Source organism: Schistocerca americana, chromosome X, assembly GCF_021461395.2.
Source record: "Schistocerca americana isolate TAMUIC-IGC-003095 chromosome X, iqSchAmer2.1, whole genome shotgun sequence".
NCBI classification, from domain to species: domain Eukaryota; kingdom Metazoa; phylum Arthropoda; class Insecta; order Orthoptera; family Acrididae; genus Schistocerca; species Schistocerca americana.
In genome coordinates this window covers 443,545,964-443,690,142 of record NC_060130.1, presented here as the reverse complement: position 1 = coordinate 443,690,142, position 144,179 = coordinate 443,545,964, and the positions used below count along the sequence as shown (strand labels likewise).

General features: G+C 42.6%; 1 protein-coding gene across 1 annotated transcript; it reads right to left on the bottom strand.

The window, feature by feature from the left end:
* Positions 1 to 41,104: 41,104 nt before the first annotated feature.
* On the bottom strand, positions 41,105 to 81,380 carry LOC124554982 (phosphatidylinositol 3-kinase regulatory subunit alpha). Its single transcript, XM_047128721.1, has 10 exons — positions 80,707 to 81,380; positions 77,837 to 77,971; positions 54,215 to 54,710; positions 47,273 to 47,401; positions 44,989 to 45,196; positions 44,650 to 44,880; positions 44,189 to 44,465; positions 43,656 to 44,080; positions 43,323 to 43,571; positions 41,105 to 43,235 (listed from the first exon to the last, which is right to left on the bottom strand). The coding sequence occupies exons 1-10, from the start codon at positions 81,289 to 81,291 to the stop codon at positions 42,980 to 42,982; spliced, it is 2,991 nt and encodes a 996-aa protein (XP_046984677.1). The 5' UTR covers positions 81,292 to 81,380; the 3' UTR covers positions 41,105 to 42,979.
* Between the last annotated feature and the right edge of the window lie 62,799 nt (positions 81,381 to 144,179).

The following is a 144,179-nucleotide window of genomic DNA, read 5'->3' as shown; positions in this document are numbered from 1 at the left end:
AACTGGCTGACACTGACGGCGGCGGTGCACAAATGCTGCGCAGCTAGCGCCATTCGACGGCCAACACCGCGGTTCCTGGTGTATCCGCTGTGCCGTGCGTGTGATCATTGCTTGTACAGCCCTCTCGCAGTGTCCGGAGCAAGTATGGTGGGTCTGACACACCGGTGTCAATGTGTTCTTTTTTCCATTTCCAGGAGTGTACAAAGGTCCCGAGTTCGAGTCTCGGTCCAGCACACAGTTTTAACCTGCCACGAAGTTTCATATCAGTGCACACTCTGCTGCAGAATCTAAATCGTATTCTGGGAACAGAAAAGTAAATTATCAGGAAAAGTTAGCTGCAAAGGAACTAGGGCCTCTGAGAACAGATCCTGTGTTGAGACAGTGGCGACATTAAATAAGCGTTTTAAAACCGAACATTTAACAAGGAAGTGTACAGTTAGCACAAGTTGTTGTGTGGCTGCAGCTTAAGAATATCTGATTTTCAGCCCGGACGTAAATTCGTGAACTAATACATCTATTAGGGATCTTAAACACCTGTCCGAAATAATGCAAAAGCATGAAAACTTCTACTTACACAAAAATTCGAAGCAGAGAGTTAGGAAAGCTTGCACATTATTTCGTAACTACTTAATTATGTACAAAACAACAGAATTCCACAAAAACAAGTCTTTCTTTTGTCAGATAAGCTATGCATCAGTAGTGGAACAAACTTCACTTTAGAACAATTTCTTAGTGAGGTTTGTCTACATTCAGGAGCAAGTATACATTCAGTGGCAAACCTATTGTTATCGTTTGTTTGACAGGTCCTTAACCTATTGTTGTGCTAAGAGGATTAAGACCCCCTGGGGATAATCCATTCTTTTAATTGACATGTTATGACCCCCTGGGGCTACTCCTCCCCATCCCTCAGGGAACTCTCCCTTGATACAGGCACACTTTTGATATCAGTTTGATTGACTAATTAATTAAATCCACAGTCTGGAAAATACCCCAGCCCTCCACCTCCCCTCCCCTTCTCCCCTGGAAAAAGACTCAGTTGATTGGTCATTTGAAGGGAAATCGACTACAGTGTATGCATATTGTTTAAAAATTTAGACAATGTGCAGAATATGGTTTATTTAAACAATTTATGGGATTCAAGGTGGTGTGTGGAATATAGTTTATTTATTCATTTAAAGAAGTTGTCAGGAAATCGATTGCAGTGTTTGGAATATAGCTTATTTATTCAGTTAAATATTTTGTTGGGAAACTGACTGCAGTGTATGGAATACTGTTTATTTACACAATTTACAGGATACAAGATGGTGTACAGAATATAGTTTGTTTGAAGAATTTGTCAGGAAATCTATCACAGTATGGAATATTTGAACAATTGCGAGGCATTTTTTTATTCTGATTGCAGTTGGAAACGCTGAGTAGGCTTAGTTTATGCATGCTGCTAGAGTCAGGGATGTTAAGGCTCTTATTATTTATTTTCCTCACTTTTCGAAGCACAGTGGTGTCCAATCACAGATGGGAAAATCAGAGCAATAATACATCTAAATGTTCATGACATATTTCGTGACCCACCATCATTTTCTGCAGATGGACAAATTACTAGAATCTCAGCAGCAAACTATTTTGTACAGATCGCGAAACATACGGCACCATATTCTACTGACAGTTAAACCCTGCAAAAGTGGTCGACAGATCATGACTGGAATGAAGTGCGGTATACTAGCCGCTATTTGGGGTCTCCCGTGCGTGCCTCTATTGACAGGGCACCCCCATGCAGTTCAAAACCGTCCAAAGTCCTAATTAAAGATCACATTTGTTAAGTCCCATAGTACTCAGAGCCATTTTAACCATTTGAACAGATCACATTACTAAATACCACTGACCACAGAGCACATGTCGACCTGCTTTGATCTCATGGCCCCCAAACAAAGTGTGAAGTAGCGGCATTCTGTTGATCGGGAAATTCCAGACTCGCTTCCTGTCTCTGTCGCACCCAAGAAGCCACTCCAAGCTTGTGTGTGTGAACCAACGTCTCCAAACACGAAGATGGAGGTTTTCATCTCTCCTCAGAGTATTTCTATTGGCTAATGCTAGACACAAAAGGAGAGCTGATACAATTTAGAGTGAAATAACCCATTTGCACTATCCTTTCAAATTAATTATTTAACAATTTACATGATTCAAATGGATCGCTTAAAACCCTCACCTCCACCTTATGATGATCCTTCTTCGCAATAAAACATATTTTTAATGTTTGAGTATCATACACAAACATTACACAAATCAAGTAATGAAATTTCCACCACAAATACAGGGCTATTACAAATGATTGAAGCGATTTCATAAATTCACTGTAGCTCCATTCATTGACATATGGTCCCGACACACTACAGATACATAGAAAAACTCATAAAGTTTTGTTCGGCTGAAGCCGCACTTCAGGTTTCTGCCGCCAGAGCGCTCGAGAGCGCAGTGAGACAAAATGGCGACAGGAGCCGAGAAAGCGTATGTCGTGCTTGAAATGCACTCACATCAGTCAGTCATAACAGTGCAATGACACTTCAGGACGAAGTTCAACAAAGATCCACCAACTGCTAACTCCATTCGGCGATGGTATGCGCAGTTTAAAGCTTCTGGATGCCTCTGTACGGGGAAATCAACGGGTCGGCCTGCAGTGAGTGAAGTAACGGTTGAACGCGTGCGGGCAAGTTTCACGCGTAGCCCGCGGAAGTCGACGAATAAAGCAAGCAGGGAGCTAAACGTACCACAGCCGACGGTTTGGAAAATCTTACGGAAAAGGCTAAAGCAGAAGCCTTACCATTTACAATTGCTACAAGCCCTGACACCCGATGACAAAGTCAAACGCTTTGAATCTTCGGCGCGGTTGCAACAGCTCATGGAAGAGGATGCATTCAGTGCGAAACTTGTTTTCAGTGATGAAGCAACATTTTTTCTTAATGGTGAAGTGAACAGACACAATGTGCGAATCTGGGCGGTAGAGAATCCTCACGCATTCGTGCAGCAAAATCGCAATTCACCAAAAGTTAACATGTTTTGTGCAATCTCACGGTTTAAAGTTTACGGCCCCTTTTTCTTCTGCGAAAAAAACGTTACAGGACACATTTATCTGGACATGCTGGAAAATTGGCTCATGCCACAACTGGAGACCGACAGCGCCGACTTCATCTTTCAACAGGATGGTGCTCCATAGCACTTCCATCATGATGTTCGGCATTTCTTAAACAGGAGATTGGAAAACCGATGGATCGGTCGTGGTGGAGATCATGATCAGCAATTCATGTCATGGCCTCCACGCTCTCCCGACTTAACCCCATGCGCTTTCTTTCTGTGGGGTTATGTGAAAGATTCAGTGTTTAAACCTCCTCTACCAAGGAACGTGCCAGAACTGCGAGCTCGCATCAACGATGCTTTCGAACTCATTGATGGGGACATGCTGTTCCGAGTGTGGGAGGAACTTGATTATCGGCTTGATGTCTGCCGAATCACTAAAGGGGCACATATCGAACATTTGTGAATGCCTAAAAAAACTTTTTGAGTTTTTGTATGTGTGTGCAAAGCATTGTGAAAATATCTCAAACTATAAAGTTATTGTAGAGCTATGAAATCGCTTCAATCATTTGTAATAACCCTGTACATCGTAGCAGTAAATATATCCGATTTCTTGTACACACCAATGTTTCAGGGCGCAAACACTCCCCTCCCTCACAATGTTCCACTAAACATACCTGATGAAAATAAAAATCCTACCGATCACACAAACTAGTGATCGCGAGGTGCGCATCATTCGCCGTCTGTAGCATAGCCCCTGTTCGCACCGGCCAGGAGAGGGACCCACACCTGAACACATGTGTGCACGCACTACAACTATCAGAAACAATAAACTCATCAATCGGGAATTTGACGTCGCGACTGGGTATTTAAAACTACTGCAGAGCTCCTAAATTGGTTCTCTTCACTACATTCGGAAGGAGATTGAAGAATCATATCTGTGATGCCCTAGCCAGCGCCTACACCCACAAGGTGGCATGTCACTGATCTCAGATTGATAGTTTAATTGATTAAATTGATCATGAGAGTCACTGTGGATGGCTAGTAATTTTTCTTTTTCAGTAGTTGCATTACACTCACAATATAGTTCAAATGGGAATCTCTGGAGGGAAGACGATGTTCTTTTTGAGGACCACTATTGAGAACCGACATTTGAAGCTGTCTACAGAAGGACTCTACCACCTGCAACATGCATTACACCTAAGGACCGTCTATTAAAAACACGACCACACTATGTTACCATCACTATGCATAAAAAGCAGTATTGGTTCTATAGGTACACAGAAGAGTCGCTGATAGTTTTGTGCTTTCTGGTAGAAATGCTGTATGCGATTTGGAGTCAAGTCTTTCCATTCAACCACATACCTGCGTTGGATCCTATGGAGATGTCTCTTCATGATTACAGCCACTAGTGAGTCTAATGTGGTTTTAAACAGTCCCAATGCATCCTGTAAGTGCTCTTCAGTCTCCCCTCACCCCCCACCCCTGCAGCTTTGCACATGTGATCACTCCAATTTCAGTCAGAACTGAGCAGAAGTCAGAAAATGCTGTATCTCCGACCTTCTGCAACCTGTGCAGAAACAGGGTAAGCTGAGTTAGTCCAATGGACAGTGTTTTGGCCACTCAATGGAAATGGGAACATGTTGTCGTGGCCCTGCCAGCAGTGTACATTGTGCAAGATCAGCGAAAATAACAAAGCTTTCTTCTGCAACACGAGGTAGTATAAAATACAGTACAAACAGTTACAGTGGTGTTTCTTATCGGGAAAATTAGGAAGACTCCACATCATACAGGAACTGGAAGGAGGACAAAGATTTTGCTACTCTATTCCAATGCGTTTTCAGAAAACTATACACAGCTACTACAGTCTGAAGGATATCTGCGTTCCTCAGGGTGTATTCACGTCTGTCACCCAAACATTCTATCATCGTTATTTTGTACCATCCAACAGAAAAAAACTGCGAACTATAAAAGCTCTGCTAACTTCATCTGACAGAGAACTCGATAAGATATTTACCACATCTCTCTCTTTCGATATATCGAAAACAAATACCGTCTGCATGCCGGCATACAGCATATGAGGCGATCCTATTAAATATGAATGTATTGGTCCATTCGGAGCAGCTGGCCAATGTAAAGTTTCATCGACTGTACAGTAGGAGAATCATATCCCACAGACTATCAGTCGCAAGAGAGAGTCCCTGTTTTGTTGTTTGATACATTGTTTCTTTTGTTGTAACACGCTTTGTACTCCACCATACATTTTGTTTTTTCCACCACGACTTCGAGGTCTGTGTCATGTTCTAAACTGACATTAACAAGTTTAGATCCATTGGCTCTCACAGAAATCTGGACATCGCATGTTGCTGCTGCTCCCACAACACAAACACTGGGTGACTGAAATAAAAGACAGTCACAACAGAAGGAAACTGGAAGAATTTTGCGGCACTGTGTAGCGTTTTCAAAACGCTGTCTGAAGGTGATTGATGACCTCTACATTTAAAATAATCTTTCACAATGACGAGACAGCTGCTGGTTCGATGTTCTGGATTGATTCCTCATATTGCAATCACGTATGCAGTCAATGTTTCGGTGCTAGCCATCCCTGGAAGGTGTTGCCCCTCCACCAAGACTCTTCCTCCGCCTCAAACAAGCGATGTCAGTCAGTCAATCATTATGTGGTAATCAACAGCATACCAGTGGACAGATGGCATGGAAAAGACACCACTGATGTACTGTCATAAGCATCACAGTTGATAGTGCGATCAGTTTTACCATTTTTACCAGTTTTTTTACAACGGCGACCAGTGACACGGCAGAATGCTTCCCAATTTCTGTATCATCGCTAAACCACCCCTCCTCTACTTTACAAGCACCATTGCAAATGTAGATAGATGACTGTGCAGTAGGTCATTCACTGTTAATTCTCTAACATACAAACCAAAGTATAACAGTCAGCGATCTACATGTTTCTAGTACTTCAATCATAGAGCGTAATTTATGGTTATGATTGCCCATCTTTCCCCATGTGGATGAGAGTCACAGAGCATTCTCGCATTCTTAGGATAAAGTTAGAGACTGTGTGATCTCCTCACATTGTCGTTGACCAACGCTTCCTGCAACACTGTCACCGATTGAATCTGCAACTGACCGGAAGTAGACTGTTACAATCCACATTTCGTGTAGGAAGTAGGAACAGTGCGAACTGAGTCTGTACTGGTGTCCCAGTCCCATCCAAGAGCACAAGATTTCTCCAGATGCGTGAATGTCGAGGAGGTTAGCACCCCTTATCGGTGTGTAGTAGATATGAAAGTGCTGTGCTCATATAACAGACGGTTAAAAACGAGCAACGGGTGGTTTTAATGCATGATGGAGCTACAGATGGGCGGAGTTCGAAGCATTGTACGTAAATCAACTGCTCTATCAAATCTTAAGTGTGGTTCTGGAGTCTGGGGTCAGTACAAAGAAGGTATTGGTAGGAGAGAACATAAACACTTGCACTTCTAAGCCTACATGGTTCTTCACTTAAAACATGCTATAATGTTAGATAGTTGTGTTTTCCAATCTATCAGTCGTATGGAATGCAACACTGCTACTATCCCAGTGTAAGCAGTATATTTCCAGCGCACGATATACATTCAAAAATGGTTCAAATGGCTCTGAGCACTATGGGACTCAACTGCTGTGGTCATAAGTCCCCTAGAACTTAGAACTACTTAAACCTAACTAACCTAAGGACAGCACACAACACCCAGCCATCACGAGGCAGAGAAAATCCCTGACCCCGCCGGGAATCGAACCCGGGAACCCGGGCGTGGGAAGCGAGAACGCTACCGCACGACCACGAGATGCGGGCACACGATATACATTCTCCTTGCAGGTTCCTCTACGATACACTATTGTGACAAACTGTAAAATGAAAAAAACTACTTCCTTAAAACATCGATTCTTTGTGATACACGCACAATATAGCTTTCTACAGATGTATAGCGCCCACTGTTCACATGCGAATACGGTTCAGAAATTATACTATGCTCGCATTAGTCCTACATAAATTAATCGTTAGCAATGGAGAATGCCTCTTACACAAAAAAAAAGAGACAAACGCATAGCAGCGGTGTTTGAAATGTGAAATTACACGTCATGCAGCCAGTGACTCCGTAAACAGGACATCTGCAAGCAGAAGCATACATGGGGACTGCAGTACCTCACAAACACCTGTCGCTAACTTACAATCACTTAGTTATGAAACTGAAGACTCGATTTTATGCCCAAAATGCAGCAAGGGAATAGAGTGCGTCGCATAAATCTTCGTTCGTTTAGAGGAATGTGCCGAAACAGGATAGTCACATTTAATCACACATGAGATGGAAGCGCTTGATGACGGAGAGGTTTGCTGTTAACAAGCGCAAGTATACAGTGCTCTAAGTCAAACACAAAACACGCAGTTGTATACGAGTTGAACGCAGGTTATGTCACATACATCCTGACAGAGCAACAGAAAAAAATGGTCAAATGGCCTGCAGCAACATCTTCCTCCCTCTCTCGAGAGTGTATTATCAGTCTACCATTAAATCATACCTCGTTACAACTCCATCTCAATCTATCACTCCACACACACTCTATCATCCTTTAACGTGGGTGCAAGTAAATTTAGAGGCAGGTGGTTCTCTTTTTCCCAGGAAAGCATCAGAGACAGCAGTCAACTCGCGTCTATCACTATTACCTCAACAGAAATACAGTAGAATGTCGTCTCGACGAAAAAAAAGACTGATTCGCTGGTTTCCAGTGCTTCCATCTCAACGTTTTTCTCGTATTCCTCTTGCTATTGCATACTCTTTCCCATATGCAAGAATTGTTCCGTCACCAAGCAGAAGATATGCAAGTACTCCCTCAATTTCCTCGCATTTCGACGTATTTTCCCTCAATTTATGTATTTCTCATAATGTTTCGCAATTTTATCGATTTTATGTCATTTCTACTCATGCGATCGTGACATCACTTCTCGTTCCATACTCTGAAATTGCTTGTAAATGTATTACAGCTGCCAACACCTAGCGCAAATGCACTATTTTTCTGGTTGCGCGCCATAGTATAGCACTGTACTCGAATGCATCCGCCTCCAACCACATAGTCTACAGTTGCAGTACGTTTGCTCTGTTTTCTGTATGTCTGGGTCTGTTGGTTTGTGATGATGTTGGTTTGTGGGCGCTCAACATCAAGGTCATCAGCACCCGTACAAGTTCCCAATCTTTCCAGTTACAATCTCGCCACACCCCAAATGATGATGAGAACAACACAACCACCCAGTCCCCCTGCAGAGAAAATGCCCGACCCAGTCGGGAATCTAACTCGGGACCCATGACCCAGAGGTAACTACACTAGCCACTAGACTATGAGCTTCGGACTGTCTATGTCTGTGTCTTTGCATGTGGCACAGATGGCTTCCATGACCCACAGATGATCCAAGTTAGCATCTGTAGCGCATTATATCCAGAGCGATGTTAGGACGCAGATCCACAGTATGCCACATCTGGGATAGGGTTTGAGGGTGCATCCACCATGCATTATATCTATGGCGATGTTCAGAGGTGGACCCACAACATGTCTTATTTGGGATAGGGCTCAATGGTGGACCAACCATACATTACATCCAGAGATATGTTCAATGTTCAGAGTTGGAGGCACCAGCTGGATGACCAGGTGGATTTCCCTCTAATGGGATATATTATAACACCAGTATCGTCTGCAAAAAGCGCTAATTATGCTTATTGAATATATTACATATATAAAGAATTGCAATGGACCTAAAACTGAACCCTGTGGAACTTCCTTTTGCGATTACTCCCCAGTCACTATTATTTTCAACCCTTCCAACATTGTTTGAATTATTCAGCATAAATTTTTGTATTATGTTAGTTAAGTATGATTCACACCAGTTGTGTGTAGCTATCAATTCAACAATACGTTCTAAATAATGTGCTCTGAAAAACTTGTGCATCTACTAGCATTGTACTCTGTCATCAGATTAGGGAAGGGAAAAACTGACTGGTTTAAACTTATACTGGTATTTTAATTCTGAGTAACCAGTACTTTTTGGTATTTGTTACATCTTGGTTAACAGGTTTTTTCCGCTTTTTACTAACAACCAGGTAAAGAACTGGCATATCAAATAGTCGCAGTGGTAAAATTTGTAGTTTTTAAATAAAACTTTTTTAAATGCATTTAGTCATAAAGTTCCCATTGCTTTGAAATATTGGATTATTATAGAAATTGGGAAAACTGATTAGCACTATTTTAACAATGATGACTACAGTCAGAAACTGGCAACAAATACATGGCATAATAATTGGTACAGCAGTGCAGAGACAATAATGTATTTCTTGCAGTGTGGCATGAGCTATTAGATGGTACGGTAGTTTCTCGCTGTCATCGGAAAGCAGAATGGTACCATCCCCAGCTTGGAAGAATTTTACAAACTGCGGTAGCAATGAAGTACAATGCTCCATTTACTTCAATGTATTGAAAACGGCAGGAGCCACAACGAATTTGTGATATCGTATAAGGAGAAGGAACAACCACAGTGTTCCTTCGAAGGGAAGGTAAATTTGATATACCTATACTTTTATTGACTTGCTATGAAGTTGTGATAATAGCTGAACCCTTAATTTTGTGGTTGCTTCAGGGTGAAAAGTTGACGCATTCCAAAAGTCGTAATGCAGGTAAGTCCTTAGCTTGTGACCTTTTCCTCTTGATGTCACAACGCTCATCTCTTTCGCCATTTTTCAGTATTTGTTTTCGAGGTCTATGTTTATTACAGGAAATAATAACAATTTCTTCAGAATCCGTTTTTTGAGTGGTTTTAACAGTCAGGTTAAACTGGAGACGAAAAAACCAGTGTAACTGAAAACTGGTTGCTTCAGAGATAACTTCCATCCCTACGTTACATCTACCAAAGATCGCTGCCTATTGTTTACAGATTGAGAAATTCTCCAACCTCCATGCTCTGTCATGAGGAATGCAAGTCCAGCACCTTGTCACTTACTCACCGTCCTTCAACCAATTTCCATATAAACTCACAACAACAGCAACTGAACAGCTAACCAGCTTCACTATTTCCAAAATTCTCATCCCTAGACACAAGATCATAAAAAATCTGCCACTAATTAGTCACTTATGTCAGTGGATTTCTCCATTCGAGGACTATCACCACTAGAATACTTTTATACTTTCCTCACCACACTACGTGCCCCCAACACCAACAAGTAGCATTCAGTCTCAAAGTAGACAACACTCACAATGTTTTAGCTCATCAGTATACATACCACATCAGCATTACATATGAGTAGTAGTCAAAGTTTAAATTATCACGTCAAAAAATTAAGATACATCATTAACTTTTTGTTTCTTTACAGGTACATGTCTGCAGTCCTTGTACAGGTTTAAAGTCCCTACACACTTCTGTAGAGCAGCGAAACAAACTGCTGCAGCATTTTGATAAAGTGGAGTATTGTGTGGCTTTTTTTTTTTTTTTTTTTTTTTTTTTTTTTTTTTTTTTTTTTTTTTTTTTTTTTTTTTTTGCAGCAGTGGGAATGTTGTAGCTGTGTCAGGCCAATCCAAATAGCTAAAGAAGTCACAGCTGCAACATTTCTGCCACTGCCAAAAATTAATTACCATACAGTACTCCACTTTATCAATGGGCTGCGGCATTCTGTTTTGGATCTTCTAGAAGCGTTTTATGATATTGTGGCATTGTGATTTTAACATGTCCCAGGTTTGCAGCGATGTACCTGCAAATAAACAAAACGTTAATTGAAAAATCCTCCGCAGATGGGGATGAAACGTCGGGTTTTAAGGTTAAATCCATTCAACCACAGCATAAGCGCCTGGAACATTAACTGAAAGCATTCAGTATTTTGAGGGGATAATTGAAAATGTTACTGTAACTTATACAACCATTGTGCGCCGACTCCTGCTGAAACTCTAACTACACTTCCAACTGCAAAGTGACCACCACTTGTCTGGCAAATAGTCAACTGTATCACTGATTTTTTTTGTTATGGTTTTAGGGTTCAAAACTGCTACAGTCATAAGCGCCCATTCTGTGACTTCGGGAAGAGTAAAAACCGAATGTTAAATGAGCAGCAATGGGAGCGAAACTCAAGAAGGAGGGAAATTAAAAACGGAAGGAAATCTTAGAAAACTACTATTGAAAAGGGGGGGGGGTTAATCCAAAAAAAAAACCTCAAATGACCGATGTCATCTCACTGGCACTCATAAACTCATGGACGCGATCGGCTGAAGGCGTGTCATCTGCTAAAAGGGAAGATATATCAGGCGACAACTGTAAACGGGCGCGTAGCGGATTACAGTAGGGGCAGTGAAGTAAAAGGTGTCTCACCGTCCACTGTTGAGAGCAGTGGGGACAAAGCGGAGGAGGATCAGCACTTAGAAGATGTCGATGGCTGAAAAGACAGTGCCCTATCTGGAGTCTAGTTAAAATTATCTCCTCTCGACGACGAGGTCGGGAGGAAGAGGTCCAAGACCAGGGAAGAGGTTTTACGTCCCATAATTTATCATCGGGAAGTATAGACCAATGTGCATGCCATAAAAGAGCAACACGACGACATAAAACGCTCTGTAGATCAGCAAACGGAACCATGCGAACAGCGGGCCGAGGAAGAGAGACTGCAGCCTTGGTCGCTATATCGGCTGCCTCGTTTCCGCGGATACTAATGTGCCGTGGGATCCAGAGGAATCCCACAGAGACGCCCCCCAGATGGAGCAGGTGGAGGCTGTCCTGAATCCAGTGGACCAGAGGGTGGACGGGATAAAGAGCTTGGAGGCTGAGAAGAGAGCTGAGGGAATCCGACCATATAATATACTGTAGCCGCTCATGGCGACGGATGTATTGGACAGGCTGGAGAACAGCGTAAAGCTTCTCAATAAAAACCAAACACTGGTCGGGAAGCCGAAACCTATTCTACATCTACATTTATACTCCGCAAGCCACCCAACGGTGTGTGGCGGAGGGCACTTTACGTGCCACTGTCATTACCTCCCTTTCCTGTTCCAGTCGCGTATGGTTCGCGGGAAGAACGACTGTCCGAAAGCCTCCGTGCGCGCTCTAATCTCTCTAATTTTACATTCGTGATCTCCTCGGGAGGTATAAGTAAGTAAGTAAGTAAGTAAGTATTAGGGGTGTTGCCAACAATATGAACACCAAATGTTGTCTTTGCGCTGTCAGTGTAAATAAATGTGGCATCCTCCATTTGTGCACATGGAGCAGCAAATGCCTGATTGTAAACTATAGTGGGGGTACTATCCTTGGGAAGCTGACAAAGGTCACGAAGAAGGCAGCTCCAGGGATGAAGCTAATGTGGCGCCATACCCCCATTTGTCAAGAAAGTGTTAGGAAAGTGGAGGGAAAGAGAACGTAGCAGTTGATGGAAGTGGACTCCTGGTGGTAGTAGAGAGGAAGGGCGGCCTGCATACCCTAAATGTAAGGAAGCATGGAAAAAAAGGGCATGGGTTGGATGGGTGGGCATGGAAGACAGATGACTAGCGTAACGACTCAGAAGGACAGCTCGCCGATTGGACAGTGGAGATACAGCAGTCTCAGCATAAAGGCTAGTGTAAGAAGCTCCAGACACGAAACGCAGTCCGCGGTGGTGGACAGAGTCGAGACGCTGAAGAACAGACGGCCATGCAGAGGAGTAAACAATGCTTCCATAGGCCAATTTCGAGGTGGTGGTGGTGGTTAGTGTTTAACGTCCCGTCGACAACGAGGTCATTAGAGACGGAGCGCAAGCTCGGGTGAGGGAAGGATGGGGAAGGAAATCGGCCGTGCCCTTTCAAAGGAACCATCCCGGCATTTGCCTGAAGCGATTTAGGGAAATCACGGAAAACCTAAATCAGGATGGCCGGAGACGGGATTGAACCGTCGTCCTCCCGAATGCGAGTCCAGTGTGCTAACCACTGCGCCACCTCGCTCGGTGCCAATTTCGAACGCACTAGGGCGCGATACAGGCAGAGGAGTACCACTCGGTCCGCTCCCCAGGAGGTATACCACTCAGAACACGGCGAGTGCTGAGGGATTGCAGACAGCGCGCCAAAAGATATGAAATGAGGGGAAACCAGCACAGTTTTCTGTCAAACATAAGTCCCAAGAATTTGGCGACGTCCGCGAACAGAAGGTCGACAGGGCCTAGGTGTAGGGAAGGTGGAGGAAACTCTGTACGGCGTCAAAAATTTACACGGGAGGTCTTACTGGGAGAAAATTGGAAGCCAGTTTCGATGCTCCATGAATGAAGGCGATGGAGACATCCTTCAAGACGTCGTTCAAGAAGGTTGGTCCATTTAGAGCAGTAGTAAACTGTAAAATCGTCGACAAAGAGGGAGCCCGAGACATCGGGAAGGAGACAATCCATAATTGGATTTATGGCGATGGCAAACAGTAAAACACTTAGCACAGAACCCTGCGGCATCCCGTTTCCTTGGGAGAAAGTATAGGAGAGAGTAGTGTTCACACCCACTTAAATGTTCCCTCTTTCATAAATTCACAAAAGCCCGAAGAGAACAGTGTGCAGAGGATACCTGTCCTCCAACAGGTATCGTATGTTCTCTACAGATCAAAAAATATTGCAACCATTTGGCGTTTCCTGAGAAAATTGTTCACGACGTAAGTGGAGAGAGCAACAAGATGGTCAACTGCAGAACGATGCTTTCGGAAACCGCATAGGGCAGGTGTTAAAAGGTTTCGGGACTCCAGCCACCAGCCTAAATGGCAATTTACCATATACTCCAAAATCTTACATACTCTACTCGTGAGGGATATGGGGCGATAGCTAGAGGGGAGATGTTTGTCCATTCCAGGTTTCGGAACAGGAATGACAATAGCTTCCCGCCATCTTCTGGGAGAGGTACTGTCAGTCCAAATTCGATTATAAAGGCGAAGGAGGTAACGCAGACAACAGTATGATAAATGCAGCAACATTTGGACGTGGATGCCATCTGGTCGTGGGGTGGAAGAGCGAAAGGAAGAGAGTGCGTGTTGGAGTTTTTTAGCTTTCACGATTTTGAGAGGAGAAAGCAAGAGGTTGCACTTCCTCTGCTCGTTATTCGGGAGAAAGGCTGTGGGTAATTGGAAGAGCTCCAAATCTCAGCAAAGTGTTGACCCAATGAGTTAGAAAATGCGACTAGGTCCATTAAGGTATCATGTGGGACAGTGAGCCCAGAGATAGAGGAGAAAGTAGACATGCCATATAACCATCGAATTCGCCTCCATTCAATAGATGAGGTGGTGAAGGTGTTAAAGGAGCTGGTAAAGGAGTCCCAGCTTGCCTTCTTGCTATTGCGGATGATCCGACAGCATCGTGCACGTAATTGCTTATAGTGGATACAGTTCGCCAACGTAGGATGGTGGCAGAAAACGCGAAGAACACATCTCCACTCGCGTAACTTCCAGCGCCTTGGGTGCATAGATGGCAGTTGTGGCTGTAATCGAAGGACACATGGAAAATGGTCACTCGAGTGTGTATCAGCAAGAGCGAACCATTCAAAGCGCCGACCTATCTGAACAGTACCGACCAAAAGGTCCAAATGAGAGAAGTTTGACGTGGAGGCAGACAAAAATGTAGGTTCCCCAGTGTTTAGGCAAACAAGATCCGCTTGGTAGAAGAGGTCAACCAATAGGGAGCCTCGTGGACAAGGACACACAGATCCCCAAAGCGGGTGGTGAGCATTGAAGTCTCCAACCAGCAAATAGGGGGTGGGAGCTGACCAATGAGATGAAGGAGATCAGCTGTTGCCATTGGTGTGGACAGTGGAATGTATACGGTACAAAGAGAGGAGGTGTATCCAGAAAGGGAAAGACGTACAGTGACAGCTTGGAAGGAACTGTTTATGGGGATTGAGTGATAATGGACACTATCATGGAGAAGAAACGTAAGTCCCCCATGTGCCGAAGTGCCATCAACAGAGTGGAGATCAAACCAAAGCGATTGGCAATGAGGGAAGACAAAGTAATCATGGGGATGTAGCTTTGTTTCCTGAAGACAGAAGACGACCGGGGAGTAGGATCGTAAGAGGATCGACAATTCATCCCGATTGGAGCGAATTCCGCAGATATTCCAATGGATAATTGACATAGAGCGGACAGAAAAGGGAAAAATCTCGCCACAGGTGCCGTCAACTCGACGACCGCTGAGAGCTGGCGGCCGATGGAACAGCATTCAGCCAAAGGCAGAAGATCCTGATCCATAGGTTGCTCGGGGGCAGCTCCAGCCACCAGTGATCGGCTGGTTGATTGGCTGCCAGCAGTGCATCTCAGCAACACGATAGATGGCCGAGGGTGGCTACTGCTGGGCGGCGCTATAGGTGAGACATGCCGTGGTGGAGAAGGAGAAGAACTTTGTTTCTTTTGAACCTTCTAGGAAGCAGGATGTTGAGGGAACAATCGACGGGTGGGAGGTTGGGGTATGTAAAATATCTTCGTGAGTAGGCTCTTTTTTGGAAAGCCGGGTGTCCAATTTTAGGGCCTGTCATTTAGCAGGAGCTGATGAAGGGTGAGCCTTAAAGTGAGCAGGTGATAGTGGGAAGGTTGAACGGGCGATCTTTGGGCTGGCCGATCTGATGACCATGGCGCAAAAGGTGAGATCACAAGTCTGTGTGACTACCTCCTTAGTACACCAGCCCGCAGCTCGTGGTCGTGCGGTAGCGTTCTCGCTTCCTGCGCCCGGGTTCCCGGGTTCGATTCCCGGCGGGGTCAGGGATTTTCTCTGCCTCGTGATGGCTGGGTGTTGTGTGGTGTCCTTAGGTTAGTTAGGTTTAAGTAGTTCTAAGTTCTAGGGGACTGATGACCATGGATGTTAAGTCCCATAGTGCTCAGAGCCATTTGAACCATTTTTTTAGTACGCCAAGGAGATGCAAGGACAGTGCTATATTTACCCGCTGGGAGCACAGTGGGCTTTCTACTGGCTAATAACTGACAGGCCGGCCGGAGCGGCCGAGCGGTTCTAGGCGCTACAGTCTGGAACCGCGCGACTGCTACAGTCGCAGGTTCGAATCCTGCCTTGGGCATGCATGTGTGTGATGTCCTTAGGTTAGTTAGGTTTAAGTAGTTCTAAGTTCTATGGGACTGATGACCTCAGAAGTTAAGTCCCATAGTGCTCAGAGCCATTTTTAATAACTTACAAGTAGCAAATGCAAACACGTTTTCCTTCACTTGGATTTCCTGAATAACACGTTCATCTTTGAAAATAGGACAATCTCTAGAGTCTAGAGGAAGCAGCATGGTCGTCCATACAGTTGATGCAATGGGGAGTTGGAGGTGGACAATCACCCTCATGCGCATCCCTGCCACACGTAACACATTTGGCTGGATAGGAGCACAAGTGGCTGGTATGATTAAACCACTGACACCGATAGCAACACGTAGTAGGGTTGGGGGGGGGGGGGGGGGGGGATGTAAGGGCAAACTGAAATGATCTCACATCTCGCTTTAATGTTCGATGGAAGCTGAACTCTGTCAAATGTCAGGAAGAGAGTATGGGTCAGTACCAAGTCCTTTCAACCCTTTTCATGACTCAATGTATGGCTATTATGTCCTGGTCAGACAGATAGTTTTGAATGTCCTCATTGGAAAATCCATTGAGTGAACAGGTATAAACCACCCCGCGTGGTGAATTTAAAGGACAGTGAGCTTCCATCTGGACAGGGATAGTGTGTAGTAGTGTAGTTTGCAGCAATTTTTGTGCCTGGAGGGCACCGATTGTTTCTAACAACAAGGTGCCATTTCGTAATCGGGAACAAGACTTTACAGGACCTGCAATTGCATCAACGCCTTTCTGAATAATGAAAGGGTTGACTGTAAAGAACTCTGGGACCTTCGTCAGACCGAGAAACAACTAGGAACGTTGGCAATGATGGATGAAATGTCCTTGGCTGAGACTCATCGAGTTTTCTCTTGTGGGCAGAAGTTGTAAAAGTAGAGGAAATCATTGCGAAAGTATCCCCCATGATTATTGACGTCTCCGATGGCGCGCCCCTTCCTCATGGGGGCCCTCTCAAAGGGCACTCCTGCCTTAGGTGACTGTCCAAACCTCAGGTCACACCTCCCGAGCAACAGATGGAGGGACCAATTGGTATGTTCAGAGGGTACCAGCTCAGCCTTTACCTGGGGGTACGTACGTTTCCTACTTGTCTACCTGGGGACAGGGAGTTACGTGTTACCCCATCACCGGCTGTGTGTGGGAACATGGCGGTTGGCCTTCAGACATGCACAGGGAAGAAAGAAAGAAAGAAAGGGAGGAATGAAGAAAGGGAAAGAAGAGAGGTCCCAAACGCCGCAGTGGAGAAGAGGGAAAAGAGAAGAGGGGAAAAGAGAAGAGGCAATGAAAAGAGAAGTACAGAGGGAGGACAGAGACTTTCCAGCATAGAGAGCAAAGAAGAGAAACTACGTCTTACAGTCACAAGTGTCCATCTCTTGACGTAGGCACAAGACATACTCTCAAAGAGAGGGAGAAGGGGAAGGGAAGGACTGCGGAAAGGGGAGGGGGGAGGGATGGGGGCCGGGGAGGGACGTGGAAAAGGAAGGTATGCAGCCTGGAAAGGAAAAAGAGCTGTACTAGCTCGGGGTCCCATGAGCGCCATGCACATATCCACAAAAGAGTTGTGGACCCCCTGGTGGGAACTATATGACTGATGAATTCCAGCATTACATCTCTATTCTTACAGCACTAAAGAGGAATATGCAGTCATGTGTACTGCAGTGGTACATGGATCTCCTAAATGCACACAGTTCTGGCTTTCATGTTAATTGGACAGGCCTATTATTCAGTGGATATTAAGATCTACTTTAACTGCATATACCAAGTCACAGAAACACTTCCATAATATAACATTCTGCTACTGTCACATTACACAACTTTCGTTTTATTGCAGGGCTGTCTTGTTACAAAGTTGTAAATTCCATATCCAAGAGAGCATATTGTTGTGCTTACTAATAATTCAAGACTACCCCATATCGTGAACACAATGCAACTTACCGATTGTTTCTGTTGATGTGGATTTTTTTTTTCCAGTGAATCTAATATAACTGAAGAGAGGCCTTTGGGTGTCACATTTGTTTTACAAGACTTCCATTTCACCAACATTCTCTTCTTTTTCTTCTTCCGTTTTGGTCAGCTATGTCATTCTTTAAATTTGTGCCCACTATTCACTCTTTTTGTCTTCCTTGTGACTTTCTGCAGTCCGTGTCTAGCTTTTGTTGGAAACGCTCATGTAACTCAAGTTTTTTCTTGAATATGTTATGCTTTTGGATGTCAATTTGTGATCAACAGATTTTTTAATATCCCACTCTACCTCAGTGAATGAGAACCCCTTAATGTTTGATTGCAAAACAGATTAAATCTACAATGTCAGTCTACACTAGATCATTTGTGTTGTGCACATAGAAAAAATATCCTCTTTTTCACATGGTGTCACCTTCTCCACAAGAGAATTTTGTTGTTATGCTGTCTTCTAAACTTGCCAGTATCCTCTCTTATTGGGGCACAAATATTCCTTAACATATTTCTTTCTTTGGCTAATCACTTTGAGACATTTCAGTGTGTACCGCCCATCTGGGCAGATGCACAATAGTGACTGAGCTCATTGTTGAATTATGTGGATCATTTGTAGTAATCTTGTCAAGTTAACTGACACACCACTTCTACCCTGTTGATTCTAAATTTGAAGATATTTTTCTCTTGGTGTACAGTTCTCTATCGACTCTCTCTCTCCTAGATACATGAAGTTTTCTGCTCATCTGATTTATCCTTTACTTACATCTAGGTCTCTGGACGTTTCATTTATTAGTTTTTAGGCTATACCTTGGAAAAATCAGAGGACCATCCCCAAAGGTTGGACAACTAACTAACTGTCAGGTTTAAAATCCTGTATCCAGTTCTGACCACCTTTCTTGTTAGCTCTTCATATTACTTGCCAATGATTTTCTCCAGTGCACAGTTGAAATGTAAAGTTGAGAAGCCTGTCTCTTTTCCTGACATCTGTCCTAATCTTGAAGCCACCTGAAATCTCTTTTCGGAGTTTTGCTTTGAGATGTTTTGGATACTGGACACCCGCTCTTGTTTTGTTGTGTAAGAAAATTCATTTCAGATTTTGGAATATTGTGTTTTGATTAATAATCATACGCTTTCTTGAAATCATCAAAATTCAAATTGGACTTCAGATTTAAGGGGGGATGTAATGGATTTTGTTCCAAAAAATCGATTTTTCAAAAATATTATTTTCTTGATCTACGCAGTTTAATCTACGTTGTGTGTGAATTTTATCTTGATAACAGCTTGAGAAATGCCTTTAAACTGTTGAACTGATTAACTCTACATTGACGGGCAGTCCCACCTTTTCCGACATTTGGGAAACTGCTTGCTTCTGCGGAATTTTTGTTAGTGTGAAGGCTATTTTCTTTCGATATTTTTGGCTGACATCTGTATCTCTGGCTGAAAACTTTCTTGCATGTGATTTATTAACGTTTAGGTAATACTAACAAGTATTGGTAGGCGGAAGATTGAATTCGCAAACCTTTATGTAGAAGTCAAGATTGATGCAAAATGGGTGGTAGAAAAACTGTTTAGGAAACGGAGGGTTTCATGGAAATCAGTTTACCAACAAAAGAGAGGAAGCAGCTTGAAATGAAGAACATGAACTCTCAGCTGCAGCATCGAAACTTGGGACAGGAGAATTGTACAGCTGCGTGAATAATGTTGATATGGATTCCATTTGATTCAGACTTACTGATTAAGAGCTTCTCTGCCAGGCTGTAAAGTTTTCATGCTCGTGTGTTACGGAATGCATGATTGTTGTTGAAGAAATAAGAGTGAGAGTAGCTTGTGACTTTAAATTAATTTGTAATTGGTGTGGCTATGAATTTTCATTTTTCTCCTCCAAAAAAAATTGACAATGGTACCAGTGAAAGCAATTTTACATTAGCATATGCTCCGAGATGCCTTGGACAGGGCAGGGAAGGATATAATTTATTGTGTGGTTTTCTGAACATGCCTCCACCTTGTGCAAGGTTTGAAAAAAAAATAAAGAAATGTCTGATGCTGTATGCGATATTGCCAAAGTTTCTATAAAGAAAGCAGTGGAAGAATTGGTGGAAATAAACCAAAAAGAAATAGGTCCTGGGGTAGAAATTGATGACAGTTAATCTCCTACAAATGTTACTGACTTCTGTGTGTCTGTAGATGGTACTTGGATGAAAAGGGATCACACATCCCTGTATGGAGTTGTATCTGTTCTTCGTATTGACTCAGGTAAAGTTTTTGGTGTAGAAATTATGTCTAAATACTGCCACCAGTGTGCAACAAGGAAAATGTCCAACAATGAAGAAAGTGAGAAACTGTGGCAAGAAAAGCATGAAGTAGCATGCTTTAAAAATTATAGTGGCTCAAGTGCGGGCATGGAGGCTGCTGCAGTTCTGAGGATGTTTCCAGATCTGAGGACTAGTATGGTGGTAGGTATACTAAATACGTTGGTGATGGGGACGATTCTTCCTTGAAAGCTGTAACAGATAAAAAATCTGTACAATACAACAATAGGAAAGTTGGAATGTGTTGGCCACATCCAAAAGATGCTTGGTGGTAGGTGTCGTCGTTGCTGAAAGAGAAGGTGAAGTACTTGAGGATGGAAAACCACTAGGAGGAAAAGACAGGCTTACTCTGCAAGAAATTGATTCCCTTCAGTTATTTGATGGGAGAGCTGTCAGGAGAAACACACACAATTTAGATGCACTGAGGCTTGCTGTGTGGGCAGTTTTTTTCCGCAAACTATCCACTGACCAAACATCAATGCACTATCTGTGTCTGAAAGACTATTGTCGTAAGTTTCAACAACAGAAATGAGACGTATTCACATAAACACTCATTACCAGAACCTGTTATGAATGCAATTAAGCCCACATTCAGGTTTCTCACAAACCCTGATTTATTGAGGAAGTGTCTTCACAGAAAGAGACAAAATACAAATGAAAGCCTCAATAATTTAATTTGGATTAGATGCTCAAAAAGGATATTCTGTGGACTTTAAGTACTCAAAATAGGTGTCTATGATGCAGTTTTATGCTACAATAATGGAAATAATGGCAGAATTGAAGTGGTGAAGAGAGTTGGTATCTATTCTGGTGTGTTTACAACAAAAGCATTTTACACCATTGACAAGAGCAAGGTCAAGAAAGCTAACAGATCAATGTCTTACATGCAAATACAGGCCAAGCTGATTCGAAGAGGAGAGGAGAGGAGAGGAGAGGAGAGGAGAGAAGAGAAAGCTGCAGGATGAAGAGTATCAGTATGGAGGATTTTAAAATTTAAGTAAGCTTATTACATGTAGAAGTATGAGAAGAAAATCTTTGAACCTCATTTTCTCTGTTTTATATTCTTTACATTATTTAAACCTTTTCTCAAAAAGCTTATGTGCTAATGCTATTAAATTTTCAGGAACTTTTCGCAACGTGTTGCTGTCTCCCTGGAACTAAAAAATACGATATCCTGCTATTGCATTCTGATTTTTAGATGATTGTTTGTAGAAAAAAAAGTTAATTTTGGATGTGCAAAATTAAAAACTCTGTTAATGTCACAATTTGTACCATTCATTTAATAACTGTAGTTCATTGGTCTTATAACCTTCTCAGGGCACTACAAAAAAATTTCAGTTTAATTGCATGTATAGAATTTGAGTTATGGCTTTTTATAAAAAAAGACAATACAAAAATTGAAAATTCAAATTTCTTGAAAAATATTAATCCTGCATATTTTACTATATTTTTCTGCTAAAACACAGCTCTCTTGCTTTACACGTGCAAAATTTTAGATTTGTAGATTAATAAATATGGGTGTAACGATTTTATAAATAAATGTTTACGTTTTACGTTACATCCCCCCCCCTTAAGGTCAAAAACCTACTCAACACAACACTGTTTTTACCTAAATTCTCCTTGATATTCTCCTTGATATTCTCCCAATTGTGAGCGAAGTTGTTCCTCTGCCAGGGTCTGAAGGGCTTGTGAGAGCGTCTTCGATGCTTTTAAGATGAATGAAATTCCATTATAATTGTTGACGTCAGATATGTTGTCTTTTTTGTGAAGATGGTAAATTATGGCCGACTTCACAGTTTTTCTCCACCCAAAATCTCATAGATAATATCTATTGCCTTGTCAGTAGCTTTGCCACCTGCCTGAGGTTAGAACTCAACAGTTATTGTTGCTTTCCCCAGTTCTTTCTAGTTCTTTAGGGACTGAATAATCTGCTTAATTTTCTCTCACAGAAAACTTATTTGTCTTTGCCAGTTTGAATTCTCTTAACAGCTACAGTTAATTCTTCTTAAGCGTAACAGATTGGAAGCTAACAATAGTCAACCACTTCTCATTACTACTTTATGGAGAACAGCTGAACCTGCAGTTTTATGAACTTTATAAGTAACTTTGTGTGTTTCTCAGCCATTTGACGGGAAGCAAAGGTGTACTGAGATTTAGCTTATGGTACATTCTAAAATCAATGTACGATGTTGCCACAGCGCCTACCTTATTTTCTTAAAGAACAAATAAACATTTACTGTCCAATAGTTTTAAATTGCATTGTTAAATGTGTAAGGACAAAGCTCAATACTTCATGCAACTTTATTTTGGAGCAAATTATTGTTACTTTTTATAGAGTTAATGCTGAAAAAGTTAATATAGTGTGACAACGACTATGATGTTCAAGATGCTTGGCCATAAATAACATGGGACAAAAAATTAGAAAGCATTGGCAGACAAGCATGAGAATGTGACAGGAAAGGTGTGGTGGTTCATCCTAATGGGCAAGGAAACAATGAACCCCAATAGAAATATTTGTGTCTGAGAAAATTTTAGAGTGCATAACAGTTTTAAACTTAAAATAATCCATTTTCCAGCCCCTGTGACACACAGTTATTTAGTTATATACACTGCTCAAAGGAATTAGGGGAACAGGTATATCAATGTCTAGAATGTTGACTATTTTGATACAATTGATACCTGTGGTCTTGTTGTATGGCTTGAGATCTACACTTTCAATGTAGTCGACTATTAAAATTTGTTGTGTTTTGCGTTAATTGTGTCAGCTGATCTTTTAGAAGGAAGTGAGTACTGGTGTCTTAGGGTTTTATAGTGACATACATGTATGGCAGTTGTCATTTGTGGATGTTGTCTTCAGCCAAGCACATGCAATGTGACACCTTAATGCAGCAAAAGTTGCAAAGGTGGTCTGTTTGATACAAAAAGGATGGACTTTCAGTGGCGTTGCTGCAGATGCCAATGACTCTCCATTAGTTCGGGGACACACTACAGCGAGACAGGTCAGTACACAAGGTGAGTTGGACAAGGTCACCAAACCCCATGTGAAGACTGATATCTGCCCACCTGTGTTGCACCAGAGCACTGAAAGATGATCTCAGAAGGGCCACTGTAGCATAATGAACCTTATGACCCAGATGTCTTGTTTGAGTAGCCCACAGACATGACATCTTGCAGTTCACCTTCAGTTCTGCTGTTCTCATGTCAACTAACAACTTTGTCACTGGCAAAACGTGTTATTCACAGATGAGTCCAAATATTCTCTGATGCAAGGTAATGGCTGTGTTCATCTGCAGAGATCCATAGTGACCAGTACCTGCCAAATGTTGTTCAGAAAATCGGAGATTTAAGAGGTTCTGTGATGATACGAGGTGCATTCGAGTTCTAAGGCCTCAGATTTTTTTTTCTCCGGACTGGAAAGAGATAGAAACATGCGCATTGTTTTAAAATGAGGCCGCGTTCATTGTCAATACGTCCCAGAGATGGCGGCACCATACGGCAGATGGAATTTTACCGCCAGCGGCGAGAATGACAACTGTTTTAAATACTTTAAATGGCGACATTTTCCTTACTTGAACAGCGTGCAATCATTTGTTTTCTGAATTTGCGTGGTGAGAAACCAATTGAAATTCATCGACAGTTGAAGGAGACATGTGGTGATGGAGTTATGGATGTGTCGAAAGTGCGTTCGTGGGTGCGACAGTTTAATGAAGGCAGAACATCATGTGACAACAAACCGAAACAACCTTGAGCTCGCACAAGCCGGTCTGCCGACATGATCGAGAAAGTGGAGAGAATTGTTTTGGGGGATTGCCGAATGACTGTTGAACAGATCGCCTCCAGAGTTAGCATTTCTGTGGGTTCTGTGCACACAATCCTGCATGACGACCTGAAAATGCGAAAAGTGTCATCCAGGTGGGTGCCACGAATGCAGATGGACGACCACATGGCTGCCCGTGTGGCATGTTGCCAAGCAATGTTGACGCGAAACGACAGCATTAATGGGACTTTCTTTTCGTCGGTTGTGACAATGGATGAGACGTGGATGCCATTTTTCAATCCAGAAACAAAGTGCCAGTCAGCTCAATGGAAGCACACAGATTCACTGCCACCAAAAAAATTTCGGGTAACCGCCAGTGCTGAAAAAATGATGTCCATGTTCTGCGACAGCGAGGGCGCAATCCTTACCCGTTGCGTTCCAAAGGGCACTACGGGAACAGGTGCATCCTACGAAAATGTTTTGAAGAACAAATTCCTTCCTGCACTGCAACAAAAACGTCCGGGAAGGGCTGGCGTGTGCTGTTTCACCAAGACAACGCACCCACACATCGAGCTAACGTTACGCAACAGTTTCTTCGTGATAACAACTTTCAAGTGATTCCTCATGCTCTCTACTCACCTGACCTGGATCCTAGTGACTTTTGGCTTTTTCCAACAGTGAAAGACACTCTCCGTGGCCGCACATTCACCAGCCGTGCTGCTATTGCCTCAGCAATTTTCCAGTGGTCAAAACAGACTCCTAAAGAAGCCTTCGCCGCTGCCATGGAATCATGGCGTCAGCGTTGTGAAAAATGTGTACGTCTGCAGGGCGATTACGTCGAGAAGTAACGCCAGTTTCATCGATTTTGGGTGAGTAGTTAATTAGAAAAAAAATCGGAGGCCTTAGAACTTTAATACACCTCGTATGGGGGTGCTTCAGTGTTGACAGCCATATAGACCCTACCATTATCCATGGTCACCATACTGCCAGGCAGTACATCACATGGATCCTGTTGGCTCATGTGGTGGCTGCTGCATATGGTGGTCCCTCTGAATTCCTTCTAATGCCAGAACCCATGTGACAGGTGTCAGCAGGGATGTCTTGTGAAGCCTGGACATTGATGTAATGGAATAGTCAATGTGAGTCGTGACCTAAATCCCATCATGCATATGACATGCTTGAAAGGCATAATTGTGGTCATCCAGTTCCATCACAGGCACTCCAAGAACTCGCACGGGCTCTCGCTGAAAAATGGGAATGGATACCACAGGGCCGTAGACTTATAAGGAGTATGCTATGTAGGTGTCAGTCGGCAACAAGACTCATGGAGGGCACACACAGTAAGTCCAACGAAAAGCACCCAGGATGAATGATGGTTTCCACTTTGCTTTCAACACCTGTCGGGCACTTCAGTTTTTTTATATAAATGACCAAGGATGTAATGATGTTTTGCTGTGTACTTAATTTGTGAAAGGTAAAGGTATAATTTGGTAACATAACTAGTCCTCAGTTATTGCTTCTTTGGAGCAACTGACATCCACAGTCATGTTTGAAAGTGGCAGTCAGCTCTTACATGCTCAGCATGATGCACCCCCAAAAACCACATTCCAGCTCTGAGTTAGTAGGCCAGGGGTGGAGAAGGGGATGGAGGCAGGAGGTTTCTCCTACCATGAGTTTGGAACAATACTCCAACATGTATCTGACAGAACCTCCACTTCCCCTCCTGCTGTTGAACCTCGCCAAAGTGTGGTTGCTCTTCCTCCACAGTCATTCCATTGACATGACACATAAGTAGCAGATTTTGAATCTAATCTGTGTCTACACGATCCTGTGACATTATAATACCTGTTGTGTCAGTGACCCCTGCAAGCAGTTACATTTGTGAAACTGCAGTAACAAGAGTCTCGTCAGGAACAATAGGTAGGAGTTTTCTCTTGTTTGTTGCAGTCAGGTTACCAATATGGTGACCATCTTTAACAGTGTCACATTGGAGGATTTGGTATGTACTTGTAAGTTTGAAGAAATGAGTTCTCAGGTGTCCAATGTGAAGTTAATATGTGCACTAATTCAGTGCAGAGGCTTAGGGAAACTAACTTAACTTCCCTGTCATTTGAAGGCAGCTCCATATCAAGCACTTAGGAAGACGGCCACCACATATCTAGTTAGCCAAGAAAACTAATAGTTAAAAATAAAGAAATCTTAAGACTTTCCAGCCCACACGTTTATGGGACAGAAGACTGGATATGTGATTGTGATTATACAAACAAATTTTACTGATGGCACTGTTAAGTGTTTGCAAAACAAAATGCAGGGGGGTGAAAGTGCTTAGACAGCAAGAGAGATTGACAATCTCTGGAATTCATCACAGAATATAAAGGAACACGAGTTGTCTAAATCACAAATAATTGCATAATTAGAGTACAATCTTTTAGGGAAATATGGTGTTAGACAACACCTGGGTATTCTGTCTTTCAATTGACTGCCTATAAGCAATGATGGATTGCATTAAATGTTGGGGTGCTTTTGAACTTGGACATCATGGACATACTGAACAGAGTGCGTGCACATGGAGGTTTTTTAGGCTAGGCAGTAGTACGAGGTGTCCTGATGAACACTCACCAGTCGACGTGCAGGCACGGAAATCAGGACGCGCTCAGCATAAAGACACTTCAGCTATCAAGATATTAGCAGTAAATTTTCAGTATGTTCAGAATAAAGTTCCTGAATTTACTGCCCTCTAGGAAGCGTGTGGCACGCAAATTATTCTCTTAGGCCTGAGATCTGGCTGAACCCTGAGATAGGAAGTTCTGAAATATTTAGTGAGGGTTGGAACGTGTATCGGAAAGACAGATTAGACACCGTAGGAGGTGGTGTCTTCATTGCAGTTGACAAAAATAGTGTGTCTACTGAGGTCGAAGTAGAGTGCGATTGTGAAGTTATCTGGACACGTTTAACAGAGCTAGGAGAAATAATTGGGTGTTATTACCAGCCACCAGGTTCCACTGTGACAGTTCTAGAACCATTCAAAGGGAGTCTACACCCTGTATCGCAGAAGTACCCGGATCATGCTATATTAGTTGGAGGCGACTTCAACCTACCTAGTGTAGACTGGGATGTCTATGGATTCATTACAGGTGGTACAGACAAGCCGTCGTGTGAATTACTTTTGAACACATTATCCGAAAACTGTCTTGAGCAGCTAAATTGACAGCCAACGTGTAATGGAAATATTTTAGATCTGGTAGCCACGAACAGACCAGACCTCATCGACGGTGTCATTGTTGAGACAGTGATTAGTGATCATGATGATGTCATTACGACTATGGTTACAAAAGTTAAAAAGTCTGTCAAGAAGGCTAGGAGAGTATTCTTACTAGAAAGAGCAGATAAGCAGTTGTTAGCATCCCACTTAGTAAATGAATCGACTTCATTTACTTTCAGTACAATGAACGTGGAAGAATTATAGGGAAATTTTGAACACATTGTAAATCACGCATTGGACAAGTACGTGCTGAAAAAGTGGGTTACGGACGGAAAAGACCCACCGTGGATTAACAGCACAATTCGGAGAATGCTCAGGAAGCAAAGGCAGTTACACTCACTGTACAAGAAAGATCAGGAAAATGAGGACAGGCAAAAGTTAGTAGAGATTCGTGCTGCTGTAAAAAGAGCGATGCGCGAAGGATACAACCACTGCCACTGTCATATCTTAGCAAAAGATCTTGCTGAAAACCCAAGGAAATTCTGGTCTTACGTAAAATCGGTAAGCGGGTCGAAGGTTTCCATCCAGTCACTCACTGATCAGTCTGGCCTGGCAACAGAAGACAGCAAACGAAAGCTGAAATTTTAAATTTAGCATTTGAGAAATCTTTCACGCAGGAGAATCGTACAAAAATACTGCCATTTGAGTCTTGTACAGATTCCCGTATGGAGGACATAGTGATAGACATCCCTGGGGTTGTGAAGCAGCTGAATGGGTTGAAAATAAATAAATCGCCAGGTCCTGATGGGATTCCAATTCGGTTTTACAGAGAGTATGCTACTGCATTGTTCCTTACTTAGCTTGCATTTATCGCGAATCTCTTGCCCAACGTAAAGTCCCGAGCGACTGGGAAAAAAGCGCAGGTGACGCCTGTAGATAAGAAGGGTAGAAGGATGGATCCTCAAAATTACAGACCAATATCCTTAACATCGGTTTGTTGCAGGATTCTCGAACATATTCTCAGTTTGAATATAATCAATTTCCTTGAGACAGAGAAGTTGCTGTCCATGCATCAGCACGGCTTTAGAAAGCACCACTCCTGCGAAACGCAACTCGCCCTTTTTTCACATGATATCTTGCGAACCATGGATGAAGGGTATCAGACGGATGCCATATTCTTTGACTTCCGGAAAGCGTTTGACTCGGTGCCCCACTGCAGACTCCTAACTAAGGTACGGGCATATGGGATTGGTTCCCAAACATGTGAGTCGCTCGAAGACTTCTTAAGTAATAGAACCCAGTATGTTGTCCTCGATGGTGAGTGTTCATCGGAGGTGAGGGTATCATCTGGAGTGCCCCAAGTGTGGTAGGTCTGCTGTTGTTTTCTATCTACAGAAATGATCTTTTGGATAGGGTGGATAGCAATGTGCGGCTTTTTGCTGATGATGCTGTGGTGGACGGGAAGGTGTCTGCGTTGAGTGACTGCAGGAGGATACAAGATGACTTGGACAGGATTTGTGATTGGTGTAAAGAATGGCAGCTAACTCTAAATATAGATAAATGTAAATTAATGCAGATGAATAGGAAAAAGAATCCCGTAATGTTTGAATACTCCATTAGTAGTGTAGCGCTTGACACAGTCAGATCGATTAAATATTTGGGCATAACATTGCAGAGCAATATGAAGTCTGACAAGCATGTAATGGCAGTTGTGGGGAAGGCGGATAGTCGTCTTTGGTTCATTGGTAGAATTTTGGGAAGATGTGATTCATCTGTAAAGGAGACCGCTTATAAAACACTAATATGACCTATTCTTGAGTACTGCTCGAGTGTTTGGGATCCCTACCAGGTCAGATTGAGGGAAGACATAGAAGCAATTCAGAGGCGGGCTGCTAGATTTGTTACTGGTAGGTTTGATCATCATGTGCATGTTACGGAAATGCTTCAGGAACTTGGGTGGGAGTCTCTGGAGGAAAGGAGGCGTTCTTTTCGTGAATCGCTACTGAGGAAATTTAGAGAACCAGCATTTGAGGCTGACTGCAGTACAATTTTACTGCCGCCAACTTACATTTCGCTGAAAGACCACAAAGATAAGAGAGATTAGGGCTCGTACAGAGGCATATAGGCGGTCATTTTTCTCTTGTTCTGTTTGGGAGTGGAACAGGGAGAGAAGATGCTAGTTGTGGTACGAGGTACCCTCCGCCACGCACTGTATGGTGGATTGCGGAGTATGTATGTAGATGTAGGAATTCACTAAATCCAGGAATGTTTGGCAGTCATAAATTTCACTGCTGAACTTACGGTTGCAATGAGTAAGCTGCTGCTGATTTTGTCAGTAATTGTAGACGAGACAAATTTCAACAATTTCATAGTTTGTCGTCCTGATCATGATGCAAAAACATTAGCAAAATCTAATGAAGAAACTTTACTGGATATTGTGAATAATTTTGATAAAGTTATCTCTCAAGCTATGATGGTTCAGCTGTTATGAGTAGTAGTTGTCCAGCTGTACAGACTCTTCTGAAAGAGCATTTTAAATATGCTAATTTTGTTAAATTTATGTTCTTAAGTTGAATCTGATTTTAGCACAAGCAATAAGTCAGAATATGGGCACTAGTCTTCTTTTATATCTGATCTTAGTGAGAATTCCAGTTTTTTCATAGTTCTTCGCAGCAAACAGCGATGTTAACTGACGTAATGAACAGGGACATCCGTCATGTTTCCAATATGGGATGGGAGTTTAAATCAAGAACCACTTTTGTACAAAGGTAGTCACTTGCAGAATGTCTGGACAAATTGAGCGTACATCTCGGCAAACTACTACAATTACACAAGCAGGACGACTCCACCTGAAATTGAAGCACCCACTATTTCAATTTTGGTCACCGATATTCAGTCACATTATGCCACACATTGACATATTGTACAGTCAATTACAAAAATGAGAAGTCGACCCAGTGACAGCTCAAAGGGTAGAACACTCCAAAAGAACCATACAGGATATCTGAGGATATCATTGACACGGTTGGTTGGTTGGTTTGGGGGAAGAGACCAAACAGCGAGGTCATCGGTCTCATTGGGGTAGGGAAGGACGGAGAAGGAAGTCGGCCGTGCCCTTTCAAAGGAACCATCCCGGCATTTGCCTGGAGTGATTTAGGGAAATCACGGAAAACCTAAATCAGGATGGCCGGATGCGGGATTGAACCGTCGTCCTCCCGAATGCGAGTCCAGTGTGCTAGCCACTGCGCCACCTCGCTCGGTCATTGACACGATTCCCACGTACAGAGAGGTGCTGTATCCCGCGAAGAGACAGTGGCAGGGAAGCAGAAGTACAAAAACTGTTGCTGCAAAAGAAGTCTATGATAGAATTGTCGCTTAAGTTGCTGTACACTGACTTCACAGGGCACCTTGTTGCTGCAACTTATTTAATTCTGAAAAGTTTGTTTCATACGCAGGTCAATTTCTGCAAAGGTTGTGGCAGAGGTCTTGTGAAATACATTCTTTCCTTGAATGCAATAAGCTGAGAGCAGAACTTCAGATACTGTACCCAAGGAATGAGTTTAGAAGTCTCACAGGTGCTGTTCCACTTCTGCAATTTCCGCTCAAAAATAATTTCCAGCTGCCTTGAAACAGTGAAACTCCTGAAAGTGGTTACTACCATATTAATGACAATGTGTGAGGTGGAGTGATCTTTCTCTGCTCTAAAAAGAGCAAACTTTCCTGTGGAGTGCTATGGGTCAAGAGCGACTAATAGCACTACCAGCACTGTCCATCAAGTGAGAAGGACTTTGTGTCTAGCACCATAGTCTTCAGTGAATGCATCATTGACAGGATTTTTCTGCTCTCAAGGAGAGGAGAACGGAATTTTCCTACAAACATTCATAGTAAGGTAAACGTGTTTCTGTATAGCAATTATTTTGTTATTCATTTTTAGCTTTTTCATGTTAGTTATTTAGAACATTGCTGTCCATCTTCCTGTGACCCCCTTAGAAAAAACCGCACACACTGCCACTGCTATAAAGTGATGCAACTTGGAAGTAGCAAGAAGAGGACTGCCAGTATGAACCTTCCAAGAATTTTTTTTTTTTTTTTTTTTTTTTTTGAAAGTTGTTTGATGACAATACTAGCAAAAATCGCATATGGAACTTACGCTGTTTATTACATTCAGTCACACAATGGTACAAAGTCACATCAAAGGTTTCACAATTACAGGTATGCTGATACAAATCAACTTTGTTTTTTTCTTGTTGTGGACACTAATGCGAGTCATCTGAAAGCCATTCATAAAATCATATTACAGTAAACAAATCCACTCACAGACAATATTTTTTTCTCAACACAATGTAGCAAGACTGACTTAAGCTTATTGCCATATTCCTTTATTTTGTGAAGAAAAGGGATTTAAAATATATATAAACGAAACAAAGTATTATTCTGGCTCATATTTGTTATTTAAAACATTTAATACATGCCTCACGGTGTTTACAACACGGAGAAGATATTACTGCGGCAGAATCACTTACAATGAAACAGCTGGGAGATATATGTAATTAGTTGGGGTGAAAAAATGGAAAGAAAATAATGACTTCCAGCAGCACAGGGAACTGCATCAATGTAATGGTGAGAGCTGAAATCCTGTACCAGATCGGGACTCTAACTGAGATGCTCTGCTTCTCCAGAAGGGTTGCCTTAACCTCCTCAGCCATCTAGACAAGCTTTACATTCGGAGTTAATGTCTGGGGATTGTTGTGGTGTGACAAGCAGGAAGTCAGCAATTGGATTCTGATGGAAAGTGTGTCCAGATGGCTGAGGCAGTGAAGGCAACTGTTCTACAGAAGCAGCGCATCTGGGTTAATGTACCAGTCTGGTGAAAATTTTCCAACTCCCACTGGACATGTCTGACAGAACAGACACCATTTGTATCTATAATTCTACGGCTACAATGGCCGTTTGATGAAATAGTTTCAATGTGGATGCAAAAATAATGTCTGAACTCCTATGGCAATCAGAAACCTGAGAGCAGGGGGTTAATGGGTGGGGGCCCTTGTGGTACAGTGAGTGGGAAGTTGGGGATTTGGGTTGACTGAAAGAATATCTGGATCATCAAGGCGGTTAAGGCAACCATTCTAGAGAAGCAGAGGACCCGGGTTTTTACAACCTGTTTCGTTTCCATTCCTTTCACCCCAATGATTCATGAATCATTTACTTTAGGGAAAGGAATACTAAGAAGCATCATTTCCTATCTACGGCAATTTGTAAATTACACAGGCAGTTTCACAGAGACAGTAACACAATTTATTCCCAATGGCACAATCAAAAGAACTCAAGGCTGTCTTAAGCCTCTCTTCACATTGCCCATATTGTACAAATGGGCAGTAATTACAGAAGTGTAAACTAAGTATTAATAATGCTGAAATCGATGGACAACACGTGTGCTCTTTACGTAAGTGCTCCATAATAATGTGTTGCAATTGGTTCTAAAGAAAGCAAGATAATCTACACTGATTAGTGAATTTTATTTATTTATTTATTTATTTTCTTTTTGGGCAAAAAAGTACAATTGATCTGAAACTTCAACTTTATTCCACAGGCAAAAGGAAATGAATATGCAACTCTGTACAAAGTTGTTCATCACTGTGAATGATGATCGTTTTGGTATATATAGCATATATTGTTTCACAGACAAATAAGAAGACAAATACAGAAAATGTGAACATCTCACAGAAAGATACTTCATGGAGATTATTCCATGAACTGAAAAGAATAAACTCATAAAGATGGCGCACAGTGTGCAATAATAAGAGAGGAAAGAGGAAGGAGATGGCCTGTTGGTCTCAAGACTTGTGCATGGCTCTTTACTGAAGAGTGTTTCATAAAATATCACAATAAAATTTCATTTTATATTTTCACATATGTATTAAATGTAATGAAATATTATGCATAGCAGTTTCTGAAAGTTCTATTAAGTGAGGATGTATGGGTCTTGTTCTAGAGGTATTTAAGCAAATCATTACATTTTGTTCAGTAATCAATCATTTAAGGCATTATGAGTAGGTTAGACACATGGATGGAATTTACTGGCTAGAGGATTGAAATACTCCCACTTTTCAAAACTTTACAGGGTGAAAGTTTAAACACAGTACTATTTCTCCATCATTTTATTCTCAGAAACATTTCTAGAAAGACACAATTGATCTTGTATTTTGAGGTTCACTTGATAAAATGGACAGAAAGAAGAAAATGAAAAGCCTCAATTAAAATGAATTGTAACATGTTCTCTTTGAACACATTGTGTGAATGATGAAATTAATAAGTACAGCATATGTAAGACATTTACCATAAATCAGTTTTCTGATGTTAATAATGCCATTTGCCTATAATAGTACTAACAACTTGGCAGATTATGTAGATAGTTATATACATAACAAAATATGTCTCATGACACACACGGGAAAACATATCATAAATTCCCATTAATGCAGCCGAGGATTCAAGTTGAACAGAACAGGTTCCCTATTGTCGTCTCCCCCCCCCCCCTCCCACTCGCCTCTCTCACTATAAAAAAATAAAAATATTTTCTTCACTGTCAAATAAGATGCACAGTATTGAGAAGTACAGGCCCATTTTTCCAGCTGTATTTGAAAACTCAGTGTAAATGAGTAATTTATGATCTGTTGCTTGTCTGCGTTTTACATATCAGTACATACATACACATACAAATTTCTAAAAATAGCTTTGCTTTGGAATGACAGACATATTTGTGAGCATGAGACTAGCCCCTATGTTTTAATGCTTAACAGCTGCATCAGAGACCATTGAAAAACATAAAACAACTGTATACATTTAAAAATGTAACAAGCCACACACACTGGAAACCAAGTAAATGAATTAAATTCAGTGGCATAACACTTTTAAAATAATAATAATAATAATAATAATGTGACTAGACTACATTACTTAGACATTTTTCGCGTACGATATAAAATTGTAAGGGATGTCAGGCAAGGACAAGACAGTTGTGAACCAAAGATATTCAACAATTGATCATGACAGATATCCTCTGACAGGATCGTATCTTTAACAGGCCCTTGTAAATTAAGCTACTAGCCTATTTCGTTAATGGTGAGGAAAGAGGGGATAGTTAAAAAAGAGAACAGGAAATTAATTTTCTTTATGATAAGGTGGGTTCATTAGTGCTACTAGTGAATGATGTATGGTGCACATTAATTAGGAGCTTTTATAATGAGTAAAGACATACCACAGAGTAAACTGCAAGGACACACAATAATCACCACAGGCTTCATTGTTAAATATGACAGAACAAGGCACATTTTCCATTGTTGGCCATTTTCTTTTCTAGCATAAAAGCTTATACATATATTCTCAAAAGACTGCATGCCAAATAAAATAAAATACTGTGGTTCCCTACAACAGAAGCACAAAATACACAGAGGTTCCGCAAAGTCTTATGTTTCCAAATGCAGATACACACCTTACGAATATAATATTTGACATGGATTACTAAGTTATATTTCATCTGAAGTATTAGGCAGTCTCGATGTCCAACATTTCTTGAACCTACAGAGATTTTATTTATCATATTCACCATGTCCAGACTACATTTATCATTTACGTCATATTCACTTACATATATACATGAAAGCCAATATTTCATGTGGTGTAGGAAATGTGTTACCACCGTTGCACATTGGTCAATGGTTTTCTTGAAATGAAATGTGAAGAAATAAAAGAGCACATGTATGAAAAATACATTCGTGTTACATCCTTTGATATACTTTCATATTTGTACAAAATGTTGCAAAGTTAATGCTATAATGTATACTCTATGTTTTACATTCTACTGCTGTCTGTTACAATGTGTATAAAAATGCTTCCCAAATACTTAGTGTTGATACAGTTCTTACAGGTAGAAATATTAAAAGAAAAAATGTTTTTCACATATGGTCAGTACATTTATGAAAATTGACTCTAGGATTATATAGCCTCACATGTGCAAAATCTGAGTTACACGAAGATTAAACAGTCACTGGTACTCTCATATAAACACCAGTAACTTTTACATTATTAAACTAGTTTACTTTTACATTCTATGAATAACTCAGGCACTGGTTCAAAACAGAACATCAAATGATGCCCTTCGTAAGATAATTCTTGCTATATAAAAATTTTATGGCGTTCTAAGGGCTTGCGTTCAATATTCAATAAATTTCTTAAAATTTTTGCAAAGTAAAAAATATGTGATGTTTCATTTTGAACTATAATTACACATTGAGACCCACAAAGCAACTCTCATTCAGTTTATACTAATGTAAGCAGCACTTGTGGGTGATACTTCTTACATCGTCTATCAAAGCATCGGAAAACAATGCTAATTAGAAACTGTATACTTCCAAATATTTATAGGTAATGTAAATGATTTAGCAGGTTGTTAAGAAAACATGTTTTGCTGCATTACATAAAAAAATCCAAGATACAAACACAATTATCATCCATTCCTTGTCAGAGTATTACACAAATGACAATAGCACATTTCGTATGTTCAAGCAAAATAGACACCACCTCATGTTTTCAAATACTTTCCTTCTTGGTTACTATTACATGGGACACAATAGTGCCCCATCCTCATATACACTTACATTTCAGTTGGTTGGAAATGCCAGTGCCACTGTACATCTGCTAAAAACAAAAACTGTGAAATTCACTGAAATGATGGTACAGTGTCTCTTCCACTTAAAATTCATCAGCTAATGGAATGCTAGTTGTATTGTAATAAAACTAAATGTCCTCCTACACAGTAAGCAACAGCATATGGGGTACAAAAATAGATGGAGGTGGTGCAGCCAATGGAAAGGGACACTTGCAGTCTCATCATTTCATCCTGTTATAGTTGTGACATTACAAGTCTTAACTGACTACATCTCTTTTTACATTTGCTACATAGTCTTGCTGTTGTATTAAGCAGACAGTTAACATCAATCTCTTAGAAGAAAGCTATAAAAATATTTTAACCCTGTATATTTACTAAGACGATAATCCCACATACGATTACCTCAGTAGAAGGTAATGAATGTTACATGACTGTCATTGTGCATTACAAGAACATGATTTAAGTTTCTGTCCACAAAAAGTGAGAAGCTTTTCTTTAAAAACTGATTGCAAAAAAAATAAACTGAAATAGAACAGCAGAAATTAAACACATTTTAACTTTAGTTTATAGGAAAGAGAGCGGATGACACCACAAGGTTAAGAGAAAATTTTGAAAAGTGAAATTTGACTGATATTGTACATTAACGTATAAGTAGCATATATTTCTGCAGTTAAAAAAGTAATTAAATGGATAATTTAACTGATTAAAACCTGGTATGTAGGTAATTATGAGGAACATTTCCTGCCCAGCTATAGGATGGAGATCCATTTGACCACAGTAACAAAGTTTCTAAATCCTACGATTTCAGCCATCTTCAGTGACACGGATTGCTGCTCGTATTATGAGGCTGCTGCATTATAGCATCTGACATTTTCTGACCGGTTTCATGTATCATTATTAAAAAGGCCTTCACACCTCACTATAGGATAAAAAACATTATCTTGCACACATTAATGAAGATATCCATCATTTTCCACACAGGTTGTCAAACTCCCCCATTTCCATTAGCAGTTACATAACAACAGTTCATAATTTTGTCATATTAGTTCCAATCAATTTATCTGGGCTTCACTATTACTTCCTAAAACACCATTAGACAATTTTTTCCATTATTTACCTACTGATGGTGTGTTAGTCTTTGAGAGCTTGTGCCACCATCCATATATGAAACAGATTACATGCTAAATATACTATAAAGTTTGAGGAATCACAATACACAACTACTTCACAACAATAAAATTAAGAAGATTGAAGAGCTACAAATTAAAACACACTTCAAGATATAAGAATGAAGCCTAAGCTGACACAGTAGTATTCTGTTTGAAAACTAATGAGTATTTTTATGATAGTACGAGTCTGCATTGTCAAATCAGTAACAATATATCCACCATTTCGTAGAACAAACTCAGTATCACACCAGAGCAATTAATAGAAAACACACAGACTTTAACAATATTCAAACAGCAATACCCCAGGTATTGCTCACCAACTCCTCCCTTAAATATTTGGTTGGGGGAGGAGGGAGGGATGGAGGGGGTTAAGCCATTTCAGAAATGTCAAACACTTGACTGCCCACATACATATCATTACTGAGAAATATTTTGATGAAAAAACTTTACTTTCATGTCAGTTTTTATTTATATCATAAATCTATTTCATACATTCTGTAAAAAAAAGCGATAGGATTCAGTCTGCAGGCCAATGTTATTGTATGTTTCTTATTACTTCTTCTAAAAACTTTCTATTAATAATACTTGTATTTTTTAAAGCTAGCCAATTGAATGCCACCACTGGCTTGAGCACTTAGGAAATTTGTGTTTTACTTACTCATACAGAATGTGCAACAAGTACTAAGTGTGGGTTTTTAATTGTATATTAGAGTGTGCAGACTACTAGGTCAGATAAAAATATACTATACTGATTTTTTTGGTAACTTTTTTAATTCATGCTGCAATTTTATGCAGTATAAAGTGATTTCATCCGTATGAAATCATCAGCTAGTTGCTGCATTTGCCTTTTGTCATCAGAATTTTCATACAGTTGTCAACAGATGGTAGTGTGATATGCATACAGGATGGGCAAGATCTGCACAGCACAAAATATTGTTGTTCACACATTTTGCATATTGTGTGGACATCCAATTAAAACATGTACTATTACAACTAGTGCTTGCTATACACTGTAGCTGTTACACCATTGTAAGTCTGCAGCTGAATGACCAACACATGGCTGCCACAGCACAAAAATAAAATTAACATTTCCTACATACAGCAAGAAGCTCTGAAAATACGTTTTTACTTTGATTTCAATTTGCTCCACTGTCTGATATTCACGAAACAGATTATAAAATATTTTCACTTGGTACAATTAATACAAGATTAATTAACATCAGTCTACAGATCGAGACATGGAAATTGCCTAAATACCTCAGAATCTTATTTTCACCCATTATCCCGTGTGGGTATGATTTCTGTACAGTACAGAACATATAAAATGGGTAAGGTTGAGACTGTCAGTGAACACACCAATTGAACCAAGCAATGATTATGAAATTGATTTTGTAATATTGGTATATTCAGATGGGAGGGAGAAGTGTTATGTAACTTTCTTCTCATAATTAGTCCTGCATGCTAAGTATGAAAGATGTACTGTCCACTGACCAGTTAGGCAATTTGGATAAGGTTACCAAATTATTTTGTGAGCTGATCACACAGTTACACCCCAACAGTATCGGTAGTACAAGAGAGTTTTTTTTCAATCCCCACAATGACCGCCACTACCCATTATGACCAAGTGGGGGCAAGTGCAGTTACTTTCATTGTTTCACATCTTCAACAACTATGGTGCTCATTGTCCACACAAAATCAAACATCATTTGGTTTTCTATTTTTAACTTCGATGTCTGTTTTTTTTCTGTTCTGTGCTTCTTACATTTCATTTGTGCTTCCTGTATTTACCTCTATTCTGCTCTCAGTGCTTGGCATCTTTTACCAATGTCACCATAGGTTTACAATGCATATTGTGCACAAAAATTTTAATGAAGACTGTGATATCTAAAACTGTCAGCACCCCCCCCCCCCCCCCCCCCACCGCCAATCCACACCTCACTGTCATTCTTTTTGCCATATTGGTCTTCAATGACCAGTCATAGTGTTTTCCAAAGAGTACATAATTTTAACTGTATTGTATGTGCTAAAATTGAAGAAAGCACCTAATTTATATTCTTACATTTCCCACAATTTTATTTAGATTCTGATGTTGTGATGAATACAGTAAACATTGTCTCCTACAGTGTACCAAATTTCACCAGACATTTCATGTTTAAAGTTAGTCCTTCCAGTTATAGTAACAAGATGGTTTTAGAGTACAGGGAAATGTTTATTAAATGCACAAAACCACACATGTATACGATATGTGCATAGATACCCTCACAATTTAGAGTCAATATTATACTGTCTGTCAATGTAACTGCCCATTCCTGAAAATGGTAACACCACACAAAATTATTGAAGAACGTTTTACATGAGAATAAGTGATGCACTCTCATAAGAAACATTTTAGTGTGTGTTTTGACAGATCTCATTCTCAATTCAACTCCACTACTCGAGCACACCTGGTGAGTGTAGGAGTATTAGTTTAAAGTCTATGCAACTGTGAAAGAGAGAATGCATTACTAGGACAACAGTCAATCTACTTCAAGTAAAAGATAATTTCTTATTGCTCAGTATGGGTGGCTGAGATTGTCATTACTGACAACAGACGGGCAAATGATAAGTGGTAAACATCATAAACCCCACTGTAACAAGATAACAAAATGTTGCCATAATAGTTCGGTTCAACAAGTTTTGGAGAAATATTCAGGGTGTTGAGAATAAATTGGAGTATTGGACCAGTCTATACATATAACTTCAAACCCCATCCACTGCAATGTTCTGTCATAAGTTTTGTTATATAATTCAGTATTGTAATATAGTAATCAGAAGGAAGTTTTAAAGAAATCCTGTATAGCAAAGTTCATTAAACATGAATTACAACCAGTAGAAACCAATAATCAACTTGATGTCGGTGGCCTTAATAATTTGTGTCAAACAACATAATTGTTCATAATGAAATGTTGACACAATAAAACCATTCATCAATCTGAACAATGCAGGAGTACCTCATGCTTGCCTGTATGATAATGGTAAAATTAAAAACCAAGGAACTTATGGTATGTTATGCACTGTACCATACATATATTTTCCCCACAAACTATCTGAGAAAGGAATGAGACACAATAAAACTTATACAGAAGATACGATTATCCCTTACATACGAGACAACCTGACTGGCAATCAAATGACAACGTCTTGCACAAACAATGTAAAATGGCATTAAATGGCAATGACTGAAGTCAACAGTTACCGAGAGCTCATTTAAAGGTTAGAAACTTTGAATACTGGTGATTCATTGATAAAAATATGTGCATTCTTCAATAGGTTGCATTATTTTATCTTGAAATTCCTTTAGTGTAAATAATAAAGAACACTATAATCGACACCTGTGCTTCTTTAAGATTTTTCTTACACTGCAGCTATGAGAGACAACTGAATTTGAAAATACTTCATGTGCCAATTGTAAATGGTGTCAGTGTCATCACAAGATAATATTGTACCAGTACACAAATACCAACACACAAAACATTATCTCTAAAACATACTTTGCTCAGTACCAAACTGAAATCAACATTGTACCAAAATTTGTCCCATTTTTCCCCTACTGTTCTCTGTCAGTGTATAATTTGTAGGATATAACTCAGTTTTTGCAGACTGGCATTAGATTGAATATAAGTGTAGAGTAACAGCATATATGACAGCCAGACAACATAATAGTACGATTTATTATTATACTTTATTTTCTCTGTCATGTACTAAAGAGGCACAGCTGGGGCTGGTGGAGTGGGGGGGGGGGGGGAGGTGTTTTCAGGCAATGTGAAGTATCAGTAATATTTAGTACATGTAATATGTAGAAGAAATAAAAGAAAACAAACATCAGTTGTTATTTCTTCACAGCTAGTTTAATTGAACTGTGAAACATAGTAACATTCCTGTAGTGGGTATTCTAATGCTTGAACAGTTAGAGATCTGGTTGAGACATCAAAAACAGCAAAACTTGAATTGTTTGCACCACCAACAGAATGGGAAATATAAGAAATGTAAGAAAAATATTGTCTAATATAAAGCATAAATGATTAGACGAACTATTCCACTATAATTTATGGAAGAATTAAAAGATACTTAACTGGAATGGAGACCAGCTGTGGATGATGTGCAGCAAGAATGCAAATTTAGGTATACATAAATCATTTACAATTCAACAGATTATTAGAATTACAATAATTATTGTGAGTATTGTGAATGGGTGCAACAGGAAGACAAAATAACAAATATCTCACACTTAGTGGACAATACCATATATTGACATTAAGATTTTAATAATTTGGAAACATCTGATATTTTTATGGTTTCAAAAAAAAAAAAAAAAAAAAAAAAAAAAAAGAAAGAGGAGCAAGCAAGCACCAAAGTTCTTTAATGTACAATCTGGCAACGACCAAATTATGATTTACCAAATGATATTTCTGCACATTCATACTAAAACAAACTGAAATCTAGTTTATTCACCATCCTTAATGTAATATCTTCATGGTTTTATAGGTCGTTTATGGGCATTATAGAATCATTCCAAAGTTTTGGCTCACCTATCAGCCCTGTATAAATTTATACTGTGCATCACATTAGCATATGGTTTTAAAGCACATTACTTGGTTTTCTCTGGCTATGTTGGCTAGAACCAATTAGTTTATAATAATCTCTTCTCTCTCAGCCAAAAATTGGAAAAAATGCTTATATTGCAGTGGCCTGTACTTACATAGAGCAGGATCAACTCAGGTTGCAGAAAATGTGGACACCAATCACTCTAAACTCTTAAATGATAGAACAAAATATATCACTCTATTGACCAAGTTTCATTTACAGAGCAATTGTGATGTTTGTTTCAGTATGACCAGTGATAAGAGTAAGAGTTATGGATGATGAATATATTACAGTAAGCTCTGGTTCTAAGACATCACAAATTTAAATTACATCTTAATGAGGTCTGGCAGATTTATGGAGCACAGCTTTAAAGCATTCATAAAAGCTTTAAAGCACATAGCCAATTTCATACCTCGCATAACTGGAAATACAGAATTTGACTCTTTTCATTCTTCAGTTTCCTGTTAATAGTCACAACACACAAACTCTTACAGAATAACTATAAAACACATTTCTTTTCTGTTAAGGTAGCATGATATACAGAAATGTGTTTAAATATGAGACAAAGCCTAAAGATTTTTCATCAAATTTTGCCAACTCTTACATACAGAATCTGCAAGTCCTTGCCAATATTTTCAATAGCACACACACATTTCTTTGGTTATCATTCACAAGATCACTGCCAAAATACACTTACTTCAATAGACCCCAAATCGATAGTAAATAAATATTTAAAATACTAATCTTGTACAAAAACATCACAAAGTATGGCTATAAATGTCCGGTACAATCCTAGAGTAAAATCTGTACACAGGAATGTCCATTTATCAGTCTCAAAGGTAAAGAATGGAGTCACAAGAAACACAGCACATGTAATTACTGAAAGCAATGTTTCCTGTTTTGTCTTCTGGAAACTGACATTTTAAAAGTACCAAGTACACACATCATGCTTCTTCAGTCAGTCACTTCCACACACACCTATTTTGGTAACACAAAACAACAATTCTTCATATTTATATTTGCCGATGCATGTACGGCTTTTTTCCTTTTTGTACATTGACATATTTTCTGGCACATAGTTCATATCACAGTCAGCAGTGTCATGGAACAGTCTGAATTCTCATCGTGGCTGTGAATATACATAACCAGAACTCGAGCTGCTGTTTTCCGAAGCCGTCTGGTTTGGTTGAGTGGGTCCAGAGGCAAACACAGGGTAGGCTAATGTTGTCTTCAGAGCATCATTGTGCTCCTCTAAAGAGTTCTGAGCATAATGGAGCACCAATAGTTTCAGTGATTCGTAAATGTTGTACGGTTCAGCAAATCCGTACCCACGCTCAGTCTTATAAATTATGCAGTGATTTGTTGTGCCTTTGCACCTGCAAAATGACAGATTATCTTCAGTGGCAGTTATGACATAAAAGATAAATTTAAGCTACATTTATGGGCAAATAAAACCGACTTACGTTATGGAAAGGGCATACTGCCCTGTGCGGCTCGGCCGAACAAGGAACGTTCCATCTGGCCGCCCTTTCAACAGCTGCTCTGCATCATCACGTGAACAGTCACGCAAAAGCCAGGTACTCTCATCTTGATGAGGCAAAGACTCAAGATCACCATCTATCTCGATCTGCCCTAGTCCTGACGATGTTCCAGCTTCATCTGATAATATATTTTTTATCTGGTGGGGCTTAACTCCATGGGCATTTAGCCACCTGAGAAAACACAAATTACACACTTTAGTAATTATTTCACATTCACATCTTCTCAATATGCAGTCAGGTCTTCATTTCACTTACTTCAAGTGACGTTGTTCCTGCCTACGAAGCTGAATTATTTCAGCTTTCAGAGAATTCATCTCCCTATCCAAGCTGCGACTATAAGCAACTTGTTGCTTCATATTGTCATCGAGTTGTTTCTTACTCTCTATGAGTGACTTTAATCTCTGTTTTAAAATTTCGGAATTAGCAAGAAGAGACTTAATTTCATGAGGTTGCGCTTCTTTTTGGAATCTTTCTTGCAGTTTAATCTGTTCTTCAAACATCGATATAGCTTCCGCAAATGCTTCCTGAGCTTGTACTTTTAACTGTATTTCTTGATTTGTTCGAATGAAGTCATCTGAAAGAACTTCATATTTTTTCGTTGTCACAGAATATTCCCTGTATATTTCCCTCAGTTTCTGAGCCACCTTCTGAACATCAGTTGTACTTGATATTTCGTCTTCCTGTAACATAGTGAAACCTTCAATCAGCAAATTATTTTACACTAAAAAATAACAGACAAAAGGCTAATGTTTTTTTTTTTCTTTATCAGTAAAGCATGAAACAAATACCTGCTGAAATTTGGAGGCAGGATACTGCAACTTGATGTCTAGTGTGGCATTATATTGAGCAAGAGAAACATTCCGATAAAAATTAACCAGTTCCACAACAGAGGAAAATTTGAAAGGCTCTGAGAAACCATATTTTCCATTTCGATGGCTGATTTTAATCAACTTGCTTGTACCATCCTTCCGCAATGTCAGAGTGTATTCACCACCTTTGCTGGATGCATTTCGTACAAGAAATGTCCCATCGGGTGTATCCTTGAGTATTTCATTCACCTCCTCCCTGAAGAAAGTAAGGAAAATGTAGGCCAAAAATAAAAGTAATAAGATGAAAACTTTTGAAGAAATAAATAATTTTTGACATATTAATGTAAGAGTTAACTGCACAGTTGTACAATATCTACACTAGAGTGTAGCACACATTCAAAATGAACTCCAGTTTTATCATGCAACAACCACTTGCATACCTTGTAATATCACCCCAGTACCATTCCGCTTCTTGGAGGCTTGGAGGAGAATCTGAGACAGTTTTCTCCTTCTCTGTCTCCAGTTCCACAGCCGGAAGATGGGGTCTTGAAACCTTCCTTGGAGGGAGTGTTGGTGCAGATGCAAATTCTGGCAGTTTCTCCCCCCATTTCCCGTTTAGCAGTAACAGTTCCATAATACGTATATGAGACTCTGTGTTGTAAACAACTTGTCTGAAATAACAAGAGTAAATAACGTAATCAAAATTAACACAATACATATACACACACAAAACCTTTTCTCTAGGCCAAATAATTGTATAACTGCAATTTTTTAATTACATTATCCTTTCCCACGGCGGACGCAGGAAGATATGACACAAGACCTGAATTAACACTGTAGGTGGCTCCCTGAATCCTCTTGCATGCTGCATTTGACAGAGTCTACAGAAATGTGCCATCAGGAAATTTAAAGTTGCCTTGTGATGTTCTGGTAGTTCAGCTGCAAGGTGACAAAGAGTTGCAGCACACTGTTCATCACTCCTGATTCCTGTAAGCAGACAGTTAAAATAAAACACATTACAAAAAATTCTTTATTCACCAAGAATTTCGTACTTGTTCTTACAGTTTAGTAAACACAGATCTACAACAAACATTCTTTTCCTGCTATCATCTCCAGTACAAGATTTGGGCCTTCTTCACAAGACAAATGATTTTCTGAATCCAAATAATTTGCTAAAATACTATAAATTTGAATGCACATCACACAGTTATTGCATTTATAATACACAATTCTACAGGAGAGCTCCAAATCAATCCCAGGGCATAAAAAAGGTGTCGTCCATTTCTGTGCGAGGTAGTACTGGTCCAAACTAGAAGAAAAGTTCCTTTCATGATGTGCCTAGAAACCAATACGTATTGAGGTGTAGTCCATTGAAGATCCGTTACTCGTATTTTATTTACAGATGAGGCAGGATTCACATGAGATGGCATTGTAAATTACCATAATAAGCACATGTGAGCAGATCAAATCCTGGAGGTGAGGGATCAGGATCACTTCAGAATCATTGTATGGGCAGGAATTGTCAGTGACAGCTCAAAGGGCCACCTATTTTACCTAACAGATTAACAGGTGCTGCATATCACTGATTTTTGCACAATGAATTACCAGTGCTATTGATTACCATTACCCTTAAATAAAGACAACCAATGTGGTTTACTAATTTTCCACAGATCACGTGACAGGACCTCACTGTCACATTTCATGTGCGATGCTTGTTAAGATGATACAGTAATGTGGCCTCCCCGTTCATCAGACCTGAATCCATTGGATTTCTGGCTATGTGGAAATTTAAAGGCACTGGTGTGTGTCCAGTCTGCTGGCAATGTGTGATCAATGCATCTGACTATTCAAAAGGAGCCACGTGTATTTGAAAGACTGCACAATTCAGTGTGAAGAAGGACTGAAGGGTGTGTGACGATGTGTGGCAACCACATGCAGCACTGCTTATAGTGTATGTAACAGACACATAGAAATGAAGTGACAGATTGGCCCATATCTCAACAGGTATTGGGTTTCTGGACGTTTAAACATAGGCTCTGTACTCCTAGTTTTGACAAATACTACCTCCTGTAGGAATACGACACACCCAAGAACCTAGAAAGCAGTGTATATGCTAGGAAAGCCTCAGATCACATGTGACAATTTGTTTAAATCACAATGTATACTTTAATGTCATTATATCTACAAAACTCATTCTTAATGTTATGCATAATAAATTATGTTAGGTGCAGCACACTTTTAAGATCAAACTGAGATATTTACACAAATGATGTCCACTTAATCTATTATGTCATTGGTGAAGAGAGAAAAACTGGGAAGTTCCCAAGATTTTACTACATGAAAATTGGGTCTTAATTTAAAACCATGATACTTACATCCTCTATTATTTACTATTATTGCTAATAACACAAACATTATTATACAAATCAAAAATCTAATAAGTGATTTTTTAAACTAATTTTAAATTGGAAAGTTATGCTCATCACAATTTTCCCCTCAAATTTGGTCAAACGCACAATTTAGTCAATGTTACAGAATGTGTTTTACAACAGGTTTGATACATCATTTAAACAAGTGTATTATCATCATTTTAGCCATAATGGCTAAAGGCTTCTGCAAATGTCGGGTTGATACAAAAGCAGAAATTTACAGTGAACATTACAAACACTTACAAAAACACATAAATGATTATCTGCTAAGAAGCTAACAAAAAAGTTAGATGCCCAGAGTACAACATTTCCTACTTTTTGTGTTTCATAAAATTAGCTGAAACAGAAATGTCAGGATTTTAACTTGTGTGAAATCTGATTACAGCAATTAATAGGATTCTGATCTGAATGTAGCCTACACGGTTATAGCAAATATGCACTTGCATAATTTTTCCTCCACCAATGTGGAACCAAGACCAGATATACTTATGTAACCATGCTGACGTTCAACAGTAACACCGTCACATTGAGTATTCCTATTTGGAATGAATTAATGTATAATAAACATGCTTATGCACATCTGATAATGAACATGTTGCTCAACTGGACATCAGATTTTAGATAAAGTACTTACGGGATGCTTCCAGAAATCTGTCATACCACTGGACAGGTATAATAGGATCTGGAAGTTCTCTAAGAAACTTTTTCAAGATGCTTGCAATGCAGTTTGGTTCATACGATGACCAATCCACACCATGGATATCTGGAGAAAAGAATAATGCCTTCTGAAATGAAGTACAGAACATAACATTTAAGAACTACATTTTACCAATTTTGTGTGTGTGTGTGTGTGTGTGTGTGTGTGTGTGTGTGTGTGTGTGTGTGTGTGTGATAATAAGTAAACTTAAAGTTTTCTGTGCACAAAAAGAGAGGCAAAACACACCGAAAGCCACACATGGGAGAATTCTGAACACATTGTCATGAGTAAAATTACATTTAGACTGGTATACAAAGGAAGGCAATATCACTTAATTACTCATGTTGTGTTTTTATTTGTTTTTCTTTTTTTTTTTCTTCAAACACTCTCCTGTGTAGTCACAATTTTACAAGTAATATGGGAGTTCGGCAGTCTTTTGCGAGAGTAAAAAATTTTATTTGGACTACACATTGGTTAGTTGGATTGGAGAAGGGACCAAACTACGCGGTCATCTGTCCCTCCCACCTTGGAATAACTAAAACCAACAAAACCTCACACTAAGAGGGAACTATAACGGCCATAAAATTACAAATTATTGACAGAGAAGGAAGGAAGAAGGTGGAAGAAGAGAGGAGAGAAAGAAAGTGACTAATCACAAGGGCATGAAGGAAGAAGCACAGGTAGACAAGATAGACACTCAAGATAAAACAGACTCCATAAATAAAGGAGTGGGAAGGCAGAGGGTGGGGGTGAACCACCAAGCCCAGTCGAAGCCAGTCCAATCGGGGCAAAGGGGGGAGCAAGACGGCCTGCCATCCCCTCCACCCACTGATAAGGTTGAAGGTCCCACCCTTAAATAAAGCAATAAAAACCTCCATCACAAAAAAAACGTAAAACTAGTTCAGTCGCTGAGCCATTGTCAGGGGTAGCGATTCAGGAAAGCTAAAAATCTGTCGCAGGGCATCTAAGCCGGGACAGTCCAGTAAGAGGTGAACCACGGTCAACATTGATCTACAACAGAGAGGGGTGGGGGGTCCCCTCACGATGGAGGAGATAACCATGAATCAGCCAAGTATGGCCGATGCATAGCCAGCAAAGGACAACAGAGGCTTTACGAGAGGCTCATAAGGAGCACTGCCACATAGTTGTAGAATCCTTTATCACCCTGTACTTGTTCGGCGAAGAAAGAGTGTGCCATTCTGCATTCCAAAGTCCGAAAACCTGATGACATAATGTCAAGTGAAGGTCTCTTTCCGGAATGTCAATGGTTAGTAACTAATTTAGCCAGTCGATCGGCAAGTTCATTGCCAGGGATCCAGACATGGCCTGGGATACAAATGAAAACCACTAGGCATCGACATTGATCAAGGAGAGAAAGGGAGTCCTAGATAGCTATGACCAATGTGTGGTGAGGGAAGCACTGGCCGATAGCAAACTGCTCAAGGAGTCACTACAGATAGTGAAGGACAGTCCTGAGCAGAAGCAGACGTGGTCCAGTGTGTGCAATATGGCTACAAAATCTGTAGTAAAAACACCACAGAAATCTGGCAAGGAACGAAGTTCCATGTGTCTCGCATAGGTGTAAGCATAACCAGTGTGACCAGCAACCATGGAGCCATCAGTATAAATCACTTCTGAACCCTGGAATGAACTGAGGAGGCAGTAGAATTGGTGGCGAAGGGCCTCCAGAGGAACAGAGTCCTTTGAATTGATGGAGAGATCAAGACAGAGCTGTGGCCGAGAGACACACCACGGAGGGGTACATGCGTGAGCAGAGAAAAGAGGCAGTAAAGGGTAGTGCTGGAGTTCAGAAAAGAGCGACTGAATGTGGGCAGCTATGGTAAGCCCACATCGTAGCCGCCGTCACGGGAGGTTGATCTCCGTGTCTGGATAAAGGAGACCATAATTAGGGTGCTTTGAGGTGCAGCAAATGTGGAGCGCATGAGGTATCAATTGTTGTTGGTGCAAGACTCGCAGCGGTGGAATCCCCGCCTCTGCGAGAGGGCTAATCACGTGGTTAGTCCAGAAGGCAACAGTCGCAAGTCATACCCCACAATGGTGGATGGGGTCTAGTATCTGCAATATCGAAGGTGACACAGAACCATACACAGGACTCCCGTAGTCTAAACAAGACTGGACCAGCGCTTTGTACAATCACAGGAGAATAGAGCAGTCTGCACCCCTGGTGGTATTGCACAGACATCTAAGAACACTGAGATGTAACCAGCACATCCTCCTCAGCTGGCAAAGATGAGGGAGCCATGTCAACTGGGCATCAAAGACCAGACCCAAGAAGCGATGGGTGCCCACCACCTCGAGGGATTGGTCATCGAGGAACAGGTCCGGATGGGGTGGACTGTACGGTGAAGGCAGAAATGCATGACACATGACTTGCCACCGAAAACTGAAAGCCATGGGAGAGAGCCCAAGATTGCACCCGGTAGATTGCCCCTGTAGACGCCATTCTGCAGCGCCCATGACAGAGGAAGCAAAATAGATATAAAAAATCATCAGCATACAAAGAGTGGCACACTTTTGGCCCAGCAGCTGCCACCAGCCCATTAATGGCGATGAGAAAAAGAGGGACGCTCAGCAGGGAACCCTTGGGATCCCATTTTCTTGCTGATGAGAAGTGCTGTACGAGGAACCAACTTGGACCCGGAAAGATAAAAACAGGTAGAGCGCCATGAAGGCCCCATTTGTGAAGGGTGGTGAGGATGTGGTGGTGCCAGGTGGTGTCGCAGGCTTTATGCAGGTCAAAGAAGACTGCAACAAAGTGTTGCTGAGGGGCAAAAGCTGACCGGATAGCAGACTCCAGGTAGACAAAGTTATCCGCTGTAGAGTGGCCACAGCAAAAACCACCTTGAGTCGATGACAAAAGGTCACAGGATTCAAGGATCAAAAACAGGTGCCGACTCAGCAGGCATTCAAGGAGCTTGCAGAGGGTGTTGGTAAGGCTAATTGGACAATAGCTATCCAACTGAAGAGGGGGCTTCCCAGGCTTTAACACCGGAATAACAATGCTTTCCTGTCACTGGATAGGAAAGACCCCCTCACTCCACAGGCAGTTGAAAAGGGTCAGTATACGATGGTGGCCAGCCACCGATAAGTGTTTGAGCATTTGGTTGTGTATCCAATCTGGTCCAGGAGCCGTGTCGGGACAAAGGGCGAGGGCACTGGCGAATTCCCACTCGCTAAATGGGGCATTATAAGGCTCCAAGCAGTGAGAAACGAAAGAAAAAGGTAGTCACCCAGAGCACTCTTTCAGGAGGAGGAACATGGGCAGATAGTGAGTAGATGCAGATGCTTGGGCAAAGTGCTGAGCGAAATGCTCTGCGACAAAGTCCGGATGGGTAAGGACAACACCACGCGCAGAAATTCCTGCAATGTTGGTGGGAAGACAATGGCCAAAAATTCGCCTGAGTTTTACCCAGACTTGTGAAGAGGGGGTGTGTGGTCCTATGGTAGCCACATATCATTCCCAGCAAATCCATTTCTGAAATTTGATGATGTAATCGGGCCATTTAAAGACCAGAAGGTGAGCAGTAGAAGGGTGCCGCTTGAAGCATTGAACAGCACGGCAGCAGTCTTTCATGGCCACAGCAATTTCCGACGGTGCGAACCCGAGGAAAAAGGGATGGATGAAACAGCTGTGGAAAGAATGGTGGCAGTCAAAGTCTGTGCAGACTCATCAATACTACTGTATGGTAGGACAGGAGGGATGGTAGCAGAGGAGAAGGAACCCAAACAGCTTTAGAGAAGGCCCACCTGGGAGGGTGACAGGACGAGATATACTGAAGGAAGGTCAAAACAATTGGGTAATGATCGTTGTCATATAAGTCATCATGGACACCCCACTGAATGGAGGGAAGAAGGCTGGGACTGCAGATGGAGAGGTCAATGGCAGAGAAAGTGCCATGTGCCACACTAAAGTGTGTGGAAGCACTGGTATTTAGAAGACAGAGATCAAACCCTGCCAGAACAGCTTCAACTGTCCTGCCCAGGGCAGTAGTCGTGTGACTACCCCAAAGAGGGCTGTGGGCAATTAAGTCCCCTAGAAGCAGGAAGGGAGAAGGGAGTTGTTGAAGAAGGGTGATTAGGCCACGGGATGTGGGTGGCCTGTCAGGCGGGAGGTAGAGATTACAGATTATGATTGGAGTGACCAGATGGGCCCTGACAGCAATTGCTTCCAGAGTGGTATAGAGGGGAACCCATTTACTAACAGTGTCCTTGTGGACCAAGGTGCGAACACCACAAGAAGCCCGCAAGGGGCCAATTCAGTTTCGACAGAAAGCGTGGAACCCAGAAAGGGTGGGTGAGTACAAATTGGCAAAATGGGTCTCCTGGAGAGCAATGCAAGCAGCAGAGTGGGAGGAAGCAAGGGGGGGGGGGGGTGACACAAATAGCCATTACAATTCCACTGGTGGATTCTCAAGCTGGAGTCCAAATGGGAAGCGAATGGACTGGAGCCAGTCACCATCTGTCACTGATAAGGATGGGGTAATGTCCATATAGGTAGGGTCGGACACTGTTCATTGGTTGGAGGAGGGGAGGCAGCACCTCAGGAAGTACCGGAGAGGCCTTGCCCTTGTTCTTGTGTTTCTGCTTCTTCTCTTGTGAACGAAGAGAAGAGCAGACTTCAGCAAGGTTAGGCATGGAATTACACCTTGAAATCTTGGCGCCCACTGGCCACGGATCACGCAGCCAATGTGGAGCTGCAGATCGCCTTTCAGGGGGGGGTGCCAGGAAGAGGAGTCCTGGGAGGGAACTCCAGTACCAGTGGCTGCTGAAGAAGGGGAGCGCTTCTCTGGTGGGGGAAGGGGAACAGCACCTGAAGTGGTGGGTATGGGCACTGAAGGGGTGGGTATGGGTACTGATGGGGAGGGGGAACGGGAGTGGGAGAGTGAGGTTGAGTTGGAAGGTTCGGGGCAAATAGGGCGGGGATGGGAAGTGGAAGGGGTAGGAGGGGGAATGGATGTAACTGAAGCAAAAGTAGAAGCTATAGGTGCGGGATGGAGCCAGTCATACTTTCGACAAGCCTTGGTGTAGGCAAGTCAATCTAAGGTCTTGTACTCTTGAATCCATTGTTCTTTCACAAACACTGGGCATGCTGGCAAGTGTGGAGAATGCTACGCATTACAATCTATGCACACAGGTGGGGGAGCACACGCACTCCCTTCATGGAGGAGGAACCCACAGTCACCGCGGAGGGGATCATTGGCACAGTGGGAAGACATGCGTCCAAACCGTAAGCATTTAAAGCATCTCATCGGTGGCAGAATATAAGGTTTTACATCACACTGATACACCATCACCTTTACTTTCTCTGGGAGGGTACCCCCTCGAAGGCCAGGATAAAGGCACCTGTATCGGTGCGATTGTTTTTAGGGCCTTGCTGTACACAGCGGATAAATCGGACTCCTTGCCACTCGAGGTTTGCACGGAGCTCCTCGTCAGTTTGGAGAAGAAGATTCCGATGGAAAATGATGCCCTGTACCGAGTTCAAAGATTTGCTGGGTGTGACAGAGACTGGGATGTCACCGAGATGGTCACAGGCACGCAGGGCTTCAGACTGGGCAGCAGAAGATGTCTTTATGAGCAAAGAACCAGACCACATTTTACTCACGGATTCCACTTTGCCATACTTATCTTAAATCGTCTCCATGAATAACAAAGGCTTGGTCATGGCCAAACTTTCGCCATCTGTCCTGGTACAAACCAGGCTCTGAGGGAAAGGTTTCAACCCAAGCTGGCGAGCTCGAACCTCTTCCCAGGGAGTGGCCAGGGACGGGAAGGCTGAAGAATCAGAAAAAGGAGTGTCATGTCTTCTATCACTCTTAGAGACGGCTGCATAATGGCCAGGATGTTGAAGCTTTTTTCTCTTCATGTGCAAGGCGTCCGCCTTAGTACCACCCACTCTGACCAGGGGCTTGCCCCATGTGCGCCACCTAGCCACAACAAGGGCCGTCTGGCAAAGTGGCCATTGCTGGGAATTCTGATGCCCCGAAGTGATGAGCACTGACTTCTTGGCATACACGAGGTGTTAACAGCTCAGGTACTAGCAGTGTGATCCTTGTGTGTTGTCACGGGGCTCAGCCAAATGGGTACTTAACAGCTCCACCACACGGACTGGCTACCATCCTGGTGACCTACCAGGAAGGGGGCCAGGGTGCAAGGGGTAAATTGGAGGGGAGGGGAGGGGGGTCGAGCCTGCACCATGGAAACTCGGCTGGGAATTCATCCCCAAACGAATCATACAGAACAGAAAACATTGGAAATGGCAGTCAAACCCCAAGGGTACCAAAAAAGCCGAAAAGGAGATGGAAACAGCAAACTAAACAATAGCACATACCAAAACAAAGCTGGAAGGATAGCCAGGTCTATATAAAGAAGTCCACCAAGAGGGAAAGGAGGGGGCAGGGAGAAAGGAGCAAGGACAGGGAAGGAGAGGAGCAGGGACAGTAATGCAGTCTGGAAAAAGGAAGGAGGCTGCAATAGCTCGGAGCCCCATGCAAGCCACACACGTACCCACAAAAGGGACTGTGGGCCCCTGGAGGGTGTGCTACACATTTTTTGCTTTATGTATCCCAGTAGTTGGTTTTTGGCTCTCACATTATTCCCATGAATTATTCTATACACATTGCAATTAAGAATAATGTAGGAACCAAAAAACTGACTACTGAAGACACTTTATAAAGTGAAATGAGTCTGGTCCAAATAAGACTTTTTATAGTCACAAAAGAGGAAATAATTCCCATATTACTTGTACACTTAATTATTCCTTCAGTACATAAAAGAAAACAAAATTTCACTCTTTCAATACACCTAACATTCTAGTAAAATGCCTGAAATTATCTCAAAACAGGAGTAATATATTACCGTCATCAATCTTTTGTCGTAGTTCAGCAACCCTATCAGCACTGGGTGATGAACGGTACATTTTGTACAGGTCCAAATTGTAGACGAGGCGCGCTCGGCGTTCTAGTTCATCGACACATTTCACGACGACTGCAGGGGGACCAGGTCGTTCAGAAACACAAAGAGGCACACCGAACAATGAACAGAAGCGAGGTCTCGATGCAGAAGACGATGCGGGTGAAGCGGATAGACACGAGCCCAATCCAGTGGCTCGGCATGTGCGATGAGCAACAAATCCACAGTCCTGGCACAGGAGACCCTGGTGCACCAGCCCACGAAGGTATCGATTGCATTTGTCACAGCGTTCCAGGCTAGAGAAGCTGTGTTCCCGCAGTCTGTGAGGAGTACCACCACGCTCTTCTTCGGCCACAGTAGGTTCCTGTTCTTGCGACCGGCACAGTTCATCGATACACACCAGTATAGCCTTTTGATGGAATTCGTCCTTTATGCCCATATTCTGAAACATCAGTTGCAGTCTTTTACAAAGGGGAATAATTCAAACATGTAATTGCAGCACTGATCTAAAGAAAACAGAAAATCTGTTATTCAATTACTGCGATGTAAACTTAATTAGAACCTATTAAGACAGATTGGAACAACCTAACTTAAGGCAGAAAAACATTTTTCCTTCCACACGAGAAATCTTCTTGTGAAGTTTATCCCGTGGACATTCCAGCACAAAAAAAGTTAACCAAATGGATGACGAAAATTAAAATCTACCATCATATGTACCTGACGATCTAATCAACTACTGACACACTTCTACTATCTGCTTTTATTTGCCAGACAGCCTGCTAAACTACAGTTTACTCTTTCCTTAACTGTAAGCTTGAATTCCTCGTTTAACGTTCCCCGCAAATCGAAAAACTATTGATGCTATGGACCTACCAACACGCATACGTTAAGGCTTATGTCCGTGTCAGTAATTTTCAACTATCTTTTATAGGATTCCAATTGCTCCGAGCGCTGTTCGTGAGTTTACTTTTCTCACTTTTTGCAAGTATCTACAGACCTCTTAACAAGAGTTCGAAATAATTCTTACAAAAGAAAAATGCTTTATAAATATGTTTTACAAAGTTTCTAAATGAGTGAAGGTGCTTACACGAAATGACCAATCGGCGACATGAGTCGGCAGTTTAACCTACGAGAACTGACAGTATTAAAGCTCGAGTGTATTTAATAAAGCGAGGATATCTTGTCTCGAATAAAGGTGAGTGATTTGAACGTCTGCTGGGGATCATGCAGTAAGTTCGTAAAGTGCAGGAGTTCCTTCGCATCTGTTGCTCCTGAAGTACTTTGAAAGACAGACCTGTAGAAACCTCAGTCAAAACGCATCTTCCGCAAGTTAGTTGCCGAAAATGGGAACGCCCTCTAGGACAGATCGCAAAAGATATTTCGAGAATACTGAATGATATGAAGAGCGTTATTCATTTTCTTCCCACTTTTTCCATTACTGAGATGTGTAATCGGACCGAAGTCACCGCAGTCTTTCTCGCCACCCCATTTTTTCCCCTCCGTGTTTATCGCATCCACCAACCACAATTTCATAGTCATTCTGTTTATTTACCTCTCTGTGGAACGTTGAAAATCTTTACAGTCAACGAACAATCACATATTCAAAATGACTAGTAGATAGGAGTCCCATACATTTGATCAGGAATAACGCACTAAATACCGCCGACAGTACGCGGCGTGCTGTGGTCTTCCGAATCCGCCGTGCAGTGGCAAGTTCGACTAGGAGCTGTATCAGCAAATTTGGCCACTCTTCGTACTGATAACGTCCTCTAGTACACTGGACTGCCCCCCCCCCCCCCCCCGCGCCACACACACACACACACACACACACACACACACACACACACACACACACACACACACACACAGAGAGAGAGAGAGAGAGAGAGAGTTCTGGATAGATGGCATTGAAGAGACCTGTTACTTTCCTTTGATAGTTGTGAGGTTCTTGTTTCTGTAAAGAATTTAAGCCATTACTATCCATAGTCCTCGTATGAAGTTATCATCATTGTCGCACAAAGATATGCAAAGATTTATGATTCCCACATTCCGTCTGTCAACAGGACACAAATACAATCAAAATACCTGCGTCTGATAGCGATGTCGTGCACGGTATACAGTTACCTGAGGGGGAAAAAAAAGAAAATAAAATAAAAGAAAATAAAATAAAAAAAATTTAAAAAATGCAACCGCAAGCGCAAAAATAAAAAGCTCTTTCAGACGCAGTGACTGCACGACACGTACCGTAACCGGTTTCATGTCAATATGAGAATATAAGAGAGTGTTTTTACGTTTTACTTAAGAGCGCGGAAGTGCGTTACGTCCTGACGTTAATTGCGAGCGTGCTACAGTGTCTTGCCCGCTCGCTTGGTCCAATGCCAGCAAGAGCTGGGCGCCTGCGCGCTGCGTGCAATCGAATAAAGGAAGCCACTACTGGCTTTGCGGTAGTACTGCGTATGGTATTCCAAAGAAATCAGTAAGACGTATCACCGATAGTATACTTATTATGAGGGAAGAGGGGAATTCCAAAGATTCCATCGTCGACGTACGTACTTGTGTTTTCATGAACGGAAAAGGAATGTGAAAAGGCAACGCAAAAAGGACTTACCTTCCTTTAAATGTCTTAGAAATTTAGTCTGTTCACTGTTTCGGAAATAAGGTGTAATGTGTCGAACAAAGCGATGACCACCCTTGTAGTCTTTCCTAAAACGTCATACTGAAACGTATTCCAGTAAAAAAACAACTAGGAAATGCTTTCTAAGTTGTTATCGTTTTCTGAGAGCTTCTATTAATTCGAAGCTGATTCTTTCTTTGCCTACAACAGAGCTGATATGATCGTTTTATGTCACATCGCTCTGGGCATTCGTACGCCGTTCTTAAATGGTTCAAATGGCTCTGAGCACTATGGGACTTAACATCTGAGGTCATCAGTCCCCTAGACTTAGAACTACGTAAACCTAACCAACCTAAGGACATCACACACATGCATGCCCGAGGAAGGATTCGAACCTGCGACCGTAGCAGTCGCGCGGTTCCGGACTGAAGCGCCTGGAACCGCTCGGCCACCGCGGCCGGCTACGCCGTTCTTAACTTCAGCTGTTATGCATTAATGTCATGAATGAATGGTACTGTGAACTAGTTAGCTTATAATCATTTTGAAGTCTATTTCTCAGTCCTTAACTGTAAACTTTCAGTAAAATTTATTTTCTCGCCCTGACATGAAATGGAGTCACTTGCGGTCAATCTCATGTTCCATGTAATATCGGCTAAGGGAATATAAAGCGAGTTTCAAAATTCATACTCTGCCTGGAGAAACAAGTTACGAAACGGAATTCAAACTCTGAAACCTCATCAACGATGTTACAGAGGGGTTAAAATATGGGATCGACCTTACCAGTGTGTCGTCACAGCCCAAGTTACAGTTATCGTCGTCACTTGGCAATGCGGCAATTAATTCGTGATTCATAAGTAACAATACACGTTTGAAGATTTCGTCATTCCTACTGTGCTCGGAAAAACAACAGTTTGAAGAAATAAGTGCTATTATTCATGCTAATGCTAAAAGGAGAAGAAAAATTAAAGATGGTGTTCGAACTTCGAATGTCCTGGCAAGAAGTCCAGCTACGAGAGCGTGCTGAAAAATAATGGCTCCGAATTTTTTATGTGAAAACAAAGATTTTTAAGTAATACAAACGTTATTAACATTCTAAATTTTTATTTTTCATATCTGCATATTTGCAGCCCTTTTCTGCAAGAGGCCTCCGAATTGTAGCGCGTTAACATGGCGGTATAACGAACTATGTCGATGCGTGAGAAACAGCATGCTGTAACCGAGTTTCGAATTCTAAGAGTTCGTCCACAAATGGAGAACCCTCTTCTTCAGCATGACAATGCCGGATCATACACAAGCGCTGCAACATCTGCAACAATCTGGTGTCTTCGGTTCACTGTCATCGATCATCATCCTTACAATCCTGACTTGGCCCCATTTGATTTTCATTTATTTCCAAAACTTTGAGAACGCATTCTACGATTTCACTTTGACAGTGATGAAATGGTGCAAGCAGAGGTGAGGCTGTGACTCTGCCAAAAAAGTAAAAGATTCTACAGTTACGGTATTAACCCTAGGACTCACTCTGCTAAAATTTCTCTAGTACTCCATCTGGGGTCATACATGACCCCAATCAATACATAATTGACTGTGTGTACTAATCATTCAGAGAACAACGTACTGTCGTTTAATACTGTTTGTTTACATTTTATTTATTATTTAGACACATTTCACAGCTTTTTTAACAGGTATGTACATAGTAGAATGAAATTACATATGGCAGAGTAATTACATATCAGAAGTTGAAGGCGTTTTCGCGGGAAATTCAAAAGATAAACAAATGCCATCATCGTAGCGCATTACACAGTATTGTACCCGTCATTTCAAGCTAATACCAGTAAAGTAACGGAAGTATACCTATCGCTGCGTACCGCTGTAAAAGCACATTAATCGCCATTAAAATGGAGAGGAATTAAAAAGCGGAGGTTCTAAACGAAAGATTACAAAAGAGAAATAACAGTAAAATCAAGTTATAGGTAAGTTCATTTGCTGCTCTGAAAAACATCAATGATATACTTTCACTTGTCATCCAGAATCATCCTCAGAACTCTGGAGAGGGGGAAGTGATGAGCTCAATATTACATATACATCTACGTACCAACTCTTCAATTTACATTGAAATGTTGCTTGCCGTTGAGGTTTTTGTGTCCCTAGATTGCCAAGTCTAATCTATTGCGCAAGATATGTCTATGGATATGAATCTCAACATTGTTTTTAATTGTAGTTGTTCATAGTGATGTTAAATTTCTACGAATACTGTAAACAGTTCAATTATTTTTATTTACTTACTCTCATCAACACATTAAAATCATAAGTAGTAATAATATGGTATTCTGCCTTACGACAGGTCTTTTTACGGGTTAAGCCTCTTCCACTTTTGTCTGTCCATAGCTAATCTTTTCATGTCTGAATATTTGTCTCCTTTGATATTGTCCAGCATCTGATATCTTCTTTTTTCTCTTCCCCTTTTTCCCTCCACTATTCCTTCCTTCAATAAACAATCCCTCCTCAAACAATGTCCAATCCAGTTCCGTTTTCTCTTTCTGATGACTTTCAACATGTTTCTTTCTTCTCCAACTCTTCTTAATACTTCATTTCTTATTCGGTCTTCCCATTTCACCTTTTCCATTCTTCTCCATATCCACATCTCTAGTGCCTCCAATCTTCATTCATCTTCCTTCCTCAATGTCCAGGTCTCCACACCATACAGTGCTACGTTCCAGATGTAACATTTGGCAAGTCTTTTCCTCAGATCTTTATTTAGTGGTCCGCAAAGTAATTTCTGTTTCCTCTTGAATCCTTCTTCTGCCATTGCAATTTTTTTCCCAATTTCTGTTGAGCAATACATATAATCAATTATTACACTTCTCAAGTAATTGAAGTTTTTCACTTGCTCTATTTCCTCTCCCCTTATTTTCATACGACATTTTCTGACCTTTCCTCCATTTACCATGCTTTTCGTTTTCTTCTTGTTAATCTTTATTCCATATTCTTGTAATTTTGTGTTTAGATAATCTAACATTTGTTCCATCTCTCTTTCACTCTCTGCCATCACAATCATGTCGTCTGCAAATCTTATACACTCCACTCTCCGACCCGCTATACAAACTCCTCTCCTTTCATCAAAACTTTAATTTCCTCCAGATAGATACTGAACAGCGTTGGTTATAAACAACATTGTCTTACACCTCTTCCCAGTTCAATTTCTTCACTCATCACACCTCATATTCTTACTCTTGCTCTCTGGTTCAAACACAAATTTCTAATTAGCCGCATATCACTCCAGTCAACTCCATGTTTCCTTAGGATTTCCATTAGTTTGTCCCATATGACACCGTTAAAAGCCTTCTGAAGATCAATGAACACAACATACAGCTTCCTTTTCTTCTCCATGTACCTCTCCCCTATCACTCTCAGTCGCCCAATGGCATCTCTAGTCCCCACTCCTCGCCTGAAACCAAATTGTTGATCTCCTATTACGCAATTCAGCTTTCCATACAGCCTTGGCTGCATGCGGCATCAGGCATACAATTCGATGTTCCTCACACTTTTCGATGTTCTTTTTCTTTTCTATAGGTATTAACATACTTTATGTAATGTCCTTTGGCCATTTTCCTGTCATGTATATTTGATTACACAATTCAATCAACTCCCTTTTCCCTACTTTCTCCAATGACTTTAACAGTTCCGCAGCAATCTCATCAATTCCCATTGCCTTTCCATTTTTCAGCTCCTTCATAGATGCATCAATCTCACTAGTTATCATCTGATACTTCATCTTTTTCTACCCCAAGCTCTTCTTCACTTGGTCGTCTGTCTGCAGCGTATAGCAATTCTATACATTCTTTCAATCTTCTCATTATTGCTTGGGGTTCACTCACCATTTTACCGTCTGCTGCCTCTACTTCCTTCAGTCAACTGTTGTTCATTTCCCTGAATATCAAATCCATTGCTTCTTTGTCCTTGAAATCATATTTTCCTTCTTTCTCTAATTTCTGTATCTTGTCTTCTCTATCATAAAAAGAGTAATAAAACTTTACACAAATATTAAGCCTTAAATAGTGCGTTAAACAATTAATTCTGAAACTGATTTTGCTTCGACTTAGTTACCACAGTATTTTCACTATTTAGATCCGCCTAGGGGTCTATAGATCATATACACGGCCCTGTCCACAGTTACGTTTCCCATATACCCATGGGTACAGAGGTTGGCCAAAATATGGAAGCACCACGAGACGTGCATGCCTGAACAGAGATGCAGATGCTAGCCAAGCCCGCAGGTCGCACTGGCCGGCCGCAGTGGCCGTGCGGTTCTAGGCGCTACAGTCTGGAGCCGAGCGACAGCTACGGTCACAGGTTCGAATCCTGCCTCGGGCATGGATGTGTGTGATGCCCTTAGGTCAGTTAGTTTTAATTAGTTGTAAGTTCTAGGCGACTGATGACCTCAGAAGTTAAGTCGCATAGTGCTCAGAGCCATTTGAACCTTTTGAAGGTCGCACTGTTGTATTTGATCTCAGCAATGCACTCGTGACGTTGCAAGTGTCAATCGCGGTCAGAGCAGCCTTCTGTGCAGTAGACAGTGCATGCTGTCGGAGCTGCTCTAACGACAGTTGCAAGAGACACTGCAGTACTGAATGTCGCACTCGCAACCCTTACAGCACCAAAAACAACAGGAAGACACACCCAGAAGCATAGAATTGCAAGGCGAGCTGGAATTTCAAAACCACTCATCAGTGATACAAATGCCCGTAATAACAAAACGTGGTGCCGTAGCCATAAAACCTGGACTGTGGAGCAATGGAAGTGTATCGTTCGGTCGGATGGGTCTTGCTGTACAGTGCTTCAAACTGCGGGCATTCGGTGATTATCTGGGAAACCATAGTGTGCTATGGGTTCCATGGGTACTTCACAAGGTCGCATTACTTCAAGAATTACGTCACCGTTTTGGTTGATGAGGTCCATCCCATTGTTCAATATCTGATCCCCAATGGTGATGCTGTGTTGCAAGAGGACAGGGCACTTGTTCACACAGCTCGCATCGTCTAGGACTATTTTTGTGAGCACCAGGATGAATTATTGTATCTTCCCGACCATCACAATTACCAGACTCAATACTGAGCATTCATGGTTTACTTTGCGAAGAAGGGTGTGTGATCTCCATCCACATTCTTGAACGTTACCTGAACTTGTCACTAACCTACAGCAAAAATGGTATAAGATTCCTTCGAAAATGATACAGGAGCTGATTTTATCCATTCCGCGACGAGTGATAGCTATTTTAAATGCCACCAGTTTTCATACACGGTGTTAGATATGGTAATGTGTTGTGTTTTCGGTGTTTCTGTATTTTTGTACGTAAAGAGGACTGTTTGCGAAACCATTAAAAAATGAAAAATTACTAGACGAAGTAATCAGATGCCTTGGAAGATACTCTATTCGCATAGAAATTAGGATGCGTGACAATGAGCAAGATGTCATAATAATGATTACGAAGAGGCCGAAAGGCTAGAAAAGCAACAAAACGTGTACAAATTTCGTATTTACTCTGGCAGGAGGTCGTGTAGCATATGAAACATGAGAAATTGAACTGGCTTTGGAAATGTAGTGGTCTGTGGCTAGTCTTCCGATAAATAGCTGTTAAAACGTTGCATAAAACGTGTAGCCTGCAGAGCAGTTAAAAATGGTTGACACCCTCGCATGATATAAAAAGTATATAGTAAGACGCTTCTTGAGAAACAGTGCCCCCTTCACTATAATCACAATGAAACGAGTAGAGATTCGGACAGACAGGCGTTAATCGAAACTCATTTCCAAGACTACCGAAGCAAAACCTTACCTCATGACCACGTCCAAAACACCGAGAAATTTTGGTCATACGTTTAGGTTGCCAGTGGCACAAAAATTATTTGTCAGATACTTAACGAGGAGTGGCAAAAACAACAAAAAGACTCACTTTCTAAATGTTTCTCAAATGGAGAGAATTAAGTAATCCTGCTTCATATAAAACTGCCGCACCACTAAAATGAGCGGTATTTGTATCGGTACTAAGAGGATAGAAGAAAAGCTGGGATCATCCGCGAGCAGTCTACATTTATATCAGGATTTTAGCGCCACTCCTAACATTCTTTACTGAACAGAAAAATATTTTATACAAGAAAAAGCGAGGCCAGGTCATATTCTTTCACAGAAAGGGGTAGCACCGTCCATAAACAGACCTTTTCAATCTATCCCAGGCACGTCCGACAGGGTTCATGTCTGGAGAACACGCTGGCTATTCTAGTCGAGCGATGTCGTTATCCTGAAGCAAGTCATTCACAAGATGTGCACGATAGTGGCACGAATTCTCGTCCATGAAGATGAATGCCTCGCCAATATGCTGCCGATATGTTTGCACTATCGGTCGGGGGATTCCATTCACGTATCGTACAGCCGTTACGGCGCCTTCCATGACCACCAGCGGCGTACGTCGGCCCCACATAATGTCACCCCAAAACAGCAGGGAATCTCCACCTTGTTGCACTCGCTGGACAGCTTGTGTAAGGTGTTCAACCTGACCAGGTTGCCTCCAAACAGGTCTCCGACTACTGTCTGGTTGAAGGCATGTGCGACACTCATCACACAACGTGATGCCAATCCTAAGCGGTCCATTCGGCATGTTGTTGGGCCCAACTGTACCGCGCTGCATGGTGTCGTGATTGCAAAGATGGCCCTCGCCATGGACGCCGGGAGTGAAGTTGCGCATCATGCAGCCTATTTGCGCGCATATTGGGTCGTAACACGTCGTCCTGTGGCTGCACGAAAAACATTATTCAACATGGTGGCGTTGCGGCCAGGGTTCCTCAGAGCCATAATCCGTAGATAGCAGTCATCCACTGCAGTAGTAACCCTTGGGCGGCCTGAGCGAGGCATGTCATCGACAGTTCCTGTCTCTCTGTATCTCCTCCATGTCCGAACAACATCGCTTCGGTTCACTCCGAGACTCCTGGACACTTCCCTTATTGAGAGCCCTTCCTGGCACAAAGTAACAATGCGGACGCGATCGAACAGCGGTATTGACCGTCTAGGCATGGTTGAACTACAGACAACACGAGCCGTGTACCTCCTTCCTGGTGGAATAACTGGTACTGATCGGCTGTCTGACCCCCTTCGTCTAATAGGCGCTGTTCATGCATGGTTGTTTACATCTTTGGGCGGGTTTAGTGACCTCTCTGACCAGTCGAAGGGACTGTGTCTGTGATACAGTATCCACAATCAACGTCTATCTTCAGGAGTTCTGGGAACTGGGGTGATACAAAACTTTTTTTGATGTGTGTAGATTCAGAGTTCAAATATCATGTCCTAATTTTAAGGGAGCCGTCTTCTCAATGCTCATTGACACGAGTCCCAAAACAAAGAGTGTTCAACAACGATTTCTCTTCACACAAATATCCTATTAGCAGTAAACAAAATAACCAAGTAGATTTGGTATTTTCCGACTTTCGAAAAGATTTTGCTTCAGACACAAAAGAATATATGTTTGTGTTGGATATGTAACCAGATGTAAGTGAGAAGTGAGGACCTATTAGTTTGCACAATATAAAACTTTACGTCAAAAAATTGTTCAAATGGCTCTTAGCACTATGGGATTTCACTTCTGAGGTCATCAGTCCCCTAGAACTTATAACTACTTAAACCTAACTAACCTAAGGATACCACACACATCCATGCCCGAGGCAGGATTCGAACCTGCGACCGTAGAGGTCGCGCGGTTCCAGACTGTAGCGCCTAGAACCGCTCGGCCACCTCGGGCGGCCAAACTTTACATCCACAGAGACAAAAGTAATTGTCTCTCTATCCCTTGGAAGTGCGATAAGGACAACTGACGTTCATTTTATACAATATCAATTTAATTTATAATATTAGTTACACTGTAACTAATTTCATAGATGATATGATTGCAACTTGTGTAAGTGAAGACTTTAGAATGGGAAGGCCCTACAGTCAGTGTCTGGTTGATACCAAGGTATTTTTCCAGGACAGTAAAGTGATTGTCACCTCCAGGACACTTTGGGTATGTGAAAAAATAATCAAATATACCGTAGTTCTACGTCTATTCATTATTTGTGCACCGAATATTCTTTTAGAATCTTCTGTCTACTGTGAGGGATGATTCATGGAATCGATGGCGGCACTGCAGAAATCATCGGGTATTTCGTTCTACATAAACATATCAATCCGTTGCGTGAAGAACTGAGCGTAGAAATTAACACATTGGAGGAAGCACAGCAAGAATCCCATCCCGCATTCAGGCCATTTTACTCCACACGTAGACGAGTGGATAAAAATATGGAAACAACGTACGTAATATACAACCATACGTAATAGGCGTAGGAAATCCTACCATTCTTCCCGCTAAATAGTGGCAAGTTCAGGTTACGATGATGACGAGGGATAGGAATCACGCACCAGTCTCTCCAAAATATACCATATTTAGATCTGGTGGTCAGGGTAGATGCGACAATTCATCCTTTTGCTCAGAAAACCAGTCCTGGATAATGTGAGGTGTGTGAGAAGGGGCCCTGTCGTCTCTGAACACAGCATCACCATTGAGGAACAAATGTTGTACCATGAGAATGAACTGATCAGCCAAAATTGTCACAATCTTTGGAAGTAAAGCGACCTAGCAGAGGAGCCATGGGCCTCATGGAATACCATGATATGGGTGCCCAAATCATCACCTAACCCCCGCCATAATTCACTTTTGGGACGTGAACTCTGCCAGAACTTGAAAACAGAATCAAACAAGACTCATCCAATCTAATTACTTTCTCCTATTGCTCCATTGTCCAGGTTTTCCCGTTATGGGCATTTCTATCACTGATGAGCGGTTCTGAAATGCCAAAAAAAAAGTTCAAATGTGTGTGAAATCTTATGGGACTTAACTGCTAAGGTCATCAGTCCCTAAGCTTACACACTACTTAACCCAAATTATACTAAGGACAAACACACACACCCATGCCCGAGGGAGGACTCGAACCTCCGCCGAGACCAGCCGCACAGTCCATGATTGAAATTCCAGCTCTTCTGAAATTCTCTGCTTACGAGCTGACTTTGTGTTGTTCCTGTACTGACAAGGTTCGCGAGTGCGACATTCAGTTCTGCTGCGACTTCTGCAGCTGTCGTCCTCTTACTTCTCGTCACGAACACTCAACACATGCGTCCGTCCGCGTTGCGACTTGGCGGATGATGTTTTTACGCTTTTCCTGTGTGCCTTACAAATCTTTGATACAGTGCCTCTTGACAAACCAAACACTTCGACTAGATTAGTTACAGAAGCACTCACCATTCGAGCGCCAACGTTTTGCCCACGTTCGAATTCACCTAGCTCCGGTATAATGCACAACACACAGAACACTGTTCTGACCACACATTGAGGAAATTTGCACAGGTAGCGTTTGTGGTCAAATAGAACAGCGCAGCCTGCCTGCTTGGCTAGCGTGTGTATGTTCAATCATGCATTTCTCACGGTGTTTCAACCTCTGTAAATGCACCGTGCTGATGACTGTTTACTTGTCGGTTCCATAGTCCCCAGTAAGTAACCACCAAGTCCGCAGCTCGTGGTCGTGCGGTAGCGTTCTCGCTTCCCACGCCCGGGTTCCCGGGTTCGATTCCCGGCGGGGTTAGGGATTTTCTCTGCCTCGTGATGACTGGGTGTTGTGTGCTGTCCTTAGGTTAGTTAGGTTTAGGTAGTTCTAAGTTCTAGGGGACTGATGACCATAGATGTTAAGTCCCATAGTGCTCAGAGCCATTTGAACCATTTGAAGTAACCACCAGCCTTTGCAGTCTAGGAACTCTTCTGCATAATAACAGCAATAAAGCCTATGTTCAACCTTTGTTACTTCGAAATTTTGTTAAAACTCATTTTTTTTATAATGCAGTTCCTACCATTATACGAATCTACTTCCGTACTCGATAATTTCACGTTCAACATGAAACATATACGTGTTCATTACGTTTGCATTTTTCTTTTCATTGGTAACACTACTTCAGGGAGGAAGTTTATTCCCTCTCCTCCTGCCATTCTGAACGGCAGCACTTCTCTCCGCAACTCTCTCTAAAAATTAGAGTGGTAGCACGATCAAGTGCAACAGTAAGATCATTGCAGGCGTTTATAGAGAGAAGTTTCGCGATTATAATTCCACACATGCTAACCGAAGAGCCAGTGGACACGAACAGAAAATAGGAGACTACTGAAGGTGCCTAAAATATTTTATCAAATGTGCTTCGCTAAGAAAAAAAAAATCAGTTGCAAAAGGTGCTGGCTGGCTCATAGTCAGAATACCGTTTAGAGGAAGTTTTGACTGTTGGCAGCTAAAAATTCTAGTGGTGCCTAATTATTTTTCTTTAATAGTCAAGTATTGCAAACCGCAGAAGTCTTTTCATTGACAACTATCACTCTGCATGCTGGTCAGAGAAGCACGACCATGATATCCTCAAGACGACAAACTGTTCCGGATAAAACAGAGTGTAAGCACCCTGTACTGATACAGGAAGAAGCAAAAAGCCGCCCGGCTCGCTTAGTTACCTGTGAGCTAAATACGTGACTGGCAAGTGAAGCACTAGTGCTCCAGAAGCGGCCGGAGCTCGGGCTAATATGAATAAAAGTGATGCATTATCTCAGTAACAAGGAATAGTACTGGCAGGACAGAAGCTGGTTAGGCACAGCGCCAGGACGCAAATGCCAGTGGACCGTCACAAAGAGTAATTTCACGAATGTGACTTCGCTTTCGAACGAAGGGAGGTATTTGGAGATCAGGGAAACTATAGTCAGAAACAAAGGCAGCCCTCGGAGTATGCGTCACAAAATAGTTTACCTGTAGGACGTTAAAACACTAACAGCACACATAATATAAGTCGAAACTAATAGATCTCATAACTTTTTTATGCAAGTAGGTGAATTAGCAACAAGACGTTACCCTGTAATGACTGATGACATTGGTCGAAGGGATATCGTGGATAAGAGCACACCGAATGAAGCAGCGTTTATTCTGCAAAGGCTCAAGTCTCCAAACACAAACCACATATACATGCGTGTGAATTATCTCAATAACGTAGTGACAAACTACTGGTATAGGCAATAATACAGAGTTGCCAAAGTAATAATATCCACGTCACGTTTTTTGAAGCCTCTATGTTGTATAGAAGAGATTGGATGTAATTTTTATCTGCCGTATGCTGGTGCCACTTGTGTTTAATTCCATTTTATGAACTACAATGCTTTCTTTGTACATTTCAGCTTTTTTTCCTTTTGTGCAATTTACTGACTTTTGGGCCGTTTCTATTCAGCCATTTCAATAATGTATATTCAGCCATTTCAATAATGTAATGTCAATTAGGAACATACGAACGTTAGGACAACACAACACCCCGTTCCCGAGCGGAGAAAAACACCGACCCGGCCGGAAATCGAATCCGGGCCCCTCTGCTTAGCAATCCACCGCTCTGACAGCGCAGTTGCCGAGGCGGACATCTCACTTGGTTGACGACAGGCTATCAATATATTTGAATCCGTGCCATGCAAGTGCGGAGCAATGTCGGTCGTGCTCTTTGACCACAGAGTATTATTTTCAAATAAAATACCCTTTCGGCACTGATGTGTTAATGATGAGCACAGATTTGAAACTAGGTATGTATAGAGGGAGCTGACAATCCTAAAAGCGACCTTGATTTGTGGAGAGAATATGGTGAAGCAAACGGAAGCACCAAGACACTCTACATTGTGTGTCACCTGGGAAAATTTCGGTGTCATGATAATTGTTTATGATATTATAAATAGTTATCACGGCATCGAAATTTTCCATGGAAAATAGTAGTAGCGAAATAAAAATCCCTAACTGATAGCTTGACAAGGAAAACCAATTCGTGCAAACATTGTTAAGATTTGCGGAATGTATTTCAGCGATAGATAACACTGATTCAGGTGGCGTGAAGTGAAAACAAAACTGCAGAACGTAAAACGAAAGAAACAATAGTAGACACTACCGGCCCGATTTGTCAGTAACCGAAATACATCGGTATATGGAAATACACCATTTTAAAAAAATCGGATACAAGGATTGGATAAAACAATGCGAACATCCACCTAATATTGTATAGGCTCACATTTGGCGTCCAAAAAACTGCTTGGGTACTAGTTGACATCAATTTCCATTAATCTTGAATGGTGGGCAAAACTGTTTCTTATCATTTCTTGCAAAGAAATTTATCATTACCAGAGAGATAGTCGGGGAATGTTACTATTCGAAGCCACTGACTATGGAGGCCAGTGAAGACATTATTTCATTTTCTTGATCAAGTTCAAACATTTCCGGAAATGCGAGAGGCTGAAAGATGCGCTCCCCTGATTGGAATAACTCGTGTACGACTTAGTGAACGTGGCCACCTGAAATAGTTTTACATATTTCACCCGTTGTGACCATAATATAGCCGTCATTGCCTCAACTGAATCTCCACCTGCTTCAAAGACGGAAGATGATTGTCTAGATTATACACCATCCCTGTTGTTATCCACATGTAAACGTGTCCTGCAGTAGACAATTATCAACGTGGACTCGTCGGGTCACAAGGCATTTCCGGTCCAGGTAATCGGTGCTCCAGGTTTTGTGCACCTTTCTTCTTTGAAATCACTGTTTCCTGAGGCCTCACAATAACACGTGTACTATGATATTTCTGTTTGAGTACGCGTCGCTGTATGTACTCTGTTTCACACATACCTCAATAAAGGTAACGATAATCTTCCTGGTTATCAGTGTCGTATTGCGCTTAGCAGACTTCTTTTACTTTATACACCCTGTACAACAGATACAGTGGCTCCAAATACCCCTATAAGATTTGCGTGTGTCGTTAATGTGCTAACTAAACGAGCTCCGACGATATGCCCTCGTTGGGAACCTGTTAATAATCGATATGACGGTAGATCATAGACGCAACGGAAACGCGCAACACTTCCTGATCTGTTATGGTTCAGAGGGATGGGAAAAAAATGTAACGCCGTTATCAAAGAAAACCAGTTCGGGCGATGAAATGTCTATCACATTATTTTGCACTTGTAACATGAATAACATGACTATCGCACAGGCTTCCAGACATTCTACTAGACTACTACAGCAGTGGTGAGCGCCAGTTTCGTCGCCACTCTTAACACGACACTGAACATTTCTTCTTAACGCGCGGTTTGTGGCCGGGAAAACGGGGTGGGCTATTTTTGTCGAGAGTAAAACGAATTTCATATTTGTTTCTTTGCTATTCATCGCTTTTTTTCTAGTTCATTATGTGCTTTCTCTGCTTTCCCGCCAGTATCTGTCCTTACTCATCTCTGCAGTATTTATGTCGGTGCTACGCTTACATCTTACTAGTAGCCTTCCCCGTCCCGTATTGCTATCCATATCTACTCTGAATATCTCTAGCGGTATTCTGCCTTTCGGCATTCTCACTGTATGCCACATACAAAAGCCGGCCGCGGTGGTCTCGCGGTTCTAGGCGCGCAGTCCGGAACCGTGCGACTGCTACGGTCGCAGGTTCGAATCCTGCCTCGGGCATGGATGTGTGTGATGTCCTTAGGTTAGTTAGGTTTAAGTAGTTCTAAGTTCTAGGGGACTGATAACCACAGCAGTTGAGTCCCATAGTGCTCAGAACCATTTGAACCACATACAAAAGTTAATTTTACTGGCAATTCTGGGTCGCGAGCACGTAGTCATCAATTGTTTTTAAATATTTTCCGTATTGGAGTTTGAATGTCTCTTACATGGACTGAAATTACGACACGCTTCTAATCAGAAAGTGCCAATTTTTGTCCGTCTGTCTGCCACTCTGCTGATATTTCGCATCCATTAACGATAGGATAGTCTGCTGCTGCCATACTTCCTGATTCCGCATACTACGCCGCAGGTGTTTGAAGCTGTCGTCAGACTCGCAACAGGTATTAGAGGCCACCTTCCGTTGTCCACCTAACTGATGATCGCGTACTGTTTTTCCATCCTTGATCCTGCTTATACAAAACTATTTCCACTTTAGCCAGCCGTATCAGTGAATATATCCTGCAAAGGCAACTACTTTATTTATCTCTCTGCCGTATTGATGAATGGACGAGTGTTCACGTCGTACGAACAGGGAAGTCAAAGCGGCTGGTGCGCTACACTGCTGTAGCAATGGACGAGTATTTGCGAGCCTGTGCGGTACTGAGAGAGGTACTAGCCGTTTATTATAAATTAGTCCGCTCTTAATTCACATGCTAACTACGCCATGTCACCAGTAGAGACAATGGAGCGCCGTACAGGGCGACACGGTACTGTTCTGATTGCATAAATACTCCATATTACAATTCTCACCGTCCACCTTTGCTAGTGTGTCGTATTAACAGAACGTGTATTTTCCGACACACTGACACCCTTAAGTCTTTCCGGAAGTTCTTTTATCGATGTTCCAAATGTGATAATTTAAAACAGAATGATTGGTGTATTGGGACTTTTCATTTTGTTCTGATCCACCAAATCTTTATCGAAGGAGGTGAAAATATGCACAGGCAAATACTAGCAAGACAGAAAGGATTTCCAAACTTGAAGATAAGCCCAATATACATTTGGGATGTACACATGCACTACAGTACCTCTCAGTTGGCTTCCCATTATCTGTTTCAGGGCTGCATAGTAAAATTATTTAATATCCATCTCCGCCTTCTTTATCACGTGCATTATACTGTGAGTTTCAGCAACATTTTTCCTGACCTCCAACTCCTGATTCCCTGTCGTAGAACTTCCCAGTGATCAGACAGTCATTTGCAAATTGTGGAGGTCCATCAGGAAGCACTGTATCAATTCAATTGCGCCGATAAGGATTTCCCATAAAAAGAGTGTTTGCTCTCCCATGGTCAGCATCCGTAGTTGCCTACCCTTCATTACAACCAGATCGCCTTCTTTTTTCAGTCAACAAATTTTCCGTACGATTTATGCAGATAACATTACTTACAGCCTCTGTCTTACGCAAAATGTTTCCAGCTTGGAAGCCTGCTTGAATGTGAGGCGCTGTTTGTGTCTAGTCGCTACTTTCCACGTCACGTCCCATCAGGCGAGCGCAGAAAGTATGCACACGTGTCGGAAGTAGAGGGGTGCGCTCGCACGCAACCATTTACACACTAGATAGATGACACGCCACCGTGTATACAAAGAGCTTGACAGTGTTTGAAACGCTTATTACGCTGAAGCCACTTCTACTCCCAGTATTGTTTTGCACTCGCCAATATACAGCGTTCCTCGAGCACAGTACTAAGGCTTAGAATGCCTGGGAAATAGCGATATGTCTGTTGGAAGTTGCATATGTGCCTTGTTAAATACGTTGGACATTTTTGGAACGTCATGCGCGATTGTATGTAATCATGGAACTGAAAACGGCAAATTTAGAATGGTACACTTTTCCAGATGCTATGAGGTTGCCTAAGCCATACAGCGCCTATCATTTACTGTGGAATAACACCTGTAGTATCACACAATTTTCACGAAAGAGCTGCTATTAAAAAATTAAAGACTTCGAAGCGAAAGGGAGCGACAGGATGAGATACACTACATTCTTGTACAATGTAGAACTACAGAACACTGATTCCATGGCAAAAACAGGAAAAAGCATTGGCGCAATTTTGTTATTTATCTTCAGCTATGACAGTTGTTCTAATAAGGCAAGTAAAAAAAAACATTTATGGACTAAAAGTTGTTTCTCAGTTTTCACGCAGTATCTGGATTATTCATTCAGGAGTTGGCCCTTCCCAAAGAGGTGAGCAAGAAAGGGTTACTCTGGCTTAGAACTCTGGTTTAGATACCCACCACTCAATTATTTGCCCCCACACGGCTAAGATCCGTCGCTTACCAATGTTTTAGTGCCTTTTAAGGTGTGAGGTATCATTTTACAATGGTAGTGCATCATCCTTTACATAGCTTGGCCAGACATCAATATATGCACCACATGACAATGACATCGACAGTTTTCAAGCAGATTTCTGCGGCTTAAATATGAAGCAGGCAAAAAATGACCCTGTCAATTATTATCTGATATGAAGTTGAGACATGGAGCGAGATGGGTCAGTAGTCGAGAAACTGAACTCTTAACAGTGACGAGTTGGGATGAAATCTTCGATCTGCCACGATAATTTAGGTTCAGCGTGGCGTAACTATCTCACGCCATGTGAACACCAGGAAGGTTTATGAAACTAGTCGCGCCATTCATACTCTTGATCGTAATGTTTTCAAGATCACTCAATTATGTCCTGAAACGGTTCTGGAAGCTAATAATTCGTTGGTCACTGATATCTCGACAATAATATGGACGAGTTACAGAACGGTGAGTTTGTTACGACGGGTAACTCTTATTGCGACTTAAGGTCCGAACGTCAGTATGGTATTTAAAAGTGGAGAATCACCTCAAGTTCAGACAGAATAGGTTGCACACAGTTCTATCCCCACATTCGCCAAAAAACAATCTCTTTGGGGGAAAACAGATGATCTTTTAAAGCGACACCCGGCATATTTTCTGACGACTTCATTTCGCGTTCTTCAGTATAAACGGTGGTGCAGTGGTTAGCACATGGATTCGCATTCGGGAGGGTGGTGGTTCAAATCCGCCTTCGGCCATCTGGAGTTAGATTTTCCGTGATTTCCCTAAATCGCTCCAGGTAAACACCGGGCCGGTTACTTTGAAAGGGCACGACCCGACCGATTACCTTCGTTTTTTCGACATTTCTAAATGCCCAAAATACCCACTGAACAGCAGTGAAACGTAATACACTAAACCTGCAATTGATATTGCAGAAAGTACTTTGCTCTCAGGAAATATGTAACTTACGAAAAGTGCAACAACTCGGCCCTTTACCGCGGAGGAAGAGAGAACGTCAGAACCCTCTTCAACATAGCGACTAGCATACATTCCCTTCTGACGCAGAAAGCTGAATGAGTTTTAGCGCCGTGTGCCCCGGCGGCTAAGTAAAAGCTACTTAAGGTCAACTAGCTACACCAATAACAAGTCGGGCGTTAGATTGTCTCAGAACGTTCTGAAGCGTAACTGAAGAGCATATTTCCCAGAGAGGCATTGTATGAAGATAGGTCTACATAACAGTCTGATAAATTTAACGGAATTCAACAGAATCTTTTTGGCCTCTGGTTCAGCACATAAATTATCACATTCAGTTTAGTTAGTATTACGACGGACGGACTTCTGTCCTCCTAATATAAAAGTTTTACACATAACAAGCTTGCAAATAGGAAAATTCGCGCTAAAAGAATTTTAATAACTTATTTCTGTAGGAAAAGAGAAGAATCTCTAGAGTGTCCTTTCATCCACGCACTTGCTTGCAACGTTCGTCTGATGATCTTATTTACAGACAGAAGTCAGCATTTGTTTTGTGGTTACCTTCTTTTTCGTTTTTCGTGCACAAATACCATTATAAACTACCACATATCGATTCTTTTCATAACCAAATTAGTTACAGCACAAAAATTTCCCTTTCAGTGTCTCTTCATAGTAACAGGACGACTACGTTTCATCTTTAGGTAGGTTTTCCATATTTAAGATCAGTATCATGAACACAATATAAAGACCTCCTACTCTTTTTCTTGTGCCTTTGTACGGCATCAGCACAGGGTTGCCATGGTTAACTGATACGGCACGGTTAATTAAAGGGGTGGCCGGATACCTTTTCTGTCGCCATCCCATACCGCCACCCCCCCCCTTCCTTCCCCCCCCCCTCCCCCAAGGAAGAATATGTGCACCCCTTTTCTCTGCATGCAGGGTTTTTCATGTGAAAATGAGCGAAAGTTTTATAAATGTTTGCGAAGTTTATAACTGAAGCGAAACTTAGGTACCAGCTCAGTATCCACCTTGTGGGATGTGGGAAACCGCCTAAAAACAGACATCCAGATTGGCCGGCACACCGACCCCCCATCGTCGATCCGCCAGGCGGACCTAACTGTCACGGAAGTGGCACTTTTTAACACGCACGGCTATCCGGACGTTTAACATAAAGGAAGACCTGCATGTAGCAAAATGACAGTGATGACCACAGCTATTTAAATGGCTACAAATTCAGTATGGCGGATAATTGGAGATGACATCATACTTAGCGGTAACTGAACTTAAAAAACTTGAAAAATCGGTCAGCTTTGTGGATCAACAGACGTGAAGCATACTTCTGGAAAATGGTAGACATATAACCGTTTCGACATTTGGGAAATCTTAAGGGCGCATCAGAGTGAAGCAGCTAGTCGCCTTCCAATTAACACGCCCCGTTGATAGTTGGGAGCCATGCAGGAATCAGAACGCGACGAACTATGACACTGAGCAACTAGTTTAGGCAGTTGACACAAGGCGGTCAGTATTAATATGAATTAATCAGTGTCAGAGCCTTACATCAAATATTTTTTCGTGTTTGGTTTGGTGTAGCCGTCAACGCTTGGCTATTCCGTGCACGCTGCTTCATATCTGAATAATTACTGCAACCGACATCCATTTGAGAACGTTCTTACTGTACTCTCATTCTTTGCTCGCCATCTACGATTTTAATGCCGCCCCCCCCCCCCTGCCACTACGAAACTGATAATTCCTTGAATCCTCAGGGACATATCAAATGGCATATTTTTATGATAAAAAGAATCTTCACACTGGAAACATGATATGCGACTTATACAGATATAATTAGTACCGAAGATACGAAAATGGCAAGTGTTTACATAGGAAAACATTACAATAATTACACTATATAAAACGGGGTAAACTAAATTTTTACATTTACCCCTGTTTTACGAAATGAATAATCGCAATTTTTCATAGGTAATCACTTTCTCATTTTTGAATCTTCTGTACAAATTATATCTGTGAAAGTCGCGCATCGTGTTTACCTGTGTTTGCGACATTTAAATGTTCAGATGGCTCTGACCACAATGGGACTTAACATCTGAGTTCATCAGTCCCCTAGAACTTAATACTACTTAAACCTAACTAACCTAAGGACAGCACACACATCCATGCCTGAGGCAGGATTCGAACCTGCGACCGTAGCAGCAGCGCGGTTCCGGACTGAAGCGCCTACAAGCGCTCGGCCACAACGGACGGCTGCGACATTCAGCTGTCACCTGAAGATAGCCCGAGAAGCCGAAAACCGGCGCGTGACCAAAGAAATATAACTTTGCAAAACGTTAGGAAGTGTTTTCATTCCTAATATTATCATCATATTCTGCCAAGCACCGACGGAAAATTCAGTTAATATTAAAAGAATCTTCGTTTACAGTCAAGTAAACGTCAGAACATCAATACGAGTTACAAAATGATTTACACAAGATATCTGCATGGTACGAAAAGTGGCCATCGACCGAGAACAACAAAAAGTGCGAAGTCCTTCAATTAGCATTAAAAATTCCGTTAAATTTCAGTCACACGATAGATCATACAAAGTTACAGGTTATCGATTCAAATAAATACCAGGAATACAATTACGAACAGCTTCAAGTGGAATGATCATACAGAGTACGTTTTACTGGCAGAACACTTAGCATATGCAACACAGTTACTAGAGAGCGTGTCAACAATATGCACTTGTCCAACCTCTTCTGGGATCTTTACCACATAGGATTGACGGAGGACACTGAAAAAAATTCAAAGAATGACAGCTCGTTTTGTGTTATCGCGAAATACAGGAGTGTGTCATGGATACGATGCACGAGCTGGGGTGACAATCATTAAAACAAAGGTCCTTTTGCAGGCCGGAGTGGCCGTGCGGTTCTAGGCGCTACAGTCTGGAGCCGAGAACCGCTACGGTCGCAGGTTCGAATCCTGCCTCGGGCATGGATGTGTGTGATGTCCTTAAGTTGGTTAGGTTTAATTAGTTCTAAGTTCTAGGCAACTGATGACCTCAGAAGTTAGGTCGCATAGTTAAAAAACGAAAAAAGGTTCTTTTCGTCGCGGCGATATCTTTTCACGAATTTTCAATGAAAAAATTTCTCCCCCGAATGTGAAAACATTTTTTAGACTCCTACGTACTTGGGGAGAAACGACCGTCGTGATAAAATAAAGCAGAACTTTCACGGGAAGCTATAGGTGTTCGTTTTTCCCACGGGCCATTCCCGAGTGGAACAACCGAGAAATAGTCAAACTGGCTCTATGAACCCACTGCTAAACATTGCAAGAGAGCAGCTTATTGAAAATGAGTTTTCAGTACAGATGCCCGATAAATGCATGGACAGTACAAGTACAACGCGACACTACAGGCTCTATAAGTATATGGGGCAGAAAAAGGCTATGTACAGAACGGGAACTGGACACTACTCAGATACGCAACAGTAATTATATTGTGATGTTTTCGAAACTATATTCTACACATGGCCCTGTAGCTAACGTAGGACTAGTTAAATTTTACTTCCATTGCTGTTTTTATTGCAAACCTGAGAAATGGGTGTCTTCCGGTAGGAGTCCTGTATTTCAACGCAAATGCAAAATCTAACAATGGAACGTAGAGCGCTTTCTTAATAATAAACATGACAAGTATTACGTACAGCTCTCCTGGTGACTGGTTACAGAAAGCGTCAGCATACACTGGGAAATCTTACGAAAAGCATTTGCCCCATCACTGTTTATAAGATGAAGCTGTGACATGGTAAGAGCAGGAGGGGGATAAAATAACAATAGAATTAAGGAAAACTGAAAAATATTCAAAACATGAAGACCAAAACAAAATCATTCTATATGGATTGCTAATTTCCTATTATATGCAGTCGCGGGTTTACTGGCATCTGATGTTACGTACGTAGTTTGTTCGTTGTGGAAATTTATGCTTTCTATTTAATTCTGAAAATGTCGCCAGCACAGCTAGAATCAATTTTCTTCTCATTATCATTGGGTCCTAAAAAATCATGTACAATCATAAATAAAATTTACCGTATACTTACCATCAGCTTCTCGCGATCCAAGAGAATGAGATCAGAGCCTTTGATATCTTTCGATTTGAACACGCCGGCATAGCGGTACAAATTGAGAGCTGCCATCCACTCCACAACATTGGCGGACGTCCATTCGCTGATGGGCTGTAAAAATTGAGAAAGAAAGAGTCTGAAGAAAGTCTTTATTGGGTTTTAGGTCGAAGGCTCGTGAGGACGGGTTAATACGATATTCATAAAATGTTACTCGGCATTAATGTATAGCAAACCAGGGAGTGGCCCGGCAACAACTCACAGCCGCTGGTGGCCGCCTGTCTGTGATTGGCCCGCTGTCTGCCAATGGCAGCAGACTGCCTTTGAGCTGCGGCATAGCTGAACCCTGTTGCCACATACATGCAAAGCTTTGACCTCAAAGTGGAACACAGCCATGCTTCGAGCATTCAAAATACGGGCAATTCCGATTTTTGTAACGTTTACCATACAGTGTAGGCACACTTGCCCCATTTATTTCCTTTTCAACAACACGGAGAGAAAACACTAAATCGTGAACTAGGGAATCTGTTTCCCAGCAGACGAGAATTGCAGCAGAAAATAAGGCGGGGATCCCAGTAACGCCCCTTCGTAAATTGTTTGGTTAGCGTCAATTCTTACAGTTTGAGATGGACGTGCGTAAACCTTTCCACTAATAGGTGGTTACTGTGACGATGAGGTATTAGCTTTAAGTAACAAATTTTAATCTGAAATCAAAGCCTAATCAGCATCAATTACGAAAATTAATAATATACAATGAAATGATTTCAAGTCCGTAACGCGCTCGTCTTTGTCATCGATCAACAATACGCATGTTTTCTGTATGATTCGCAGTAAAAGTAGCATGTAAGTTTGTGCCTAAACAAGATTTCCACAGGCACAAACCGCATCACAGACTACACGAAATCTTAACAGGTGTGACTATACAAAATACAAGGTATGTAAATGGGACAAGTATTTCATGAAATGTATGTCCCATTTTTATTTCGTTCACGAAATACACAAAACTCAACTTTCACTTTAAGGTCGGATCCCTGATGAAAGAAGATTGCAAAAGAACAAAATACTTTCGCACTTCCAGTAAGATGACAATTTATTAACATCGTGGCACATTACTGAACAGTTTAACCATTTTGTTACTAATGCTGTCGCGTTTTACATAGCTTCCATTTAGCGGACACAGTGACAAGAATAGGTAATTAAAACGGCGATTTAATGTTAATACATAGTTGAATTATGTAGAATGGAATTTTGCGCGAGTAAATGTGTAGATAAGGCTATTTCTGTTGGCACTGTCAGGTGTCACACACACTGATCATTGGGGAATAGGGAAAAGGGGGGAGAGGGGGCTATTACAGTCACGAGGGAGTTTGATATACTATCTAAGATCAGCGGTGAACACAGTACGCTGTAATCAAGGGAACGTACTTGGCTGACACAAACTTACTTTCACGAGAATCAATGATTTTGTGGAGGGCCAATAGGAAGCAGTATACTCTAAAGTTCCTTAATCACACTATGCTGCACTTCATTTTCCATGAACTGAATAATAAAAAAAAAAAGAACAGGGGGACGAGAGGTCCCGCATTAGCAAACAAAAAAGTAACACATACAGACTTAGAATTACGACAGGCTGTCGAGAATGACAATATCAGTCTACCTGACAGAGCTGGCGAGACATGAAAAAGTTTTTTTTCCGTTATTTCATAAGATATAAATAACGAGGCCTTTGTACCTATGCAGCGCACAGTTTCTCCTGTGGCGGCAGAGCTGATAAACTGATATTTTAGCATAATGAATAACAAAGTCGTGTACTGCACAGCATTTGACTACATCAAAATGAATTTTCCCGTATCAGAAATGTCAAGTTGACTTTTTGTACCCGGCGTACTAAGGAAAATGTCATTCGACAGTGAAGAGTGACATCGAATATCTATTTTAAATGGCACAAAACAAAATAACAGCAAAATGCGACATACCTGCACCGGATTGTTAAACGGCAGAAGGAGCAATCCTTGAATCTTCGGCATTGAACAGTGGCACTGACCTTACGCAAATTTCTTGCCGTCAAGGCGATTCTCCACTCTGTGGCATACCGAACGATGTATGCAATTACGGCACTATAACAAGAAACTTAATTTTCGCAAAGAAAGTTAGCCTAAAACAATAGGCTATAGGCCTGAAACGCATTTGGGCAAAAATACGTAAATTACAATTCGGAGTATTTATTAACCCTTCACAGCGATAAGAAAATTGTTTTCACATTCCGCTCTCCATAGACGATCCGTTCTTTCGGACACCGCAATTGCCGCGTTATAGAACAAGTGGCGGAGGGTAAACTCCAAAATGAAAAAGTGAATATTCTACGAGTATTTTCCAGGACAACATATACTATGGAAAACGTATGAAACCTTCACAGAATGGGACTCTCAACAATGTTTCTGTAACAATCCACACAATGAATCAATAAATCAAGCACATCGTAAATAAACCATGGAGCGGAAAACAGATCACTGAACGGCAGATTTAATTATACAAATGACAAGCTATTTCCATTAAGGTATAACAATGGAGGGGACTCCCTACTACCTAAACCACCATGGACCAAACAGTATTATCCGGCGGTACTCGGTACAAATAAAACACAAACTACAACATAAAGTGCGCATGACATACGACAGCCTAGACAAACTATTTATTTTAATCGTGTTTAATTGTAACTACCAATTTATATATTTCAATTACGCAATCATTAAGCATGCACAGCAGGTCGTGGGCCGTCTTAATATAATTTCCACGTTCTACCGTGCGAAGCTGTCAGCACAAAATAAGGTTAATAGAGAAACTTTTACCTTCTCCTTGTGATGGGTGATGGGCGGCAAGATCTCGTTGTTTCGTTGGCACACATGGTTGCTGGCGAAGCGCAGGCATACGTTGTGGAAGCAGGCGTGGCAATCTGTGGCAGAGAGCGACACACACATGCAGCAGCATGACAGGTGGCACGAGCAGACGAGTGTGTGCAGCGACGTCGTCCTAGCCACTGCCGCCGCCGGAACGGGCGCCGGCGCCGACGCCTGAGTGAAGCTCAGCGAACGCGGCCGGAACATGTAGTTGTCCGCGTCCACGTTCAGTGGCATCGGCGGCGCCGACGCTACCGCGCCGGCAGTACTTGGCATTTTGCTATCGTACGACTTGGTGTCACTGTCAGAGTCAATGTTGGCAGTTTCGTCCACGTTCGGCTTAAAGTAGGAGGGACCCTCCTCGTTGACACCATCGTCGTTATCGTCGTCAGAATGGAGTGGTATGTTGGACTTGTGCAGCCGCGAACGTCTCAAGGCTGGCTGTTGCACCGAGACAACGTCTTCTTCTTCGTCATTGTCAGAACTGAGTGCATTGGACGAAGGTACGCTAGACTCTACTAGCAGCGTGCGCCTCATGACTCGCTGGTGCACGGAGACTGCGACAGCGCATGCGGCGCGCCTGGGACGCGGCCAGTGCGGCGTACACGCACGTCGCCGGCTTCACTCGCACTGGCAAGGTAGTCGCGAGGCCGCTACCTCCCCCTCCTCTCGACCCCCCCCCACCCCCCCCCCCCCACACCCGACAAGCGAGCCGCTCCACAGAGCATGCGCGCCAGCACGCAGCGCGCCGAGCGGCACAATTATTGGCACGACCTTCGCCACATACAGAACAAAGCCTGCCGGCTGCTGGGCAACGCCGTGGCGCACGTACTCACATTTAGCACAGCCAACGTTTTCTAGATTATTTTTGCCTCTCGTCCAAGTAAACCCTTCTTCCCCCTCCCTTCATTCCTGCAACTGCTGTTAAGGTAGACCACGACAGAACCCAATTTGCTGACTATCAATGAGCAGTGTTAACGTTACATTCTGGGTTGTGGAGACCCCATAGTGTGTGTATTACTGCATATCCAGTTGGTGATGTTATGACTGTTCTTAAATACTTTCTCTAATCTAGAATAGTTTGCGTATTAATAGTGCAAGGGGGACAAAGACAAAGCATGATCAGTCGCATATTAATTCTTGTACAGGTTAAGTGCCTTCTTTAGCAACGGCAATAAATGTCTTATTAAGACCAGACGCGTTTCGCTTTATTTTAAAACATCTTCATTAGTCAGGTTCTTTTGTGGTTTATTGTATTCTTCTTCGTTTTCCACATGTATGCGTTCAATTTTTGCACACAGCACTTTCACTGCACATTCACATTCTGCATGGGGAAGTATCACTGTCCTCTACAAAAACTCGAGCACACATGTGGAAGACGAAGAACAACGCAATAAACAAAAAAACCTAATCACTGAAGATGCTCTAAAATAAAGCGTAACGCGTATGATGTTAATAAGATTTATTCGGCTGCTAAAGACAATTGGCCTACACAACTAGTATGCGCGCAACTGAGAAAAAAAGAGGCCGAAAAACAAAGAAGATAACACGTATATCACTTATCTTGAATCAAGGGGAGGTGCCATCCTCTACCTCCACTCTGAAAAACTGAGCCTCACCTATGAAATGATATTGCTGGAGCATTAGCGAACGGCTGCAAAATATTATTCGCATAATCTCTACCTTTTTTGTGTCGCCAATCAACCGTCAAAGGTTCGTTAACTTTCCCTTTTGTAACGAGATGGGGTTTATATAAGTTAACCATTCAGAATATTGTCTACCTAGACGTTTTACATGACGTGTAGAAAGTGTATAACGTCTCTACGAGTTAATCAGTTTATTATGACAACTATCACCATGCAATGACAACACCGAATGTGGAGTATGCAGCCAAAAATGTAACCCATCTTCATCACAATGGAATACTGATTCACCAATGTAATCAGTTGCCCTTGTGAGGCCAATTGAGGACTTGACAAAGTAGCGGCTCCGGTCACGACAACTGACAACCGGCCGGGAGAGCGTTGTGCTCACCACGTGCCCCTCCATATCCGCCTATCTGTGAGGATGACACGGTGGTCAGTCAGTACCGCTGGGCCTTCCGAGGCCTTCTCCGACGCAGAGATATAATCAATTACAGATGATTAAATTCAAGGGCGGCAATGAACTTAAGTCGCTGAAAATGAACTATGAAATGAGCACATACAAGGCTCTATCGAAATGAGTTACTAAAGATACTGAAGAGCCATTCCTTATAATGCTGTTCCCTCGTAAATCAGCAGAAAACATTTTTCTACACTTTCATTAAAACTACAGAATAGCTTTTTTCCCCTGTATCATCGTTTGTTTTAAGGTAACGTATCATGCGTTTTCCCGTCACAAAAGGCTCATTATTAGTTCCACACATGTTCCTACAGCAGCGTGACACCGAAGGCATTATAGAATACTGACAAGCTAGAACCGCAAAATCATCACAGACTGACTTTTGGGACTCATTTGGGATTTATACGTTTCATAATATTTCAGTTTCAGATTTTTTCCTTATATCCACATCGTAAAAAATACTAAAACATTTGTAGACACTACCTAGTGTATAAACATAAGCAGGAAATCCACAGATCGGTTATATTTGAATTTTTTTATTGCTATCTTCACACAGGTTTGAGAAGAAGGCAGAAAAGTATATATACTTATTAAGTTGCCAACTTGGTAAGCTTGTATTCACAAGTTTAGTTTATTTTTCCTTTTCTTGAACAGATACAGGCTGCCGAGACAAATGCAACACCCTTAAGGATAAGATCATTTTATTGGAAAGTGAGGAGTATATGGTAAATTCAGACAAAATGAAACACACACTTCACTTCACAGTAAAGGGTGCCCAAACAGTAGCATCAATACACAGTGTACCCTCCTCTGGCGACAACGGTGGCGTGTATTCTCGCATGCAAATGATCATAAAGGTGCAGACTGGTATCCAGCAACTGTTTGTCACAAGCGTCTTGCGTCTTTTGTTACAATTCGGCAATGGTTCTTGCAGGCCCTGGAGAAAGACTAAGCTTCCGCTTCATCATGTCTCATACGCGTTCAATTGGCGAGAGATCTGGTGATCTTGCTGGCCACACCAGAAGAGCACGTTGCGTCGCAGCGGCCGTATGTGGACGTGTACTGTCCTGCTGAAAAAGCATCTCTCTTCCTGTGGAAGAAATGGCAGTAGCACGGGGGTAACAGCCTATGCTATGCAGCGAGCGACACATACTTTTACCTCGCAGAAACACCGAATGAGATCGCAAGTTGTAACTGATGGCCCTTCAAACCATGACGTCTGTGATGGGACCTGTGTGTTGTGGACGAATGCACTTTGGAATAGGCAGCTCACGAGGTCTACGCCATATACATGCAAGTCGATCACTCGCATAAATACAGAACATACTCTCATCACTGAGGACAAGAGCACCATTCCACTCTCCGGTCAACTCTTTCACTACGCCACGGTAGCCATGCTTGGTGGCATTGTGGTATCCAGAGGTAGGTTGGCCAAAGACAAGTAATCTTATCCTACTGCAAGCAGACGATTCCCAATGGTCCCTTATGTCGCACCAGATGCAGCCTAACGTGTCCCCGGAATTCGCTCCTGGACGACGTTCAGTCGGCCACCGCTGCTCGCAAACTCGTGGATCTTGACGCGCGTCTGCACTACGAGGACGTCCAGAGCCTGGCCAACGGGTGTGCGAATATTCCACAGACCACTGTTGAACGCAACGACACACTACCGATACACTGTGCCCAGCACGTGCAGCAATCTGTCGATACGACCATCCAGTTTCCCGCAATCTTTCGGTGCGACCCTGTTCAAACGACTGAAGCTGTCCACCTGGAGTACGCACTGGAAGGGTGGTCATGGTTATACCGTAGAATGAATGTTGCAAACACTATTCACCTCTAAACTCAGCACATTTACTGGCTGCAGAGTCAAAACAGAGGGTGCACGGACAGGCCTCTTGAGCGCCGTCTGATCGCCGATAACCGCAACAAATGAATCACTAACACTACAACTCTTCTGTTTGCCTCTGAACGCAGTCCTTGAGGGTTTGCATTTTTTTTTCCAGTCGTACATACCCACGGATTGTATGTGAGTCCTAATGCGGTCATTTGTGTATGTCTGCGGTTACAATTCCTTAGGTAACATTTCTATGTCACAGTGGTCGCAGTTCTGATTTCACACTTTCTTCCTCATTCTCTGTATTTGATACATAAACCGTGGTAATTTTTGGCTAGTCTTCACCACAAAAAAAAATAGCAGGCAACAAGCGAAAGGGAGTGAATCCCCGCCTTATTGTGATATCATTTGTAGTTCGAAATATGTTCATAATTGATATCTTACTATGTTGAAGTGATCTTTTATGTACATAATTATGTTTAGTATCCGCTCCTTTGACAATGATTGTCCCCTACTACGTTTCACTGGAGACAGGATTTGTGGCTCCCTGTCAGACAATGATGATGGACTACATAGTTCAAATACGTTTCAATATCATTCTCACTTTTTAAGCACATATTGTCGTCATTGTACTCCTCGCGTACACTGTCCGCACATTCGAGCGTATACGACACCACACAGTTTACTGACTCATCTTACAGGAACGCTAATATTTAATCTGCCATTTCTTTCTCACTCAGCAAAATTCCTTGCGTTCCTTTCTGACGAAATGTCAACTTAGGCAACCGTTGTTGCTTTGTTTATAGTTGTAATTGCTCTGCTTTGAGTTGGGGTTGGGTTGTTTGGGGAAAAGAGACCAAACAGCGAGGTCATCGGTCTCATCGGATTAGGGAAGGATGGAGAAGGAAGTCGGCCGTGCCCTTTCAAAGGAACCATCCCGGCATTTGCCTGCAGCGTTTTAGGGAAATCACGGAAAACCTAAATCAGGATGGCCGGACGCGGGATTGAACCGTCGTCCTCCCGAATGCGAGCCCAGTGTGCTAACCACTGCGCCACCTCGCCCGGTGCTTTTGAATCAACACCGCTAGCTAGCACTGTAGCTACACTCCTGGAAACTGGAATAAGAACACCGTGAATTCATTGTCCCAGGAAGGGGAAACCTTATTGACACATTCCTGGGGTCAGATACATCACATGATCACACTGACAGAACCACAGGCACATAGACACAGGCAACAGAGCATGCACAATGTCGGCACTAGTACAGTGTATATTCACCTTTCGCAGCAATGCAGGCTGCTATTCTCCCATGGAGACGATCGTAGAGATGCTGGATGTAGTCCTGTGGAACGGCTTGCCATGCCATTTCCACCTGGCGCCTCAGTTGGACCAGCGTTCGTGCTGGACGTGCAGACCGCGTGAGACGGCGCTTCATCCAGTCCCAAACATGCTCAATGGGGGACAGATCCGGAGATCTTGCTGGCCAGGGTAGTTGACTTACACCTTCTAGAGCACGTTGGGTGGCACGGGATACATGCGGACGTGCATTGTCCTGTTGGAACAGCAAGTTCCCTTGCCGGTCTAGGAATGGTAGAACGATGGGTTCGATGACGGTTTGGATGTACCGTGCACTATTCAGTGTCCCCTCGACGATCACCAGTGGTGTACGGCCAGTGTAGGAGATCGCTCCCCACACCATGATGCCGGGTGTTGGCCCTGTGTGCCTCGGTCGTATGCAGTCCTGATTGTGGCGCTCACCTGCACGGCGCCAAACACGCATACGACCATCATTGGCACCAAGGCAGAAGCGACTCTCATCGCTGAAGACGACACGTCTCCATTCGTCCCTCCATTCACGCCTGTCGCGACACCACTGGAGGCGGGCTGCACGATGTTGGGGCGGGAGCGGAAGACGGCCTAACGGTGTGCGGGACCGTAGCCCAGCTTCATGGAGACGGTTGCGAATGGTCCTCGCCGATACCCCAGGAGCAACTGTGTCCCTAATTTGCTGGGAAGTGGCGGTGCGGTCCCCTACGGCACTGCGTAGGATCCTACGGTCTTGGCGTGCATCCGTGCGTCGCTGCGGTCCGGTCCCAGGTCGACGGGCACGTGCACCTTCCGCCGACCACTGGCGACAACATCGATGTACTGTGGAGACCTCACGCCCCACGTGTTGAGCAATTCGGCGGTACGTCCACCCGGCCTCCCGCATGCCCACTATACGCCCTCGCTCAAAGTCCGTCAACTGCACATACGGTTCACGTCCACGCTGTCGCGGCATGCTACCAGTGTTAAAGACTGCGATGGAGCTCCGTATGCCACGGCAAACTGGCTGACACTGACGGCGGCGGTGCACAAATGCTGCGCAGCTAGCGCCATTCGACGGCCAACACCGCGGTTCCTGGTGTGTCCACTGTGCCGTGCGTGTGATCATTGCTTGTACAGCCCTCTCGCAGTGTCCGGAGCAAGTATGGTGGGTCTGACACACCGGTGTCAATGTGTTTTTTTTTCCATTTCCAGGAGTGTATGTTCTGAGTTACTCGTCGACTAAGCAGTTCAACTACGCTCCGTAGCGGCGTGCTGTGTTCACCATTGGATATCTCCAGTGCCGTCCCTCTGTTGCCATTAGTAGGCAATATTGTAGTTACATAGTAGGCAACATTTCTGGCGTCGAATGCCGTAAATATCATGGGCCTTTTGCGGCCTCACACTCAATGGGTTCCCTGTGTGGGTGCGATAAGTATCCACAATTTGTAATTTTTTTTTAAAATATTGGTGTTGATTTTTTGTTCTATACAAAAACAAATGTTAATCGTATTTCAATTTGCGCCACCTATGTGTGGAGTCTTACCTCTAGTTTTAGCACAATTAATGAATATACTTTAGTATTAACGATGCCGCTGTAATTTTACGTAAAACTAATACATTTTATTTTTTAAAAAATATTTGTGAAAAATGTAGTATACTGCTGACAATAAGAAAGAGGGCGGTATTAATACTGACGTCACATATCGAGGTTAGTTGCTGGAAATGTAAGCAGCAAGTTCAGTTTAACTGTTTGTTATTTTTAATAGTAGTGTGGTATCATGTACGATTTTACTTACGATGAGTCGTCATGGCTTGATTATAACTGGTATATAAACGTTCAAACTGCACGGTTGGCCGTGGGGCATGATAGGAGTTAGTACGCGCATGCGCATGGTTTGGTTTAGCGACGAAGCCCACTTTCATTTCGATGGGTTCGTCAATAAGCAAAAATGGAGCAATGGGGTACTGAAAATCCGCATTTCCGGATCGGGAAGTCTCTTCACCTGGAGGACTGAAAATCCGCATTTCGCGATCGAGAAGTCTCTTCACCCCAACAGGAGACTGTGTGGTGTGCAATGTGAAGTCACGGAATAATCGGAGCGATATTCCTTTATGGCACAGTGACAAACTAATGGTACGGTTTTGGAAGATGATTTCATCCCCATTATCCAAAGTAACCCTGATTTCGACAATATGTGGTTCATGCAAGACGGGACTCGCCCCCATCGAAGCAGGAGTGTGTTTGATGTCCTGAACGGGCACTTTGGGGACCGCATTCTGGCTCTGGGGTACACACATACCACTGGCATGGGCCTCGATTGGCCGTCATATTCTCCGCATCTGAAAACATGAGACTCCTTTTTGGGGCTACATTAAAGACAAGGTGTACAGCAATAACCCCAAAACCATTGCCGAGCTGAAAACAGCCATTCAGGAGGTCATTGACAGCATCGATGTTCCGACACTTCCGCGGCTCATGCAGAACTTCGCTATTCATCTACGCCATATCATCGCCAATGGTGGCAGGCATATCGAACATGGCATAACCTAAATCCGAATATCGGTAGTGACGTTTACAGGTGGAATAAAGTGTGTGCACGCCGTAGTTTGTAACTAATTTACGTTTTCTTGATATAGTTCAGTAATTGTCACCCTGTATTTTAATGCCTGATTCTCGTTATGGTCTTCCATTCTTGCAGCACTGAAGATAGCAACACAGTAGCTGAAATCGATCTGCAATAAATATTTTAAAATTTTACGACCGGTGTTGCCCTCCTTCCGGTCTTGGAACTAAGAAACGTTTTCTCGTAGGTATTAATAAGCTAATGGTTTTCGGACTTTAACTGTGTCCTGACGTTGGGGTCAGTTTTATAAAAACTAATCAGCTCAATTGCACTGGATAAGCGGTTTACTGCAGGCTTGTTCGTGGGCTCTCAGAAATGTTAACAGGTGTGATAAAGGAAGTACTGAACATGGTGTTCTAGAGTTCGAAAGGAGAAACGGAACATGAGGTAAACAGAAACCCACGAGAAATTAGCTAAAGCAATGATACGTCGCGTTAGGATTTTGTGGGTATAGAGGATGGGAGGGGGATGTACACTCCATACTTGAGCACTTACAAGGGAACCTCCCCATCGCACCACCCTCAGATTTAGTTATAAGTTGGCACAGTGGATAGGCCTTGAAAACTGAACACAGATCAATCGAGAAAACAGGAAGAAGTTGTGTGGAACTATGAAAAAAAATAAGCAAAATATACAAACTGAGTAGTCCATGCGCAAGATAGGCAACATTAAGGAGAACGTGACCCCAGGAGCGCCGTGGTCCCGTGGTTAGCATGAGCAGCTGCGGATCGTGAGGTCCTTGGTTCAAGTCTTCCTTCGAGTGAAAAGTTTAATTTTTTATTTTCAGACAATTATTATCTGTCCGTCCGTCCGTCCGTCCGATGCGAGGTAACTGCGCCATAGTATGGGGACGCTACACTTACACAAACATCGAAACTCACGACGTCAGTCGACTACAGCGCACGGAAGAGAGAGTATCCCTGCTAACGAGGCTCCCTGGCTGGCAGTTGACTGTTCGCTACTTTGGACGAGAGTGCATTAAATACGTGAGATGTATTCCGTGGGCAATATGAATCCAGCAAATGTAGCTCGCGACTTCAATAACAAGGTCAATGAATATTGAAGAGGCACGTCCTTTCGTCTACTAATCGCAAGGTTTTGCGGTGCGGTCGCAAAACAGACACTAAACTTATTTCAGAGACGTCAATGAACGAACGGACAGATAATAACTTTGCGAAAATAAAGAAAGTAAACTTTTCACTAAAGGGAAGACTTGAACCAAGGACCTCTCGGTCCGCAGCTGCTCACGCTAACCACGGGACCACGGCGCTCCTGAGCTTACGCTGTCCTTAATGTTGTCTATCTTGCGCATGGACTACTTAGTTTGTATATTTTGCTTAATTTTTTCATAGTTCCACACAACTTCTTCCTGTTTTTTCGATTGATCTGTGTCCAGTTTTTCAAGGCCTATCCACTGTGCCAACTTATAACTAAATCTGAGGGGGGTGCGATGGGGAGGTCCCCTTATTAGTAGCGTCAGTCTGTCTCAATTTTTTTTTAATTTTTGTTAGAACGTTTGTAATTATTGAGCGTGGAGGAGAAGAAGAAAGGTGACAATTGTTACTGATTACATTTTTAGGAATTATCATCATTCTGTTAACGTGGGGGCTGAGGCATCAGAAGTTCATGAGAACACACACTACATAACAAAAAAACGAGCGAATTGGGGGCAGTGGTTAGCAAGCTGGACTCGCATATGGGAGGACGATGGTTCAAACCCACGTTCGGGCATCCTGATTTAGGTTTTCCGTGATCTGCCTAAATCGCTTCATTTAAATTCCGGGATGGTTCCTGTGAAAGAGCACGGCCGCCTTCCGTCCTCATCCATCCAACCCTAATCCGATGGGACCGATGATCTCGCTGGTTGGGCCCAACCAACCAACCAACCAGACAATAAAAGTGAAGCACTCAGGAGGGAGGAGGAAACGAAATGGAACTTTACAGGTTGAAGGTATATGTGATGTTACTTCAGTGATTACAAAATCGAGCCAAGTTTACAAAGAATTTGGCAGTATGAGCCCACATCAGTATGACGTTGCGTCCGCTCTGGCCTTTTATGCATACATCCGTTGTATCCTTTCCTGCGGCAAGCTTGCCCGGACACTAGCACTGGGACGGTGTTGACGCCAGAGATGGTTCCACACATGTTCTATAGGAGACAGATCTGGGGATCTTTCTGGCCATGGGAATACCTCAATATCACGCACACGGTTCATACTGAGAAGCCATGAGTGAACGAGCATTGTTCTGTTGACAAATGGCTCCACTACACTATCGGAAGAGAGGTAGCATAAGGTCGAACGATGTCCATGACATGCCGTAGTTCGGTCAGAATTCTCTCCATCACTACCATCACACCCGATCGGTGCCCATACCATGCCACCCACATTAACATCACCGGGCCTCTCCCAAACATTGGAAGAATGGGATTTCTCCTCTATTCGCCATCATACTCGCAAAGATAGTCATCCAGACTATTGCAGTAGCTCTATTCATCGCTGAAAACAATGGGAAGTCACTTACCAGCAGTCCGCGCTTCCCGGCCACTGGATCACTCTAATCGCAGCTCTTTGTGTTGTGGTGTTAACGGCAAAGTATGTGTTGTTGTCGTAAGTACAGAGACTGGTTTGATGGAGCCCTCCATGCTACTCTATCCTGCTCAAGCTGCTTCGTCTCCCAGTACGTACTGCAACCTACATCCTTCTGAATCTGCTTAGTGTATTCATCTCTTGATCTCCCTCTACGATTTTTACCCTCCACGCTACCCTCCAATACTTAAGTGTATGTGTGGGACGGTAATTCCCTAGTCCGGCTGCTGCTAGCCTCCTACCAATGGTGCGGGATGACCAAAATGTTGCAGAAATTCCATTCCTTGTTTTCGAATGGTTGAGGCAGATGTGAAGGATAACAATGTGCTCGGTGCACAATACCACGATCTTCCCTTGCGGTTTTCAGACGGGCTCGACCGGAAACTTGGCAACGATAAGGTTGCCCTCACGGTCCCACGCAGTTCAACGTAGGGACGTTCCCACGCAGTCCAACGTGGGGCCACTGTCACATCCAAATGCCCCACATATCTGGATACTGAACTATTCGACCAGCCAGCCAAATGGACACCCACAATGAGGCCTCTTTCAAACTGTCAGGCACTGATACCGCTCTCTCAGAAAACGCCCTCTCAGAAGAGTATGCGGGATCTACGTGTCCTTCATAGTGATCGCTCAACATCTGGGGGTGTTCACGCCCCTTATATACCCTACCAGGTATGGTAACAAAACTAAGCACAAACAATACTGGTGCACTCAAGCGGTGGCAAGCTCCAATGGGACCACACTGTTGAGGTCATTGGTCCCTAGGCTTACACACTACTTAAACTAACTTACGCAAAGACCACACACACACACACACACACACACACACACACACACACACACACACACACACACACACACACACACGCCCGAGGGAGGACTAACCTCCGGCGGGGAAGCGGCGCGAACCGTGGCAAGGCGCCATTGACCGTGCGGCTACCCCGCTCGGCACTGACGCAACCCTGATGGCCGTTCTGTCACAGAGAACTGCAATTCTTAATCAGTTTTACATACACGCCGATTGGTGTGTGTGTGTGTGTGTGTGTGTGTGTGTGTGTGTGTGAAGTCAGACTGACATCCGATCATGTCTTCTGGGCGCTGCATCTTTTTGGCAGATTGTCTATATTGAATATACCGACGGCAGGAATTCCCACCACGGGCACTCTAAAGGAAAATCGTTCAAGACAGTTCTTGTTTGTGCCCCATGCTTGGAAAAAAAAGAAGCAGTTGGGACCACCATCACGCAGACAGCTGTTTGTGATATGACAGGATTTCAGACACACACTCAATGAGGCTGTTCAAAAGTTCGGGTTTCTTGTTAACTCAGGTGATGCCATTCTCTGCGCAACAAATCTTGGAATTAACGTGCACTCAACGGCGAGGTCATCAGCAGTGCAACACATTCGCAAGAGTATCCGATACAAACGCTGTAAAACTCAAGTCTGATGAGTATTCGAGCGGTATCCTCATTTAAGAATATCACACCAACGCGGGCGTTTCGATGGGGACGGTAGTCGTTTTCCATGAAAATTAAGTTACAGCCGCCAGCATCATGGCGAAATTTAACATCCTTTTCCAAAACAGCTGTACAATACAGGGAGTTTTACCAACGTTCACCCGATTTAATCTCATAAATATGCACACGATTACAGAGTTTTTATTCTTCAACTGAGTAACTTGCTGACGAACTCGTCATGGTCACAAAGCTTAGTTATCGCACAAGTTAACGATTTCTTGTAGATAGGTCATAGCAGCATTTTCTCACACGGCCTTTGACGTATCGGAATCATCAAAGCAAGCATTTTCCTCAGTGACAACTGTACATTACAGAAACAGTTTATTTTTCCGGCTTTTACAGGAATAAAAGTCATTTATGATTTGATGTGCTAGTGAGAAAGGTAGAACTTATTGCTAGTTTAGAATGTAAACAAATATCACCATGGTGTATATACTTTCAGTAAACGTATGAAGGTAAGTGAAAGTACTCTACAGTTCGGAAGAGTTCATACATCGATAGCGTAGTTCACGAAGCAAATCTACCCATACTTATCTTTGTCATTTCGGAGTAGCACAGGAGCACGAAAATGTCTCATCATCCCTGTTAGCTGTGATTTTGGCGACTGCCGATTTGGTGCCAGGGTATGATTCAAAATGGTTCAAATGGCTCTAAGCACTATGGGACTTAACATCTGAGGTCATGAGTCCCCTAGAACTTAGAACTACTTAAACCTAACTAACCTAAGGACATCGCACACATCCATGCCTGAGGCAGGATTCGAACCTGCGACCGTAACATCAGGTATGATTCAGACTGCGTCAGTTCTATGCTAATCAACACAGGATGGAATATTATTTGATGCAGTCGGAAGCAGGAAGCTGGTCGAGTCGGGTCGGGGGGGGGGGGGGGGGGGACCGCGATGTGCGGAAACGTCCAACGACGTGTAATAATCAGGTATTAACTGAAGTTTCGTATTGGCTGAGAGAAGATTCAATATATTATGGCAACCCTATCTACTCGAAGAGCAATGAATAACTCAAAAAGGAACAACGGACTCGTGTGAGTCAAAGATATCATCAGGCCATTTTTCTCTGAAGTTAAAGCATAGTGAATTCATTGTTCATTATAAACTGGTACTAGTTTGAAGACAACTTTCATAAATTTCTTTTATTCTTAAGAATAGCTTGAGTAAAGGTTCGATTGGGTACGTATTACTTAAGCATTCGGTTAGAAACTTCATTACTGTGACACGTGTACCTTGGGAATAAGTGAGTCCAGGAGTACTATACATAAATTTACAGTCCGGTGCCAAATAATTTCGACAGTAAACAATTTAAAGAACCAACTTTCAATAGAAAAAAAAAAAAAAAGTGAGTTGCTTGAAAAGTTCACGGGGATGACGGTGACAATTGGAACTTCACACAAATTTGAAAAGAACTAGAAATATATGGAAACACTGAAATCAACTCTTGCAGTTCCAACTATATTTTTTGTGTGCCGTGAACATTAATATTTGTTCCAAACTGGGATTTGAAAATGGATGGCCTTTCTAACAGATCAGACAATGCCATGAGTGTGCACGCTCCCAGGACCAACTCAAATCTACAGTTCGGATCTCAGTATAGCAGAAATTTTCATTTGCCACGACACAGGAATCAAAATATGAGTACGTGGTTTGTTCGTGCGTGCCGCTCTGACTCCGCAACCCACCTCCGCAGCCCCACGGAAACTATATTATATGGTAGCCCTGTATCCCCCATCCATGAAGGTGGTTTTCAGCCTGGAACTGCGGGGGGGTTGTGTTCGAAAGAGTGTGTGTGTGTGTGTGTGTGTGTGTGTGTGTGTGTGTGTGTGTGTGTGTGTGTGTGTGTCAAAAGAGGGTACTGCACTGACCATGAAGTCTGTGGAGCCACTGGCGATCTATTGCCAAAATGACCGAGACTGGCCAGAATGTTGGAGATGTTCCGTATGCCTGCAGTGATGGTGTATGTTCCAGCTCAGAAGGTATATACAGAGTGGTCAGAAACAATCTGAAAAGCTCGTAAGGGTTGGTTTTTTTAAGAGAGAGGGGGAAAGGGACCGAAGTGCTTGGTCATCGGTCCCTTGCTCGTAAGGGCGTTGCAGGGTAGGTTGTGCTGGTAGATAATTGTTAGGAAAAAAAAAATCACTACATTGCGCCGTTTCCGAGTTAATTAGCATTTAAATTCGGCCATCAGGCCGTTGCGGGCAAGTTAGTGTCAGTTGCTCTCATAGCATAAATGCAGCGCACGAGACTGTTCAGCCGTTGGCTTTGCTACCGCCCCACATCCAGTTTTTGTGCCGCTCTCTTGTTCGGTTTTCGGAAACCAAAAGAAGCATACATTTGGCGACACCGTACCTGGCGGGCCGCTTCAATTTGGCTAACTTAATGTTAATTAACTCTGAAACGGCGCAGGGTACCGAATTTTTTCTGAAAAATAATTTCTCAGCAGAACCGACCCCGCAACACCCTTGCAAGCTTTTCAGAAAGTTTTGGCCACCCTGCATGGGCGATGGCGAGATGCATGCGGTATACGTTTCGAAATCGATCAGAGTACTTCAAGGGAAAGGGGAGGTGATGGGAAGCGAAATAAATTTAACAAAGTCGATTTCTTGAGGTAGTGAACAGTGTTTTAAGTGGAACGTTAATGTGTTAATATTACTTAACATTTAACAGTGTGACGCTCAGAAAGCAAGTAGATGTGAGAGTATTATTTGAACATCCGAGAGTACTTTTGAGCGCGAAATACTAAGATTTCTATGATTTATGTGAATGTTGGTTTTTACATGTTGTCGAATATTTTAAGAAAACAGAAGACCAAGTGAAGTGGGTGTTTTTCAGCTACTAAAACAGCAACGACGACGACGACATTAAAAACTGAAATACGCAGTATAAATGTTCCACAATAATATCTATTTTATATTTCGCAGTGAACCAGCTTACGGCTTCCTAGGCGCGATCAGGCAACTTACACTGAATCGACAGTCCAAGTATCATCAGCGATATCTTGCAGTTGTACAAGTGTTATTTCCAAAGATATGTGACGATTTTACGACTATACGTCTACCAGCGGAAAAATGCGCCAATCGGAGCACAAAAAATATGTTCCCGTTTATTTATGAGACTGACTGAAAACTGGGGTACCAGCTCCCTCATTCTACCTTCTTCAGCACCTTTAAAAATATTCCCAAAAATTTTGGCATACAAATACATTCGCGACTTCTTTAACACGTAACTCATCTTAAACTACCACAGGCTCTCCTAACTAACTCATTCTCACTTACTAGTCCATCGCTGTAAGTGGAGCATACCCATCCACTCCAAGCTGCCCTTTCTCAACCACCCATTCAGGCCAACTCATTGTCCGCCCCTCTGCCACTGCCACTTGTCTTCTCTCTAAGCATAAAAAAGTGCGAATACGTTAGGATGCCCAAATTTTTGGGAAAATTATTCGAGGTACTGAGTAAGGTAGAATGAAGGAAGCTGGTATCCCACTTTTCAGTTTAAAAAAATGGTTCTGAAGACTATGCGACTTAACTTCTGAGGTCATCAGTCGCCTAGAACTTAGAACTAATTAAACCTAACCAACCTAAGGACATCACATACATCCATGCCCGAGCCAGGATTCGAACCTGCGACCGCAGCGGTCGGTTCCAGATTGCAGCGCCTAGAACCGCACGGCTACTTTTCAGTTAGAGTCATTTTAATAAACATGAACACCTTTTTGTCCTCCGAGAGGAGCATTTTCCCGCTGGTTCCCTCCTTTTGCCTGCTACAGCTGGATATGTAACTCATATGAAAACGAATGTATTGGTCAGTAAAATTTAGGTAGTTTACTTATGTGAAACTGAAACAATGCAAAACTAATTTTCCACCTCAGACATTTTACGTGCAAAAAAATTTTACACGTGCTTCAGTAATAGAACATTCGGAGACACTTGACAAGTCACTTTATAAACTACGTTTTCGCCTCAACCGGATTTCACGTGCGTATTTTACTTGTACATGTAGTGTAACTTTGAACCTCTGTATCGTGGATACGGATGAAGGTATCACGAAAATTTTCAAGGTTGTTTGAGATCTGCGTCTTAGGAATATAGGTAAAAATTTCAACCATTTGCTGTGCTGTATTGGAAATCTCATCTGAGCTTTTGTCCGCTGGGGACGGCGAAAATTTAGTAAAAACCCCGTTTTGTGAGGATTTCCGGGGAACCACCCGTGAACCAATTGTACCTCCTTAAGTCCCATCAAGCCCACCGTATACCACATCAAATGCAAAAAGAATCCACCGATTTGCTCCGTTTGCCTACGCAGAAGAAAATATGTAATATTCATACTTTGACTCTGTAATGTAGGATAGTGATAGTAAGATGACCCTTCTATTGGGTATATAAATGGTTCATAGAGCAAGACTATCCAAAACACTTGATCCTGCCTTTTTATCACCAATAAAACCCTAGGTACGAGCACCGTGAAATCCCGTTTTATGCGCGGCGTTCTGGAACATATTAAATATGATATACAAAGAAGATATGAACAATTTCTGTATTTCAATAGTCTTAGAGTTTTTCGTAAATATACTCGTACACTATCTGACCAAAAGTATCCAGACACCTGTTAGCGGACATTAATATGGAATGGGTCCACCCTGCACCTTTATGATGGCGGCGAACTCTGCCGGGGACACGTTGACTGAGGTGTCTGCGGGGGAATGCCAGCCCATTCTTCCTCAACAGCCGCAACCAGAGACTGTAGTCACGTTGGGACACTGGGTTCTGGAGGAGAATCTACGTTCTAACTTATCCCAAAGGTGTTCCATTCAGTTCAGGTCGGGGTTCTGGGCTGTCCAGTCCATTTCAGGAATGTTACTGTCCAGAAACCATTGCATCACAGATGATGCTGGTGACAGGGTGCATTGTCATGCTGGTAAAGTCATCGTCTCCAAATTGTTCTTCTATAGTACGCACTGCACAATTCTGTAAACAGTGCATTATATTAAACACAATAAGGGGACCACAACCGAATCGCGAATAACACCCTAAAACCACCTCCTCCGTACTTCCTTGTTGGCACTACACGTGATGGCACGTATCTTTCTCCCGCACTTCCCAAACCCAAACCTTTCCATCGGATTACCACAGGGTACATCGTGATTTATTACTTAAAATTACTCGTTTTCAGTCATCCATTGCCCTGTAGCGTCGCTCTTTACACCTCAAGGTTCACTTACCACTGACTACAGAAACGTGTGGCTCATGAGCAGCTGCTCGACCATTGTAAACAATTTTTTTTTTTTACTCCCTAAGCACAATCACTGTACTAGCTTTACTGCTGGTAGCATTTTGGAACTCAACAGTGATTCCTTCTGCTGATTTCATGAGACTTTTGCAACCAGCCACCAAGGTGCTTGATGGTCCCAGTCCGTCAGTACATGAGCTATATCTGGCCTTGGTTTAGTTGTGTTGTCCGTGTTTCCACTTCACAATTACGTCACCAACTGTCGACTTAGGGCTCTTTAGAAGTGTTGAAACTTCACCGATGGGTTTCTAAACCCACGTTCGAAGTTACTGGTCTCTCCCGACCGATCCATTTTGATTTCACTGCTTCTCTACGGCCGGAACACTACTCCCCGCTTGTTTTTATGCTGGCGGGTCCGCCTTCCGTGATATCCAGTAGTCAGTTCCGCATTACACAGGGGTGTCAGGATACATTTGATGAGAGAGTGTACGTAGCCGTAAAATGGTCACACGTCTTCAGAAACAATTTCTGTACAGTTATAATCTGTCGCTTATGTTGTGAGGACTACCTGTTCAGTCTTAAGTTATCTGAGGTGGCCTAGAATGTTGAAAGCCTGTTCATAACGAAATATAAATATTAGTGTTCAACATTAACACTATGTACTTCGGTTTGTAATATGTTCATGTTCTTCCAGGTACCGACGGAATGTACCACAAACAATAATAACAAATACAAATCTGACTGCCCGACTGTGACTGAACACATGTTATTATAAACATAACTTACACAAGTTACAACGACCGCCAGCATAAAACAGTACGTCAAAGTTTTCAAAACTATTTCTAACGTAACAGACTGAACTGAGGTTGCAGTATGCCTTTCACTATTATAACTGTACAGCTAATCAGTGTACATGTGAAGATTATGCAAACGTTACACGTTTCCACGTATAATGATCTGAAATTTGAAGGCTACTTACGCTCGCATTGCACACCAACTCTTCCAGTGCCCCAAATATAGTCATTGCCTGGAACAAAAATAATAACTATTTTAGAAAACAAGAATTACTAGGAGGCTTAAAAGTATTCACCTTCATTATGTTACGTTTAAATAAAAAAGATCATGCAGTTACTACCCTTTAGTGGGCTGACAGCTCTTAACACGAGGCAATACACAACAGATAATTCCTACTCGAGAAGTAGTATCCACATATAAGGATGAATGCTAAGTCTCTTAATGAATTGAATATAGTCTACTTTTTTTAATATAAAACGCGTCGCTTTCTGTGTTACTGACACGCAGTTTTAATGGCATCACGCTAATGCACAAGTTTAGAAGTTGTCTTGCTTCGGTAGCGGCAGGCTAGATACTTGAATGTTCTTACTCGGAACTGTGCGCTCTCAAGGACTTCGTTATCTGGATTCGGTGAGAGTCCCAAGTTTCTCGCGATCGGATAGCCTTCCGAGCTTCCGCTCCACATGCCGGGTGTCCCTCATATGAGTTGTCAGGTGCATTTTATCTGTTGTTTCGGCATACATTCGCAATCAAGTTTTTGCTATGTGAAGTTGGTGTCAGCCCAAACAAATACTGCTTGTCACGTATTTCTTGCGAAATCTAGCGTCGACAGGGGGGCGTCGGTATGTTTTCCGGCACAAACAAAATGACTCGTTAAGCAGAATTTTACCTGCCTATTCGATAAACCTGACCAAAGTTAGTCTAGTGCGATATTCTCTTTATTGGTATGTGTTAAGAAAAACATTAAAACACGACGAATAACCAGTACGTTAGCTGGGACTGCGCACCACTGCTGCTTGGCGGTAGCAGTCGGCGCCGTACAGAGAGTCGCTGTCGGAATGTTGGTTATTCACAGTGTGTTAATGTTCCTGTTAACACATACTGATAAAACGAATATCGCACTATACTAATTTGGCGCCGCTATATCGAGTAAGCACGCTAGATAAACAACATTATCAATAATGGCTGGGTGTTTTCTTCTTTGAAAGACTCAACCTATATTTTGTAGAACACTTTTTTCCCAAGTACGTGACAAATTAATTGTGTGATTTCAGGGCTATAACTGCGACTCAGACGCAATCGTGAACGCCTAGTTTCTTCTAACCAATAAGATCTTTATAAAGCCACGGGCTATGACTAATGCCATGCACAGCACCTCTGAGCTTAAATTACGTAGGTGTAATGAAGTGAATCAAATCACGGAATGATTTAGAACTTTCTCAGTTTCTCTACGAAAGAAGGTAAATTGGATTTTAACGCCCCCTCATCGACCGTGTCAGTGGATGCTGGGCCCAAGTTCGGCCCCGACAAAATTATGGAAAGAAGCCACCTTTCTGGCATTTTCCTTCGGCGATTTAGGGGGAGACGGTGAATCCAGCCCCTCTCAACAGCTATTCCAATGTGCTAATATCTCACCATATTTGTTCGGTAATTTACCTAAATCGATTGATGTGCTGAAAGGTTAAGTAGTTCAAAGGAGCTAGTAACTTATGCAGATTTTATGGAGCAAGGCTTTATTTCAAGTGGTTCAAATGGCTCTAAGCACTATGGGGCTTAACATCTGAGGTCATCAGTCCTCTAGACTTAGAACTACTTAAACGTAACTAACCTAAGGACATCACACACATCCATGCCCGAGGCAGGATTCGAACCTGCGAGCCTAGCAGCAGCAGCGCGTTTCCGGACTGAAGCGCCTAGAACCGCTCGGACACAACGGCCGGCGGTTTTATTTCATTTCAAGTTCTTTGGGCTAGAGGACTGACTCTGTCCACTGCCGGGACCCGCGTAAAGGGTGCCTCAGAAGAGGTACATAATGCGTGAAGCGTCTAACGAATTCAGCAGTAAATTTCATGAACCGACTTGACAGAAAATTCTAAGAAGTTTTGGTATCATGTTACATCAGTACAGACACTGTGACCATAATGTGGCATTGCAACGAATGATAACACACAACGCCGAAATACTAAACGCCTTTTTCCACCCTGTTTCAATGAGGAAGATTGTACTGTTTTTGTTCTACTAAATCATCGCACGAACATCAAAATGGCTGATATCGAAATAAGTGGCACGGTACAGAAATTGCTCAGCAGAGGAAAGGCCACTTGACCTGACGGGATACCATAACGATTTTACATAAAGTAGTAGGGGATAAAGCTTGTTCCTCTTCTAGCACCAATGTACCGTAGGCTGCTGTACGAGCAAAGCGTTCCTAGTGATTGGATAAAAGCCTAGCTAATTCTCGTTTTCAAGAAGAATGGTCGAAGAGACGCACGAAACTATAAGCCTTTATCTCTAACGTCCGTCTGTTGTAGAATTTTATAACACGTTTTACGCTCGCGTATTATGAAATTTCTAGAGAGCGAAAATAATCTCTGTAGAATCGACCGTGTGAAACCCAGCTCGCTCTCTTCGTCCAAGAGAACCAGAAAGCAGCAGACACTGGCGCCCAGGTTGTTACCATGGCCGGCCGGAGTGGCCGAGCGGTTAAAGGCGCTACAGTCTGGAACCGCACGACCGCTACAGTCGCAGGTTCGAATCCTGCCTCGGGCATGGATGTGTGTGATGTCCTTAGGTTAGTTAGGTTTAAGTAGTTCTAAGTTCTAGGGGACTTATGACCACAGCAGTTGAGTCCCATAGTGCTCAGAGCCATTTGAACCATTTTGTTACCATGACCATTTACTGTTCCGCTTCTGAAAAGGTGCCAGTCAAACCTATTTGTGGGGACCAAACAAATGTTAAAGGTATAGGTGATGCAAAATGGAACAAAGTGGGGAAACGCATAACCAGCATCCTACGAGCAAGCTAGGAAGTCTGTAGTGAACTTGTCCTACGGAATAGGTCCGATAGAAGATAAATTCAGTAAGACTGCAGCACAGAAAAGGGAGCAGTACTGCATACTCATCACAATACTCGCAAGAGATTTGAGCCCCCTGGGGGCACAATAAGTCGGCTTGTGGAGTACAGATGTAGTAGAATGCATGCTGCAGAGAGTGACTGTCCGCGTCTGCTGGACTCGCTCATGAATTCGAAGCTTTACCGCGGCTAAGTATTTTTTCCGTACCAATTTACATTAGAAAACTATCGGGAAAACCAGGCAGAGGACAGTACCTTCCACAGAACTGCTATTAGAGGGATAAGGAGTGCAAATTGTGACGGAAATTGATTACCAATGACAATACCTGTGTTCTGTTGTGACGGAAATTGATTACCAATGACAATAACTGTTCTATTGCGACGGAAATTGATTACCAATGACAATAACTGTGTTCTGCTCGGCAAGCCTGTTTGGTGAAAGACTTATTTTAAAAATTTCAGGAGTGGTTTGATGTTGGGGAAGTTTAGGAACCGTCCGACAGAATTCCTGATGTGGGAGGCAAGTTGCGGGTTCTCTGGAATGGTTCTGCTGTTTGGTAGTGTTACTGCTAATGGACGTCGAAGTTAGCGATTCGGTAGTTATTCTCCCTTACAAGAATTCTAAAGTGTATTCTATGCTGCGGGCATGATCAGTTCTAATTCGTTTTTGGTGGCGAGTGTTGTAACTTAGTGCGCTCGCATGTGTCTTGGTATTGAACTATTATCCTTTTCCGTCTTGGTGGAGATTTCTGAAGTAGTGACGAACCAGCTACAAGTGATGAGTTAAGATTTGGATTTAGAGCAAAGGTTTTTACGGAATACGAAATAAAGTGTGTGAGGCCGAAGACACGAAGTCTCCCAGAACGATGAAAGAAGTGAACACAGAAGCCTATGAACAAACTATATAGTTGATTTTACGTCAAAGAATTGAAGATAAACATTATTACACAAGGACAGTGTATCATGTAACGCGACTGCAACGCTTTTGTTGCGGCACTGAAATGCGTATGGTCCAACTTTAGTACCGTTGATGTTTACTGAAGTCCTCTGTAACATCTTTTTCTTGAAATACTGCCCTTCATGTGAGGTTACGTGCCGTAACGTTTACAATTTACCGCGTTAATAGAGTGAACTGTGGGTGGAATCACAGTCTATCTACCGCTATTAAAGTTTTGCGCATTCTCCAGTTCTTAAACCCGCCCACCGTCATCCTATAACGTTTACAAATAGCACATATTTACTTGAAATTAGCTTCTTTTATTAACACTTTGAATCTTTGTAGCGCAGAGCCCTCTAACACTGCAAAAGCTCAAGCTGTAGTATTCGTTGTAACTATTTTACGTCGGTTCCAAAATTATGTCTTTTTCTCCTCCGCCTACACACCAAGAAGTGCAACAAAACGCCGACAGAAGCAAAGTTCAGGCATCTTATTCGGTTGGTGACGTCATAGTTACTTTCATATCTTGCGATACGTTACGCTAATCAGCACCTATTGACCCCGCTCTCGGCGAATAGCTAAACGCTACAGAATGGATACATTTCGTCGATGTGCATGAATAGCAGTATAAGTTGTTCTTTTGAAGAGTATCATGAATGGTTAAGCTTTTATATTTACTGTGGGGGTTTGGAATGACTGCACTGTCCTACATATGGAACTAGGAAACGCAAAACTTGTTTCTGCTCTCAAAAACTCGGGAAACTTGTGTACTGCTGCTTTACTGCTTGCAAGTACAAAATTAATAAACTTTTCAAGATTTTTAAGGAATTGTGGTTTTTAGAGTGATTGAGGCATTCTGAGTTGGACGCTAATGAAAATTTTTAAGTTGATACATTTTAATTGCTGATTTGGAGAACTCTCAAAAATATGTATCGTATTTGCACAAGAAAAGTAGAAAGCATGTACTTGAAAGTACTTTTAATTTTATGTATTTTAATCGATTTAAAAGAAAACAATCCACGACTGGTGTATACTCTTTGCAGAAAGCAATCTACGACAGTAGAACTGTATTCAGCGAAATGTCAATAGTTTAGACATTTGTCTTGTATTGGCGTGGAACGGCTCCAAATTACAGTCCTGTGATCGCGTTAAGTGAATGCCAGTATCGTTCCCTCAACAAGTGCACAGCCGCTTTTATATATTTATTTCTTGTTCATTTCAAGCTAGCGCTCCATCGGAATCAACGCAACGCTACGTTAAAATCCAACGTCCCGTAGCCCAACGATAGGGCTAGCAGCAAAGAAGTCTCCGTTTATTACATAGGATTCAGTTTAGCTTTTGTTTTTACGTGATTCAGCATAGAAGTGAATTGTATCTGTGGATTTTACTTTGTTTTCCTGTGAATTGTGTGAACTAACTTCGTTGAGTAGTAAAACGGTAAGTAGCGTAGTGGAAGTAGATAAATTGTGTCCAACGAGTGCTAGAATTAGTTACATTCTTCTTTGTTGTACAGACCAAAATTGATTAAAGATGGATAGAGACTGCACCTTTTGCGTACGGATGTAGGGGGAATTGACCATTGTTCGTAAACTATTGGCCACTGGCCACTGGCCAAACTGCTGGCCTGGGCGGTTATGGCGTTGGCCGCCTGCGCTGCCGCCTCTGCAGCCGACAGTGTCGCCTGGGATCTCTGACGTCGCAGCGTCTATAGATTCGCACAACACGGCCGGTGGTACTCACCCGACGGTGGATAGCGAACAGTGGCGGGTAACGGAGGGCGAACGTGGGTACTGGCCGCACGGCTGGACGGCTGGGTAAGGGGGGTGGAATGGATTGCTTGTCACTGGGAGCTCCGATGTAGTAGGTGGGTGATGAAGCCCCTTATGGAAATAGTGGGGAGGTCGGAAAAGATGGCCGGTGCCCACTGCTTGCCGGGGGTGGGGTCACGTCCGATAGGTGAAGCAGGATCTTCCGGCAGCAACTGAGCACACTGGGTGTACCCGGCTACAAGCCATGGCTCATGTCGGTACGGATGACTGCCGCCTGGGTTCAGGGGCAGCACTACGGCCCGCGCTGACTGCTACCGCCATCCAGAAGCTACTGCAGCACCGATTGTTCTTCACGATTTACTGTTCCTGTTAATACACATCGACAAAGCGAATAACGCGTACACTAATTTGCGACCTCTCTATCGAATGAGCACTTAGTATTCCACTTTAAAAATAATTTTGTTTGTAACAGGAAACAAATTGACATTTTCCGTCGTCACTGGGCGTCGTATGAAAGACGTGATGAGCATTATATGTTCTGGTTGACTCAGCTACACTTTCCAAAAACGAAATTGCAAACTTCTGCCGAAACGTCAGAAAAAAGGTGCCTGCCGACCCACAGGAGACACCCCTGGTAGATAGCAAAGACAGGATGAACGCCAGTGTTTTATAGCCGCAACAACGCGATAATATCTAAATAAATTAGTACATATTCAAAATGCGAAATATTTTGTAATAAGATAAGTGTTAAAGGTGGATCAAAGATGGTTACTGGATGCTTTTATCAGCCTCAGCAGCAGTAGTAGTGGAAAATCTGAGGCAAAAAGCGAGTGAGTTTCGCATAAATTTCATGGTCTTATTATGGTATTAGGTGCAGATTTCATATATTCCAACTAAACAGTAGGAGACTCCGCTGATTAACGCCGGTGGTAGTGACAGGGAATCGTGGGATGTTGTAAATGGCTTATCCAAAAATTATGGCTGTAGTTTCCCCTTGCTTTCAGCGATTCGCTGTACCACCACAGCAAGGCCGTTTTGGATGATGCTACAAGGCCAGCTCAGTCCGTCACCCAGATTGTTGCCCCTGCAACTACTGAAAAGACTGCTGTTCCTCTACAGTAGCCACGCGTTTGACTGTTCAACAGACACCCCTCCATTGTGGTTGCGCCTAAGGTACGGCTGTCTGTATCGCTGAGGCATGCAAGCCATTCCACCGACGACAAGGTCCACGGTTCATGGGAGAGGGGGCTATGGGTTTACCAGCTTCACTTCTGCAACATTTCAAAGCTCCGGATGTCATAATCAAAGATTATCTTATATCCGTCAATGTTTTTTTGGCAAATTGTCTTGTGAAAGTTTGCATCGGCATAAACATCCCTTAGCTCTTCTAATGCCTTGACGATGCTCTGGTGCTCCGTCTTTAGTTATTTCTGTAAGTCATCCACTATCGTTCTAGCGAGAAATTCGATCATGATTCGTAGCAGTCCCACTTCGCTTATACTGATACCTTGTTAAATCGTCCGCATATAACCATCATCTCTGAAACACTTCATTTACTGCAACTGCCTTGATGGAGGTTAGACTCTTCGTAACAATTTTTCGAAATACAAAACAATTTTGGACAAGTCTCTCTTTGCACTATGCAGGAAAAGAAACCTCTGTATTTGTGACTTCTTATATAAACAAATTTAAATAGAAATATATTGGGTGGTTCAGACAGTAGCGCATTTGCCCGTGAAATGAGGAGGTTCCGAGTTCAAGGCTCGGTCCGGCACACAGTTTTAATCTGCTAGGATGTTTCAACTTTAAATAACTTCATGAAAATTAATTTTTGTGTTTCCTTAATTGTATTACTACCCCATCTTACCAATATATCGGCAGTTTTCTTATTTTAGATCATTAGTATATTTAATGAACTAATTGGATTGAATTGTTGAATCCCTTTCGCAACTAGCGTGCGTGTGTTTTAGTCCTAGTTTGTCTGCCGGTCTTTCTGTAACGTTCTCAGCAGATAATGTTTGTCTGTATAAAGAATCATTCTACAGTATTCTGATAATCAGAGTGCATGCTAGAAATTTTTCAGTGTCGCTTTTTTATTTCGTGTAATTTGTTTCATTTCTGTTCGACATACATACCACAGAATCATTTTTTCCCTGTGCATTTTATAGCATTTACTGTCTTAATGTTTATCCTTTTTTGGTAAATCTGAAATCCTGCAGTCAAAATGCAGTTGTTGAATGTGTGGGGAGAAATGGAATTGAACAATTGCTCGTTTAGTGTAGTATAAACAACTAGCCCACGAACAAGCTAGTTTCAGCCCATTTCGCGAGAACGCTGAACAAGCTGCAGAGGCCATCTGAGACCGACAGCATCGTCAGCTAGCACGCTTCACGGAAACCGATCTCAAGGCTCCAGTTGTGCAGCGTGTGTTTGCATCGTCATGTCTATGTTTATCACTCAGCCTGATGTCTTTGTTATCTACAGAGGTGTGTGTTGTCGTTGACCAGTGGAGGAATCTGGTTGGATGGAAAATTACGGTTTGTTTTGCACTCCTGTTTTAAAGCTAATATGAATTCTCGTTTACAGTATTTCGTCAAACACTTCTTAGTGCAGGAAGATTAGATTCGAACCAATCAATTTGAGTCTCGACGGAAAACTCCGTACTCTCCAGACTAATATGTCACGGTGAAGGAGGTGGTTGTGGTGGTTTGTTTCACGTCCTCATTCATGAGAGACTACGCCAGTAACGTTAAGGAAAGCGTTGCTTCAGGTGAGACCGTCAAGATCTCCGAGTTACAGCAACAGACCATCTTCCTCCAGGGGTTTCAAGAAGACAAATTCTTGTATGATATTTGATGTTGCCGTTATAACCCAGTAAGAGAGGAGAGAATGAGGTCGCTTCGCTTTCATAACTAAATCGAAAAATTAATGGAGATACATTTTGCATGTGGCACCAGAAGGGTGATGAGGAGTGGGCGTTGGTAAACGGCCTTGGATGCATTCGTAGCTCCGTGTTGTTCTGCTGACGGTAAGGTGGACTCGACCCATACATGGGAGGTGTGCTGTTAAATTCCCATCGACTCATCCCAATCCGCTTTTAGCATTATTTCAATCTCTTCATGAGAATGCAGCGACGATTCGTTCAAAGAGGCCACGACCAATTCCTTTTCCGAACCTTTTTCCAACCAAGCAGGTAAAGAAGAACGGAATTGATAGAGTTTAGAGTCCCTTCGAGATCATTAGTGGCGGAGCTAAGAATCTTATTTGACAAGGACGATTGGAAAACGTCAGCCGTGGCCTTGCTTAAAGAACTATTCCGTCATTCAACTCAAGTCATTTAGGTAACGACTAAAAATTTACATCGGAATTGTTAGACAAGAATTTGAAGCTGTTCCACCACAATAGGTATTGTTCCATCTCTACTGCTCTAATCGTTGACGGGACATCAACACAGCAACCCAATTACTTTGATAAGATTTAAACGATATCGCGCCTACAACGATGTATGTGCAAAGAATCCTACTCAGCTCCCGTGCCACGTGTTGCGAGGTTCTGTCGCACTTTCATTTGAGTCGGAGTTTTTGATTTTTATCGACACATTTGTTTTTACCAACGTGTCAATGTGGCTGTATCAGTAGAACGAAGCTGTGGAATAACGGAGAGAGATTTTATGTTTCCTGTTTGCATAATACTTACTCGCTTATTTTATGTTAATGTACATAGGCAGATGTAAACTATTGATCTAAAATAAAGGACTAGAAAATTGGCAATGCAACTAAAATGTAGTTTCTTTCCGTCATTTAAGTGAAAGCTAAATATGAGAAATCATGCAAACATCAAAAGGGAAACCGAACGAAGAAGTATGACGTAACATACAGAAACCTATTTGATTTTTATTTAATTGTTTATATTTTTGTCTGGATCTCAAGAGTAGTCAACATAACAATAAGTGCCATCCGGTAACAAAGCACGTGCAATTTATGGCGAATGGAATCTACGAAACAACAGTGGAACTTCTTTGTGTCAGGAAACGCATTACTGATGTTGGTCGGAAAGTAAGTGCCGGTCACCTTGTAGGTTGGCACGATATGGATTTTATAAGGTCAGTTGTCATTAATGTGAAATATACTTCCCATCTGAGAACTATACAACTGACAGTTTCGTCGTCAATGCGGAGCTTAAATATTTCCAGTATAAGTGGAGCAGCGGTTAAACTTCGAGTAGGCTATGAAGTTTTTATTTTCAAAACAACTATCCCGTGGGTATATCTTTTACATGGACGCACATACATTATATATTTAAAAGTAACCCGGCAGCTGCTGGTGTACATTAATACGGGGTGTGTCCACTGTTTGTCATTATGTCGGCTTGGTTACGGAAATACCAGTTATAACGAGAAGCTTTAATGTGTGACTTTGCATATGAAGAAGTGCACTGAAGTGGCGTAATTGCTCCGCCTTATTGCACGTGGCGCGATGGGTGTCATAACCAGTCTGACACTGAGTCAGCCGTTGTATTTTGGATGATGCTCGCTGTGTTAGGGACATTTAGCCAACGCCTAGTTCATGGAGCAATCAAATTTTGTGAATGACTGCTGTAGTGCACACTCGATGTGTTATTTTTCTCTGTTAAAAAGAAGTTGGCCGGCTTCAGTAATTGCTTCGACAAGCGAAGAATAGAAGCGTTGTATAGGCACGCACATATAACATTACGGTTAGGAAACAGTTTATAATGCTAATATTTTGAACTGTGTGCTTTTTCATGAAATTTTACACTGTAACACCCAATTTCAGTGATTTTGAACCAACCAGAAATTCTGCAGGATGAAAACGCACCTTGCCCTGCCGGAGAGTGCACCAAGTGGACACAGATCTCGGTTCACGAGGCCATTTCTATTTATCATGTAGGGAACACTTAGTAGATGTAGCACCAGTATTAACTGCACCTGATGCTAGAGAATGTCTTTCCCGTCGATTAAGATTAGCCTTCATCCATAAAATCATTAGTCAATAACAATGGGATCAATTTGGTCTTATGACTGTGATGCGAATAACTGTCAATTTGGGAGAACATACGAAAGGCACAGTGAAAATCACGTTAATGTAGGCAATGAACTACGTTACCGTTGATTATTATTTCAAACCGCACTAAAAATGGTAATTATGTTTTTATAGTGAGAAGACAGATGATAGTGCTAAAGCCTGTCACTGTTATAGGGTACTGCTGCTGAAGCACTTCGACACTCCAAGGAAATCTACAACTACTCTATGATGAAGGTGATATCTGTCACCGGAATATCGCTCATAGAGAACATGATAACAACTAGATACACGCATAGTAAGTGACTGCCGAGTGTTCTTTCTGTGGGTTAACACTAATGAGTCAGCTGTGTAGTTTCGCTAGTTGACCTCGCCTGTTTGAGACAAGCGAACTTCTTTTCCGTCACACTATCAGTGATGTTCAAGCGCAAATGAAAATGGAAGTACGAAGTCTGATGGAGAAATTATTTCTAGAAATCGTGTCACATGGCGAAGTTCACGTGTAACGGGAAAGTCTGCGAGACAAATTTACATTTACTTTACACGCAATACATGTTAGGAACATTGTTTTCATTTCTTAAAGTGCATGTCTCAGTTGTTCACAATAATATCATCAGTGTGTATTCCTAATACTTCATATGGGTCAAAAGGATTTTCACATGTCTAGTGTAGCGCAGTTTCCGTCTAACATATTCAGACTCTTCACGTTGGACAGAGGTACTTCAATGTTCCCATTGAATGTTACAAGAGAATGCGAGAAGACGTCTTTTACGAGAAGTTTTCACGGAATTCATCTAGTATGAGGATAACGTCCTACGAGTGTTTCGAATACCAAAACCACTAATATTTAGACGGCTTCTGACCACTTCCGGTTTAGTGCCCACAGCTTTCTAAATATTTGAATACCATAGAAATTTTTACTATTAGAGGCAATACGTTTCCGAGGATCAGGAAAGAAATAGCCGTGATATCTGCTGAGGCTCTGTACCAGCATGAAGCGTTTCTCCGACTCATCCTTAGGTTAGGTTAGGTTAGGAGGAGTGAGGTGGGCGAGTTCCTCCGCACGGAAAGCGGCTGGAGGTCCTCAGGACGTGTTATGCTGTGGGAGACGCACCCTCTACATCTGATATGTTTTTTCTCAACCTATGTTACCACAAGAAAACTAGAAATACCTACAAGTCGTTGCAATCTCAGGAAAGAGAACGATGACAAAACATTAAAACAACGACAAACGTAAAAGAATAATAATAATAATAATAATAATAATAATAATAATAAGGTAGGCCCATGTGGAGTTGATAGTCTCCCGTCGGGCGCCTCCCCAGGTGGCGGATAGGGGAATGCTCTCCAGATATGGAGGGTACCGGGGAAATAAAATACCCGGGGTGGACCAAAACTATCAACCGAAATCCACTAACGTCTGCCTGGTATCCAGCGGTTAGGGGTCAGCGTCTGTTCGCCTAGATGGTGCGGCTGCAGCAACCTTCTTGATCTCAACAATCAAGTCGTATTCCTCGTGATCTTTCCTCGGAAGGACCACCACCAAGTTAGTTTTCAACTTGAAAACCAAACATGATGATAACACAAGGAACGAATCCACTACCCCGGGCACCAGTCGCAAGGCTGGCTTTACCTGGTCATCGTATTCCGGGGAGACCAAGGGCATCATGTTACGCCTAAGGTTGAGAACCAGACGACGTCCAAATTATTACACACAAAACAGACACACTTCATCGGTACACTTAATACTAATACTCTTTTCAAACTGGGCAAGATCAAACAACTTACAGACGTGCTACAAAAATTACAGATCAAAATCCTTGCAATCCAGGAAACACGATTTACGGACGAAAACCATGTTGATACACACAACTACAGGATCTACAAAGGGAAACCAGCAGTTAAAACTAATGAGAAAGGACTCAAACTGTTTGGCACAGCATTTGCAGTCCACAAATCTATCAGCGACTCTGTCATTGACTTCCAGTCTGCCTCAGAACGTATATCAACGCTCTCCGTCAAATCGGCCAACAAAGCATATACCTTGATCAACGCACACGCACCCACAAATATCTATAACAAGAAGAACTGCCATAAAGTGGATGACTTCTGGAATGACCTTGAAGAGACGACAAACAAAATTGCCAAACACCATGTAATAATCTTGTTAGGCGACTTTAACGCACAATTAGGTAAAGAGAAAAAAATACAGGAACATCATTGGAATCCATATAGTTCACAAGAGAACTAACAAGAATGGGGAAAGATTGATAAGCTTTTGCGAAAATTTCGGCCTAGTAATTATGTCAACACAATTCAAAAAACCCAACAAGAAACTGTATACTTGGAAGTCGCCCAACACAATGTTGGGTGAATTCCAGATAGACCATGTGGCCATCTCCAAGAGTAACACAGCAGAAATCTTGAATGTGAAAACGAGAGGAGGATTTTTTGACTCGGACCACCATCTTCTACAGATAAAGACCAGATTACAACCCAATACAAAAAAGCCAAAACTAAACAAAGTGCTGAGACCAGACCCCGAATACATAAAACTAAACAAGGAAAACATCTTACAGGAAATTAGTCAGACAAACACCACAAACTGGACAGAACTTGTGGACGTCCTCAAATCCACGATGAAATTGGGTCAACCCCCGAGAGGGAGAAAACACAGGTGGTGGAATATAATATGTGACCAAGCAATAGAGGAAAGGACCAATGCCTGGCAAAACTTCAATAGTCACAAAACATCAGAAAAATGGCAACAACTTCTAGTAATCCGAAAACAAACATCCAAAACTATTCGGAGGGAAAAAAGAAATTATGACAAACGGCGACTAGATGAGAAAGAACAAGATTTTAAGAAGAACACCACCAGGAATTTTTATAAGACGTTTAAAGAACATATTGCAGGATACCAGCCACCCAACCTTTGTTTCAAGAAACCGGATGGTTCACTAGAAACTAACACGAAGAATAACAGCCAAATCCTCGCAGACTACTTTAACAAACTTCTCAACTGCGAAAGACCTACAGAGGATATTCACTACGAGACGTCTACAATCCTGACGCTAAACCGCCAACCATCAACGAAATAGTAGAAATTATCAAGACACTGAAAAACAATAGAGCCCCAGGAGAAGATGGAATTATTGCAGAACTATGGAAACTAAATGATGAAAGATTAACAGGAAAAATTCGCAAAATCATATTAAACATTTGGGAAACAGAACAGATCCCTTCTGAATGGAAATGCGCACTCATCCACCCACTCCACAAAAAAGGGGACAAAACTGAACCAAATAATTACAGGGGTATCTCACTTGTACCGGTCACATATAAAATCCTATCAAAAGTTCTCATGAATAGATTAGAAGAACAAGCTGACCCACAAATAGGAGAATACCAGGCTGGTTTTCGCAAGGGACGATCATGCATAGAGCAGATCTGGAATCTGAAAATGATTCTCCAGATGAGAAACACCCGAAACACAGTGGTTACTTTTGTAGATTTTAAAAAAGGCCTACGACTCAACACACAGAGCAGCGCTCTGCAAGACGCTGGAAGAATTTAGCATTGACAGAAAGACAAGAGCAATCATTCGGGAAACATTAACTGACACAGTCTCCAAGGTTAAATTTATGGGGGATATCTCGGAACCATTTGAAATCCAAACTGGAGTGCGACAGGGTGACGGACTTTCACCATTACTCTTTAATATCATTCTTGAAAAAATTATCAGGACATGGGAAAAAGAAGTCAAAGGAATCCAAATTGGCATTAGAAAAGACAATAGATTCAATGTGAAGTGTTTAGCTTTTGCGGATGACCTTGCAATCCTCACAAATAATAGAAAAGAAGCCACTAACGCCATAGAGAAGTTACACGAAATTGCACAAAGAACTGGCCTGCAAATCTCATACGAGAAAACCCAGTACATAGAAAGAGTGCCACAAGACAAATTGCCTATTGTGACAACCCATGGGAAAATCATACAAGTACCACATTTGAAGTACCTGGGAGAAATCATCCAGCCATCAGGGATCAACCTAAAGGCCAATGAGGAAAGGATAAAAAAACTACAGGAAGCATATAAACTCACGTGGAACTATTATAACAAGAAGTCCATATCCATTAACGCAAAACTGAGGCACTACAACACTGTCGTACTTCCGGAGGCACTGTATGCATCTGAAACAACACAAATAGGTGGGCAAACTAAAATCAAAGAAATAGAGAAACAAGAAAGGAAAATTCTCAGGAAAATTTTTGGCCCGATACAAGAGCAAGGAATCTGGAAGAAGAGACCAACATCAGAATTATATAAATACAAAGACAAGATTACGGATACGATAAGGAAAAGAAGAATGCAGTTCTACGGACATATCCACAGGATGAATGAAAACAGAATTTCAAACCGAATTCTTAAAGTCATCAACTCAGGTAGGGGAAAAACAAAATGGATAAAAGAAGTTGAAGAGGACCTCAGACAAGCACACATAACAGTAAACGATGCAGAAAATAGAACTGAATTCAGGAACATAATCAAAAAACATAAATTTGACACCACAACACAGAAGAGACCAGGATGCAAATGGACAGCGGAGCGAAAGAAACAACACAGTGAACACATGAAGAAAATTTGGGCTCAGAAAAAACATAAACAATCATCATAAAGGAATTCAAGTTCAAACGCTCTCTTAATTGGGAATAATCGAAAATAATAATAATAATAAGGTAGGAATAGCAGTGGCCCTGTTAGACCACCGAGTGATGGCAACCATGCCCCCCCCCCCCCCCCCCCCCCCCGGGTCAGAGCAGGCCATGAGGCGCCCCTCCAATCCCTCAAGCACTTCAGACCAAAGTGTCCTGCCTCACAGGAAGAAACAGAAACTGACTTTCCGAGTAAAACTTGAAAGCTGATCTGTCACTTCGGTGTCGTCCGCCAGCGCCAGAGGCAGCTTGTCAGCTGATTTAAGATTTCATCAGAAGGTAGCCAAAATGAGGGCAATACAGTTAGATGTGGGTCTCTGTCAGACAGGCACCACACTGACAGCGGAATGGATCCTCACCTCGTAGTATGTGGGCATGGGTCAGCCAAATGTGGCCCATGTGAAGCTGACAGAATAGTGGATTCCCTGCAAGAAGCATGAAGCGAAGACTGCCACAGCACCGTCCTCCCATTTATTGCCTGCAGTTTGTGGTTGTGATGGTGGTTAGTGTTTAACGCCCCGTCGACAACGAGGTCATTAGAGACGGAGCGCAAGCTCGGGTTAGGGAAGGATTGGGAAGGAAATCGGCCGTGCCCTTTCAAAGGAACCATCCCGGCATTTGCCTGAAACGATTTAAGGAAATCACGGAAAACCTAAATCAGGAAGGCCGGAGACGGGATTGAACCGTCGTCCTCCCGAATGCGAGTCCAGTGTGCTAACCACTGCGCCACCTCGCTCGGTGCAGTTTGTTTAGAGAAATAAGGGCACACCATTCTGTTTCCCAGGCTTCCAACAACTGATGGCACTGAATCAACCAAAGTTCCAGTTCCGGTACCCCCCATCTCCAAAGTCGGCATCCTTAAAACCAACGTGGCCAGTCAGTCAGGATGTTGATAGCCTGGGATTCCAATGTAACCTGCGGTTTAGAGAAATACAGCCAACTGTCCAGCATAATGGAAATCAAAAAAGAGATCCCGGATAGTCACCACCAATGGGTGTCGAGAGTAGCACTGGTCGACAGGCTGAAGACTACTCAAGGATATACTGTTCATTAAAAACGTCCAATGCAGGAACGAATAAAGGCCAAGGGCTCAATTGATGGCCACCAGTTCAGCAATGGATATACTGCGTCCATTTGGCGGGGAGCGTAGTTCACTGCACCTTGCATGGGTGTAAGCTAAATCCGTGTATCTGTCGACTGTAGAGCAATCAGTATGTACCACTTCCAAACCCAGATAGATCATGCGCGACCAAGAACAGGTGGCGAAAAGCCATGACGTCAGCAAAGTCTTTAGGTCCAAAAGATAGGTCGGGATAGATCCAAGGACATCGTGCACACAATGGGGGCATACACAATTGCTCCCTGACATGAGGTGACAATGGGGCAAGGTGGAATTCACAGCAGCCACTGCACGTGAGCTGCGATCTGACTCCAGTCCTAGGCCCCTGTTTCAGAAGGTGGAACGCCCTACCAGGTAAAAGAACATGGTAGTTCGGATGCTCTGGAGAGCAGTGAATGTGTGTCTTATAACTGAGCAGCAGTTTTTAGGAGCTGATCGGTAGCGGAAGGACACCAGCCTACGTGAGTAGGCTGTTCACAGGACTATGTCGCAACTAGGATCCAACAATAGTACATCAGATTCAGCATCTGCAACAATGAAGGTGATGCCGAGCCATAAGCCAAACTCCTGTAATCAAGATGGGGCAGGATCAGAGCTTTGTAAAGCCGCAGAAGCATAGAACGATCTGCGCCCCAGCTGGTGTTACTGGGGCAGCGATGAGTATTAAGGTGTGACAAGTACTTTCTCATAAGCTGGCAAAGATAGGGAAGTCATGTCAACAGGGCATGAAGGACCAGCCCCAAAGAACGCTAAGACTCCACCACACTGAGCAACTGATCGATGAGGTTGAGTTCTGGTTCCAAATGGACAGTACAATGGCGACAGATGTGCATGACGATGTCCTGTCAGCTGAAAATCGAAAACCATGAGTGAAAGCCCAGGACCGCATCTTTCGTATGGTACCTTGCAGTCAGTGTTCAGCAACACCCAAAGTTGAGCAGCAATAGTAAAAGCAAAAATCGACAGAATACAAAGAGCGTGAAACTGCAGACCTCAAAGCTGTAACTAGGCCATTTAAAGCCACTAGAAAAACGGGCATACACAATAGAGAGCACTGTGGGACCCCATTCTCTCGTATGTGGAGGGTACTGTGGGAAGCATCGACTTAAACCTGGAAAGTAAGGTGGGATAAGAAGTTCCGGACAAAAACTGGGAGTGGGCCCCAGAGACTCCACTTATGTACCATAGCGAGAAAGTAACGGTGCCCTGTGGAATCATAAGCCCTTTGAAAGTCGAAGACAGCGATAACGCAAAAGCGATCTCGACAGCAGACTCCAGGCAGACCAAATTGTCAGCGGTAGAATGATCTTTGCATGAACTTCCCAGGGTCACAGCTATAAGGCCCGGAGACTTAAGATACCAATACAGCTACAGGCTCATCACATGTTTGATCAATTTGCACAGAACATTGGTAGACTAACTGGGCGATAGCTGCCCCTCTCACGGGGGTGTTTACCACGTTTCAGTATTGGGACACTCTCGCTAATGAGATTTGAAATCACTCTCGCTCCACACAAAGTTGAAAATGGCTAGGATGCTACACTGACAATACACCAACAGGTGTCCCGAGTATTTGAATATGGATGCAGCCTGACTCTGGACCCATGTCAGGGTAAAGCGCTTTCCTAGTATAAAGGCAATGAAAGAAAATATCAAGGTTTAAATGTAAACATTTGCTGACTTAATATCGAGAGTCTCCTCCTATTTCTTATTTTAATTGGCAAATTATGCATTCTCCCAGTAAAAACTTTAAAAAGTAAATTTTTACAAATGCTCAGACTTTAGGCATTTAAAACTGCTTTGGGCAAATGCCCATTTATAAATGTCCACCCCCTGGGAATTTGCCCGCTCCACATTACTAAGCGGCAGTAGAATCTTTCTGCAGTCAGCTTCAAATACCAGTTCTCTAAATTCTCTCAATAGCGTTCCGCGAAGAGACGGTCGTTTTCCCTAGAGGGATCCCCATTTGAGTTCACGAAGCATCTCCGTAATACTTGCGGGTTGCTCGAATCTACTTGTAACAAATCTAGCTGCCCGCCTCTGAATTGCTTCGATGTCTTGCTTTAATCCTTCTTGGTATGGATCTCAAACACTGGAGCAGTACTCGAAGAGGTCGGACTAGCGTCCTATATGCGGTCTTCTTTAAAGATGAACCACACTTCCCCAAAATTCTATCAATACACCGAAGTCGATCATTCGCCTTCCCTAAAACAATCCTCACATGCTCATTCCATTTCATAACGCTTTACAACGTTACGTCCATATATTTGAAGGACGTGACTGTGCCTAGTAGGACACCACTAATGCTGCATTCGAACATTACGCATTTGTTTCTCTTACTCATCCGCATTAACTCACATTTTTCTACGTTTAGAGCTAGCTGCATCTTGGATCCTCCTACAGCCACTCAACTTCTACACCTTCCCGTAAACCACAGCATCATCACAAAACAACTGCAGATTGCTGCTCATGCATGTATATGGAACATAACAGCGGCCCTATCACACTTCCCTGGGGTAACTCCTGACGATATCCTTGTCTCCGATGAACACTCGCCGTCGAGGACGACGTACTGGGTTCTATCATTTCAGAAGTCTTCGAGCTACTCACATATCTGGGATCCTATTCCGTATTCGTTAACCGTCTGCAGTGTGGCACCATATCAAATGTTTTTCGGAAATCTAGAAATGCAGAATCTGCCTGTTGCCCTTCATCCATAGTTCGCAGTAGATGATGTGAGAAAAGAGCACGGTGAGTTTCGCACGAGAAATGCTTTCTAACGCGCAGATTAGTTGTGCCACTCTTCCATTACACTCATTGAAACCATACACGAGGAATATGCCTGCCAGCCCTTTATCCGTACTGCAGTGTATTCGCTGTTAAAGTACAACGAACATTGCCAGAAAAACAAACCTGAAACAGACCAGAGTAATACTGAATGCAAACTTGAGAAGGAAAAGCGAAGTGGGCACTACAAAATACAGTAAGTGAATTGAACAATTTTGTTTTCAAACATGACACCTCGCATACCCTCGACATTTAAAATGTTGTGGATTATTTTCAGTGCAGAACAGAAACAAAGCAAATTGAGACAAGAAGCCAAACGAAATGCAACAACTCGGTAAGGAGGCTCCTGGGACCGTAGGCCCCATTTAACAAAATACTGAGAAAGTATCCCTGAATATCCTCTGAAAGTTTGTCGGTGGAGTTCTTGTTCATTGTACATATTTTCCATTTCGAAGTTCCGAATGTTGCGTGTTAAAACGAACTGCGGAACTAAAATATAGACAACTGATGCGTTCATCCATTGTTTAAATGATCTGATACTACCTGTAGCTGTCATTCTTTTCTTTGTTTGTTTGACTATCTTACTATTTCGTCCTTAAACCATTTTCTTCCAATCACTACACATCAGTGAACATAGAATCATGAAAGGTATTGTCCTGCAATAAGTCTGCATTAAGTCCCATTTTGATACTCTTGTTGTAAAAAAAAGATGATTAGGGTTTAGCGTCCCATAACGATGAGGTCAGTAAAATAGCAGCACATCCTAGGATCGAAGGAAGGACAGGGAAGGAAAATCGACGGAGTAATTCTTTTGAAAAGGACACTATCATCTGCCTAGAGCTATTTAGGATACCTATAGGAAACTTATATCTGGATGACGGGACAGGGATTTTAATCGTCGCCCGACAGAATGCTAATCAAGTATGCCACCCACTACGTCCCTCGATAAAACAACGAACAGGGATTCCTCACTTAGCGCTCAATTTAAAATACGCTGGAGTTTCAGACTACGAGTGTATAAAGAAATCTTGATTTGTGAAAGAAATAAAATTAGATTCCAACGTTCCGTTGAGATAAAAATTCGCACGAGACAGATCACAATCTCGGAATATAGCAGTATAGGGGCAGAAATTAATTGCAGCCTTTTTAACGAACTACACAGTCGTTCGATTGAAAATTAAAGGAAAGAATGAAGTTGATCAGCAGGGTAGCACAGACCGCTGGCAATGAATTTATCAACTGAAAAACCCATGTCTCAGCGCACTAACTTAGACATTCAATCGGAATTCTTCAAACGGGAGATACAAAATGGAGCCGAGCGTTCTAGATTTGCCAGTGACTTTAGCTACGAAATGATGTTTGGTATGCGCTTTGCTACAGCACAGACAGTGTCTTGCTGGTACAAAACTCATGGGATACTCTAACACAGAAGTACGGCAAACATACAATGGAACGAGAGAGAGGGAGAGGGAGGGGGAGGAGGGAGAGAGAGATTTAGTGCCATTATGTTATAAAGGGTAAGTGCTGTAGTCAGCTAATTAAATACTGACACATAGGGTATACCTATTGACGTAAATACGATGATTTACCTATTTTAGGCTAACGAACTTGTCTGATATATGCTGCAGAAATTAATAGGAATGATTACAAAAAGAACTGTAATCAACGGTAAGTTATCTTACTTGGTCTTTTCTCGACTATAAAACCTTAAACTGCCAAGGAATACTTATTCGGTACGGTTTGCCTTATGATATGTCCCTTCTTGTGTACGTCCATCCTCTGCGTGCTACTTCATATGGGCAAAATTTAATTACGTTTCTGCTCAGTTTAGTTTGCATCGCTGCAGTAACAAAGCTGACGGACAATTAAATGTTCTGTTATGACAAACGAGTCTGAAGTAGTTATTTCCGTGTAGCCAAATGATATGTCTGCCCATGCCAACCTGACGGCGCACAGCCGTCAATGACTACTTTAGTCAATTAAAAAATGTATCAAGACGTGTTTTGCTCCGCTTCCTCGCACCTGACTCCCACAAGATTAGTTATCTACCATTCCGTACGGGAGGTTCCTCCTGGTGGTTAGACACATATGCAAATCCCCTAAGTTCGCGAATTCACAAGGTTTCCGTTTACCTATGTATCTCTTGACAGAAGAGATGATCCACATCTCATTCACTTTATCAAGCCAGAAACAAAGTGAAACTATTGTGAGCTTCACACCGGTATGTTGCATAACATGTCTTTTCCTATCACACAATATACTAATCTTAAAACTCGGAAAACTATATTTTCTAATTCAGCCAGGTTTCTCTTAACAAAACAGACAAGGACTATGTATTTTCGCAGTCTGTTAAAAAACAAAGGATTACCAAGGCACAGATTGCAGGGTCTGATCCCTTGAAGGGGGACACGACAGGAAAATTAAAAAGGGAAAAAATAAGGACTAAGTGTCATAACTTCGTTATCAGCTAACACTTATGTCTACTTGGAAGTTATTTTTTAACACAAAATATGACGAAGTGAAAGTGAAAAATACAATGTGCAGTAAAGCACTTCTAGCAACAGCCTGTTTCCGAACATTCACACATCTGGTGTGCAGATTTGTGGGTACTGCATGGCTTGCCGAAGCCTTGGATTCAAATTGGGGTACACAGTGTGTCGGCCATAGAAGCCAACTAACTGCAGTAAATCGCTCTGCCTGTCCCCTCAGTGTCTTATATTTAGAGACAAAAGTGGGCAATCCGAAGTATTCGCCGACGTTTTGCTTCTTTTCGTGACGGGAGAGAGGGGGGAAAAAAATGCCTGTACGTTTGTATTATAGTGACAGTTACAATTTCGTGCGTTATTTTATGTCTTATACAGTGGTTCACACTGCAGGTTACACACAAAAACACCAATAGCGAAATTTACTCGCAAAGTATTTAATTCAACCAAAAACAGTATGTCAAATTTCGTCCTCGCTATCTATTACGAAATTGTTCCTGGGCTACACTGCTTCCCTCGAAGTCACGTCTTAGTTACTTCGAAACTAAGGTCTTTGCTACTGCCAATCATATCTTCGAAATAAGCTAAAAATAGAATCAAGCTATTGATACTGCGAAATTCCAGGATAAAGTCCGTTGTTACTTGGCTTCTGAGTTGTCTGGTCTAACACTTCCGCACATTCAAGTCCGGTGAAATGAAACTTTTTTTTTTTTTTTTAATTTCACTGTTCATGCGATCTCTCTCTTTACAGCAAGAGTAACTCTTTCACCTATGGAGAGTTCACTGGCGTGATTTTTAATTCTGCGCAATTAGTTATTCAAAAAAGTAAATCATATATTCCAGTGCGCGCGCGCTGAGAGAGAGAGACTCTTTGAAATCTTCTTCCATATATAGAATTGTTTCTTTCAGAAGGCAGGCCTTTGCTTGACTTCCCCCACCCAAGGATAGAGTCAATAGTTACTCTTCTTTTCTATCGGTTTTATCTCTACAATGAAAGGAAAGAAGGAAACTTTCAAAAACAATGGAGAAAGCAGCTCTTGTCTGACGTAGATTATAAGTACGGAGTTCCAGCAGTATGGGGACGAAGTGGGTATCAGCACGGTTTTCATCTCATCTGCTTCAGCGTCAGCGTCATGAGGATACAGGATGTGAGACCCACTCCCCCTCCCCTCTCCCTGTATATCCGGGCCGGTGAAACATCACTTGACGGCTCTCATGTAGGTGGCTGTATTGCAATTGCGAGGTGGCAATAGCTGCCACCGCAACACGCCCACAACTGATAGCTTCAAGTATGTTTTGTAAATGTAGGTTACAATCACCCAGTATATAAACCGTCACATAATAATGTATACTTAAGTATAACAAAGAATATGTTTATGAGAATGGAGAAAACAACTACAGGGAAAAAGCGTGTGACACATTGAAACCGTCAAATAAATAACAATCACAGTTAATGGAAGTGTCTATTAGAAATTGTTGCGAATTGTTAACGTAATAGCTGCATGTAAAACGTCGTATAACATTGTAAATCTAGGCATAACAAAGAACACGCTATCGACATTCGTAGGATGAAGTAACGAAACAGGTGCATAACCTGTAGCAGACCACCAATTTAAGATGTCACAGTGCAATTCATTTCAGTTCTCCATCATCACTACCATTCGAATCGGCGCAAAAACCGTCTTCGTCGTCACCGTCACCACCACCACCACCACCAAGAGAAACCATAAACTGATCATTCTCATTTACAATTCCGACTATAGTCTGAACGCCTCTAAGCAGCTTACCAACATCGTCTACTTTCTTCCTTCATGTGGTGTCGTCTACAGTAGCAAGACCACGTAATAGCCTTTCCACTTCTGTTATAGTAAAGCAAATAAGAATGTAAGTATTAACATCACTGCAAACCAATTCCATTAATTTGGAACGGCAGTGTTAAGACGGTACCCTATTAATATATGACCCTGTTCCTTTGCAACTTTATCTACAACATATTTAGACGTCACAGTCTTATTTTGTTTTGCAAGTGACTATAACAGCAGCTTCGTCACACGTGCGCAAGAATGTTTCTCACAACCAATCACTGCACCATAGTTTCTTCGCGCTCACTGACTACAGGAGTTTCCTCTAATATCACTGAATGGTAAGGTGCATTATCCACAACTATCACCGTCAGACCAAGTTTTTAAGCCACTGCAGAAATCGTAGGTGGTCCATATCCTGACGATGGTCACAGGTTTTTCTCGATGGAAAAGCTAGAAGTCCTTCATGCATAAAAGCGTCTGAAGAAACTGAATAAGCCACAATTAATCCCGTTGGCTGATGACCGCTGCTATTCAGCGTATCGTCTGTCCAGCATTTATCAACTGCTTCTTCAGCGTTGACCCAGATTTCATCTAACTATAGGACTGAATGGACACCCTTTCCCATAATTTTATGCTAAAAGATACTAATAGCCGCAACAACATGAGCTTTTTCGAGCAACAGTTTTCGTCCATGTAACTTTTTGAAGCGGAATACTTTTAAACACTATTTTACCTGATATTTCCCCCTGAGGAAAGTTCACTATCTTTTAAGGAAATTAGCAACTTTGCTGTTGTGAGGTTTTCTTAGTGGCTGCTTGGTTTTCTTTCCAGAGGTACTTAAAAAATACATAATTTAATCTCCAGGGGCTTCGATTCACACGGTTTCCTTCAGTATCTTGCGAGCTCTGAAGTAGCACCCCTTTCCTTATTACATTTCTTTCACCGAGTTCTTGGGTTTTTTGGGGTACGCTCTAAGACTATCAGCAGGAATTGACGGATGCCCATGAACACAAACAAACTTCTTTTTTAGCTCGTAGAACTCACGTGTTCTTCGTAGCAGTTCTAAAGTCTAACTATTTAATGGTACTCCACGACGCAACGTATTGTTACTTGGTAAAAGACGTCTTTTTGGTGACATTTTTTGATAAACAAAAACTGCAGTTTACGTGGTAGCACAACACAGGTATACAGAAGCAGGTGGTCGCACTCTAACACACAATTTTTACATAGGATCCGAGAAAATGGTAGCACCGACGTCCAAACCTGCTTATGTTGTTATGCTTAACTGGTTCAGAAGACGTAGCATCTCGCGTTTCTCGTTAGTTTGTCGGTCATAGTACCAACTTCAAGGCATTTCTGGACTGACCTCGAAGTGACATATTTCAGCGGCCTGTGTATAGGTCGTTCCCAGTAAGGAAGTTTATGTAGCATTCTCGTCACTATAATTTCTTACCCAAGATGACATCCATGATGGCTGCAACAATCAGACATGGCTGCCCAAGATGGCGGAAAGTCTAATGGTGACAAGGTGGTGGGTAGGTACGTGTCGTATGACACTTTACCTAGGCTGCTGTACGAGCCTCAATTTCTATCATCTTATCTTTTTGGACCTTACGCGAAATGTACGTTGACAGCAGTAGAATCGTTCTGCAGACGCCCTCAAGTGGCGGTTCTCCAAATCTCAACACTGCCTCGTGAAAAGGACGTCGTTTTTCCTCCAGGGATTCCCATTTGAGTTCACGAAGTATCTCCGTTATACTTGTGTGCTGATCGAATCTATCAGTAACAAATCTAGCAGCACGCCTCCGAACTGTTTCGATGTCTTCCTTCAGACACCTTAGCAGTACTGAAGAATGGGTCGTAATAGTGTTCTATTCGAAGTCTAATTTATAGAAGAGCACACTTTCCCAAAATTCCGCCAACAAACTGAAGTCTGTCACTTCCTTCCATACTCCCAAAATTCCGCCAACAAACTGAAGTCTGTCACTTCCTTCCATACTACCGTCCTTATGTGCTCGTTCCATTTCATATCGGTTTGCACCGTTACATCTAGATATTTAATCGACGTTACTCATGCAGGACACTACTAACGCTGTATTCTAATATTACGGGTTTGTTTTTCCTATTCATATACATTAATCTATATTTTTCTACTTTTAGAGCAGATCGCCATTCATCACATCAACTGGAAATTATGTTTATATCACCCGTATCCTCCTCTTACAGCCACTCAACCACTGACACACACACGTACACCACAGCGTCACCAGCAAAGAGCCGTAAACTGCTGCTCACCCTATGCGTTAGATCATTTATGCATATGGAGAATAATAGCGGCCCTATCACACTTGCCTGGGGCACTCCTGACGATACCCTTGTTTCTTATGAACGCTCGCCGTCGAGGACAACGTACTGTGTCCTATTACTTAAGAAGTCTTCGAGCCACTCACATATCTGTGAACCTTGTCGGAATGTTATGTCCTTCATCAGCTATCTGCAGTGGGGCACGGTATCAAACGATTTCCGGAAATCTAGGAGCATGAAAGTGTCTGTCGCCCTTTCTCCCATGGTTAGCAGGATATCATGTGAGAATATGACAAGCTGAGTATTGTACGAGCCATGCTTTCTAATCGGTACTGTTTATTGGACAGAAGCGTTTGTGTCTCAACGAAATGTACTACATTCGAACTGAGAATATGTTCTAGAATTCTGCAGCAAACCGATGTTAAGGATACTAGTCTGTAATTATGCGGATCCGTTCCTTTAGGTCTTTTATATGCAAGAGTCACCTACGGATTTTTCCAGTCCTTAGGTCTTCGCTGGGCGAGATTCGCGATAAATGCGAGCTGAGTATGGGGCCAATGCCGCAGAGCACACACTGTAGAACGGACATGGGATTCCATCTTAGCCTAGTGGCTTCCTTCTTTTCAACATCTTCAATTGCTTCTCTACGACAGGAATGCCTATTTCTATGTCCTTCATGCGGGAATCGGTGCGGCAGTCAAACGACAGTGCCGCGAAAGGCAAAGGTCCCGAGTTCGAGTCTCGGTCCGGCACACAGTTTTAATCTGCCAGGAAGTTTCATATCAGTGCACACTCCGCTGCAGAGCGAAAACCTCATTCTGGAAACGACAGTGTGTTTGTACGATCCTCCTGCGTGAATGATTTCTTTAATGTGAAATTTGAAATTTCCGCTTTTTTTTGTTTGCTGTCTTCTGTTGCCACACCAGACTAGCCGAGGAGTGACTGGACTGAAGCCTTCGACCCCTCCGTGATTTTACATATGGCACGAATTGTCGGTTCAAAATGGCTCTGAGCACTATGGGACTCAACTGCTGAGGTCATTAGTCCCCTAGAACTTAGAACTAGTTAAACCTAACTAACCTAAGGACATCACAAACATCCATGCCCGGGGCAGGATTCGAACCTGCGACCGTAGCGGTCTTGCGGTTCCAGACTGCAGCGCCTTTAACCGCACGGCCACTTTGGCCGGCGCCCGAATTGTCGGGTTCTTGCGAAGATCTTTCGCTAAAGTATGACGGTGGAACAACCCCCCTCCTTCTCCCTCCCTCCTTCCCCCCCCCCCCACCCTTTATCGTAACTGCTTATCATTTATCTTTGAATTTGTACACGACTACATTCCTTACAAGTACCTTCAGGAACTTCGAATATAAATGTTGAGAAGTCTCAAAAAATTTCTCTATCTCAGAAAAGCTTTTCTTACTACTGCCAACCTGCATTTTATATCTTCTCTACTTCAGCCGCCATCAGTAATTTTCCTGCCCAAATAGCTAAACGTATTCACCACTTTTTATAGAGCTAGGTGGCGCAGTGGTTAGCACACTGGACCGACTTCCTTCCCTAATCCCATGGGAGTGATGACCTCGCTGCCTGGTTCCCCTCCCACCATATCGACCAATCAATCACTACTTTTGGTGTAGATTTAATCATAAGATGTACTTGTCGATCATTAAACACAGAAGTATCCACACTCATATCAATATTACGAAAAGACGTAGTTTGCAAGGAAGTGTGTTTAACTTCAGGAAGCAACGATACTTTAAAAAATATTGATTTTATAACTACCGGACGTTAGAGATACGTTTTTCATATTTTCTGTCGAATTTTATTGTTCGGGGACAACGCGTTATCAAACTGAGTGATTGGTGAAACTTCCTGGCAGATTAAAACTGTGTGTCGTCGGACCGAGACTCGAACTCGTGACCTTTGCCTTTCGCGGGCAAGTGCTCTACCAACTGAGCTACCCAAGCACAACTCACAACCCGTCCTCACAGCTTCAATTCCGCCAGTACCTCGTCTCCTACCTTCCAAACTTCACAGAAGCTCCGCAGTATCCTTTCTTCCAGGAGTGCTAGTTCTGCAAGTTTCGCAGAAGAGCGAGGACGGGTCGTGAGTCGTGCTTGGGTAGCTCAGTTGGTAGAGCAATTACCCGCGATAGGCAAAAGTCACGAGTTCGAGTCTCGGTCCGGCACACAGTTTTAATCTGCCAGGAAGTTTCATATAAGCGCACTCTCCGCAGCAGAGTGAAAATCTGATTCTGAGTGATTGATTTTTACCAAAAATCGCAGTTTCATAATTTTGTCTCCTTTAGTATAAATTTCTCATGTCGCCCGTGTAACATGCAGCCATACTTAGTACGGTATAGTGGACGAGTTGTTTCGCACGGACGATGTTTTCTAACTCTCTGCTTTTCTCTCTTGGAAATTCTTTAAATTCGAGCTCAGAATACTAATAAACTTCTTGCAGCAGATCGTAGTTAAGGATCTGATGTACCATTTTGTAGATCTGTTCCTTCCCCATACTTATACACTCTAGTAACTTCCACTCTTTTCTAGTCGCATAGGGAGAATTCGCTGCGCGCAAGGTTCACGACAAATGCGCCTGTTCGGGGCCGTGCTGTGGAGAGGAGGATGTGGGTATTTAGTTGCAGGCGCGACGGCTGGGTGCCAGCACCGCCACCGCCGCAGCCGCCATTGTCACCTTCACGCGACACGGACACCTGCAGCGCATGCTTTACACGCGGGATCTGTCCCCACCAGGGCGGGGGGGGGGGCTCACGGCATCACGTGCCAATCGCTCCCTTCTCGTCGCTGCACCTACATGTGTTCCTCCTGGCCATCAGGTGCGGATCATCATCGCCCTAAAAAACTTAATAGAAACATTTATGTTTTTACATATACCTATTTCAACCTATTTCAAAATTCCACAGCTAACGCTTGGAGAAGAAAGTAGCATCAGAACCGAGAGTCTCTCAAATCGCAAGGATTTGTATAACTGATAACATACATAAAAAACAGGACACTTAGTTGCTTGCGTGACCTTCTGCCCATATGGATGGGCTTGCACGCTGGCCAGTAACATTCTGGCCAAGTAAAGAAGTTTGTCCACGGGCAGGCTTACCTCCGGTTAACGAAGTCAAAACGTTTCGTGAACCTACAGGTAGAGCGAGAATATCACAGGAAGTTGAATAAGGGAAGGCAGAAGGGAAAGGCCCTCAATTGAGAGGGGGAAAAGGTAACAATAACTGACTTCCCTAAGGTAAGGAAGTTTTATAGATGTTAAATTAATTGCATAACAAATGCATTTCCAAAATTTTCAGACATCCTTTTCGAAGACTAGTCTATATTTGTATCTAAACAGCACTTTCTTGGACGTTATGCTGAAGCAATATACGATGTTAACATATTATTTCTTTCCTGTCTCAGACATTATGTCTGGTTAAAAATGGGAAGTGACGCGGACCTTGATCAAGCGTGACTTCCTTTTAACTGTACGGTATATGTTACATTGCATTTAGGAACTTTCGGGTAGTTGAACAAGTGTCAACAATTACAGATTTCTGTAGTTGTATATATAAGTTTGGATGTAGCTGTTTTGCATTGATGTACTGGTGGATATTGTGTGGTATGACTCCTGTAGTTGATAGTATAATTGGTATAATGTCAACTTTATCCTGATGCCACATGTCCTTGACTTCCTCAGCCAGTTGGATGTATTTTTCAATTTTTTCTCCTGTTTTCTTTGGTGTATTTGTTGTATTGGGTATGGATATTTCGATTAGTTGTGTTAATTTCTTATTTTTATGGATGAGTAGGATGTCAGGTTTGTTATGTGGTGGTGTTTTATCTGTTATAATGGTTCTGTTCCAGTATAATTTGAATTCATCATTCTACAGTACACTTTGTGGTGCATACTTGTATGTGGGAACGTGTTGATTTATAAGTTTATGTTGTAAGGCAAGCTGTTGATGTATTATTTTTGCTACATTGTCATGTCTTCTGGGGTATTCTGTATTTGCTAGTATTGTACATCCGCTTGTGATGTGATCTAGTGTTTCTATTTGTTGTTTGCAAAGTCTGCATTTATCTGTTGTGGTATTGGGATCTTTAATAATATGCTTGCTGTAATATCTGGTGTTTATTGTTTGATCCTGTATTGCAATCATGAATCCTTCCGTCTCACTGTATATATTGCCTTTTCTTAGCCATGTGTTGGATGCGTCTTGATCGATGTGTGGCTGTGTTAGATGATACGGGTGCTTGCCATGTAGTGTTTTCTTTTTTCAATTTACTTTCTTCGTATCTGTTGATGTTATGTGATCTAAAGGGTTGTAGAAGTGGTTATGAAATTGCAGTGGTGTAGCCGATGTATTTATATGAGTGATTGCTTTGTGTATTTTGCTAGTTTCTGCTCGTTCTAGAAAGAATTTTCTTAAATTGTCTACCTGTCCATAATGTAGGTTTTTTATGTCGATAAATCCCCTTCCTCCTTCCTTTCTGCTTAATGTGAATCTTTCTGTTGCTGAATGTATGTGATGTATTCTATATTTGTGGCATTGTGATCGTGTAAGTGTATTGAGTGCTTCTAGGTCTGTGTTACTCCATTTCACTACTCCAAATGAGTAGGTCAATATTGGTATAGCGTAAGTATTTATAGCTTTTGTCTTGTTTCTTGCTGTCAATTCTGTTTTCAGTATTTTTGTTAGTCTTTGTCTATATTTTTCTTTTAGTTCTTCTTTAATATTTGTATTATCTATTCCTATTTTTTGTCTGTATCCTAGATATTTATAGGCATCTGTTTTTTCCATCGCTTCTATGCAGTCGCTGTGGTTATCCAATATGTAATCTTCTTGTTTAGTGTGTCTTCCCTTGACTGTGCTATTTTTCTTACATTTGTCTGTTCCAAAAGCCATATTTATATCATTGCTGAATACTTCTGTTATCTTTAGTAATTGGTTGTTGATTTGTTGCTGCCAGTAGTTTTAGATCATCCATGTATAGCAAATGTGTGATTTTGTGTGGGTATGTTCCAGTAATATTGTATTATTATTATATTATTATTTCTATTTTTCTCAGACCTTAGGTCTGGTTAAAAATGGAAAGTGACGCGGACCTTCATCAAGCGTGACTTCCTTTTAACTGCACGGCATATGTTACATTGTATTTAGGAACTTTCGGGTTATTGAACACGTATCAATAATTACGGATTTCTGTAGTTGTATATATACGTTTGGATGTAGCTGTATTGCGTTGATGTACTGGTGGATATTGTGTGGTATGACTCCTGTCGTTGATAGTATAATCGGTATTACGTCAACTTTATCCTGATGCCACATATTATTATTATTATTATTATTATTATTATTATTATTAACACTAAAATATCTTCCATACACCGAGGTGACGAAAGTCAAGTGATACCTCCTAATATCGTGTCACACCTTTTGCCCGGCGTAGTGCAGCAGCTCCACGTAGCATGGACATTATAAGTCGTTGGATGCCCCTGCAGAAATATTGAGCCATGCTGTTTCCATAGCCGTCCATCATTGTTGAAGTGCTGCCGACGCACGGTTTTGTGCACGAACTGACCTCTCGATTATGTCCCACAAATGTTCGATGGGATTCATGTCGGGCGATCTGGGAAGCCACACCGTTCACTCTAAGTGTCCAGAATTTTCTTCAAACCAATGGCGCACAATTGTGGTCCGCGCACATGGTGGATTGTCAGCCATACAAATTCCATCGTTGTTTGGGAACATGAAGTCCATAAATGGCTGTAAATTGTCTCAGAATAGGCGAACATAACCATTTCCACTAAACGAAAAGTTTAGTTGGACCAGAGGACCCAGTCCATTCCATGTAAACAGAACCTTTATGGAGCCACCACCAGTGTCCACAGTACTTGGTCCATGGCTTCGTGGGGGCTACACAAAACTAACCTGCCATCAGCTCTTACCAACTAAAATCGGGACATACCTGAACAGGCTACGGTTCTCCACTCGTCTAGGGGTCAACAGATACGTCACGAGCCCACGAGGGTCGCTGTAGGCGAAGTTGTGCTGTTAGCAAACGCAGTCGAGTCGGTCGTCTGCTGCCATGGCCCATTAACGCTAAATTTCGCCGCAATGTCGTAACGCATACGTTTTCTGCGATTATTTCACGCAGTGTCGCTTGTCTGTTAGCACTGACAACTCTAAGCAAACGCTGTTTCTCTCGGTCGTTAAGCGAAGGTCGTCGGGCACAGCGTTGTCCGTGGTGAGAGACAATGCCTGAAATTTGGTATTCTCGGCACATAATTGACACTGTGAAATTCCCTAACGATTTCCCAAATGGAATGTCCCATGCGTCTAGCACCAACTATCATTTCGTGTTCAAAGTCTGTTACTTTCCGTCGTGCGCACATAGTCTCATTCGAATTAACTGAGCACAAATGATAGCTCCGCCTATGCACTACCCTTTTATACCTTGGGTATGCGCTACTGATACTATCACCATCAGTATATGTGCATATCGCCATCTCATGACTGTTGTCACCTCAGTGTATAAAGGTAATTAAACAATTTAATATTATAATAAAATTATACATTTTATAGTTTATTACTGTAAAAATTAAAATCGTAAACATCTGAGGCACATTAAACGCGTGGGAGGGTGACGAAAACTTACTTGTAGTTGGGGGCGGGGGTGGAAGGGTGGGGACGAGGGGGAGGAGATTAGTATTTAACGTCCTGTCGATAACGAGATCATTAGAGACGGAGCACAAGCTGAGATTAGGGAAGAATGGGGAAGGAAATAGGCCGTACCTTTTCAAAGGAACCATCCCGGCATTTTCCTGAAGCGATTTAGAGAACTCACGGAAAACCTAAATCAGGATTGTCGGATGCGTGCTTGAACCGTCCTCGCGAATGAGATTCCAGTGTGCGGGGATGACGACAGGCAGTAACAAACATGAAAGCTAAGAAATTATAATCTGAAAAATTATTATTTTTTAACGAAGGACGGAAGGAATGGAGGGAAACTACTGTCTAGTTAACGATTTGAATCGGTCTGCGTGGGGAGCTCGGATTGCGCAAACGGCAGCGCACTGCCTGTGACAGGCAGATGCCTGTGCTCGACTACGGCACGGTTTTAACTCGTCATAAATGTTCGATCGATAACCTTTTTGAAACAACTATTTATTAGCCTGTGCTTCGCCACATTTGTGAATCACTTTTTTAAACACAGTAAAGGAGATGAGTATTAGCCGTCGATGAGCGTCGTAGTATGAACACACACATAGGTGAAGAGAACAATTTTTTATAGGTTCTTCGTAAAGCAGGTTTTTATTATGGACAGTCGAGTGCGTCTGGTCAATCGTGCAAAAACGTCAATGGCAATACATTGTTCCAAACGTTGTCTATCTTAACACACTCCATCCCTCGTAATACGTCTTCACGCAGCTGGCGTTCGTTTTGTGATATCTAGTAAAACATCCGCTGTAGAACTGTGTATAAGGAAGGCAAAGAAACAAAATCACACCGTCTTGTCCGTAGAGTTGACGCAGTCCGAACGCCGTTGAGTACAACTGAAACTGGATTACTCGTCACAAAATGAGGAAGTACGCAACGATAGCTGTGCACTATACGTCCAACATAACTTTGCTGTTTTTGCGGGGGACGCTGGGAGATAAGATCGCCATTGCCGCCAAGCTCATAGACCCATGTGTGTGCTGCGGGGAAAGCAATCAATAGCGGCCGTTGAAGTCATTGACTTCTACAGAGTTCTCTGCACCCAGGGAAGTGTCGAGTTACTTTGTGTATGTATGGTACTCAGGCTGCCGACAGCAACGTTAAAATCTTATATAAAATAAATAATTCTACTTTTATTTAAAACCTGAATACAAGTATCACAAGTTCCCACTTCTGTACATCAGCTTAGAAAACATACTTCAGCTTTTGCTCTAAGGCTTTCCGTACGTATGCCCTACTTTTGATACAAATCACTACCAAAATGATCCCGGTCTCGCCAAGTCTTCGTAAGTTATCAGAAAATTTGATTAAAAATGGTGTCCTAATTGAGTTATAGTGATTTGTTCCCTGCGAAAAGATTGCTCGAAATATCACAGGTTTATAAACAGCTGGTATATTCAGGTCCCTGAAGCAGTACAGCATTATAGATGACAAGTGTATGGAGCCGTTTAAAATTATAAGATGAAGTCAATGAGAAAACACTAAATAAATTTTAACCAGAAATATGGCAAAATCATAAGAGGCTATTTTGTATGGGTCTCCAAAACGTGTAACATGTTTTCTCACCTTCCCGCAAGCGTACATTATTTCTTTTTGTTCTTTCTTCGTACTTCTTTCTGTAATAATAGAATCGAGAGAGTCGATAATTCTACTGAGTTCTACCTATCTCAGACATTACACTTATCGTCATCAAAACGATGAAATAATTCCAGAAAAATAATAAATAATATTACTGATTCGGGTGGAATCGTAAACGACAGTTACAAGACCACTTAAGACCTCTAAATAAACAATGCTAAAAAGCTGTCCAATGTCTAAACGCTGATTTGGTAGCAGGGGAGGTTTAACGTCGTGAGAGATTCTATTCAGCAACATGTACTGATTTTTAAACGTATTATTTTATTTTCACGCAATATGTAAAGGTAGCGTCCAATAAAATTTCATTTCACTAATTTAAGCATTATCGTATGGTATTCACGTCGATATTTAGTCATTATTTGTCTAACATATGACTAGTCAAGACATTAAAACCACCGATCACAGTTCATGTTTACTAGTTCCACTCACTAAGAAGAAGAAGAAGAAGAAGAAGAAGAAGATGATGATGATGATGATGATGATGATGATGTAGAAGAAGCACTGTTTATCGAAGTAAACATTTGTTAGCAAAGTAAAACCACTGTTTAGTCAAGAAAATAGTTAAATGTGTTTTATGTACCTCCCCATTACGAAAAATGTTAGTCCTCCGAGATGGCTCTACAGTGACATGTCAGATGTTGGAAGTTAGTGTTGCGTGTATTCGACATCATGTCGTTCAAAACCAGTTCTGCTGGTCATCTTCAGTATGGTTTGCTCCTACGAGACGAACAGAAACAATTTTATATCACGTTAGTTGTAACTGTCCTATCACTGACAAAAGACCATTATGTTTATTCAACTTGCCTTTTACGAATAATGAAGCTTCATCATGAAACGGAAATAAAATTTCTGACCTTTACCTACTTAGACTGTGTGTACAAAAACTAATCAAGTGACCAGCGTGTTCTTAGCCTTGTTTTTAATTAGTAGGAGCGTGAGATAACACTTGCAATCGGTATAATTATCAGCAAGCAGAATTGACAACTGTCCGGCATTGCAAACACACACAGACGGTCACGGTGATTATAAATCTTAATATAAACTCGCAAAGTTCAGACATTTAGATAGAATAAAACTTAGTGATACCCTCTGCAGGACTATGTCAAACATTAAAACGACGACACACACTGGTTGCGAAACCATGAAACTTGTCCTTAGCTGTGGAAGCTGTAAACCAAATACTGCGACATTCTACATCTACATCATATTCCGCAAGCCACCTAATGGTGTTTGGCGGAGGGTACTATCGGTACCACTATCTGATTCCCCCAACCCTGTTCAACTCACGAATAGTGCGTGGGAAGAATGAGTGTTGGCAAGCCTCTATATTGGCTCTAATTTCTCGAATTTTCTCTCGTGGTCAATACTCGAGATGTATGTGGGGGGAAGTAATACGTTGTACGACTCCTGAAAAATGCTGTCCCGAAATTTCAACAACAAATCTCCCCGTGATGCACGCCTCTCTCGTAACGTCTGTCAGTGGAGTTTGTTTAGCATCCCCGTAACGCGCTCTCGCCAGCTAAACGATCCCGTGACGAAACGCGCCGCTCTTCGTTGGATCTCCTATATCTCCTCTATCAGCACTACCTGATAGGGATCCCAGATAGATGAACAATACTCAACAATCGGGCGAAAAAGCGCCTTATACGCCACTTCTTTCGTGGATGAGTTACATTTCCTTAAGATTCCTTAAGATTCATGAAGATTCATGAATCGGAGTCTGGCGTCTGCTTTTCCCACTATCTGTTTTAAATGGTCATTCCACTTAAGGTCGCTGTGGATAGTTACGCCCAGATATTTTACGGCAGACGCTGTCTCCAGCTGTTCGGTGGTAACCTGAGTACACTGGCTAACCAGAAAATACTTTAAAGCGAGAATTCTTTAAAGCTTCACAGAAATGAGTTGAAACATGGTGGAGAAACATAAGATGAAGGCATAACATAAAATTTGTTAAAGGCTCGTAAATCAGGAACGCAAAGTTCCGGTTATACTGACTCGGTGGAAATACGGGTAACAGAAGTTTCATATTCCTATTCTGTCTTTCCTCCATTACACTAAGGTGACAAAAGTCGTGGGATAGCCACATGCACATATGTAGATGGCGGTAATATAGCAAACAATGTATAAAAGGGCAGTGCATTGGTGGAGGTGTCATTTGTACTCAGGTCATTCTGTGCAAAACGTCATTATGGCCGCACGACGGGAATTAACATTATTTGAGCGCCGAATGGTAGTTGGAGTTAGATGCATGGGACATTCCATATCGGAAAACGTTACGGAATTTCACAGTGTCCAGAATGTGCCGAGAATACCAAATTTCGGGCGTTGTCTCTCACCACGGACAGCGCTGTCCGACGGCCTTCACTTAACGACCGAGAGCAACGGCGTTTACCTTGAGTTGTCAGTGGTAACAGACAAGCAACACTGCGTGAAATAATCGCAGAAATCAATGCGGGACGTACGAACGTATCCGTTAGGACACTGCGGCGAAATTTGGCGTTAACGGGATACGACCGACGCAACTGTCTTTGCTAACAGCACGACATTGCCAACAGCGCCTCGCGTCGGCTCGCCACCATTCCGGTTACACCCTGTGGGCTGTGATTACATGGAATGGAAAGGGTCCTCTTTATTTTCTGCATCTACATCCATACTCCGCAAGCCACCTGACCGTGTGTGGCGGAGGGTACCTTGAGTACCTCTATCGGTTCTCCCTTCTAGTCCAGTCTCGTATTGTTCGTGGAAAGAAGGATTGTCGGTATGCCTCTGTGTGGGCTCTAATCTCTCTGATTTTATCCTCATGGTCTCTTCGCGAGATATACGTAGGAGGGAGCAATATACTGCTTGACTCCTCGGTGAAGGTATGTTCTCGAAACTTCAACAAAAGCCCGTACCGAGCTACTGAGCGTCTCTCCTGCAGAGTCTTCCACTGGAGTTTATCTATCATCTCCGTAACGCTTTCGCGATTACTAAATGATCCTCTAACGAAGCGCGCTGCTCTCCGTTGGATCTTCTCTATCTCTTCTATCAACCCTATCTGATACGGATCCCACACTGCTGAGCAGTATTCAAGCAGTGGGCGAACAAGCGTACTGTAACCTACTTCCTTTGTTTTCGGATTGCGTTTCCTTAGGATTCTTCCAATGAATCTCAGTGTGGCATCTGCTTTACCGACGATCAACTTTATATGATCATTCCATTTTAAATCACTCCTAATGCGTACTCCCAGCTACTTGGAGACCATTTGCAGTCAGTCATTGACTTCATGTTCCGAAATAACGATAGAATTTTTATGAATGGCAATGCGCCATGTCACTGGATCACAATTATTTGCGACTGGTTTGAAGAACGTTCTGGACAGTTCGAGCGAATGATCTGGCCACCCAGATCGCCCGACATGAATGCTATCGAACATTTATGGGACATAATCGAGAGGTCAGTCGTGCACAAAATCCTACACCGGCGACATCTTCACAATTATGGACGGCTATGGAGGACGCACGGGTCAGTATTTCTGCAGGGGACTTCCAATGTCTTGAGTGCATGCACGTTCAGCTGTTGCGCTACGCCGGGCAAGAGGATGTCCGACAAGATATTGAGAGGTATGCCATGTCTTATGTCACCTCGGTGTAGATCGTTGGATACGAACTAAAGCTCCTCGACTGTAAGGGTTAAGGCGCTAGCTTGCGTGATAAGGTGGTGAGCCGGACCGGATCGAATCGGATCCGCTCGCGAACTAAGTACCGTGGTTGGTGCACAGGGCAGCATGAGTGTGATTTTCAGGCTGTTTCCTTCGATCGCTTAGGCCAACTCTGATCTGGTCGCCAATTTCAGCCTCAGAAAATACGATACACAAACAGTTAAAATACAATCGCATTCAGAACAACGTCTACACAGTTCGCTAACAAGTGCCAAGCACGACTTCCATCAAGGAGGCAACTGACGATCGTTGTGCCAGCGCGGGCATCCAGCTGCAAGGTTAAAGTAAAATCTGCCAAATCTCACGTACAGTAGACATCGCTCTAGATGGATCAATATTAAGTAGTAGTAGTAGTAGTAGTAGTAGTAGTAGTAGTAGCAGTAGTGGTGGTCGTAGTAGTAGTAGTAGTAGTAGAAGATAAAGAAACTAACTAACGCCCTTCCTACAATTAATGCGTCAATGAGGAAGTTTACTTTTACTGTATGTTTACCATAGCTGAAACCTCGACAGTAAATCCAGATTAGATACAGCTATTTGGTACAGAAATTTTATGTAATCTGTCCTGTTTTAATAACAGAAGTAGCGAAATAAAACATATACAGTGACAATATTCACACACACACACACACACACACACACACACACACACACACACACACACACACACACACACACACACATTATTTAGGAACTCTCGAGAACTGGAGTATAGTCATAATGTAGACAGTATCTCGAGGAACATGAAGCCGAAGAAAGTTTTCATGTATAATCAATATTGATTTGTTAACACGAAGTTGTATCCATCAGTATCATCGTCTTCGGCACTCAACTTATTTACTAGGGCATGCTGAAAACCAATGCCTCCGAATTTTTGTATCTGAAAACTCGGAAAGCTTTTTTAAATAGAACATACGTTATTAACATTCTACACATTTATTCTTCATATCCACATATTTGCGGCCCTCTGCGCTAGAAAACTCCGAAGTGTAGCGAGTTACATGACGGTGTGTAACCCAACTATGTCAGTGTGTCAGAAACTGTGAGCTGTAATCGAGTTTCGAATTCGAAGAATTCGTCCACATATGGAGCACCCTCTTCTTCAGCATGACAATACCAGACCTCACAGAGCGCTGCGACATCTGCAACAACCTACGTCTTTGGTTCATTGTCATCGATCATCATCCATACAGTTCCGATTTGTCCCCATACAATTTTCATCTGTTTCCAAAACTCACTTTGGCAGTGGTGAAGCTGTTTAAGCACAAGTGAGCTTATGACTCTGTCAACAAGGTCAAACATTCTACGTTTCCGTTATCAACAGTTAATTTCCGTTTTCAAATGCTTTGCGTAAACTCTCACGCTCTTCAGTCGACATGATAAGCATATAGATATGAATAGCGATTTGTTAAAATTATTTTCTTATTTAGTATCGGAAGTTGCAAAGTTACTCGTTATTCTTCGCAGTTCATCACACTGAGTATCAAAGTAAAGAAAAGAAAAAAGAAATTTCATACGATTAGCAATATATCACACGTTCTCAGAATTCTCGATCCTTGCTCGTATAGTCCTGACTGACATGTGGACCAAGATAAGATATTGTTCGACTATATTCACTGATAGAAGCACTAAAACAGAATGGCTTCGCCCTGAAGGACTTCCGATTGCGTAACAGCATTAACAGATAACAGAAGACCATATTTACTGATAGACTCTTTTCTGTGGCATATAGGGGCACAGTCTACGTCTCTAGGAGACAAATGACGCGTTATTTAGATGAACCCTGCCAGATTTTTTTGAGTTTAACAAAGATAAGTAGTGGCGTTGTTTTACGAGAAAGAGTGAAGTCCACGGACTTAAATGACAGACACGTTCCGTAAGTTTCACATAGATAATTGTTCTCTGAAATGATTACCGACATTTTTATTTGCCTCAAAGTCCACTGACATGTGTTCTCCTTCCGACCCTGTTTTTGTCATTACGTTGTCTGTGTCCTTGACTCTCAACTCGTGTTTGTGGACAGAAAGAGAACATGATGTCGTGAGGTCGTTAGAGGCGGAGCATTACTTCAGCAGCACTATAATCGTGAATTCTGTTGGCTTTGTGTTTTTATGGGACCACGTGTAGTAAAGGTCTGTGGTGTTCAAAAATCTTCGGACTGATAATGGCTTTATCTTTTATGGGTTCTCGGAAAAGCAACAAAAAAACTAAGGGAAATCTTAGTGGCTGTTGCTGACTATGGACTTTAATCCGTTTTTACCAAATTAAGGATTCTTTATCTTCATCACTGCCACACCTCACATTTTTCAAAACGTTTCAAGGTATATCATGAAGATGCAGTGATCACAGACATCAATAAAGAAACACATCTGCCGTTAATTTACTGCGAGTTGTCACGTTTTTAAATGCTACAACTGACCATTTTAGGGTAATTACTCAGTGTGTCTTGGAGAAATTTATATTCGAGCATTATATCTGCCTAGCGAAACTTCCGAGCTCATTAACAGAAAGCCGGCCGCGGTGGGCGAGCGGTTCTAGGCGCTTCAGTCCGAAACCGCGCGTCTGCTACGGTCGCAGGTTCGAATCCTGCCTCGGGCATGGATGTGTGTGATGTCCTTAGGTTAGTTAGGTTTAAGTAGTTCTAAGTTCTAGGGGACTGATGACCTCAGATGTTAAGTCCCATAGTGCTCAGAGCCATTTGAACCATTAACAGAAAACAGATCTCCAAGTGTGTGTGCTTATATCGCTGTGACTAGGCAGTGATGAGACGTCTTCGAGACAGTCTTCGTCAGGTACAAGATTATTATTGCAGACTGTTGACTGGGCTGTTGACGTGGCCAGTTTCTGATCGCCAGTGACTCGGATTGAATTCAGCTGTGTTACTGGCAAAAAGGAGTGCTGTTCGCTGCTAGGTATGTGCGTCTAATTCAAGTGTTTGTAGTTGTACATTCCAGCGGCCCTTATATTTCAACTTTAGAGAAGTTCAGACTTCAGTGAAGTTCAGACTTCAGTCGCCGTCGTTTTCAGGCCGAAGACTGGTTTGATGCCGCTCTCCTCGTTGGTCTGTACAATGCAGGCCTCAATTTCTGAGTAACTATTGCAACCTAAATTCACTTTAACCAACTATCCTCTCTACAATATTAACCCCCCCCCCCTCTTCGTCCTTCCATTATCAATCCCTTGATGCCTCACTATGCGTCCTATCAACCAATACTTTCTATTAGTCTGGTTGTGCCATACATTTTGTAACATGACTGTCACACATCTTTACACGATTTCTGTTTCACCTTTGTTACGATTACTGTGTGAGCTTGGTATTTTGGTTGGGAGTATTTTCTTGTGGTTTTAGGGCGCACAACTTCAACTGTCATTAGCGCCCAGACTACGTTAGGAATGCACCGCGAGGCACAAGTTTAAAACAGCAACTAAAAGGGAAAACACGATAAAAGATCTACAGGCATAGGATTAAAAAAACAGCATAATCAAATGTCCGTAGACAGGTTGGTCAATTTGATAAAACGAAGAACGCGAGCAGCTGCTCTTGGGTCATCCGCTAAAATGGCATCGAGAGTACATGGCAGGCCAAGATCAAGACGCAGTGTAGTAAAATCCGGACAGGACGTTAAAATGTGGCGGACCGTCAGCATGTGCCCACATGGGCAGAACGGCGCCGGCGCAGCCGTCAGCAGATGGCGATGGCTGAACCGGCAGTGTCCAATTCGTAACCGGGCCAAAACTACCTCCTCCCGCCGAGAGGGGCGTGAGGAGGACGTCCAAGCCGCGGGAAGAGGTTTCAAGGCCCGAAGCTTGTTGTCCGTAAGTGCAGCCCAATCGGCATGCCACAGCGATAAAATGCGCCGACAAATGACCCTGCTACAATCCGACGAAGGGACACAACAAGAAGCTGTCCGAGGCTGGAGGACCGCAGCCTTGGCCGCGGCATCTGCAGCTTCGTTCTCAGGGATACCGACATGGCCAGGAACCCACATAAAGCTAACCGGAGAACCGTCGTCCACCAGCTGCTGAAGAGAGCGTTGGATCCGGTGCACGAAAGGGTGAACCGGATACGGATCACTGAGGCTCTGGATGGCGCTCAGGGAATCGGAGCAGATGACATAAGCAGAATGTCTGTGGCGGCAGACGTAAAGAACAGCCTGGTAGAGGGCAAAGAGCTCAGCTGTGAAGACCGAACAATGGCCATGGAGCCGGTATTTGAAACTTTGTGCCCTGACAATAAAAGAACAACCGACCCCATCATTGGTCTTAGAGCCGTCTGTATAAATGAAGGTCATATTAATGAACTTCGAACGAAGTTCGACAAAACGGGAGCGGTATACCGAACCGGGGGTAACCTCCTTTGGGAGCGAGCTGAGGTCAAGGTGAACGCGAACCTGAGCCTGGAGCCAAGGTGGCGTGTGGCTCTCGCTCACTCGAAAGGTTGCAGGGAGTGAAAAATTAAGGTGTTGAAGGAGGCGACGAAAGCGAACTCCAGGGGGTAGCAGGGCAGAGACATACAACCCATATTGACGGTCGAGAGAGTCGTCAAAGAAGGAACGATAAGACGGGTGGTCGGGCATTGACAGTAGCCGACAGGCATACCAACAAAGCAGTAAATCGCGCCGGTAGGGCAGTGGCAATTCACCGGCTTCAGCACGAAGACTCTCGACGGGAATAGTATAAAATGCTCCGATCGCAAGACGTAAACCCCGATGTTGTATGGAGTTGAGGCGGCGTAAGATGGACGGCCGTGCAGAGGAGTATACGAAGCTCCCATAATCCAGCTTTGAGCGGACGATCGACCGATATAGGCGAAGTAGGACGGTTCGATCCGCTCCCCACGACATGCCACTGAGAACACGGAGGACATTTAGTGAACGGGTACAACGGGCAGCCAAATAAGACACATGTGGAGACCAGCTAAGTTTCCTGTCAAATGTAAGACCTAAAAATTTTGTTGTCTCCACGAATTGGAGAGCAACGGGACCGAGTCGTAAGGACGGTGGGAGAAACTCTTTGTAGCGCCAGAAGTTAATACAGACCGTCTTCTCGGCAGAAAAACGGAAGCCATTGGCGACACTCCAGGAGTAAAGATGGTCAAGAGAACGCTGAAGACAGCGCTCCAGGAAACATGTTCGCTGCGCGCTGCAATAGATGGTAAAATCGTCCACGAAAAGGGAGCCTGATACATCAGCTGGGAGGCAATCCATTATTGGATTGATCGCTATGGCGAAGAGAGCGACGCTCAAAACTGAGCCCTGTGGCACCCCATTCTCCTGGCGAAAGGTGTCTGACAGGACAGAACCCACACGTACCCTGAACTGTCGATCCATTAAAAAGGAACGAATAAAAAGAGGGAGGCGACCGCGAAGGCCCCATGTATGCACGGTGCGGAGAATCCCCGCCCTCCAACAGGTGTCGTAAGCCTTCTCCAAATCAAAGAACACAGCCGCGGTCGGGCGCTTCCGCAAGAAGTTATTCATAATGAAGGTCGACAAGGTAACAAGATGGTCAACAGCAGAGCGGCGCCTACGAAATCCACATTGTACATTGGTAAGTAGGCGCCGAGATTCGAGCAGCCAAAGCAAACGAGAGTTAACCATTCGCTCCATCACCTTACAGACAGAGCTGGTAAGCGAGATGGGTCGATAACTGGAAGGCAAGTGCTTGTCCTTCCCCGGCTTACGAATCGGTACAACAATAGACTCGCGCCAGCATGCGAGAACATGTCCCACAATCCAGATGCGATTATAAGTACGAAGAAGGAAACCTTTACCCGCAGGAGAAAGGTTCTTCAGCATCTGAATATGAATAGAATCAGGCCCTGGAGCGGAGGACCGTGATCGGCCAAGTGCGTTTTCGAGTTCCCGCATGGTGAATGGGGCATTATAGCTTTCACGATTCGAGGAGCGGAAGTTAGGTGGCCTAGCCTCCTCTGCCTGTTTTCGGGGGAGGAAGGCAGGGTGGTAATGAGCGGAGGTCGAAACCTCTGCGAAAAAGCGGCCGAAGGCATTTGAGATATCTTCAGGGGCCAAAAGGACGTCATTCGCGACCGTCAAGCCAGAAACTGGTGAGTGGACCTTAGTGCCAGATAGACGGCGCAGGCTACCCCAGATAACAGAAGGAGTAAAACTGTTGAAGGTGCTTGTGAAAGCAGCCCAGCTGGCTTTCTTGCTTTCTTTAATAATACGAAGGCACTGCGCACGTAATCGTTTATAAGTGATACAATTCGCAACTGTAGGGTGGCGTTTAAAGGTGCGTAAAGCACGTCGACGAGCACGTAAAGCGTCTCTACATTCTGCGGTCCACCAGGGGACCGGTACGCGACGTGGAGAAGAAGTAGTGTGAGGGATGGAATATTCAGCAGCAGTGAGAATGACTTCAGTGAGGTGTGCGACCCGACTATCGCAGCTTGTGAAGGTTTGATCCTGAAAGGTCGCCCTGGAAGAGAAGAGCCCCCAGTCGGCTTTGGTGATGTTCCAACTAGCTGAGCACGGAGAGGGGGTATGATGCAGGAGATGGATGACACACGAAAAGTGGTCGCTCGAATATGTATCAGAAAGTGCATACAACTCAAACCGGCGTGCAAGTTGGGTAGTACATATAGAGAGGTCTAAATGGGAATAGGTGTGAGATGTGTCCGAAAGAAAAGTAGGGGCGCCAGTATTGAGGCAGACAAGATTGAGCTGGTTGATAAGGTCTGCTAACAGGGAGCCCCTCGGGCAGGATGCTGGAGAGCCCCAAAGGGGATGGTGGGCATTGAAGTCTCCAGTTAACAAAAATGGGGCAGGTAGCTGAGCAATAATTTTCATCATGTCTGCCCTGGTAACGGCAGACGACGATGGAGTGTAAACGGTACAAATACAAATAGAAAATGTAAAAGTGGGGAGAGTAATTCGGACGGCAACTGCCTCCAGGCCAGTGTGCAATGTGATGGGATCGTAGTATGGGATCATCCCGGACCAGCAACATAATCCCTCCATGAGCCGGAATACCTACCACAGGGGGTAGGTCAAAACGCACAGAGGTGTAGTGCGCCAAGGCAATGTGATCGCATGGGCGTAGCTTCGTTTCCTGGAGGGCTACGGCGAGCGGACGGTGCAAGCGGAGCAGCAACTTCAAGTCCTCTCGGTTGGAGCGAATGCTGCGAATATTCCAGTGAATAAGTGCCATCCTGAGAAGAAAAGGAAGATGAAAGAAGGGGGTCACCTCGAAGGCCGCTGAGAGCCTGGCTTCGAGCGAGTACTGCCGCCGCTATCAGTAGGCGGACAGTCATCGTCCATTGGTTCTATAGGTTCATCGGCCATCTCGTTAAGATGGCCGGGAG

What these genes read in the sequence shown, in the direction of transcription:
- LOC124554982 (XM_047128721.1), bottom strand. Translation starts at nt 81,291, where the DNA reads ATGAGGCGCACGCTGCTAGTAGAGTCTAGCGTACCTTCGTCCAATGCA. An exon ending in TGGATCGCGAGAAGCTGATG is followed by an intron (nt 54,711 to 77,836) that starts GTAAGTATACGG and finishes CTGATGTTTCAG; the next exon opens with AATATGGGCATAAAGGACGA. An exon ending in CAGTATGCCCTTTCCATAAC is followed by an intron (nt 43,236 to 43,322) that starts GTAAGTCGGTTT and finishes GTCATTTTGCAG; the next exon opens with GTGCAAAGGCACAACAAATC.